The 140,416-nt window shown below is 47.7% G+C and overlaps 6 protein-coding genes and 1 pseudogene across 16 annotated transcripts in view; 3 read left to right on the forward strand and 4 right to left on the reverse strand.

Moving 5' to 3' along the window:
* Window positions 1-2,364: 2,364 nt before the first annotated feature.
* Window positions 2,365-13,531, reverse strand: LOC310670467 (uncharacterized protein). The gene is made up of 6 exons (XM_083425871.1): window positions 13,308-13,531; window positions 10,943-11,448; window positions 10,220-10,301; window positions 9,864-9,946; window positions 4,924-5,050; window positions 2,365-3,702 (listed from the first exon to the last, which is right to left on the reverse strand). The coding sequence occupies exons 2-6, from the start codon at window positions 11,354-11,356 to the stop codon at window positions 2,795-2,797; spliced, it is 1,614 nt and encodes a 537-aa protein (XP_083281997.1). The 5' UTR covers window positions 11,357-11,448; window positions 13,308-13,531; the 3' UTR covers window positions 2,365-2,794.
* A 3,236-nt stretch (window positions 13,532-16,767) lies between these two features.
* Window positions 16,768-26,552, reverse strand: LOC310670191 (uncharacterized protein). The gene is made up of 6 exons (XM_083425037.1): window positions 26,346-26,552; window positions 21,669-22,171; window positions 21,389-21,470; window positions 21,029-21,111; window positions 20,588-20,714; window positions 16,768-19,125 (listed from the first exon to the last, which is right to left on the reverse strand). Exons 2-6 carry the CDS (start codon window positions 22,077-22,079, stop codon window positions 17,126-17,128), a joined length of 2,703 nt encoding a protein of 900 aa, XP_083281163.1. The 5' UTR covers window positions 22,080-22,171; window positions 26,346-26,552; the 3' UTR covers window positions 16,768-17,125.
* Window positions 26,553-29,704: 3,152 nt separating this feature from the next.
* Window positions 29,705-86,327, forward strand: LOC310670204 (uncharacterized protein). Of its 8 annotated transcripts, none has more exons than XM_083425083.1 (7): window positions 29,705-29,909; window positions 32,057-32,230; window positions 50,962-51,135; window positions 60,678-60,851; window positions 70,913-71,137; window positions 74,864-75,883; window positions 75,968-76,462. In XM_083425083.1, the coding sequence occupies exons 2-7, from the start codon at window positions 32,098-32,100 to the stop codon at window positions 76,147-76,149; spliced, it is 1,908 nt and encodes a 635-aa protein (XP_083281209.1). In that variant the 5' UTR covers window positions 29,705-29,909; window positions 32,057-32,097; the 3' UTR covers window positions 76,150-76,462. The 8 variants fall into 8 exon arrangements, with proteins under 8 accessions (XP_083281209.1, XP_083281206.1, XP_083281207.1 ...); XM_083425077.1 differs by lacking the exons at window positions 74,864-75,883; window positions 75,968-76,462 and adding exons at window positions 80,923-81,147; window positions 84,765-86,327 and having other exon boundaries at window positions 29,742-29,909; window positions 70,913-71,086; XM_083425079.1 differs by lacking the exons at window positions 74,864-75,883; window positions 75,968-76,462 and adding exons at window positions 80,923-81,096; window positions 84,765-86,327 and having other exon boundaries at window positions 29,746-29,909; window positions 70,913-71,086.
* An 11,302-nt stretch (window positions 86,328-97,629) lies between these two features.
* Window positions 97,630-119,192, forward strand: RGL2 (ral guanine nucleotide dissociation stimulator like 2). Of its 2 annotated transcripts, XM_083425116.1 has the most exons (19): window positions 97,630-97,865; window positions 98,204-98,354; window positions 99,697-99,795; window positions 100,195-100,430; window positions 100,711-100,770; window positions 103,177-103,462; window positions 104,077-104,292; window positions 105,472-105,575; window positions 106,488-106,572; window positions 108,556-108,633; window positions 108,737-108,811; window positions 109,489-109,521; window positions 109,644-109,765; window positions 110,932-111,024; window positions 111,475-111,601; window positions 112,419-112,664; window positions 114,882-114,996; window positions 115,886-117,683; window positions 118,706-119,192. In XM_083425116.1, the coding sequence occupies exons 2-18, from the start codon at window positions 98,235-98,237 to the stop codon at window positions 116,089-116,091; spliced, it is 2,301 nt and encodes a 766-aa protein (XP_083281242.1). In that variant the 5' UTR covers window positions 97,630-97,865; window positions 98,204-98,234; the 3' UTR covers window positions 116,092-117,683; window positions 118,706-119,192. The 2 variants fall into 2 exon arrangements, with proteins under 2 accessions (XP_083281242.1, XP_083281243.1); XM_083425117.1 differs by lacking the exons at window positions 97,630-97,865; window positions 98,204-98,354 and adding an exon at window positions 99,071-99,453.
* A 1,139-nt stretch (window positions 119,193-120,331) lies between these two features.
* PFDN6 (prefoldin subunit 6) lies at window positions 120,332-125,636 on the reverse strand. 2 transcript variants are annotated; one of them, XM_083426874.1, is made up of 5 exons: window positions 125,492-125,636; window positions 124,844-124,956; window positions 123,251-123,321; window positions 123,042-123,166; window positions 120,332-120,553 (listed from the first exon to the last, which is right to left on the reverse strand). In XM_083426874.1, exons 2-5 carry the CDS (start codon window positions 124,905-124,907, stop codon window positions 120,433-120,435), a joined length of 381 nt encoding a protein of 126 aa, XP_083283000.1. In that variant the 5' UTR covers window positions 124,908-124,956; window positions 125,492-125,636; the 3' UTR covers window positions 120,332-120,432. The 2 variants fall into 2 exon arrangements, with proteins under 2 accessions (XP_083283000.1, XP_083282999.1); XM_083426873.1 differs by having other exon boundaries at window positions 124,844-125,028; window positions 125,492-125,596.
* A 4,144-nt stretch (window positions 125,637-129,780) lies between these two features.
* LOC310670635 (uncharacterized protein) lies at window positions 129,781-133,592 on the reverse strand. Its single transcript, XM_083426259.1, has 2 exons — window positions 133,440-133,592; window positions 129,781-131,642 (listed from the first exon to the last, which is right to left on the reverse strand). Exon 2 carries the CDS (start codon window positions 131,452-131,454, stop codon window positions 130,117-130,119), a length of 1,338 nt encoding a protein of 445 aa, XP_083282385.1. The 5' UTR covers window positions 131,455-131,642; window positions 133,440-133,592; the 3' UTR covers window positions 129,781-130,116.
* A 344-nt stretch (window positions 133,593-133,936) lies between these two features.
* The window catches only part of LOC310670798 (H-2 class II histocompatibility antigen, E-S beta chain-like), an 11,698-nt pseudogene continuing 5,218 nt past the window's right edge, over window positions 133,937-140,416 (forward strand). Inside the window, exon 1 of the transcript XR_014515520.1 lies at window positions 133,937-134,294. The product of XR_014515520.1 is annotated as an H-2 class II histocompatibility antigen, E-S beta chain-like (transcript). The remainder of the gene's footprint in view (window positions 134,295-140,416) is intronic.

Genomic DNA, 140,416 nt, shown 5'->3' on the forward strand with positions numbered 1-140,416 from the left:
TGAAATAGCAGAGCATTGTTTGGCACATCCAACTCGTTGCACAGTTGTGAGAACAGTTGACTGTTTAAAGTGCTCACCTTTACAAAATTGACAGAACTTATGACACTTTTCATTGCTTCTTGTAACTCTTGTGGCAGCGTCTTCGTTGCTAATATTTGCCAATGAATCATACAGTGAGTTCCGATGACTTTTGGTGACTCATTCAGTACCAAACGTTGAAATCCAGATCGACATCCTAGCATAGCTGGAGCACCATCTGTGCAAACACCACAAACCTTTTCCCAAGACATCTTATGCTCTTTCAGAAATGAACCAACAGTGTCAAATATATCACATGCAGTAGTTGTCGTTTCAAGAGGTTTGCAAAAAAGAAACTCATCTTTAAAGTCACCATCATTAATATACCTCAAGTAAACCAGTAACTGTGAACATTTTGCAATGTCTGTAGATTCATCAAGCTGGATACTAAATATTGGAAGTGGAGCAGATTTAATTTTCTGGATTACCTGATTAAGAATATCAGCAGACATGTCATCTATAATTTTGCAGATAGTGTCATTAGATAAGGAAATTGTACTCAATTTCATAACAAATTCATCTCCAGTCATATCTTGAACAATGCCTTTGGCCGCTGGCAACAGTAAATCCTCAGCAATGGTGTGAAGTTTCATAGCTCTGGCGATTCTAAGTGCCACCAAATATGAAGCTTCAACGGCTGCTACATTTTGTTTGTGCTACTTGCCACCAGTGGCAAGTCTGGACTGTGGAACTGAAAAGCTGTAACATTGTGATGTCTAACGTGTTTTTCATTCCAGGTCGAGAAGCCCAGCTGATACAACGTGGCTGTAAGGGTGAACACTGATTCCTCAGAGAGGAAGGAGGCTAGGCTTCGAGTCCCAACAAAGCCATGTATGAAACTTATTGATAGTCAGGAGAGCTATGACACCAAGACTAGTCAGAAGTGCAAGATGGTAAGGCCCAAGGCTTATTCAGTTGCAGGTAGCTCCAAGGGTGGAACGGGGGATACTGGGGTATACTGTGTGTATGACATCTGTATGTTTGTTGCAGTTACACCGATGACTACAACACGGTTCATGAATCAGGGGAGGATGTTGGGGATTCCTGCTCCATGTCTGCAGTCATGGGATTGTTGTCTATCACATGACAGCGTTATGTTTTCATTCCACAGTGTGGGAAGTGGCAGAGACAGGACGTTTTGGTATTACTGTATTCTGTGAAGTGGGACTATTGTCCCTTGTTCTTTGTCTTTGCTGTCTGATGAGAAAGAAGAAGGAGCTAAAGCAGAATGCTTCGAGTGTATTATATGTAAATAAATGTAGATTAGCCAAAATGCTGTGCTACTGAGGTCTGTTATGCAAACTGCGAAGACTCTGTGGATCCCTGAGTGTGCTGATGTCTCCAAGGCATCAGTCGCTGTGATGTTCTGGTTGGAGAAAGCTTTTGAAGCTCCCAAACAATCGACCAGGAGGGAGAGAACATGCCAGTCGGGCATGTGTCTCTGCCAGGGTCCTACATGAGAGTAGGATGCTCCTAACATTCATAAGGGATTTTATTTAGTTTAAGCTTGAATTTTGCTATAAGAAGCTGATGATCTGAGCCAGTCAGTTCCAGGTCTTGTTTTTGCTGACTGTATAGAGCTTCTCCGTCTTTTGGCTGCAGAGAATATAATCAATCTGATTTCAATGCTGCCCATCTGGTGATGTCCATGTGTAGAGCTGTCTGTTGTGTTGTTGGAAAAGTGTGTTTGTGATGACCAGCTTGTTCTCGACAGAACTCTATTAGCCTTTGCCCTGCTACGTTTTGAACTGCCAGACCAAACTTGCCAGTTATTCCTTTAATTTCTTGGCCTCCTACTTTCATAGTTAACGTATTTTCCAAGGTTACATTCAGGTGATTACATAGTTATGAACGTTGTGTTTTTATTACACAATCATATAGTATACATTCTCATAGGACTTCAACAATGTTATACCATTGGAGAAGGGAATTATGGTGCCTTTATTTAACGATGTCACTGAAACATCATCTGTAACCACTTTCATTCCATTTATATCAGACTTCTCTAGTGCCACCCCCTTCCCCCTCTCTCTCCCAGGCATTGCAAATGTGTCTGTCTGTGTGTGAGAGAGAAAAGTGGGGTGGAAGAAGGGCCCAAGGCAGCTCGGTTCGGAGACAGCTCATGGGCCTTAGCTTGCCAACCTCTGGATGAATCCATTTTGCATTACTTTCTATGGGAAAGCACACCTTGGTTTTAGAATGCTTTGGTTTTGGAACAGACTTACGGAACAGATAAAATTTGGGATCTAAGGTACTACTCTTCTAACCAATAACAACAACCACCACAACAATAAACAGTTTACATTTTAATTAAAGTAACCATCAACACCATCTAAAAACATTTAACCAACAGAAACCTGACAAAATCAAAACAGAGGAACCAAAATTAGAACTGTGTAAAACATTTCAGCCAGTTGCCCCAATCAAAGAGCTGTTCCAGCAATGTCTCTCTGGCCTCCCAGGAGTCCTTTAATTGTTTGGGGTGAGTGTGGGCTCAGCCCTCAAAGTCAGGTGGAAATTGGTCTTGCAGCAGGAAGCGGTATTCGTTCCAGCCCTCAGGGCAGCAGCAATGTTCTCCCATGTCTAGTTTCATACAAAAGGGGAACAAACCCAGAATAAAACATAAGATTGTTTTTGATATGAATGACAGAAGCACAATAACACTGCTGCAATACAAATTAAAATCTCCGAAAATAAAATTACTACACAGCAATTGCTATTGTTTGTCCCCACTGTGAGTTCTTTGATGGGAAGTGAGAGATGTGTTGTGACGGAAGCTCCTTCCACATTCCAAGCACTGATAGGGTTTTGCCCCTGTATGAATTCTTTGATGGGAAGTGAGAGATGCGTTGTGACTGAAGCTCCTTCCACATTCCAAGCACTGATAGGGTTTCTCTCCTGTATGAATTCTTTGATGGGAAGTGAGACTACTCTTCTGATTGAAGCTCTTTCCACATTCCAAGCACTGATATGGTTTCTCCCCTGTATGAATTCTTTGATGGGATGTGAGAGAGGCACTGTGACTGAAGCTTCTTCCACATTCCAGGCACTGATAGGGTTTCTCCCCTGTATGAAGTCTTTGATGAGAAGTGAGAGATACATTGTGACTGAAGTTCTTTCCACACTCCAAGCACTGATAGGGTTTCTCACCTTTATGAATTCTTTGATGAGAAGTGAGACTGCTCTTCTGATTGAAGGTCTTTCCGCATTCCAAGCAGTGATAGGGTTTCTCCCCTGTATGAATTCGTTGATGGGAAGTGAGATGGCTACTGTGTCTGAAGTTCTTTCCACATTCCAAGCACTGATAGGGTTTCTCCCCTGTATGAATTCTTTGATGGGAAGTGAGATCTGAGCTCTTTCTGAAAGTCTTCCCACACTGCAAGCACTGAAAAGGTTTCTCCCCTGTATGAATTCTTTGATGGGAAGAAAGACTGGCTTTGTGACTGAAGCTCTTTCCACATTCTAAGCACTGATAGGGTTTATTCCCAATTGGATTTCTTTGATGAGGAGTGATCTGGGAGCTCTCACTAAGGTTCTTTTCACACTCCAAGTATTTATATGCCTTCTCTACGGTGTGGATTCCTTCTTGGTCCCCCTTGTTATTAATTTCCAATTCATCACCAACTGCAATAAAAAAAATGAATTAATTTTTAAATCTTAATATTTTATTGAAATGAGTTTTGATTCATAAAGAAATAATACGATAAGAGAAAGGAATAAAAAGAGAAAAGGGTAATACTAATACAATCATACGTCGGGTTAAAGTAGCTTCAGGTTGAGCGTTTTCAGGTTGCATTCCGCGGCAACCCGGAAGTCACGGAACGGGTTACTTCCGGGTTCTGCCACTCGCGCATGCGGAGACGCTCAAAATGAAGTCACGCGCATGCGCATAAGCAGCGAATCGCGACCTGCGCAGACACGGGTTGCGTTCTGTTCAGGATGCGAACGGGGCTCCAGAATGGATCCCGTTCGCATCCAGAGGTACCACTGTATATACGGTATATATAGAGAGAAACTAATTAGAGCCTCAGGAAGAACAACCCTTCACAACTGTTCATTGTTGAACAGTGCTAATGAACGGTTGTGAAAGAGGAAGAACTGAAGGGAATTAGATGGGAGTTCTTACTATGGAGTTAACTGCCTTTGTTGGCTGGTATTAGCTGACATTATTATGAGAACCTGAGATTCAGTTAATTTTGTTTGGTGCAATCATGGAATCTGCTCTGTATCCATTGTCGGTTATCTCTTTAGTCAACCAAAATCAACAGAAGCAAAAACACAAATCTGGCAGAAGCTACTTCAACCTCCCTACCCACTATGACGGATATTCACAGACAACACCGCCAATCGCCCTCCATTCCAAGTGATTTCTGGGGGCGTTGGATTTCCTTTTTTATATATAATTATATTTTATTAATTTTCCATCAAAAAAATACAATCACACCACATTACAACTTCTACAAATTTTCTCATTTTTAGACTGACTTCAGCCTCTCTGCCAATCATCCGAATTAAATTTTTTTTAATTACAAATTCCAATTTTTGCTATTGCCTTTATGCCTACCCCCCGCTTCTATTTTCCTTTTTTGCAATATTTCTTATGTTATTACAGAGCTTCTTTAAATGCCACTAACGTTATTTCATTATCACTTATACATTCCCAATACTCGACTAGCTTTCCCCAGTCCTCGATGAACTTTTGATCTCGTAGATAGGGGGGGCGGGCGTTAGATTTCCAGGTGGTGTAGGTGGCACTATTGAGCTCCAGCCAAACCTTGGAGATTCACTGCAAGGAGAGAAATATGGAATTTCAAAACAGATATGATGATCCTCAGAGAGCCTTACCCAGAGAATCCAGGAGTCCACGATTCTCCTCCATGACCTCCTCATGCAGAGCTCTCTGGTCAGGATCCAGCAACGCCCACTCCTTGCCCGTGAAATGAACAGCGACATCCTCAAAGCACACCAGACCCTTTAAAAAAAAGGGAAATGTCCTTCTCTTAGACATCATAAAAATGATCTACCACACATTGCTCCGTTGTTTTCTACCAGTTAATTGTTGTGTTGTTTTAATGGAATTGTTTTGCTCCACATGGTATGAATGCTTATTTTAACATCTCACTGGAATTACTTTATTATTTTAATGATGAGTTTTTGTGTAAATGGGTGGAACGCCACATTTTGTTCTTCCAAGAATTCTGGCTCCTTCACCCCTCAACCTCTCTCCCTATCTAATATATGAGAAAGTCAAAGTACATAAAGGCTTCCTAGGGCATATAGTCAGAAAGTCTATATCTAAACTATGGGAGAAAGACCTAGAACCGAAAACTCCTTGGTGGGCATCGCCGGCAGAAATTGTCGCAGTGAAAAAATTAAATATGAAAGAAAATTGGGCTACTTATAAAACTGTATTAAAGGAAGAAAATGGAGAATTGGAATTAAAGGATTATACAGAAATTAAAGCTCATATTAGTGATTGGTTCCAATATATTCAAATTAAGTATAGATTAGCAAAAGGCAAGAAGATAGGATTTGAAAAAGAAATCTCAAAATTCGATAAATACTTAATACAAGAAGAAAAAATCTAAATTATATAATCTGATCTTAGAGTGGGAAACAAAGGATGAACTGGTTAAAGCATCCATGATTAAATGAGCACAAGATATTGGGAAAAATATTATGCTCGAACAATGGGGAAAATTGTGGAAAGAAGATATGAAATTTACTATGTGTTATATATTGAAAGAAAATCACCTTAAAATACAACATAGATGGTATTTAACACCTGAAAGAATAGCAAAAATGAATAAAAATTGTAACGATGTCTGCTGGCGATGCAACACTGAAAAAGGTACTATAATGCATATATGGTGGAATTGTTTAAACATCAAACAATTTTGGGAAACAATATACAATGAAATGAAAAAAAATGTTCAGATATTCATTTAGGAAAACATCAGAAGGTTTTCTATTTGGAATAGTACCAGGAAGTCTAAAGGAAAAAGACAAGACATTATATTTATATGCAACAGTAGCCGCAAGGCTATTGATTGCGAAAAATTTGAAAAGTGGTATTATACCGACAGAGTGGCTTGCCAAATTATTGGAGTATAACAATATATCCAAAACAATGGGAGAAATTGGAAGGATCTCAAAAGAGAAGATAGACAAGGACTGGAAAGTGTTTAAAGGATACTTGCAAAACTATATTGAAAAATCAGAACTATTAGAATAAACAAGTTCCGTTATAAATACTGAAATAGTTAGATGGATAACAAGGTGTAACAGAAAAAGAAGCAGAAAATTGGTTTAAAAGTGTGTGAAAGAAGGTAATAGAAGTGGAAAGAAATTGCAGTTGCGTGGCGAAGGGGCTTGAAGAACTCAGAGAAGCTATGAACTATGCCGAGCAGGGCACCCAAGATGAACAGGTCATAGTGGAGAGTTTTGACCAAACATGATCCACCTGGAGCAGGAATCGGCAAGCCACTCCAGTATCCCTGCCAAGAAAACTCCATGGACAAAGACAACAGTCATATAAAAGTTATGACGCTGGAAGATGAGCCCCTCAGGTCGGAAGGCCTCCAACATGCTACTGGGGAAGAGCGGAGGACAAGTACAAGTAGATCCAGAGCTGATGAAGCGGCTGGGCCAAAGCCGAAAGGATGCTCAGTTGCGGATATGCATGGAAGCGAAAGGAAAGTCCAATGCTGTAAAGAAAAATATTGCATAGGAACCTGGAATGTAAGAACCATGAACCTGGGTAAGTTGGATGTGGTCAAAAATGAGATGGCAAGAATAAACATTGACATCCTGGGCATCAGTGAACTAAAATGGACGGGAATGGGCGAATTCAGTTCGGATGACCATCATATCTACTACTGTGGGCAAGAAACCCGCAAAAGAAATGGAGTGGCCCTCATAGTCAACAAAAGAGTGGCGAAAGCTGTACTGGGATGCAATCTCAAAAATGATAGAATGATCTCGATACGAATCCAAGGCAGACCTTTTAACATAACAATAATCCAAGTTTATGCACCAACTACTGGTGCTGAAGAAACTGAAATTGACCAATTCTATGAAGACTTACAACACCTTATAGAAGTGACACCAAAGAAGGATGTTCTTCTCATTATAGGGGATTGGAATGCTAAAGTAGGGAATCAAGAGATAAAAGGAACAACTGGCAAGTTTGGCCTTGGAGTTCAAAACGAAGCAGGGCAAAGGCTAATAGAGTTCTGCCAAGAGAACAAGCTGGTCATCACAAACACTCTTTTCCAACAACACAAGAGACGACTCTACACATGGACATCACCAGATGGGCAGCATCGAAATCAGATTGATTATATTCTCTGCAGCCAAAGATGGAGAAGCTCTCTACAGTCAGCAAAAACAAGACCTGGAGCTGACTGTGGCTCAGATCATCAGCTTCTTATAGCAAAATTCAAGCTTAAACTGAAGAAAGTAGGAAAAACCACTGGGCCGGTAAGATACAATCTAAACCAAATCCCTTATGAATACACAGTGGAAGTGAGGAACAGGTTTAAGGATTTAGAATTGCTGGACAGAGTGCCTGAAGAACTATGGATGGAGGCTCGAAACATTATACAGGAGGCAGCAACGAAAACCATCCCAATGAAAAGGAAATGCAAGAAAGCAAAGTGGCTGTCCAATGAGGCCTTACAAATAGCGGGGGAGAGAAGGCAAGCAAAATGTGAGGGAGATAGAGAAAGATACAGGAAATTGAATGCAGAATTCCAAAAAATAGCAAGGAGAGACAAGAAGGCCTTCTTAAATGAGCAATGCAAAGAAATAGAGGAAAACAACAGAATGGGAAGAACCAGAGATCTGTTCAAGAAAATTGGAGATATGAAAGGAACATTTCGTTCAAAGATTACCATAATAAAGGACAAAAGTGGTAAGGACCTAACAGAAGCAGAAGACATCAAGAAGAGGTGGCAAGAATACACAGAGGAATTATACCAGAAAGATATGGATGTCTCTTACACCCCAGGTAGTGTGGTTGCTGACCTTGAGCCAGACATCCTGGAGAGTGAAGTCAAATGGGCCTTAGAAAGCATTGCAAATAACAAGGCCAGTGGAAGTGATGGTATTCCAGCTGAACTATTTAAAATTTTAAAAGATGATGCTGTTAAGGTGCTACACTCAATATGCCAGCAAGTTTGGAAAACTCAGCAGTGGCCAGAAGATTGGAGAAGGTCAGTCTACATCCCAATCCCAAAGAAGGGCAGTGCTAAAGAATGCTCCAACTACCACACAATTGCACTCATTTCACACGCTAGCAAGGTTATGCTTCAAATTCTTCAAGGAAGGCTCAAGCAGTGTGTGGACCGAGAACTCCCAGAAGTGCAAGCTGGATTTAGAAGAGGCAGGGGAACCAGAGACCAAATTGCAAACATGCGCTGGATTATGGAGAAAGCTAGAGAGTTCCAGAAAGACATCTACTTCTGCTTCATTGACTATGCAAAAGCCTTTGACTGTGTCGATCACAGCAAACTATGGCAAGTTCTCAAAGAAATGGGAGTGCCTGATCACCTCATCTGTCTCCTGAGAAATCTCTATGTGGGACAAGAAGCTACAGTTAGAACTGGATATGGAACAACTGATTGGTTCAAAATTGGGAAAGGAGTACGACAAGGCTGTATTTTGTCTCCCTGCTTATTTAACTTATATGCAGAATTCATCATGCGAAAGGCTGGGCTGGATGAATCCCAAGCCGGAATTAAGATTGCTGGAAGAAATATCAACAACCTCAGATATGCAGATGACACAACCTTGATGGCAGAAAGTGAGGAGGAATTAAAAAACCTTTTATTGAGGGTGAAAGAGGAGACCGCACAACATCAAAAAAACGAAGATCATGGCCACTGGGCCCATCACCTCCTGGCAAATAGAAGGGGAGGAAATGGAGGCAGTGAGAGATTTTACTTTCTTGGGCTCCATGATCACTGCAGATGCTGACAGCAGCCACGAAATTAAGAGATGCCTGCTTCTTGGGAGGAAAGCAATGACAAACCTAGACAGCATTTAAAAAAGTAGAGACATCAGCTTGCCAACAAAGGTCCGTATAGTAAAAGCTATGGTTTTCCCAGTAGTGATGTATGGAAGTGAGAGCTGGACCATCAAGAAGGCTGATCGCCGAAGAATTGACGCTTTTGAATTATGGTGCTGGAGGAGACTCTTGAGAGTCCCATGGACTGCAAGAAGATCAAACGCATCCATTCTGAAGGAAATCAGCCCTGAGTGCTCACTGGAAGGACAGATCGTGAAGCTGAGGCTCCAATACTTTGGCCACCTCATGAGAAGAGAAGAGTCACTGGAAAAGACCCTGATGTTGGGAAAGATGGAGGGCACCAGGAGAAAGGGACGACAGAGGATGAGATGGTTAGACAGTGTTCTCGAAGCTACAAACATGAATCTGGCCAAACTGCGGGTGGCAGTGGAAGACAGAAGTGCCTGGCGTGCTCTGGTCCATGGGGTCACGAAGAGTCGGACACGACTGAACGACTAAACAACAACAGATTGGAAGGCTTACACAAGAGTGAGGTGAGGCGTAAGGGATGGTGGTGGGAAAAAGAAGTATCTGTGGGATTGAGGGTGGGTATGTATGAATATTTTTAAGGACTGTATGAATATTTTTAAGGCTTATATGAAATGTATGTTTGTATATTCATAACATGTGTGTATTAATGCTGAATTATTTTAACAATAAAAAATTATTTATTTATTTTAAAAACCTCTCTCCCTACAAGTTTCCTGCCCCCTACCTGATCTGCTTCCATAGCCGCTGCTTCCGCTTCGCTACCATGAAAAGTTGGATGAGGAGGTCTTGCTGGCATCATCCTGTGACCTGCCAGAGACAAAGGGAAGTGAGAAGCCATGAATGCCTGCTTTTCTCCGACGTTCAGGACTGCATCTCTAACTACAGGTGGACCTGTGAAGAAGTCTACCCTACTGAGTGCCTTTTGACATTCATACACCTTTCATCTGTTAGTTGCGTAAAAATACATCTCTCCTCTGGACTCTTGGCTCCAACAGCCTCCCCACAAAAGAGGAAAAGAACCCAAGATTAATTTCCGAATCTGCAGGATGTGACCAAGGAGAGAAATAACTCCCTCCTTACCTAGTGGTCTCTCCCTGGTGTCCATCGGAGTCCTCTCTGCCTCAGAGGAATCAGGACCCATTTCTGTCAACAGATCCTGAACCTGAAAGAGCAACAAAGATTCAAACCAAAATGGGAAGGGGGATTAGAAAACAATGGCAGAGGCAAACACTTTAGGGCAGGTATAGGCAAACTCCGGCCCTCCAGATGTTTGGGACTACAATTCCCATCATCCCTAGCTAACAGGACCAATGGTCAGGGATGATGGGAATTGTAGTCCCAAACATCTGGAGGGCCGGAGTTTGCCTATGCCTGGTTAAACCACAGAGCCTAGGACTTGCCGATCAGAAGGTCGGCGGTTCGAATCCCCGCGATGGGGTGAGCTCCCATTGCTCGGTCCCTGCTCCTGCCAACCTAGCAGTTCGAAAGCACTGCGAAAGTAGATAAATAGGTAGAGCCTCTGGCGGGAAGGTAAACGGCGTTTCCATGCGCTGCTCTGGTTCGCCAGAAGCGGCTTAGTCATGCTGGCCACATGACCCGGAAGCCGTACGCCGGCTCCCTCGGCCAATAAAGTGAGATGAGCGCCGCAACCCCAGAGTCGGCCACAACTGGACCTAATGGTCAGGGGTCCCTTTACCTTTACTTATCCTATCCATAAAGCAGTGGGACATTAGTACTGCATTTTGAGATACTCTATCTCTTGTTCAGAGCCCTTGGGAGTTTCCAGAGGAAGGTCACACTCACCTGCTGTTCTGCCTGCTTTCTCTCCTCTGCCTGACTCAGGAGGAAACCTTCAGCAAGAGCCACTGCCTGGGAACTGGTCTCCGCTCCACATTCCCTCACCCAGCTCTCCATCTCCGGGGGAAGGACAGCCAGGAACTGCTCCAAGATCACCAGGTCCAGCATCTTCGCTTTTGTGTTCTTTTCTGGCTTCAGCCACTGACAGGCAAGGTGGTAGAACCGGCTGCAAACCTCTCGGGGTCCTTCAGCCTCCTGGTAGCAGAACTGCCTGAGCTGCTGGCTCTGCACATCTGAGTGGAGGGTGTCCTCCTCACCCAGGATCTTCCCCACAGAGTTTTCCCAGAATCCCCTACTGCTCCCATCTTCAGTGGCATGGCCTCTTCTTGCTTTAGGTCCAGCCAAGTCTTGCTCCTCCATCTTTCCTCTCAGGAAGCTCCCAAGAGATTAGAAGGAGTCCCTTTTTTCTTCTGCAAAGTTCTGCTTGTCCAAATTAGAGGGGCTGGCAAACCCTACAAAGCAAATGCATTGTTCTGTTATAAAATTGGCACTCTGTCAGGATCAGAAAAAATGTCCTTTCAGTAAATGTGGGTGAGTTTTGCTAGGAATCAAGGCTGGATTCCACTAAAGCTGAGTCTGAACTTATAAATGTGGTTGTAATGATGTCATAGGTATAAGAGGAATAATAATAACAACAACAACAATCAGACCAGCTACAAAATCAAGCCTCAAGCGTGCAGAAAGATAAAACCTTGAGGTACACACAGAGCCTTCAGAAAGGGGGTGGAGGAATTTAAAGTCTCTCCACCCCCCCCCCCCGACAGCTTGAGATTTTGGTATAACTGAGCACACACACATTGCAGCATCATAAATAAAAAATAAAGACTGCAGAAAACACACACACCATCAGCATTGTTCTCGAAGCTACTAACATGAGTTTGACCAAACTGCGGGAGGCAGTGGAAGATAGGAGTGCCTGGCGTGCTCTGGTCCAGCGGGTCACAAAGAGGCGGACACGACTAAACAACAACAATTATTCTTACTACTATTACTACTATGCTGCCCATCTGACTGGGTTGCCCCAGCTACTCTGAGCAGCTTCCAACAAAATGAACATCAAAGACAGTAAGGCATCAAACATTAAAATTGTTTCTTCATCAACAGAGCAATTATACTCCTAGCTTTGAATCTCATCCCCCAAGTTCATCAACAGACCAACACGATATCTTGTTTCATTTACTTGAAAGAGAAGTTGTTGAATTACAACTTATTACTAAACTTAAAACTATGGAGAGACCTGGTCTGAATAGAGACACTGGATTCTTATCCCATTACACATGCTAAGCTATTTTTGGACATCTCACCCCTTGCTTTTTCCTGTAAGACCAATTGCAGTCCTTAACAGTCGTCAACAGGTTTACCACACCTATCAGCCAATCACCCATTCCCACCACCCATCTGAGAAATACCCCTCCCCACCCTCTCACTACCGGTATATATAAGTATCTGGCAACTTCTGTTTCAGTCTATCTGAAGAAGTGTGCATGAACACAAAAACTCATACCAATAACAAACTTAGTTGGTCTGTAAGGTGCTACTGGAAGGAATTTTTTAACATTTTGTCTTGAATATGGCACACCAACACGGCTTCCTACCTGTTGCTTCATTGGTAGCAGAAGAGGAAAAATCTAAGCACAACCACAAGAGTTCCTGATTAGGCGTTTGACTATGGGATGTGGACTACTAATCTATTAATTCCTCTCTATCCCATTTCCCCTTTTTCTGTTTAAGCCAATTCATGAACAAACTGAGGCCCGGGGGTCGGATCAGACCCAATCGCCTTCTATATCCAGCCTGTGGTCAGTCCAGGAACCAGCATATTTTTTCATGAGTAGAATGTGTCCTTTTATTTAAACTGTATCTCTGAGTTATTTGTGGGGCATAGGAATTCGTTCATTTTCCCCCTCCAAAATATAGTCTGGCCCCCCTCAGAACATCTGAGGGACAGTGGACCGACCCCCTGCTGAAAAGGTTTGCTGACCCCTGCTCCAAAGAATCATAGGAATCAGTTTGTTGAGTGCAGGGAAAGCTTCCTGATTTGGGGTTTTATGCCCCCCTCATGCACCTTCATCCTACAGCCCTGGGACCCCCCTTCTCTCCAAGGCACCTCAAGAGGGGAGAGGAGACTGCAGATCCCAGAAGGGGCACATAGGCAGCTATGGGCAAAGGAGGCAAAGGAAGAACAGAGAGGAAGGGGGAGGTGGCTCCCTGCCTTGGGGGTCTCCCCCTCCTTGGGCATCCTCCCCCTGCAGCCTTGCGACCCCCCCCTTCTCCCCCAGGCGCCCCAAGGGGGAAGAGAGAGGAGACTCACTGGATCCCAGGAGGGGCCACCGAGGCAGCCTTGGCAGAGGACGAAGGAGGAGGGGCTTCCGCTCTGGAGGACCTGGGACCCCCCAGACCCCACTTCCTGGCCTCTCTAGGATTTCAGCTCGGCTCCAGTTAACCCTTGGCGAGCCGAGGGCACAGAGGAGCTGCGCATGCTCCATGAGGGGGATCCATGGCCTTCCCTCGCGGACTCCTCAGAGAATGAAGCGGGGCGAGGGGGAGGCGGAGGGAGGGCGGGGCAAGGACCCGTGACGAAACAGCCCTGGCCCCGCCCCTCCGCCGGGAAGGCGGTGCCTGCTCTGGGGAAAACGGCTTTTCCCGCCTTTTCGCAACTTCCCGCCTTTTGAAACCTGACCTTCCCCTCAGTTTTAGGCGCCAAGGAGGCCCATTCCTGGCAGACCAGGCGGCAGTTTCCCTGGGCTCCCTCGTTTATCGGGGGTTTTATTTTCATTCTGCGTAATCTCTGTTCATATCTCTTGCATTTGGAGCTTCTATCTGCTTCTTCAGAAAGGCATTTTGCTTTATTAAAAAGAGCCTTTCATCACTGCTTTGCCTGCATGCCATCCAGTATTTAAATCCATTTATTCAAATAGATTCCGAAATAGTCCTTTATAGTGCCATCCCTTTCCCCAACTCCTACGCTGCTACTGAGGAGAAATGAAGAGGCTCATCTGCCTCAGGCGTTGGACTTGTGTCTGTGTGTGTGAGAGAGAAACCGGGTGGAAGCCTTAGAAGGGCCCAAGGATCCTGTAGTGGCCCCAGCAGAAGCCATCCACCATGGACCTGAAGCCCTGCAGGTAGTCCTTGTCCCACTTTTGGATGTGGGGCTCCTCCTCTGCGAACATGGCCACAATCTTCCCTCAGTCATCAGCGAAATAGAAGAACTCCTGCCAGTCAAAGAAGTACCTGTACAGGTAGTGAACCCATTGGGAGAAGTGGCAATCCTACTTCATCTGGTACAGGACGTGTTATGCGAGGGGCAAGGGGCCATCAAGGAAGGTCAGGTGGGGGAAGGGAACTCCGGGGGGGCAGGCAGACCCCCCCTACTCCTTCATGCCAAAGGAGACCCCCCACTATTGTGGCAGGACCCCATCTGCCCCCCACCCCAGCTAAGCATCAACAGTCACATCATGCAGGGTTGCCACCTGCCCTGTTTAATATGCTGGATTAGATTCATTTATTCACAGAAACAACACTATGTGAAGTTTCCAGAAGATGGGTTATTTACAACAGATGCAAGGTCACTCCGAAGAATGTTTTACACATGCGTTGCTTCTGGGCTGACCAGAGAGATGTTTAGTCTAACCTCTACTTTTGTAGCATTAAGATGTAAAGAGAGGGTCTGGCAGCTTTTAGGTGAGAATTATGTGCTCATATTATGTGCTAGGTTCAGCATTATGTGAATATTTGGAAAGAAATTTTAAAAGATTTAGAAATATTGAAAAGAATGAAACTATTATTGATGGGGAGAATCTTGGCGATAAAAATGAATATAATGATAATAAATAATAATTTTTTAATTTATATCCCTCGCATCTAGCTGGGTTTCCACAGCCACTCTCTTTGGCTTAAAACACAGCACAACAACAAACATTTAAAATATAAAAACACAGCACAACAACAATATAAAAACAATATAAAAATATAAAAACACAGCACAACAACAAACATTTTTAAAAAATACTATACAAGCAACAAACTAACTGATAAATCAAGGGAAAACAGTAACAACAACAGCCAGTTTACATTTATACCCTAATTAAAGTAACCATCAACCCCAAATAAAAACATTTATCCAACACCAACCCGACAAAATCAAAACAGGGGAACCAAAATTAGAACCATTTAAAACATTTTAGCAAGTTGCCTCAATCAAAGAGCTGTTCCGGCAATGTCCCCTTGGCCTCCCAGGAGCCTTTTAGGCCACGTGGAAATGGGCCTTACAGCAGGGAGCAGTCTTCCTTCCAGCACTCAGGGCAGCAGCAATGCCCCTCCGGCCTCCCAGGAGCCTTTTAGTTGTTCAGGGTGAGTGTGAGCTCCACAGTTCCAGATTTAGAATCGTCTTCTAAAGGCTAGATACTGCTGGAAAACACATAGTTGTTAAGAGCTAGAGGCACATGGTTGGCACTCATGTATCTGGTATGGTAAAGCTGGAATACATAAAGGCTTCTCTAATCAGCCCTGAGTGCTCACTGGAAGGACAGATCCTGAAGCTAAGGCTCCAATACTTTGGCCACCTCATGAGAAGAGAAGACTCCCTGGAAAAGATCCTGATGCTGGGAAGATGGAGGGCACAAGGAGAAGGGGACGACAGAGATGGTTGGATAGTGTTCTTGAAGCTACCAGCATGAGTTTGACCAAACTGCGGGAGGCAGCGGAAGACAGAAGTGCCTGGCGTGCTCTGGTCCATGGGGTCACGAAGAGTCAGACATGACTAAATGACTAAACAACAAAATCATGTTACCAGGACAAAATAATTAGAGTTTGGGGAAAACATAGAAACTTACTGGAAAACAAAACACCAAGGTGGATATCCTCAATAGAAGCAAAGACAAGGAAAAAATCAATATGGGTTACAAATGGGGTAGCTACATTTGTTAGACTTGAGGGAGAAACAAAAATGAAATTAGGAAAAAAATGTGTCGGACTGGCTAAGCTATAATCAAATTAACTCAAGATTTAAGGCAGACAAAAAACAGATTTACAGAACAATAATCACAATTTGAAAAATATATTAAGATGTACGGTTAAAAACCTCTGTAAAATGTATAAAATATTGTTTGAGTGGGAAACGAAAGAAGAGCTAGTGAAATAATCTATGATAAGTTGGTCAAGGGATGTGGGTCACAATAGTGATTTAAATTTATGGGTGCAATTGTAGAGAACAAATCAAATTCATTGTCAGCTATGCTCTAAAGAAGAAGTATTTAAAAATGATCCACAGGTGGTATTTGACACCAGACTAGCCAAAATGTTTAGATCTAAAAGTATAATTGGAAATGTAATTGGAAATGTAAGGGAACAGTTGGTACATTTGATCGCTTATGGTGTTCATGTTGTAGGGTAACAAAAAATTTGGGGAGATGGTGTACAATGAGCTTAAGAAAAGGTTTTTTTAGAAACAGTACCCAATAATCCACAAGTTTTTCTTCTGGAAATAATGACAGAAATCTAAAAGTAAAATAAAAAGTAACTTATGGATGTACGTGAGGACATTCACTCAAATTCTAATTACACAAAAATGTCCCATCAAAAGAAGAATGGCATCTCAAAATACTAGATATATATCAAAGTAGCCAATATGACAAACAGGTTAAGAAAGAAATATGATAAAAGACTGAAAGGTTACTGGATATCATATACAGATTATACAGAAACATATTACACCAAGAATCATAACAGGTGCAGACAGGAAACCATGGAAAGAGTGGAAGGGAAGTAACTGGATTTGGCTGAAGCAAACAAACTGCTTACTGCTGTTCAGAACATGTAATACACAGAGAACTCTTTCTCCCTCATGGATGCAATTCTTTGCTCCTGGCATGCGCTAAGGACTTTTAAGGATCAAGGAGAAGAGTAGTGAGGGATTTCTAGACCTAACCTTCCCACAAAGAAAAGTCTGAATTCAACACCTTGACTTCCACCTTGCAGATCTGGATACATAGTATGAATAATATGGGACACCAGTTGCACCCCATGGATTTGAGAGGCAAGGCTGACTTCTCTGCTGCGTTGAATAAACACAAGAACACTGTTGCGATACAAATTATAGTCTCCTAAAATACAATCACAACACAGCAATTGCTATGCTTTCTCCCCAGAGTGAGTTCTTTGATGGGAAGAGAGAGTGGAGTTGTGACGGAAGCTCTTTCCACATTCCAAGCAATGATAGGGTTTCTCCCCTGTATGAATTCTTTGATGGGAAATGAGACTATCCTTCCGACTGAACCACTTTCTACATTCCAAGCAATGATATGGTTTCTGCACCATATGAATCTTTTGATGGGATGTGAGACCTGTGCTCTGTGTGAATCTCTTTCCGCACTCTTGACATTTAAATGGTTTCTCCCCTGTATGAATTATTTGATGGGAAGTGAGTTTGTAGCTGTGGCTGAAGCACTTTCCACATTCGAAGCACTGAAAGGGTTTCTCTCCAGTATGAATTCTCTGATGGGAAGTGAGAGAGGAATTGTGACTGAAGCTCCTTCCACATTCCTGACACTGATAGGGTTTCTCCCCTGTATGAATTCTTTGATGGGAAGTAAGATTGCTGCTACTACTGAAGTTATATCCACATTCCAAGCACTGATATGGTTTCTCGCCTTTATGTATTCTTTGATGAGAAGTGAGACTGCTCTTCTGAGTGAAGCTCTTTCCACATTCCAAACATTGATATGGTTTCTCCCCTGTATGAATTCTTTGATGAGAAGTGACATTGTAGCTGTGACGGAAGCTCTTTCCACATTCCAAACATTGATAGGGTTTCTCCCCTGTATGAAATCTTTGATGGGATGTCAGATGGCTACTCTGGCTGAAGCTCTTTCCACATTCCAAGCACTGATAAGGCTTCTCCCCTGTATGAATTCTTTGATGGGAAGTGAGAGAGCCGTTGTGACTGAAGCTCTTTCCACATTCCAAGCACTGATAGGGTGTCTCCCCTGTATGAATTCTTTTATGAAAAATGAGACCACACTTCTGACTGAAGCTTTTTCCACATTCCAAGCACTGATAGGGTTTCTCTCCAGTATGAATTATTTGATGGGAAGTGAGATCTGAGCTCTTTCTGAAAGTTTTTCCACATTCAAAGCACTTATAGGGTTTTTCCCCTGTATGACTTCTTCGATGGGATGTCAGACTGTTTTTGTGACTAAAGCTCTTTCCACATTCAAAGCACTGATAAGGTTTCTCCCCTGTATGACTTCTTTGATGGGAAGTGAGATGGGCATTCTTACTGAAGCTCTTTCCACATTCCAAGCACTGATAGGGTTTCTCGCCTGTATGAATTCTTTGATGGGAAGTGAGACTGTGGCTGTGGCTGAAGCTCTTTCCACATTCGAAGCACTGATAGGGTTTCTCCCCTGTATGAATTCTTTGGTGGGAAGTGAGATTGTTCTTCCAGGTGAAGCTCTTTCCACATTCTAAGCACTGATAGGGTTTCTCTCCAGTATGAGTTCTCTGATGGGAAGTGAGAGAGGCGCTCTGACTGAAGCTCTTACCACATTCTTGGCACTGATAGGGTTTCTCCCCAGTATGAATTCTTTGATGGGAAGTGAGATGTGTGCTCTGATTGAAGCTCTTTCCACATTCCAAGCACTGATATGGATTCTCCCCTGTATGAATTCTCTGATGAGAAATGAAACTGACCCTCCACCTGAAGCTCTTTCCACATTCCTTGCACTGGTAGGGCTTCTCCCCAGTATGAATTCTTTGATGGGAAGTGAGATGGGTGCTCTGACTGAAGCTCTTTCCACATTCCAAGCACTGATATGGATTCACCCCTGTATGAATTCTCTGATGAGAAATGGAACTGATCTTCCATCTGAAGCTTTTTCCACATTCCTTGCACTGGTAGGGTTTCTCCCCAGTATGAATTCTTTGATGAGAAGTGAGATGGGTGCTCTGATTGAAGCTCTTTCCACATTCCAAGCACTGATAGGGTTTCTTTCCAATGGGATTTCTTTGATGAGAAGTGGACTGGGAACTCTGACTAAAGTTCTCTTTACTCTCCAAGTATTTATATGGCTTCTTCACTGTGTGGATTCTGTCCTCGTCCCCCTTGTTACTAATTTCCAATTCATCACCCCCTGGAATGTAAAAAACAATAATTTTTAAACATTAACATTTTATTTAAATGTTTTACATTCATGAAAATATAATATGATAAGAGGAATGAATAAAAAGAGAAAAGTGTGGAAGAATAATTTTTGAAAGAGGAAAAGAATGTTGGAAAAATACAGTATAACAGATCAAATAAAATCAATTTCACTTCTATACGTTATTATATAGATTTTAAGTGGTATTGTAACACTTATATAGATATATATAGAGAGAGAGAAGCTACCGTATTTTTCGCTGTATAGGACACACTTTTTCTCCTTCAAAAATGAAGGGGAAATGTGTGTGCGTCTTATGGAGCGAAGACGCCATAGCCCTGCGACCCTCTCCCGGCTGGAGAGGTGAAATGCGCCTATGGCAGGAGCCTCTTTAACCACGCGCCACCTCTCTAGCTGGGAGAGTGCGCGCGGGGCTAAAGAAGCCCCCCACAACCCTCTCCCGGCTGGAGAGGTGACACGCGGCTATGGCAGGAGCCTCTTTAGCCGTGCGCCACCTCTCCAGCTGGGAGAGCGCGTGCGGGGCTAAAGAAGCCATAGCCCCGCGACCCTCTCCCAGCTGGAGAGGTGATGTGTGACTATGGCAGCAGCCTCTCCGCTGCACGCCTTTCTGCTGCTCCTCGACCTGCTCTTTGGGGCTGGTGGTGGGCTTCCCCCCGCCAGCCCCAAAGAGCAGGTTGAAAGGAACCTGAAGCCTGGAGAGCGAGAGGGGTCGGAGTGCACCGACCCCTCTCTCTCCAGGCTTCCAAGGTAGCCGCCTGAAGGCGACTGAACACACCTTAAACGGCACCTTGTTTTAGAGGGGGAAAACAAGAGGAGGAAAATTCTTCCCCTCTCTGCGCAGCGCCTCCTGCCGCTTCGCTGAAGAGGCGTTGGGCAGAGAGGGGGAGATTTTTTTTTTCTCGTTCTCCCCCCTCTAAAACAAGGTGAGTCCTATTGTCCGGTGCGCCCTATGGTGCGAAAAATACGGTAATTAGAGCCTCAGGAAGAACAACCGTTCACAACTGTTCATTCTTCAACACTGCTAATGAACAACTGTGAAAGAGGAATAACTGAAGGGAATTAGATGGGAATTTTTACTATGGAGTTCACTGCCTTTGTTGGCTGGTATTAGCTGATATATTTATGGGAACCTGAGATTCAATTAATTTTGTTTGGCCCCATCACGGAATCTGCTCTGTATTCATTGTCAGTTATCTCTTTAGTCAACCAAAATCAACAGAAGCAAAAACACAAATCTGGCAGAAGCTACTTCAACCTCCCTACCCACTCTGACGGATATTCACAGACAACACCGCCAATCGCCCTCCATTCCAAGTGATTTCTGGGGGCGTTAGATTTCCAAGTGGTGTAGGTGGCGCTACTGGAGAGATTCATCGCAAGGAGAGAGATATGGAATTTCAAAACAGATATGATGATCCTCAGAGAGCCTTACCCAGAGAATCCAGGAGTCCATGATTCTCCTCCATGACCTCCTCGTGCAGAGCTTTCTGGTCAGGATCCAGCAACGCCAACTCCTTGTCCGTGAAATGAACAGCGACATCCTCAAAGCATACCAAATCCTAAACAAATAAGGGTGATGGGGTTAGTTAGATAAATCCTGGCCCATTTTTATGGTTTCTCAACTGCTTAGAAACCTATTTAGTCTTCAATGTAAATATAGAAACAAAACAGCAACTGCTGATAAATAATATTGGCGACATTGAGAAGGCAATAAGGATGAGGTGGATGTTCCATATTCTCAGCACATAAACCATCTTGAATGCCATTTCCTCATTTTCTTCAGGGCACCGCTGACAGGAGCCAGGAGGTAGAGGGAGTCACCCTGGCAGCCCCACCCCTCAGCCTCTCTCCCTACATGTCTCCTGCCCCCTACCTGATCTGCTTCCATAGCTGCTGCTTCCCCTTCAGGCTCATGAAAAGACAGATGAGGAGGTCTTGTGGGCATCATCCTGTCACCTTCCAGAGACAAAGAGAAGTGGGAAGCCATGAATGCCTGCTTCTCTCCAATGTTCAGGAGTGTATCTCTAATTACAGGTGTACCTTTGAAGAAGTCTACCCTATTGAGTGCCTTTTGACATCTGTACACCTGTCGTCTTTTAGTTATGTAAAAATATATCCCACCTCCTTTGGGCTCTTGGCCCCAACTGCCTCCCCACAAAAGACGGAAAGAACTGACAGATTAATTTCCAAATCCCCAGGATGTGACCAAGGAGAGAAATAACTCGCTCCCTACCTAGTGGTCTCTCTCTGGTGTCCATCAGAGTCCTCTCTGCCTCAGAGGAATCAGGACCCATTTCTGTCAACAGATCCTGAACCTGAAAGAGCAACAAAGATTCAAAACAAAATGGGAAGGGGGATTAGAAAAGCAATGGTAGAGGCAAACACTTTAGGGGTAGCAGATCTCATTCCTTGGATCCGATCCATAAAGGGATGGGACATTAGTACCACATTTTGGGATACTCTTGCTCTGGTTTGGAGCCCCTTGGGAGTATCCAGAGGAAAGTCTCTCTCACCTGCTGCTCTGCCTGCTTCCTCTCCTCTGCCTGACTCAGGAGGAAACCTTCAGTGAGAGGCACTGCCTGGGAACTGGTCTCCGCTCCACATTCCCTCACCCAGCTCTCTATCTCAGGTGGAAGGACAGCCAGGAACTGCTCCAAGATCACCAGGTCCAGCATCTCAGCTTTCGTGTTCCTTTCTGGCTTCAGCCACTGACAGACAAGGTGGTAGAGTCGGCTGCAAACCTCTCGGGGTCCTTTGGCCGCCTGGTAGAACTGCTTGAACTGCTGGCTCTGCACATCTGAGCGGAGGGTGTCCTCCTCACATAGGATCTTCCACATAGCGTTTTCCCAGAATCCCTCAGTGCTCCCATCTTCAGTGGCCTGGCCTCTTCCTGCTTTAGGTCCAACCGAGTCTTGCTCATCCATCTGTGCTCTCAGGAAGCTTCCAAGAGATGAGAAGGAGTCCCTTTTTTCTTCTGCAAAGATCTTCCCGTCCGAATTAGAGGTGCTGGCAAACCCTACAAAGCAAATGCATTGTTCTGTTATAAAATTGGCACTGTGTCAGGATCAGAAAAATGTCCCCAGACAAATGTGGATGGTTTTTGCTAGCAATCAAGGCTGCACTGCACTAAAGCCCAGACTCTGAACATCTTGTGCTTGTAAGTTGTTTTAAGCTGTTTTTAAATTTATTGCATCTCCGTGAGAGAAAAATAAAGACTCCAGAAAAACAACAACACACCATCAGAATTTGTCTTAATCTGGCTGGTCTAAATGGCTACTTCTTGAAAACACAGATATATTGGATTTAGAAGGGTTCAATAATGCATTTGGCTGGCATGCATATCTATGGTATGATAAAGTTAAAGTGCATAGAATGTTCAAAATTCACATTGTCAGAAAAGCACTGTTCAATGTCTGGATTAGATATAAAGATCTTTTGGAAAACAAAACCCCAAGGTGGTTGTCTCCAATGGAAGCTAAGGCAGTAAAGAGACTCAATATGGAGGCAAATTGGCCGAAGTATTGGGAGATCTTAGAACAGGATGGTGACAAACTGAAACTGCAGAGTTTTGATAAACTAAAAAGTAAAGTCCGAGATTGGCTTCATTATTATCAAATAATGGAGGTATTTAAAATGGACAGAAAAATTGGCTTCCAGGTGGAAAAATCAAAATTGGAAACAGAACTATTAGAACCTAAAACAAAAATATTGTCTAGAATGTATAATTTGCTGCTGAAATGGAACACACAGGATGAGGAAGTGAAATCGGCTATGATTAAATGGGCTCAAGACGTTGGCCATAACATAATGTTTGCTGACTGGGAAAGGTTGTGGACCACTGGAATAAAGTTTACGGCATGTAATGCCTTAAGAGAGAACATAATGAAAATGATATATAGGTGGTACATGACACCAGTCAAGCTTGCAAAAATGTATCATATGCCTGATAACAAATGCTGGAAATGTAAAGAAGCAGAAGGTACCTTTTTTCACCTTTGGTGGACGTGCCCAAGGATTAAGGTTTTCTGGGAAATGATTTATAATGAATTGAAAAAAATATTTAAATACACATTTAGAAAGACCCCAGAAGCCTTTCTCCTGGGTATGGTAAACCAACAGGTTCAAGTGAAGGACAGAACTTTTTTTATGTACGCTACAACAGCAGCAAGAATACTCATCGCGCAATATTGGAAGACGCAAGATCTACCCACGCTGGAAGAATGGCAAATGAAGCTCATCGACTATATGGAACTTGCAGAAATGACCGGCAGAATCAGAGACCAGGGAGAAGAGATGGTAAAGGAAGACTGGAGGAAATTTAAAGACTATTTACAGAAGCATTATAAAATTACGAACGTTTGAGGTTATCAGATTGAATGTAAAAGAATGTTATTATAAAAATGACAATGTTAAAGAAAGTATATTTAATAAGACATAGGGAAATGTAAGGATAAATAAGACAATAATATTAATCTGAACCAAAGATACGCCAGAGGGAAAGAGTTTACTACCAGAATATAAGACCTAGAATACAGAGTGGGAAGGCATGGGGAAGTCGCAGACCTAAGTTAATGCTGAAGAATATAATGATACAATATTTGTTTTTAACTCTTTTATTCTTACCGTTTTCATTTTTCTTTGTGTTTTTGTATAATGTATGTATTGTTTTTCTTTTGCTTTTTTCCTTTTGATGTGTTTGTCGATTTGTTCTTTTTTTTTTGTTTATTGAATGTGGAAAATAAAATATTATATAAAAAATAAATAAATTTAAGTATAAGAAGAAGTTATTATCTGCAGAAAACACACACACAAATCATCAGAATTAGACCAGTCTGGCTGGTCTAAATAAAAATCTAAGCATAGTAATAGTAATACATAATTACTACTACTACTACTACTACTACTACTACTACAACAACTACTACTTCTGTGATGCTGCCCATCTGACTGGGTTGCCCCAGCTACTCTGAGCAGCTTCCAATAAGATGAACATCAAACACAGTAAGGCATCAAACATTAAAAATGTTTCTGCACCAGTAGAGCAATTATTCTCCTACCTGGGTCTCAGCAGCTTTTGATACCATCAACCATAACTTCCTTCTGGACCGTGAAGGTCCTGTGTGAGTGTCTGGAGGCAGTTGGAGGAGGGATGGTGGCTAACAGATTGAGGTTGATTTATGACAAGACAGAAGTTCTGTTTTGGAGGGACAGGGGACAAGTGTGTGGGGGGGACTCCCTTGTCCTGAATGGGGTAACTGTGCCCCTGAAGAACCAGGTGTGCAGCCTGGGAGTCATTTTGGACTCACAGCTGTCCATGGAGATGCAGGTCAACTCTGTGTCCAGGGCAGCTGTTTATCAGCTCCATCTGGTATGAAGGCTGAGACCCTACCTGCCCACAGACTGTCTCACCAGAGTGGTGCATGCTCTAGTTTTATCTCCCGCTTGGACTACTGCAATGTGCTCTACATGGGGCTACCTTTGAAGGTGACTCGGAAACTGCAATTAATCCAGAATGCCGCAGCTAGACTGGTGACTGGGAGTGGCAGTACGTTTCCGAGCACATTCAAAGTATTGGTGCTGACCTTGAAAGCCCTAAACGGCCTTGGTCCTGTATACCTGAAGGAGCGTCTCCACCCCCATCGTTCTGCCCGGACACTGAGGCCCAGCGCCGAGGGCCTTCTGGCGGTTCCCTCGCTGTGAGAAGTGAGGTTGCAGGGAACCAGGCAGAGGGCCTTCTTGGTGGTGGCGCCTGCCCTGTGGAACGTCCTTCTGTCAGATGTCAATGAAATAAACAACTACCAGACTTTTAGAAGACATCTGAAGGCAGCCCTGTTTAGGGAAGTTTTTAATGTTTAATGCTGTATTGTGTTTTTAATATTCAGTTGGGAGCTGCCCAGAGTGGCTGGGGAAACCAAGCCAGATTGGGGGGGGGGGGGAATGAATGAACTCAGTATAGTGGTACCTCAGGTTACAGACACTTCAGGCTACAGACTCCGCTAACCCAGAAATAGTACCTCAGGTTAAGAACAGAAATCGTGCTCCGGCGGCGCAGCAGGAGGCCTCATTAGCTAAAGTGGTGCTTCAGGTTAAGAACAGTGTCAGCTTAAGAATGGACCTCCGGAACGAATTAAGTACTTAACCCGAGGTACCACTGTACAGTGACCACTAATAATGAAATATATGTTGCAGATATCCCTGCACATTTATTATGATATTTTGTGATATACAAATGAAGGGAGAGGATTTACAATCGGAAAACTATTGAATGGGAAGGGACTCTGAGGACCATCTAGTCCAGCCCCCTGTGATGTAGAAATATTCACCCAACTTGAGGCACAAACCCATGACTAGGGGTTTAAGAGTCTCATGCTTTACTGGCTGACTCAGGCTATTCATTTGTATCATTTACTGTTCCCATTATCCTTGTTTAATAACCCCATTAAGAGTTATTCCAAAAGAAAATAAAAAGACAAACACAGCCCCCCCCCCAATCTACAAAGCAGGATGAGGCCACTTTAAAGAGTACTGGCTTCCTCCAAAGACTCAGGGGAACTGTAGTTTGATGAGGGTGCAGGGAAAGCTCGTTGATTTGTGGGTCTCTGCCCCCCCATGCACCTTCATCCTACAGCCTGGGGACCCCCCTTCTATGCAAGGCACCCCAAGGGGGAAGAGAGGAGACTGCAGATCCCAGAAGGGGCACATAGGCAGCTATGGGCAAAGGAGAGAGACGAAAGCAACCCCTCCCCTTTCAAGGGGGGTCCTTTTGCTCTGAGGGACCCCGCCCCCTTGTCCTCCCTTCTCTAGGGATCCAGCTTAGTTCCTTTTAAACCTTGGGTGACATAGCGCACCCAGTTCCTCCTTTTATGAAGAGCAGGAGCCCACAGAGAGAGGCTTTCTTGTGGGGAGGGTGGGACCCCCTTGGCAGGCACAAAGAGGAGGAGCAGCTTGTAGGGGGAAAGGCTGTGCCAGAAGCAAAGGACGGCCTGGTGGGGGCTCTTCCTTCGGAAGGGGGCGGGGTTTCAATGGCATGCCACTTTTTCCCTCCCCAAAGAGGCAAAGGAAGAACAGAGAGGAAGGGGAGGATGCTCCCTGCCTTGGGGGTCTCCCCCCCCTTGAGTATCCCCTCCCTGCAGCCCTGGGACCCCCCTTCTCCCCCAGGCGCCCCAAGGGGAAAGAGAGAGGAGACTCACTGGATCCCAGGAGGGGCCACCGAGGCAGCCTTGGCAGAGGATGAAGGAGGAGGGGCTTCCGCTCTGGAGGACCTAGGACCCCCCCCCCACTCCCTGGCCTCTCTAGGATTCCAGCTCGCCTCTTTTTCTTCCATGGCGCCTGCGCCCTAGCCCTCTCGGAGGAGGGCGGTCTTGCAGCCCTGAGGGTCGCCGTCTCTGACGCGCCTCCTCCGCTCCCTCAGTCTAACGGCTCGTGGGTGACGTCATGCCGCAAGGGGATCTCGAAATGCGCCGCGCCCGTGAGCTGAGGGGAACGGAAAAGGCGGGAAAGGGGAGAGGAGAAGGGAAGCGCAGCCTCGGGCCCTGTCCCCTTCGCCTGCCCGCCAGCAGCTTGAGAGGTCCGAGCGATATTGGGAGGGGACTTGAGGGTTGTGGGTTCGAGCCCCACCTCGGGCAAAAGATGGCAAGGGATTGGGCTGGATGACCCTGGTGGTCCCTTCTGACTAGAAAATGCAGAAGAATCAATACATTTCCCAGTTGGGAGTCCTGGGGCGAGACTTACTTCAACAGGGGCAAAATGTCTGGTTCTGCACTTAGGCAGGCAGAACCTGATCCACCAATAGAGGAGGGGGACTCCGGGCTTACTAGCAGCACATACGAAAAGGATCTAGGGGTCTTGGTAGATCACAAGCTGAGCATGAGTCAACAGGGTGAGGCAGAAGCAAAGCGTAAGATGGGATTATGTGTTATATTAACACGGAGCGTGTGTCCTCGGGGAACACAGGATGGTTAGTCAAAATTCATAGACCGTGGTATCTTAAAAACATACCACAGTGGTTTACAGCTATAAAGCATATAGAACAATAATATCAAAAGGTTTAGAACTACAGAGGTACCTCGGGTTAAGAACTTAATAAGTTCCAGAGGCCTGTTCTTAACCTGAAACTGTTCTTAACCTGAGGTGCACTTTTGCTAATGGGGCCTCCCGCTGCTGCCACCACACAATTTCCGTTCTCATCCTGAGGTAAAGTTCTCAACCCGAGGTATTACTTCCAGGTTAGCGGGGTGTTTGTAACCCAAGGTACCACTGTAGTTAAAAGTAAACACATTAAAGAAGAAGAGGAAGAAGAAGAAAGCATCCATAGACCCTTGTTTGTGAGGTCCTCCTCATGGCCTGCCTATTTGAAGGCACCTTGTTACCTGAAAAATCCGAGGGCTCCCTTGGACAAAAAGTAAAGACACCAACCAGAGTAAATTGGAGCAAATCAGCAGCCTGTAGGCTTGGCCTTTATTGTACTGTTGCAGCAGGGTGTTCCCCTCACTCGCAGGAGAGAGGAAAGACCCAGAACAATGGTGTGCAAGACCTTATAAAAACTTTTGAAATTCCCCTCCTCTAGGTCAAGCCCACCCCCAGAAACATCATGCATACATTACAGAAAGGAGGGGTTGAGGGAGGAGTTGTGGTGGTAACCTGAGTGTCCTGTCACCTGGCTGGTTCCTCCTTTCCCCCTCCCCATGAGTACTTTCCAGGTGACAAAGGGGAGCTTGCAGTTTCCTGCCCCCTGAGGGGAAATCCAATCACTGTTCTTTTGTTATAGTCCGTGTTGAATCCACTCCCGTATGCAGTCTGTAGTATAGTTGATGGCCTTCTGTCTAGGACCATCAGGGTTGGCATAGCAACTGGGCAGGGCTCCTGTGGATGTGCTGGGATGCTCAAGGGATTATGATGGCCTGTATATCAAACCTTCCCCATTTTGTAGTCCTTCCTTCATGGAGTAAAATAAAAGTGGAGCAGTGCAAATCTGATGTATGGTTGATTTTCTATGAATTTATAACAGAAGTGTAGCGTATGTAGTGTGTGAGTGTGAGTGTGTGTGAAGTCTGTACAAACTGAATGATGGGGGGGGGGGTTTCCTGCTACAACCTGAGTCTGAATCTGTAGTCACTGGGTCCATGACCCTCAAGACTGGAGATCAACAATGGTAAAAAGAAAACCATAAAAACTTTATTGAGCAACTTGCGGGAAAAGTGTCAGACATTGACAGGAGGGAAGGAGGTGAAAAAAACCTTCCTTGTTACAGGAATTGAGTATTCACTATTTCAAAGGGTGACAGACTACCAGGAAAGGCAATCAGATAAGGCATTATCAGATAACCTGCCAGACAGGAGATAAACAAGGCACACAGATTTCTGTTGTAGACCTAGGGAACCTAGGATGCTATACAGGCTTTTGGATACCCCATAAGGGAAAAAGGGCAGGTTTTGTTTACAACAGGTTATACAGCTTTTTCTGCTGAAGAGCCCCTCTTTTCCATAGGCCTGAGTGTGGACAGCTTCTGCTTGTGTTTACTCTAATGGTGACAAAGCAAGCTGGTCCGGGTGTAAACCGCCCTCCCCCATGTAAAGGTAAAGGGACCCCTGACCGTTAGGTCCAGTCGTGGCCAACTCTGGGGTTGCGGCACTCATCTCGCTTTATTGGCCGTGGGAGCCGGCGTACAGCTTCCGGGTCATGTGGCCAGCATGACTAAGCCGCTTCTGGCGAACCAGAGCAGCGCACGGAAACACCGTTTACCTTCCCGCCGGAGCGGTACCTATTTATCTACTTTCGCAGTGCTTTCGAACTGCTAGGTTGGCAGGAGCAGGGACCGAACAACGGGAGCTCACCCCGTCGCGGGGATTCGAACTGCCGACCTTCTGATCGGCAAGCCCTAGGCTCTGTGGTTTAACCCACAACACCTCCCCCATGAGGGAATCATTAATCATTGAGGAGATCATGGTCATAGCCAGGATTTTTGTTATGAGGTGCAGGGAGGGTTTGAATCCTGATCACCAGGGAGACCACTCTAACCACTAAGCCATCCCAGCTCTTCGGTCCTGTTAACTCTTCCCTCCCCTCAACAAGCAGCCATTCAGAAGCAGCCTTCCTGCTAGGACCTGATCCTGGATGATATGCCTCTCCTCCTGGCAGAAGTCCGATACCTTGAGGCTGCAAGTTCCGCAGGTCAGCCCATGCTGCCCCTCCCCTCTCACCTGTTGTAGCCAGTGGTGTAATGCTGGCCGGCCTGCAGGGGGCGCCCGTGTGCGCTCAGCTGCCGGTCCAGGTCATAGCTGAACCTTCCCTTTTTTTGCGGGAAATTCCCTTATTCCAGCGCCTTTTCCTGCTGTTATCCCGGATTGTTAGATATCCCGTAGACTGTCCCTGGGACAGGTGAGGCTGCTGATCCCTTATTTTCAAATCTGAAAGTTGACAGCTATGGTCCGGGTAGCTACGCCAAGCGGTTGGCATTCAGCCACCGAAGACATGCGCAGAGATGGAGATTTGGGCTCCTTGGGCAGAGGGGGGAGGAGGGGGAGCCCATAAGTGCAGGCGCAGAAACAGGAAAACTGTAGGCAGGGAGAGGGAGGGGTGGTGTCTGTGCCCTCGGCTTGCCAAGGGTTAAAAGGAGCAGAGCTGGATTCCTAGAGAGGACAGGAAGTGAAGCGGAGGTCAAGTTCCTCCATGCCAAAATCCTTCCCTCCCACCTCCCTTCCTGCAAGCAGAGAGGAGGTTGCTTTGTTTTCTCCTCCTTTGCAAAAGCTTCCTCGGTGAGTCCCCTCTCTCTTTCCCCTCAGGGGTCCCAGGGGTGCAGGGAGGGGGTATGGGGGTCCCTGTTCAGATCATGCACGGTGGGGGGAGACCCCAAGTCAGAGAGCAGAGGGTCCTCCCTTGTCCTCTCTGCCAAGCCAGGGAGGGGGCAAGTTCGCAGGAGGACTGCAGCTCTGCTCTTCCTTGGGATCCAGATGCTGCCTTCCTTTTTGGGGAGGGGGCTTTGAGCACAGGGAGAAGAAAAGCCCTTCTGCATCTGCAGCAGCAAAACCGGACCACTTCCTCTGTCCCAGATGCAACAACACACGTCTCTCTCTCCTGTCCTCTCTCCACCCACAGCTGGCGCTGTTCCCTTCCAACAGCTGGATCTCACTCCCAAAGGCACTCTCTTCCATGGTCTCCCAAGACAGATGGAGGCCAGCCAACCATTCCCACCCCCTCACAATGCACAATGGGGCTTTCCCTGACCCCTCCCCCTCCTGATGCCCCTTGAAGTTGGCTTGAGGACATGGGGGGGGGGGGAGTCCACCCCACCAGATGCTGAGAGAGGAGGTCTTTCCATCTGGAAAATGGGAACACTTTGAAGAATTATGTGAAGATGAGTGCCGTATAATCATAGTAATAAAATTATTACAATGTGGAATTCCCCCATTTACACAAAGATTAATACCCATCATTAAAATTGTTCCATTACGATGCTGAAATAAGCATGCAGGAAAAGAATAGAATTGAAATAGCGCAGCTATTAAGAGGCAGAAAAGAACATTGCAATGTGTAGAAGATGGTTTTCATTCTCCCTTTCTCTCTTAGGGTCCAGTGTGTTTTGAAGACGTAGCTTTTCGTTTCACATACAAGGACTTGGCGTTGCTGGATCCTGACCAGAGAGCTCTGCAGAAGGAAGTCAAGGGGGATCCTGGACTCTCTGGTAAGGCTCACTGCTGGATCATCAGATCAGTTTTGAAATTCCATACAGATCTCTGTAGGACAAACCTTGTACAGTGGTGCCCCGCAAGACGAATGCCTCACAAGACGGAAAACCCGCTAGACGAAAGGGTTTTCCGTTTTGGAGGTGCTTCGCAGGACGAATTTGCTATGGGCTTGCTTCGCAAGACGAAAATGTCTTGCGATTCCTGGGGTGTTTTTTTCGCTCCCCACCCCCTTTTTCTAAGGCACTAAGCTGCTAATAGCCTTTTAGCAGCTAATCCGCTAATCCCTTAAACCTTTAATAGCCGCTAATAGCCGCTAATAGCGCTAATCCGCTAATGGGCTTGCTTCACAAGACGAAAAAACTGCTAGAGAAGAGACTCACAGAACGGATTCTTTTCGTCTTGCGAGGCACTACTGTACTTGAGGAATCTGGGAAATGACCTTATTGACAGAACTGAAAAGAATTTATTACACTCCTTCTGTGCCCTGCCACAAGACGCCCAGAATGAAATACTCTTCAGATTTGACCTCTTAAGTTCCTGACTGATAAGTTTGGATAAGGAGCAGAAGGCCTCATGCAAGCAAAGCTTGACCCTTTGTGCTCCAGAACCAGCCCACTAGATATAACACCGTGAGTTAGATTTATGGGCTGAAAAGCCACCCCCCCCCCAACAGCAGGTTACTGAACCTTCTTTCCTACCAATTGGAGATGAAAAACTTCCCCAAAGATTTGGTTCCCATGCAACCCCTGGCAGAGGCAGGATATAAATAATAAGTTGTTGTTGTTGTTGTTGTTGTTAAATGTGGCCACAACATCTGCCTGGCTTGCAATGAGAGGCTTCTAAAGCGTGTCAACGGTGCTCTCCACACAAAGCACCTAGCATGGGGGCACCTACATGTAATGGGTATTCTGCTCTTTTCTGCCCATGCTCTGGGGCTGCAGTTTTCAGGCTTGGGGACAAGACGGTGACTGGTTTTTGTACCAAGTTCTGTCAGTTATCCCCACTGAGTTCAATGGGATCTACTCTCAGGTCACTACTGTGCAGACCATGCCAGCCTTATGAAGTGGGGTGAGGAGTATACAGAGGAAATTGGAATCACTGGAGATGTTTAGAAATGGGGCTTCTCTTGGGAAGGGGCTGCCCCATTTGTGCTTCTCTAGGGCAGGAGAATTCCTGCAGGGCCTCTGAGGCTCCCTTTGCTTCTTCCTCTCTCCCAGGACCCTGCAGCTTCTTTTGGCTCCTTGACTCCTCAGGAAGGATGAAAGAGACGGATCCTGCAAAACTAACGAAGATGGAAGGGGGAAGTTGGACAGTTGACCTGGTCAGGTTGTCTCCTGCATCCCTCCCCACAACCTCTGAGCGTTCCCTCCCAGGGACCTCCGAGAGATCTGGTGAGTTCTTTTTTTTATATAAGATTTTTTATTAGGAATTACAACATAACATTTTATCAATAAAACATATCATCCTCATTCCCCCCTCCATTTTCCCCTCCCCCCTCCCCAAAATAGAACCTCCCCTCCCACCACTCCCAGACTTCCCTCAGCTCCTCTCTCTGGTTTTTCCATACTTATAATTCTCTGCATTTTATAAAATTGTAAAAATCCTTAACCTATCTGACTATATGTTCTTAATAATAAAAATGTGAATGTTGATTCAAAACCTGCCAAGGAGTCCAGTTCATTTTGTTGGCTCTTTAAATACTTTGTAAAGGGTTCCAATTCTTCTTTATAGTCACAGTTGTCCTTATCACGTAGTTTGTATGTGAATTTCGCCAATTCTGCTTAGTCCATCAGTTTCTCTTGCCATAGTTCTTTAGTTGGGGTTTCTTCATTCTTCCATCCTTGTGCTATTAAGACTCTTGCTGCCATTGTTGCATACATAAAGATATTCTTAAATTTCCTTGGCAGGTCTTTCCCTAAAATCCCTAACAAAAATATTTCAGGTTTTTTAACAAATGTTAATTGGAAAATTTTCTTCAACTCATTATATATTGTTTCCCAAAATTTTCTAATCTTACTGCAATCCCACCACATATGGAAAAAAGTCCCTTCTTTTTCCTTACATTTCCAACACATATTTGAACTGGATTTATGCATTCTTCCTATCTGTACTGGTGTTATATACCATCTGTACATCATTTTCATATAATTTTCTTTCAACAGAGAGCAATCTGTAAATTTTAAATCAGTTTTCCACAATCTTTCCCAGTCTTCAAACATTATATTGTGACCTATATCCTGTGTCCATTTAATCATTACTGTTTTCAGCTCTTCATCTTTTGTTTCCCATTCTAACAGAATACTATATGCAGCTTTCAGCAGCTTCACCTTCCCTTCTACAACTTCCTTTTGGAATCTGGATGTCGTATAGCTAAATCCTTTCTTATTATCTTGTTTGTATATTTCATGTAGTTGTCAATAATGTAACCAACTCTGAAAATGGTCTTTTATTTCCTCATAGTCTCTTAATTTCCATTTTCCTTCTTGGTCTTTTAACAGATCAGCATACGTAAGCCACTTTCCTTTCTTTCCGAGTGGTTTGAGCAGTAAAGCTTCGTGTGGTGAAAGCCACCAAGGAGTCTTTTGTTCTAACAGATCTTTATCTCTCTCCCATACTCTCATTAATGATTTCCTAATTATGTGATTGTAGAAACTTTTATGTACCTTCCCTTTCCCATACCATAAGTATGCGTGCCAGCCAAATCTGTTGTCATGCCCTTCCAATTCTAATGCTTCTTGCTTTTCCAACTTCATCCAGTCCCTAATCCAAACCAGGCAGGCAGTTTCATAGCATAATTTAAGGTCTGGGAGAGCATAACCGCCTCTATCTTTTATGTCTGTAAGTATCTTATATTTTATCCTTGGCCTTTTGCCCCCCCCAGATAAACTTAGAAATTTCTTTCTGCCAGTTTTTAAAACATTTGTCTTTCACAATTATTGGGACTGATTGGAAGAGGAATAGCATTTTTGGCAGCACATTCATTTTGGCTGCTGCTATTTTCCCTAACAGTGAAAGATTCATTCTGCTCTATATTTATAAATGTCTTTTTACCTCAAGCCATTTTTCCCCATAATTATCTTTGTATAAATTTATATTTCTTGATGTTAGCCATGTCCCTAAATACTTAACCTTTTTATGGACTTCTATCTCAGTGTTTTGCTCCAATTCCTTTTTTTTCATCCTTCAAATTTTTAAGTAGTAATTTTGTTTTATTCCTGTTTAATTTAAATCCTGCCACTTCCCCAAAATTCTGGATCTTTTCTATGACTTTAGGGAGTGAAGTTTTTGGGTCTTCCACAGTTATCACTAAATCATCAGAATATGCTTTTAATTTAAATTCGCTTTTCCCAGTTTTTACATCTATAATCTCTTTATCTCCTCTAATATTTCTGGCAAGTACTTCCAGTACCAGAATGAACAACAGTGGTGATAACGGACATCCTTGTCTGGTTCCTTTTTGTATCTTACATTCATCCACTATCAACTGATTTATAATTAATTTTGCTTTTTGCTCTGAGTAAATTTCTGATATTCCTTTTAAAAATTTAGGGCTGCATTTAATTTCTTTTCGTTTTTAACCTCCAGGTATTCTATTATATTCAGAATATTCCTTATATTCTCCTTCATTTGTCTACGTCCTTCGGAGGACAACCAAATTTAAGCACAAATTCGACCCACAGCTGTGAGGCATTCACGAGCTTTTTTGTGGAAAAAGTCCTGTTGCTCCGCTGTGACCTCCCTGCCAATTTAGATACAGTGACTGAACTGGAGGCCCCTCGACTGACTTAAGGTCCAGTGTTGGACCACTTCGATCGGATACTCCCTGCTGATGTGGATAGATTCCTCCAAGTTAGTAGGCCCACCACCTGCCTCCTTGATCCGTGCCCATCATGGCTGATAAGGGTGTGTCCAGATGTTGCGCGGACCCCCCTGGTTGAAATTGTCAATTTGTCCCTTGGCACGGGGACATTCCCAGGGGAACTTAGGAAGCAGTGGTGTGTCCGCTCTTAAAGAAAACTTCACTAGATCCCTTGTTGTTGTTTAGTCGTTTAGTCGTGTCCGACTCTTCGTGACCCCATGGACCAGAGAACGCCAGGCACCTCTGTCCTCCACTGCCTCTTGCAGTTTGGTCAAACTCATGCTGGTAACCTCGAAAACACTATCCAACCATCTTGTCCTCTGTTGCCCCCTTCTCCTTGTGCCCTCCATCTTTCTCCAACTTTTCTGCCATACCACAACACCAGATTACTTCAAGGTCAGATCACAGCTGAATAAGTCCAACAATAAAGCACAATTCAACAGGAAAAAAACAACAGTGGAAAATTCCTCTGGGTCAGTTCAGTATTAACAGTTGCTAGCCTCCACTAGGGGGACACAGTATCAGTTCTTTTGTTGCCTCAGTTAATGTCTTACTCCTTCCTCTGTGCCCCCCTTTTCTTCGATAAAATTAACAGTATCAATATTCCCTTTAGTCCCAGGCAGTATCTGTCCAAATCAGAAACACAGTATCCCTTCTTACGATGTTAGCTGTCAAATAAACTGTCAAAGCACTCTCCACTCACGGCAAAAAAAAGAGGTCTCCAGCAGTCCGTTCCCAGGCTTTAGATCGGTGGTTTTAAGTCCATTTAGCCTCCTTCACTGCAGGAAAATCAGTCCTTTGATTCTTCCCCCTCCTCTCCTGCAATCGGGGGGGGGGGGGAGGGAGAGCCAGGGCTTTTTTAGCAGTGGCTCCGATCTGGTGGAATGCTCTGTCACAAGAGACTAGGGCCCTGCGGGACTTGACATCTTTCCTCAGGGCCTGCAAGACAGAGCTGTTCCACCAGGCCTTTGGCCAGGGCACAGTCTGACCCCCTCTCTCCTTCTGTAATCTTCATAGAACTCTAACCTGGTGGTTGCTATTAATATGATTCTGAATTAATTCTAAAATGTATTTTAATTAATTGACTGTATGATTTTATGAATTTTTTACCTGTAGTTAGCCGCTCTGACCGTGGCTTTGGTCGGGAAGGGCGGGATACAAATAAAAATTTATCATCATCATCATCATCATCATCATCATCTGGGATTCCAACATCCTCACCGTGAATCCTGAATGGAGGGATATCAACTGTTTTCTCTGTGAATATTCTTCATTTCGTCAAGCTTTTTTAAGCAACGACCAGGCTTTTTTGAACTACCCAGGCCTTTTTAAATGTCATCCTCAGATTTTTTAGGGTAGTTGAAGTTAGTTCTATCAGGTTTGTTGTTTTTGTTTTTGCTTTTGTCTGCATTTTATTGACCAAACAGATGACTGACCTTGGAGATGAAGATAATTCCATGACTGAGCCAAACATTATCTATCCCAGATAAAAGCCAAGTAATATATCAGTAAATATCAGCCAACAAAGGTAGTAAAAATTATAGTAAGGCCTCATAACTAATTATTTTCAGTTCTTCCTCTATCACAAGCATTCATTAACATTCTTAATTACTGGCCTCAACAACATCAAAAATACCATCTCAGGCCTATTTAATTGCTCATCTTCTAACATCATGTATGTCATCAAATGCCAACAGTGCCCTTCAGCTCTCTATATTGGACAAACAGGCCAAACCCTACGCCAAAGGATAAATGGACATAAATCTGATATCAGGAATCACAAGACAGAGAAACCAGTAGGAGAACACTTCAGTCTCCCGGGACATTCTATACAAGATCTCAAAGTAGCTGTCTTATTACAAAAGAATTTCAGAAATAGACTGGAAAAAGAAGTTGCTGAATTACAACTTATTACCAAACTTAAAGCCATGGAGAGACCTGGTCTGAATACAGACATTGGATTGTTATCTCATTATACATGGTATATGTAGCTATTTTTACCCATCTCACCCCTTGCTTTTTCCTGTAAGCTTCCTGCTTTTTCCTGTAACCCCACCCTCTCACTATATATAAGGGTCTGGTGACTTCGGTGTCAGTGTATCTGAAGAAGTGTGCATGCACACGAAAGCACATACCAATAACAAACTTAGTTGATCTCTAAGGTGCTACTGGAAGGGATTTTTTAATTCATTAACATTGTTCAATAATCTGGGGAATAATCTTCCTGAGGCTCTAATTAGCTTCTCTCTTCATTGCAGATGGTGATGAATTGGAAGGGAAGAACAAAGGGGACCACAACAGAATCCACATAGCGGAGGAGTCAAATAAATATTCAGGGTGTGGAGAGAACATCCGTCAGAGCTCCCAGTCCACCTCCCATCAAGGAAACAGCTTTATTCAGAGGGATAGCCTTACTTCACACGAAAGAACTCACAGTGCAGAGAAATTGTATCAGTGCTTAGAATGTGGAAAGCGCTTCAGTCGGAAGGATTCTCTCATTTCCCATCAAAGAATTCATACAGGAGAGAAACCCTATCAGTGTTTGCAGTGTGGAAAGTGCTTCAGTCAGAGGAGCAATCTGACAACCCATCAAAGGTTTCATACAGGGGAGACACCCTATAAGTGCTTGGAATGTGGAAAGAGATTCAGACGGAGCTCAGAGCTCATTTCCCATCACAGAATTCATACAGGGGAGAAAGCCTATCAGTGCCTGGAATGTGGAAAGAGCTTCAGACAGAGGAACGGTCTCACTTACCATCAAAGAATTCATACAGGGGAGAAACCTTATCAGTGCTTGGAATGTGGAAAGAGCTTCAGTAACCGCCAAATTCTCACTTCCCATCAAAGAATTCATACAGGGGAGAAAGCCTATCGGTGCCTGGAATGTGGAAAGAGCTTCAGACAGAGGAACGGTCTCACTTACCATCAAAGAATTCATACAGGGGAGAAACCCTATCAGTGCTTGGAATGTGGAAAGAGCTTCAGTAACCGCCAAATTCTCACTTCCCATCAAAGAATTCATACAGGGGAGAAACCCTATCAGTGCTTGGAATGCGGAAAGAGCTTCAATTGTAGGACTAGTCTTACTTCCCATCAAAGAATTCATACAGGGGAGAAACCTTTTCAGTGCCATGAATGTGGAAAGAGCTTCATTCAGAAGAATAATCTCACTTCCCATCAAAGAATTCATACAGGTCAGAAACCATATAAATGCTTCCAATGTGGAAAGAGCTTCAGTCACAGCCACGAACTCACCATCCATCAAAGGATGCATACAGGTGAGAAACCCTATCAGTGCCAGGAATGTGGAAAGAGCTTTCGTGAGGGGGGAAAACTCGCTGCTCATCGAAGAATTCATACAGGGGAGAAACCCTATCAATGCTTGGAATGTGGAAAGAGCTTCACCCAAAGGGCCCATCTCCTGAGCCATCAAAAAACTCATACAGGTCAGAAACCCTATCAATGCTTGGAATGTGGAAAGAGCTATCGTGATAGGGGTAAACTCACTTCCCATCAAAGAATTCATACTGGGGAGAAACCCTATCAATGCTTGGAATGTGGAAAGAGCTTCAATCGGAGGGATAGTCTTACTTCCCATCAAAGAATTCATAAAGAGGAGAAACCATATCAGTGCTTGGAATGTGGAAAGAGCTTCAGATGGAAGATTAGTTTCACCTCCCATCAAAAAATGCATATAGGGGAGAATCCCTATCAATGCTTGGAATGTGGAAAGAGCTTCAGTCGGAAGGATTATATCACTTCCCATCAAAGAATTCATGAAGAGGAGAAACCCTAATAGTACTTAGAATGTTTAAAGAACTAATAATAATAATAACAACAGACACAGATAGGTAGCCGTGTTGGTCTGCCATAATCAAAACAAAATTTAAAAAATTCTTAACGCTGGGCAGCTCCCAACAGACTATTGAAAACATGATAAAAAATCAAGTATTGTTGTTGTTTAGTCGTTTAGTCGTGTCTGACTCTTCGTGACCCCAAACTCATGTTGGTAACTTCAAGAACACTGTCCAACCATCTCGTCCTCTGTTGTCCCCTTCTCCTTGTGCCCTCCATCTTTCCCAACATCAGGGTCTTTTCCAGGGAGTCTTCTCTTCTCATGAGGTGGCCAAAGTCTTGGAGCCTCAGCTTCAGGATGTGTCCTTCCAGTGAGCACTCAGGGCTGATTTCCTTCAGAATGGTGAGGTTTGATCTTCTTGCAGTCCATGGGACTCTCAAGAGTCTCCTCCGGCACCAGAATTCAAAAGCATCCATTCTTTGGCCATTAGCCTTCTTTATGGTCCAGCTCTCACTTCCATACTTCACTACTGGGAAAAGCACAGCTTTAACTATACGGACCTTTGTTGGCAAGGTGATGTCTCTGCTTTTTAAGATGCTGTCTAGGTTTGTCATTGCTTTTCTCCCAAGAAGCAGGTGTCTTTTCAATTCGTGGCTGCTGTCACCATCTGCAGTGATCATGGAACCCAAGGAAGTAAAATCTCTCACTGCCTCCATTTCTTCCCCTTGCCAGGAGGTGATGGGACCAGTGGCCATGATATTCGTTTTTTTGATGTTGAGCTTCAGAGCATATTTTGCGCTCTCCTCTTTCACCCTCAATAAAAGGTTTTTTAATTCCTCCTCACTTTCTGCCATCCAGGTTGTGTCATCTGCATATCTGAGGTTGTTGATATTTCTTCCGGCAATCTTAATTCCGGCTAGGGATTCATCCAGCCCAGCCTTTCGCATGATGAATTCTGCATATAAGTTAAATAAGCAGGGAGACAATATACAGCCTTGTCGTATTCCTTTCCCAAATTTGAACCAATCAGTTGTTTCATATCCAGTTCTAACTGTAGCTTCTTGTCCCACATAGAGATTTCTCAGGAGACAGATGAGGTGATCAGGCACTCCCATTTCTTTAAAAACTTGCTATAGTTTGCTGTGGTCGACACAGTCAAAGGCTTTTGCATAGTCAATGAAGCAGAAGTCGATGTCTTTCTGGAACTCTTTGGTTTTTCCATAATCTAGCACATTTTTGCAATTTGGTCTCTGCTTCCTCTGCCTCTTCTAAATCCAGCTTGCACTTCTGGGAGTTCTTGGTCCACATACTGCTTGAGCCTTCCTTGTAGAATTTGAAGCATAACCTTGCTACCGTGTGAAATGAGCGCAATTGTGCGGTAGTTGGAGCATTCTTTGGCACTGCCCTTCTTTGGGATTGGGATGTAGACTGATCTCCAATCCTCTGGCCACTGCTGAGTTTTCCAAACTTGCTGGCATATTGAGTGTAGCACCTTAACAGCATCATCTTTTAAAATTTTTAATAGTTCAGCTGGAATACCATCATTTCCACTAGCCTTGTTATTTGCAATGCTTTCTAAGGCCCATTTGACTTCACTCTCCAGGATGTCTGGCTCAAGGTCAGCAACCACACTACCTGGGGTATACGAGACATCCATATCTTCCTGGTATAATTCCTCTGTGTATTCTTTTCACCTCTTCTTGATGTCTTCTGCTTCTGTTAGGTACTTACCTCTTTTGTCCTTTATCTCCCCCATTTCCCTAACTCAGGGGATGGGACTTCTTCCTCCCAGTTCCCTCCACGTAAACTTAGGGAATGGGATCAGTCTCTGTCCCAGAGATTAAACGGAGCCAAGAACACTCAAAAGCAGTCATAAATCAAAGCTTCTCTGTTCAAGCTACTTGGCAGCTGCAAAAACATTCCAGGCAGCCTACTTTCACTTTCGGCAGCCGCTGTACACACAGTCTATCTGCTTTTTCTCTTCCGTCTCTGAAGAGGCTTGCTTCACGGTGCCAGTTCCAGGAAACTCCAACCGGGAGAAAAACAGCCCCCAGTCTTTTCCAGCTGGGATTCTTTTATGGGATTCTTGCCCACATTAGTAGATACGATGGTCATCCGAACTGAATTTTCCCGTTCCCGTCCATTTTAGTTCAGTGATGCCCAGGATGTCAATATTTATTATTCCTATCTCATTTTTGACCACATCCAGTTTACCAAGGTTGATGGTTCTTACATTCCAGTTTCCTAGCTCATAGTTTCTCTGAGTTATTTAAGCCCCTTCGCCACGACAAGGCACTGATCCGTGAAGAAGCATCAAGCACTACTAAGAAGGCCCTCTGCCTGGTTCCATGTGACCGCACATCTCGCAGTGAGGGAAATGTACTAGGAGCCAATGTAGGTCTTTCAGGACCGGTGTTATATGGCAGCAACTCCCAGTCACCAGTCCACCTGCCACATTCTGGATTAGTTGTATTTTCCAGGTTACACGCAGAGCGCATTGCAGTAGTCCAAGACGGAGATAACCAGAGCATGCACCAATCGGGCGAGACAGTCTGCGGGCAGGGAGGGTCTCAGCCTGCATACCAGGTGGAGCTGGTAAACAGCTGCTCTGGGCACAGAATTGACCTGCGTCCCCATGGACAGCTGTGAGTCCAAAATGAATCCCAGGCTGTACACCTGGTCCTTGAGGGGCAATTACCCCATTTAGGACCAGGGAGTCCCCCACACCTGCCTGCTCCCTGTCCCCCCAAAACAGTACTTCTGTCTTGTCAGGATTTAGCCTCAATCTGTTAAGTGCCATCCATCCTCCAACCGCCTCCAGACACTGCCGCTGCTTGTTCACCAGGTTTCTCTTACGCACAGCAACCCAGGCCTTGTGGGTGGGGAGGGGGGGTTGCAGTGATTTTTAGGAAGTCACTAGTTTGCACCAGGCATCCTATTGGGAAGACCCACTTCTCTGAGTGCATGTTCTGGAAGTTGGGCAATAGGGGCAGTATAGGATTCCTTTTGGTGTATTGACCTCCACGCTGCACCAAGGATTCTCTGCCTGAGCTACTTCAGGTCATGGCGAATGTTCTCCTGGAGACACCTAGTTTGGTTGTCCTAGGGGATTTTAACATGCGTGCCAACACGACCTTACAAGGGGCTGCTCAGGACTTCGTGGAAAGCATGGCCTCCTTGGGGCTGTCCCTGAATACATCTGGCCCAACCCATAGCCGCGGACATGCGTTGGACCTGGTGTTTACCTCTATGGATGTTGGTGATCTGACACTAAGTAAAAGCGAAATGAAAGAAGTACCATGGTCAGATCACTTCCTGGTGCAACTGGACTTCTCCACGACCCTTCCCCTCTGCAGGGAAGGGTCGGGGAGTACTTTTGTCTGGTCAGGATTCAACCTCAATCTGTTAGCCGCCATCCATCCTCCACCTGCCTCCAGACACTCACACAGACCATTCACTGCCTTCATTGGTTCTGATGTAAAAGAGAGGTAGAGCTGGGTATTATCTGCATACTGATGAACACCCTGCCCTAATCCCCTGATGACCTCTCCCAGTGACTTCATATAGATGTTGAAAAGCATGGGGGAGAGGATGGAACCCTGAGGCACCCCACAAGTCAGAGCCAAGGATCCCAACAACACTTTCTGGACACGGCCCAGGAGGACGGAGCGGAACTACTGTATAACATTGCTCCCAGCTCCTCTAGGTGGATGAGAAGCATGTGATGGTCGATGGTATCAAAGGCCGCTGATAGATCCAGCAGAACTAGGAAACAGCTTTCACCTTTGTCCCTAGTATGTCGGACATCATTGACCAACACGACCAAGGTAGTTTCAGTTCCATGATGAGGCCTGAATCCCTGGTTGGAAGGGATCCAAATGGTTCACATCCTCTATGCGTGCCTGGAGTTGTCCAGCAAACACCTGCTCTATCACTTTGCCCAAGAATAGAAGATCTGAGACTGGGCGATAGTTGGCCACACTGGCCAGGTCTAAAGATGTTTTTTTAAGAAGCGATTTAATAACTGCCCCTTTCAGTGGATCTGGGAAGGCTCCCTCGCAGAGGGAAGCATTCACCACCCCACAGAGCTCATCGCCCAGCCCTTCCTGGCTAGCTTTCATGAGCTAGGATGGTCAAGGATGAAGGAGACATGTGGTTGCTTTCACTCGTCCAAGCAGCCTGTCTGCATCCTCAGAGGTAACAGGTTGGAATCGATCCCATGCAACTTGAATAGACAGGACTCTAGCACTCTCTCACCCTGTCCCTGGTCCCACGGTGGAGTCTACCTCCTTCTGAATCTGAGTGACTTTACCTGCAAAAAAACTGCAAAATAATAGCAGGAGATCCTGGGGGCCTTTTCAGGTCCCAATGGCGCAGGTGGTTCTGTTAAATTACGAACCACCTGAAAGAGTCTCCTGCTGCTGTTTTCTGCAGATGCAATAGAGGTGGTCCCTTTTACCATCGCTATTGCCACTTGGTAGGCTTGGCATTGAGCTGTAAACTGTGTCTATTCTGATTCAGAATGAGTTTTCCGCCACTTGTGCTCTAGAGGTCTCAGCCATTCTTTCATTGCCCTCAGCTCTGAGGAAAACTACAGGGCTGTCCGGGCTCCATGGAGTCAGATAGGGTGCTTCAGAGCCAGACAGTCGATAGCCCTGGTTAACTCCACATTCAAGCAGGCCACCAGGGAATCAGCTGAAAGGGTTGCTGTGCATAAGAGAAACCCGATGAACAAGCAGCGGCAAGAACAGGTCCATCTGCTTCAACCAACCAAGTCTCTGTCACGGATGCCAAGTCCTCCATCCACGATCAAGTCCTGGATGACCGCTGTCTTGTGAATCGTTGACCTGGCATTGCACAGCAGCACCTTCAGGTCATGAGGATCTCCCTTGTTGATTCCAGTATCCTTCCAGTCAAGACCAGACCCGGAGGCAGGGATAGTCTTCAAACAACGACTAAACCTGCCTCCTTGGTAAGGACATGGTCTGGTCTTAGTGTAATTCCTCCTCCTACGCATGATCACAGAGATCGGGTGTCCCAGTGCATCCTGCCCCTGCTCCCCCCCCCCCCGTGGAACCTGCCCCAGCCATTCTGTTGGCTAGACTCCACTCCCAGGCTGCCCCGATCTTCTCCCCTTCAGTGCAGAAAACAAACTATACAGTAAACCAATAAGACAGTAGGAAAAAAAAATTTTTTTTAATCAACTTTATAATCAAATTAAACTAATCCCCAGCCACAATTAAACTTTCATCCCACCCCCAACAGAGCAAAAACAGAACAAAAAAGCACCAAAATTTAAAATACCACAGATTGAAAACTATTTTAAAACATTTAAAAACATTTTAGACATTTGCCCCAACCCCAGAGTTTGTTCCAGTGAGTTTGAGCTCTTCAGGACTCACAGCAGGGCAGTTTCCCTCCGGCCTCCCAGGAGTCTCTTATGCGGAACATCAAATGGTCCATCAAATAATTCATGCCAGGGGAGGAAGCATATCAGTGTTTGGAAAGTGGAAGAAGCTTCAGCTAGAGAAACAGTCTCACTGCCCTATCATAGAATTGTAGAGTTGCAAGTAAAAGGTAAAGGACCCCTGGTCGTTTAAGTCAAAGGCGACTGTTGCGGCGCTCAGCTCGCTTTCAGGCCGAGGGAGCTGTCATTTGTCCACAGACAGCTTTCCGAGTCATGTGGCTAGCATGACTAAACCACTACTGGCACACGGAGGACCGTGACGAGTGCCAGAGCACACAGAAAGCACTGTTTACATTCCCACTGCTGTGGTACCTATTTACAGTGGTGCCCCGCAAGACGAATGCCTCGCAAGACGAAAAACTCGCTAGACGAAAGAGTTTCCCGTTTTTTGAGTCGTTCCGCAAGACGAATTTTCCTATGGGCTTGCTTCGCAAGACGAAATGTCTTGCAAGTTCTTTCCTTTTTCTTAAAGCCGCTAAACCGCTAAGCCGTTAATAGCTGCTTAGCCGCTAAGCCGCTAATAGCAGTGCTTCGCAAGATGAAAAAACCACAAGACGAAGAGACTCGCGGAACTGATTGATTTCGTCTTGCGACGCACCACTGTATCTACTTGCACTGGTGTGCTTTTGAATGGCTAGGTTGGCAGGAGCTGGGACAGAGCAATGGGAGCTCACCCCATCGTGGGGATTTGAACCGCCGACCTTCCGATCAGCAAGCCCAAGAGACTCAGGGGTTTAGACCACAGTGCCACCCGTGTCCCTACAAGAGTTGCAAGTACCCTGGGGTCATCCAGTCCAACCCTCTGCAACACAGGAATCTCATTTCAAGCATCCCTGAGAGATGGCCATCCAACCTCTTCTCAAAAACCGCCAGTGAAGGAGAGACCACAAACTCCAGAGGCAGAACAGTCCACTGTCAAACAACACTAATTACCAGGAAGATGAGCCCTTTGATAAACTTGGTTATGGCAACTGCAAAACAACATACAAGATCCTGGTTTTTCCCTGAGATATGACACTTGAAAATCAGTCGTATTATATTCAGAAATGATTTTGGCCACGTAGAAGAAGAGTTTGTATTTGATATCCCGCTTTATCACTACCCGAAGGAGTCTCAAAGTGACTAACATTCTCCCTTCCCTTCCTCCCCCACAACAAACACTCTGTGAGGTGAGTGAGGCTGAGAGACTTCAAAGAAGTGTGACTAGGCCAAGGTCACCCAGCAGCTGCAGGTGGAAGAGCGGAGACGCGAACCCGGCTCCCCGGATTACGAGTCTATCGCTCTTAACCAGTACACCACAGTGGCTCTTGTAGTAAACAACAGTATTTTTCTTTCCAAATTTAATGAGTAGGAAATCTCCAACATTTATATTCAGGATTGGGAACATCAAAAATTGTACACCAGCAGGGCACTTCTATACGTATCAATGTGCCCCATGTCTTAGTGTATCAAAGTGCCCCAAAGGACATTTTCAAGAACCTAACATTTATTAATAAAACCACTGAATTTATTTAAAAATCATGTGTAATCTTGATTACTGAGTGGAATAATTTACTTGGTCTTTTTAAATCTTAAGGATTTAAAACAGCATTGGAACACTTTTACATTTCTCACAATTGTTCATTTGGCTGCACTATAAACACACCTACTCTTCTCAAACGCCAACGGCTAACTGGTGGGCGGCGTGGTCACAGCTGTTGTACTCACAGATGTATAGACACGTGTCAGAGCTGGCTCCAGGTCCCAGCTCACAGAGGACCAACGCTAGCCGGTAGTAATGTACAAAAGTCTTTATTGAAGTACAGTTTCCATTCTCAAGCCGGAGCGCCCCAGCTCTACGTCTAGGGTTTAGACCGGCGAAGTTCCATCTGAATCTCCGCCCCCTGTACACCAGTTTAAGATTCTAGCCTTACTCCACCTCTTCCGTCTCTCCTTTCTCCTCTGGGTCCTGCTACCCCCCGGGGTCCCTTCCTTCCTGGATTCTTCCGACGCAGACGTTGACCCCCCTGACTCCTCCCTCTCTCTTCGGCGGGCTTTGGGACCTGGCTCCCTATCCGGGCTGCCAACTGCGCCGCCCTCCTGTACATTTGAATTTGGCGCGCGCGCCCAGCCTTCAACCTTCCTCTCGACCGTTTCCTCGCTCCCCGATGTAGGCGTGGCCAGTCCTGCCTCCTGTCCTTCTGCTGGCAGCGCGCCGCCTGATCCCGATGCCTGGGACTCCTCCCCCCTACTGCACTCTGGTGTGGACGCTGGTCCTGATTTCCAGCTGCTGCTCTCTGAGTCCCCTCTGGCCCCTTCTTCCTGGGGTGTCCCCCTAGGCCCCCCCCTTGCCCTGACCATGGGAGCCTCTTTCTGTGAATCTTCCGATTCGCTGGAAAGACTCAGAGACCTCGGACCGCTGTCATCGCTGACATTTCCTTCGGACTCCTCCCCCTCGCTCTCCATTTCCTGTGCCTCTGCTCCTGAACCCCTGACAACACGTTTCTCGAAATTGAAATATGGTTGGTGTATCAATGTGCCCCTTGCATCAATGTGCCCCCTCCCCCCTACATGCCAGAGAGGCTGCTTCCCTGGGCAAGGCAGGAGCAGGAATCCCTAAAGAGGAGGATCTGTATGTGATCCCATCTCTAGAGCTCACATAAACACCAGAGGGAAGGTGGCCGGGGCGTAAAAGGCAAAAGCAGGCCTCAGGGACGCTTCTCCCCATGGAGACCTGGGACCCCTTCTCCAGAAGGGACCTCCGAGGAGGAGGAAGCCAGGGCGGATCAGTCCCTGGACCTTGGAGGCAATGCCTGGACTCCTCTGGAAAGATGCAATATAATGTTCCTTTCCCCATTGGCCAGGAATCTAAGCTCCTTTTGGGGTTTCTTATTCCACACCCCAAGGTTCCTCCAAGGCCTTGGGGAAGGAAACTGAGGCAGGCTTAGCCATGACAAGAGGAAGAGCTCTGGCTGCCCCCCAGGGTCCTGCAGAGGATTCAGGGTGGGGGACCTGCCCCTTCCTCTGGCCATGGCAGCCCCCTTGAAGCCTTGAAGAAAGGCAGGAGACCCGCAGCAGGGAGCAGCCAAGTCTGGTTCTTCTCCGCAATGGCTTCCTCTTCTGAGAGATCCCTCTCTTGTCTGGGCTGGACTGGGAGGACCCCAGTTGATCCAGTTCCCCTCAGTCTCCCCACTGGGCTCCAGTGGCCCCCTGAGACCTGCAGGGATCCGGAGTGGAAGCGACATCTCCTGTTGAACTACTGCCTGATGGGGAAGAACAAGCGAGGGCTGTCCAGAAAGGGCTCCTGGGACCCTGAGGAGCAAGAAGGCGTCTGGCAAGGCTGCTCTGCGGAGGCAAAGCCATCATGGCAGGAAGGCGGCTGAGGACGCCCCTTGAGTGCTAGCCCCCGAAGCTGCCGCCCTCCTTCAGCTGAGAGCGTGGGACCCCCAAGGTTCACAGGGGAGCCATGACGTCTCTGGGAGCGGCTAGGGCCTCCAGATGAAACAAAATGGTGTTCCCGCCTTTTTCGGAAAAGAGCGGGAAATGCCATCTCCTGGCCCTGCTGCCTCCGTGGGTTCCTGCTTGGCCTGCCCCCAAACTCTTCCCTTCCCCAGACATTGAGGGGGGGGGAGGAACATGAAGAGAAGGAAGGAGAGGCTTCTGATTGGTCCTGCTCTGGGGTGAGAAATGGGGTCAAATGGTTCTGAGAGCCCAGTATAAACTGGTTTTGTAGCAGGAACCCCCCCCCCAATCATTCCGTTTGTACAAACTTCACACACACTCATACTCACACACTACATACACTACACTTCTGTTATAAATTCATAGAAAATCAGCCATACATCGGATTTGCACTGTTCCACTTTTATTTTACTCCATGAAGGAAGGACTACAAAAGGTTTGATATACAGGCCACCATAATTCCTTGAGCATAGCAGCATATTCACAGGAGCCCTGCCCAGTTGCTATGCCAACCCTGATGGTCTCAGACAGAAAAACACTACAGACTGCATACAGGAGTGTATTCAACACACTATAACAAAAGAACAGTGATTGGATTTCCCCTCAGGGGGCAGGAAACTGCAAGCTCCCCTTTGTCACCTGGAAAGTACTTATGGGGAGGGGAGAAAGGAGGAACCAGCCAGGTGACAGGACACTCAGGTTACCACCACAACTCCTCCCTCAACCCCTCCTTTCTGTAATGTATGCATGATGTTTCTGGGGGTGGGCTTGACCTAGAGGAGGGGAATTTCAAAAGTTTTTATAAGGTCTTGCACACCATTGTTCTGGGTCTTTCCTCTCTCCTGCGAGTGAGGGGAACACCCTGCTGCAACAGTACAATAAAGGCCAAGCCTACAGGCTGCTGATTTGCTCCAATTTACTCTGGTTGGTGTCTCTACTTTTTGTCCAAGGGAGCCCTCGGATTTTTCCGGTAAGTTTTCTGGCAGAAAACACAGGGAAGGGAGGAGGGGGGAAAGAGTCCCAGAGTGGGGAGGGGGGAGTTGCCCCCTGAGCAGCATGTGCCCCTCTCCCTCCCTCCCTCTCCTGGGCTTCGCCTTTCCTGCCTGTGGTGCTTTTACGGGGGGGGGCTTCCACACCTCCCCCCCCATCCCGTGTGCGTTTCATTCTTCGCCTGGGACACTTCCTCATCTGTCTCTCTTCCTGAGCTGCAGAGGCAGGAAAGTCCGCTTGGCGGGGGGGGGGGGGAGATTATTTTCGGAGGGGGAGGAATCCCCCCCCCTCATTTCCAACCTCCGTCCTTGGCACGGGGGAGGGGCAGCCCCGTGAGCGCCTGAGCAGGAAAACAGCAGGTAGGGAGAGGGAGGGGGTCCCTCGGCTTTGCAAGGGTTAAAAGGAGCAAAGCTGGATTCCTAGAGAGGACAGGAAGTGAAGCGGAGGTCAAGTTCCTCCATGGCTAAATTCCCTCCCTCCCACCTCTCTTTCTGCAAGCAGAGAGGAGGTTGCTTTCTTCTCCTCCTTTGCAAAAGCTTCCTCGGTGAGTCCCCTCTCTCTTTCCCCTCAGGGGTCCCAGGGGTGCAGGGAGGGGGCATGGGGGTCCCTGTTCAGATCATGCACGGTGGGGGGAGACCCCCAAGTCAGAGAGCAGAGGGTCCTCCCTTGTCCTCTCTGCCAAGCCAGGGAGGGGACGAGTTCGCAGGAGGTCTGCAGCTCTGCTCTTCCTTGGGATTCAGAAGCTGCCTTCCTTTTTGGGGAGGGGGCTTTGAGCACAGGGAGAAGAAAAGCCCTTCTGCATCTGCAGCACCAGACCACTTCCTCTGTCCCAGATGCAACAACACATGTCTCTCTCTCCTGTCCTCTCTCCACCCACAGCTGGCGCTGTTCCCTTCCAACAGCTGGATCTCACTCCCAAAGGCACTCTCTTCCATGGTCTCCCAAGACAGATGGAGGCCAGCCAACCATTCCCACCCCCTCACAATGCACAATGGGGCTTTCCCTCCCCTCCCCCTCCTGATGCCCTGAGGACGTGGGGGGGGGGAGCCCACCCCACCAGATGCTGAGAGAGGAGGTCCTTCCATCTGGAAAATGGGAACACTTTGAAGAATTATGTGAAGATGAGTGCCGTATAATCATAATCATAAAATTATTACAAGGTGGAATTCCCCCATTTACACAAAGGTTAATACCCATCATTAAAATTGTTCCATTACGATGTTGCAATAAGCATGCAGAAAAAGAATAGAATTAAAACAGCGCAGCTATTCAGAGGCAGAAAAGAACGGAGCAATGTGTAGAAGATGGTCTTCATTCTCCCTTTCTCTCTTAGGGGCCAGTGTGTTTTGAAGACGTAGCTTTTTGTTTCACACACAAGGACTGGTCGTTGCTGGATCCTGACCAGAGAGCTCTGCAGGAGGAAGTCAAGGGGGTGAAGTGTGGGATCCTGGACTCTCTGGTAAGGCTCCCTACTGGATCATCAGATCAGTTTTGAAATTCCATACAGATCTCTGTAGGACAAACCTCCGCAATTTTGAGGGAGCCCAATAGCGCCAGCTACAGCGTCTGAGATTTTAACACACCCACAACTTTCCTTGAATGGAAAACTATCGATGTGTGTGTGGGGGGGGGGGTATCCCGTTTTATCTGGGAATATTCTTCCACCAAAACTTTGTAAAAGCATTGCAGGAGATCCTGGGGTCCCTGACAGGCCCCGATAACTCAGACACCCCCAGGGTCCTTGTACTAGAGGAATCTGGGAAATGACCTTATTGACAGAACTGAAAAGAATTTATTACACTCCTTCTGTGCTCTGCCACAAGACGCCCAGAATGAAATACTCTCCAGATTTGACCTCTTAGGTTCCTGACTGATAAGTCTGAAGGAGCAAAGGCCTCATGCAAGCAAAGCTTGACCCTTTGTGCTCCAGATCCAGCCCACTGGATATAACACCGTGAGTTAAATTCTCGCTTTCGGGGAAAAACCAAAGCTTAGAACCTGGGAACTCAAAGGCCATAAACTAGAACAAGTCTTAAACTAAAAGTACTTAGGAATGGTGGTCCAGGCTTCAGGATCCAATAAGCTACACATAAATTCCATCAGGAGCTCTGGGGGGAAAACAGCAAATTGTATCCTCAAATCTTCCTCAAAGATTTGGTCCCCATGAAATCCCTGACAGAGGCGGGATATAAATAATACATTATTATTATTATTATTAAATATGGCCACAACATCTGTCTGGCTTGCACTTAGAGGCTTCTAAAGCGTGTCAACGGTGCTCTCCACACAAAGCACCTAGCATGGGGGCACCTACATGTAATGGGTATTCTGCTATTTTCTGCCCATGCTCTGGGGTGGCAGTTTTCAGGCTTGGGGACAGGACAGTGTGGTTTTTCACCAAGTTCTGTCAGTTATCCCCATTGAGTTCAAAGGGATCTACTGTCAGGTCACTAGTGTGCAGACCATGCCATCCTAGGGATGGGAAGGGGCTGCCCCATTTGTGCTTCTCTAGGGCAGGAGAATCCCTGCAGGGCCTCTGAGGCTCCCTTTGCTTCTTCCTCTCTCCCAGGACCCTGCAGCTTCTTTTGGCTCCTTGACTCCTCAGGAAGGATGAAAGAGACGGATCCTACAAAGCTAGCGAGGATGGAAGGGGGAAGGTGGATGGTTGACCTGGTCAGGTTGTCTCCTGCATCCCTCCCCACAACCTCTGAGCATTCCCTCCCAGGGACCTCCGAGAGATATGGTGAGTCCCAAGGGAGTGGAGATGGGGACCTGGATGGATGGAGCCGGAGAGGTACCAGGGCTTGCTCAGTTTGGGGTGGGGTGGGAGGAGGCAGGCAGGCGGAGGGAGATGGAGAAGGGGAGCACTTTTTTGGGCTCCTCCACCTGCTTCCTGCCTGCGCCTTTGTCTCCTGCAGGCATTTTGAGCTAGGAATACAGTCGTATAGTCGGAATCCGTTCTTGAAGTCTCTTCGACTTCCGAGGCGCGACTTTTGATTGGCTCTTGCAATGGGAAGAGCGGATCGGAAGCTGACGCAACGTCACTTTCTCTCCCTGGCACCGCTTCCCTTTCCCTCAGCTGAAATCTGACTGTCGGAAGATTTGTAAGATTAAAATGTCACTTGTTTATGCCGAACAATGTTATGAGATAGGTATTGATGTAACTGAAAAAAGAAACAAAACAGAATGCAATTAATTGGTAAGCTATTAGACGTGATAGAAGGAAGTCACAAAGCTTCGAAAAAGAAAAAAGATATGATGAGATGTATTGTGTCTATATGTTAAAAAAAATCTTTGGGAAAACAGGTTGCAAACAAACCTTATTATAACAGATGTAAACAAGGAGTTTTGGTTCTTCTTCCACAGAAATGGAACAAACAGTGCTGTTGTTTTTTTCTATTAACATGAATACGGTTTCAAGTTATAGGCTGTATGTTATTTAGGTTGAAGGTTACTTCCTTGTACACATTTTCCATGGATCAGGCTTATCCACACACATTTCTGGAACTGAATCCTGATCCTGCGTCCTCCGTGTGTTGCCTTTTTCTTTTCTTTTTGGAATAACTTTTATTCGCTTTTAAAAACAAGGATCATAGGACCACTAAATGATGAAATATGTAGACCGGGGGTCAGCAATCTACAGTGCACGGGCCGCAAGTGGCTCACGGGGGTCATTTAAGCTGCCCCTGAGTAGTCCGCTTGGCGAGTCCTGTGTGTACACACGTGATCCTGCCAACAGAGTGATCTCCGTGAGAGTGAACCAGCCCAGGCGAGGTGAAGCTTGCCGACCCCTGACGTAGACTGAGTCTTCTCATGTCATTTGTATATCTCAAAACTAGCAGAATCTGTTTGCAGAAATATCTGTAACATACGATTCATCGTTAGCAGTCAGTGTGTGAGTTCTGGGTTCATGAAATGTTTTAAACTGGAACAAAAAATGGGGAAACAGGAGAGAATAGAGAGCATCCAACATTGCATAGCTGAATGCCTAGTCAGGAGCTCATTGTGTTTAGATTTAGTGTGATTAATAGTCATTTTTCCTCTTCTGTTACCAATGAAACAATACAGAGTTGGTCTCCTCATGAACACGGGAGGGGGGTTCAAACTGAAGAAAGTGATTTATGTATAAATTTAAATTTAGACCAATCAGACTGAAGCAACTGCTAATGGGGTGTAGGTTTCACAGACAAGGCATGGATCCTGACCAAAGAGTTCTGCATAAGGAAGTAAAGGAGGAGAATCGTGGGATCATGGACAGTCCGACCCCCTCTCTCCTTCTGTAATCTTCATAGAACTCTAACCCAATGGCTGCCATTAATTTCATTCTGAATTGATTCTAGAATGTATTTTAATTACCTTATTTTTTGCTTCATAAGACACACTTTTTTCTTCCTAAAATGCAAGGGGAAATGTCTGTGTGTCTTATGGGGCGAATGCGTGGTCCTTGGAGCCGAATTGCCCAGGGGCAAAAAGCAGATCATGCTTTTTTTGTTTTTGTTTTTTGAAAGAGGGAAGTGGGTGTTGAAACAAAGCCGCTGATCGGCAAGCGACCGGGAGCGAGATAAGGGACGCTAGCAATAAAGAAGGCTGCCTGGGAGGGGGAAGGTAAAGACAGCAAACTTGCAAGGAGAGGAGACAGGAAGACTAAAGTAATGAGGAGAGAAATTACAATAAAAGGAGTAGCAAAGAACTGCTCCAGCTAAGGGAAAGACACTAAGGCAAACAAGAGGGAAGGGAGTGTCGAAAGGAAGCAGCTGATCGGTAAGGGATCGGGAGGGAGATAAGGGACGCTAGCGATAAAGGAGGCTGCCTGGGAGGGGGGAGGTAAAAGTCTATGGATCCTAAGGATTTTTACATTGGGTCACCCCAAATTCACCATCAGATCACATAGCATGTCCATGGCTACAGCCTGCACCAGAAAAAGCACGCACCCAGTGTTGCCTGGGGCCACAATGGTGCAAAAACGTGGTTACAAAGCACAGAGCCACATGGATCCTGAGGATTTTTGCATTGGGCTTCCGCCACAGAATCCAAACGGATGTAACCAGAAAACACCATCGCTTACAACAAAATCTAAACCATGCTGAAAGGAGAGCCATAGATAATCTCAGGAACAACCCAGACATTATAACTAAAGAGGCGTACAAGGGTGGAGCTGTCGTCATCATGAACAAAACTGATTACATCCAGGAGGCTCACAGGCAACTTTCTAATACCACCTTTTACATAAAATTGGACTCAGACCCCACACAAGAATATAACAAAGAACTGAACAAGATTGTTGAGGAGCTACCTCCACACATCCAAGAACAGATCCTCACAAACACACCAGCAGAACCTCTAGCAGGAACTTTCTATCTTCTACCTAAAATACACAAACCAGGAAATCCAGGACGCCCCATCATCTCAGGTATTGGCACTATTACTCTTCCTATATGGTTATATGGACTCTGTTCTGAAACCATATGCCATCCGCGCTCCCAGCTACGTACGTGACACCACAGATTTGAATAATCTTCCTAACAATACTATAGTAGCCACTATGGATGTGGAATCTCTGTATACCAATATCCCACACAACGATGGCTTTCAAGCTATAAAGAACACCATTTGAGATAAAATCACAGCGGACTTTGCTATGAAACTCTGCCATTTGGTCCTTACCCACAACAACTTCAAATTTGGTGATGACCTGTTCCTCCCGATCAGCGGCACAGCAATGGGCCCCCGCATGGCCCCACAGTATGCCAACATCTTCATGGCAGATTTCCAACAACATTTCCTAAACTCCTATCCACTTAAACCTCTCTTGTACCTGTGATACATACCATCTCAAGACTATTTAATTGCTCATCTTCTAACATTATGTATGTCATCAAATGCCAACAGTGCCCTTCAGCTCTCTATATTGGACAAACAGGCCAAACCCTACGCCAAAGGATAAATGGACATAAATCTGATATCAGGAATCACAAGACAGAGAAACCAGTAGGAGAACACTTCAGTCTCCCGGGACATTCTATACAAGATCTCAAAGTAGCTGTCTTATTACAAAAGAATTTCAGAAATAGACTGGAAAAAGAAGTTGCTGAATTACAACTTATTACCAGACTTAAAGCCATGGAGAGACCTGGTCTGAATACAGACATTGGATTGTTATCTCATTATACATGGTATATGTAGCTATTTTTACCCATCTCACCCCTTGCTTTTTCCTGTAGGACCAATTGCAGTCTTTAGCAGTCTTCAACAGATTTACCACACCTACCAGACAATCACCCATTCCCACCACCCTTCTGAGTAATACCCCTCCCCACCCTCTCACTATATATAAGGGTCTGGTGACTTCGGTGTCAGTGTATCTGAAGAAGTGTGCATGCACACGAAAGCGCATACCAATAACAAACTTAATTCGTCTCTAAGATGCTACTGGAAGGAATTTTTTAATTCATTAACGTTGTTCATTAATCTGGTGCTTCATTTCTTCCTGAGGCTCTAATTAGCTTCTCTCTTTATTGCAGATGGTGATGAATCGGAGGGGAAGAACAAAGGGGACCACAACAGAATCCACATAGCGGAGGAGCCAAATCAATATTCAGGGTGTGGAGAGAACATCCGTCAGAGCTCCCAGTCCACCTCCCATCAAAAAAAGATCTTCACTCAGAGGGATAGTCTTACTTCACACGAAAGAACTCACAATGCAGAGAAATTGTATCAGTGCTTGGAATGTGCAAAGCGCTTCAGTCGGAAGGATTCTCTCATTTCCCATCAAAGAATTCATACAGGAGAGAAACCCTATCAGTGTTTGCAGTGTGGAAAGTGCTTCACTCACAGGAGCAGTCTGAATTCCCATCAAAGGATTCATACAGGGGAGACACCCTATAAGTGCTTGGAATGTGGAAAGAGATTCAGACGGAGCTCAGAGCTCATTTCCCATCACAGAATTCATACAGGGGAGAAACCCTATCAGTGCTTGGAATGTGGAAAGAGATTCAGACTGAGCTCAGCGCTCACTTCCCATCAAAGAATTCATAGAGGGGAAAAGCCTTATCAGTGCTTGGAATGTGGAAAGAGCTTCACCCAAGGGGCCCATCTCCTGATGCATCAAAAAACTCATACAGATCAGAAACCCTATCAGTGCTTGGAATGTAGAAAGACCTTCAGCCATAGTAGGATTCTGACAACCCATCAAAGATTTCATACAGGGGGAAAACCCTACCAGTGCTTGGAATGTGGAAAGAGCTTTAGTGAGAGTGGGAAACTCACTTCCCATCGAAGAATTCATACAGGGGAGAAACCCTATCAGTGTTTGCAATGCGGAAAGTGCTTCAGTCAGAGGAGAAATCTCACTTCCCATCGAAGAATTCATACAGGGGAAAAACCTTTTCAGTGCTATGAGTGTGGAAAGAGCTTCACTCAGAGGGCCAATCTCACTTCCCATCAAAGAATTCATACAGGTCAGAAACCATATAAATGCTTCGAATGTGGAAAGAGCTTTAGTCGGAGCAGCTCTCTCACTTCCCATCAAAGAATTCATACAGGTGAGAAACCCTACCTGTGCCAGGAATGTGGAAAGAGCTTTTGTCAGGGGGGAAAACTTGCTTCTCATCGAAGAATTCATACAGGTGAGAAACCCTATCAATGCTTGGAATGTGGAAAGAGCTTCACCCAAAGGGCCCATCTCCTGAGCCATCAAAAAACTCATACAGGTCAGAAACCCTATCAATGCTTGGAATGTGGAAAGAGCTTTCGTGAGGGGGGAAAACTCGCTTCTCATCGAATAATTCATACAGGAGAGAAACCCTATCAATGCTTGGAATGTAGAAAGAGCTTCAGTCGGAGGGATAGCCTTACTTCCCATCAAAGAATTCATGAAGAGGAGAAACGCTAATAGTGCTTAGAATGTTTAAAGAAGAAACAATAATAACAACAGATATAGGTATGTAGCCATGTTGATCTGCCATAATCGAAACAAAATAAAAAGTTTGCTATTGGTATGAGCTTTCGTGTGCATGTACACTACTTCAGATACCATGCATGAATAAACTTAGTTGGTCTTTAAGGTGCTACTTGAAGAATTTTTTTTTAAAAAATAATAATTTATTACTTGTACCCTCCCCATCTGGCTGGTTTTCCACAGATACGCTGGGCAGCTCCCAACAGAATATTGAAAACATGATAAAACATCAAGCGTTGTTGTTGTTTAGTCGTTTAGTCGTGTCTGACTCTTCGTGACCCCCTGGACCAGAGCACGCCGGGCACTCCCGTCTTCCACTGTCTCCCGCACTTTGGTCGGACTCATGCTCGCAGCTTTGAGAACACTGTCCAACCATCTCGTCCTCCGTCGTCCCCTTCTCCTTGTGCCCTCCATCTTTCCCGACATCAGGGTCTTTTCCAGGGAGTCTTCTCTTCTCATGAGGTGGCCCAAGTACTGGAGCCTCAGCTTCACGATCTGACCTTCCAATGAGCACTCAGGGCTGATTTTCTTCAGAATGCCCCATGTCTTAGTGTATCAAAGTGCCCGAAACAGACATTTTCAAAAAATTAACATTTATTAATAAAACCACTGAATTTATTTAAAAATCACATGTAATCCTGATTACTGAGTGGAATAACTTACCTTTGGTCTTTTTAAATCTTAAGGATTTAAAATAGCGTTGGAGCACTTTTACATTTCTCATAATTTTTCATTTGGCTGCACTATAAACACACCTACTCTTGTCAAACGCCAACAGCTAACTGGTGGGCGGCGTGGTCACAACTGTTGTACTCACACATCTATAGACACGTTTCTCAAAACTGAAATATGGTTGGTGTATCAATGTGCCCCTTGCATCAATGTGCCCCCTCCCCCCTACATGTCAGTGAGGCTGCTTCCCTGGGCAAGGAAGGAGCAGGAATCCCTAAAGGGGAGGATCTGTATGTGATCCCATCTCTAGAGCTCACATAAACACCAGAGGGAAGGTGGCCAGGGCGTAAAAGGCAAAAGCAGGCCTCAGGGAGGCTTCTCCCCATGGAGACCTGGGACCCCTTCTCCAGGAGGGACCTCCGAGGAGGAGGAGGAAGCCAGGGCGGATCAGTCCCTGGACCTTGGAGGCAATGCCTGGACTCCTTTGGAAAGATGCAATATAATGTTCCTTTCCCCATTGGCCAGGAACCTAAGCTCCTTTTGGGGTTTCTTATTCCACACCCCAAGGTTCCTCCAAGGCCTTGGGGAAGGAAACTGAGGCAGGCTTAGCCATGGCAAGAGGAAGAGCTCTGGCTGCCCCCCAGGGTCCTGCAGAGGTTTCAGGGTGGGGGGCCTGCCTCTTTCTCTGGCCATGGCAGCCCCCTTGAAGCCTTGGAAGAAAGGCAGGGGACCCGCAGCAGGGAGCAGCCAAGTCCGGTTCTTCTCCATAATGCCTTCCTCTTCTGAGAGCTCCTCTCTTTCTTGTCTGGACTGGACTGGGAGGACTCCAGTTCAACCAGTTCCCCTCAGTCTCCCCACTGTGCCCAAGTGGCCCCCTGAGACCTGCAGGGATCTGGAGTGGAAGCGACTTCTCCTGTTGAACTACCGCCTGAGGGGGGAAGAACAAGCGAGGGCCGTTCAAAAAGGGCTCCTGGGAGTCCTGGCGAGGAGCAAGGCTGCTCTGTGGAGGCAAAGCCATCATGGCAGGAAGGCGGCTGAGGACGCCCCATGAGCGCTGGCCCCCGAAGTTGCCGCCCTCCTTCAGCTGAGAGGAGAGACCCCCGAGAGCGTGGGACCCCCGAGGTCCACAGGGAGCCATGACGTCTCTGGGAGCGGCTGGGGCCTCCAGATGAAACAAAATGGCGTTCCCGCCTTTTTCGGAAAAGAGCGGGAAACGCCATCTCCTGGCCCTGTCGCCTCCGTGGGTTCCTGCTTGGCCATGGGGGGGGGGATGCAGCTGCCCCCAAACTCTTGCCTTCCCCAGACATTGAGGGGGGAGAAATGAAGGAGAAGCTGGGAGGGGGAGCAGCCAAGAGGGAAACTCAGGGGGGAAACTCCCTCAGGAAACCTGGCAAAGGAGAGGACGAGGCCCAGGGGAAACTGAAAGGGGATTGGCCAGCTCTCAAATGGAGAGGCTTCTGATTGGCCCTGCTCTGGAGTGGGAAATGGGGTCAAATGGTTCTGACAGCCCAGTATAAACTGGTTTTGTGACAGGAAACGCAGGGAAAGGATGGAGGTGGGAGGGGGGGAAAGAGACCCAGAGTGGGGGGCTGCTCCCTGAGCAGCATGTGCCCCTCTCCCTCGCTCCCTCTCCTGGGCTTCGCCTTTCCCGCCTGTGGTGTTTTTACGGGGGGGGGGGCTTCCACACCTCCCCCCCCCCCATCCCGTATGCGTTTCATTCTTCGCATGGGACACTTCCTCATCTGTCTCTCCTCCTGAGCTGAAGAGGCAGGAAAGTCCGCTTAGGGGGGGGATCCCTTCCTCTCCTATAATAATATCTCATTTCCAACCTCCGTCCTTGGCACGGGGGAGGGGCAGCCCCGTGAGCGCCTGAGCAGGAAAACAGCAGGTAGGGAGAGGGAGGGGGTCCCTCGGCTTTGCAAGGGTTAAAAGGAGCAAAGCTGCATTCCTAGAGAGGACAGGAAGTGAAGCGGAGGTCAAGTTCCTCCATGGCTAAATTCCCTCCCTCCCACATCCCTTCCTGCAAGCAGAGAGGAGGTTGCTTTCTTCTCCTCCTTTGCAAAATCTTCCTCGGTGAGTCCCCTCTCTCTTTCCCCTCAGGGGTCCCAGGGGTGCAGGGAGGGGGCATGGGGGTCCCTGTTCAGATCATGCACGGTGGGGGGAGACCCCCAAGTCAGAGAGCAGAGGGTCCTCCCTTGTCCTCTCTGCCAAGCCAGGGAGGGGGCCAGTTCGCAGGAGGACTGCAGCTCTGCTCTTCCTTGGGATCCAGATGCTGCCTTCCTTTTTGGGGAGGGGGCTTTGAGCACAGGGAGAAGAAAAGCCCTTCTGCATCTGCAGCACCAGACCAATGTTGAAATAAGCATGCAGGAAAAGAATAGAATTAAAACATCACAGCTATTAAGAGGCAGAAAAGAAGGGAGCAATGTGTAGAAGATGGTCTTCATTCTCCCTTTCTCTCTTAGGGGCCAGTGTGTTTTGAAGACGTAGCTTTTTGTTTCACACACAAGGACTGGTCGTTGCTGGATCCTGACCAGAGAGCTCTGCAGAAGAAAGTCAAGGGGGTGAAGTGTGGGATCCTGGACTCTCTGGTAAGGCTCCCTGCTGGATCATCAGATCAGTTTTGAAATTCCATACAGATCTCTGTAGGACAAACCTCTGCAATTTTGAGGGAGCCCAATAGCGCCAGCTACAGCGTCTGAGATTTTAACACACCCACAACACTTCTTGAATGGATAACTATCAATGTGTGTGTGTGTGGGGGGGTATCTCCTGTTTTATCTGGGAATATTCTTCCACCAAAACTTTGTAAAAGCATTGCAGGAGATCCTGGGGTCCCTGCCAGGCCCCGTTAACTCTGACACCCCAGGGTCCTTGTACTTGAGGAATCTGGGAAATGACCTTATTAACAGAACTGAAAAGAATTTATTACACTCCTTCTGTGCTCTGCCACAAGACGCCCAGAATGAAATACTCTCCAGATTTGACCTCTTAAGTTCCTGACTGATAAGTTTGGATAAGGAGCAGAAGGCCTCATGCAAGCAAAGCTTGACCCTTTGTGCTCCAAATCCAGCCCACTAGATATAACACTGTGAGTTAGATTCTCGCTTTCGGGGAAAAACCAAAGTTTAGAAGCTGGGAACTCCAAGGCCATAAACTAGAACAAGTCTTAAACTAAAAGTACTTAGGAATGGTGGTCCAGGCTTCAGGATCCAATAAACTACACATAAATTCCATCAGGAGCCCTGGGGGGAAAACAGCAAATTGTATCCTCAAATCTTCCCCAAAGATTTGGTCCCCATGAAACCCCTGACAGAGGCGGGATATAAATAATAAATTATTATTATTATTATTAAATATGGCCACAACATCTGCCTGGCTTGCAATGAGAGGCTTCTAAAGCGTGTCAACGGTGCTCTCCACACAAAGCACCTAGCATGGGGGCACCTACATGTAATGGCTATTCTGCTCTTTTCTGCCCATGCTCTGGGGTTGCAGTTTTCAGGCTTGGGGACAGGACAGTGTGGTTTTTCACCAAGTGCTGTCAGTTATCCCCATTGAGTTAAAAGGGGATAGGGGCTGCCCCATTTGTGCTTCTCTAGGGCAGGAGAATCCCTGCAGGACCTCTGAGGCTCCCTTTGCTTCTTCCTCTCTCCCAGGACCCTCCAGCTTCTTTTGGCTCCTTGACTCCTCAGGAAGGATGAAAGACACGGAACCTACAAAGCTAGTGAGGATGGAAGGGGGACGATGGACAGTTGACCTGGTCAGGTTGTCTCCTGCATCGCTCCCCACAACCTCTGAGCGTTCCCACCCAGGGACCTCTGAGAGATCTGGTGAGTCCCAGGGGAGGGGAGATGGGGACCTGGATGGATGGAGCCAGAGAGGTACCAGGGCTTGCTCAGCTTGGGGGTGGGAGGAGGCAGGCAGGCGGATGGAGATGGAGAAGGGGAGCACTTTTTTGGGCTCCTCCACCTGCTTCCTGCCTGCGCCTTTGTCTCCTGCAGGCATTTTGAGCTAGGAATACAGTCGTATAGTCGGAATCCGTTCTTGAAGTCTCTTCGACTTCCGAGGCGCGACTTTTGATTGGCTCTTGCAATGGGAAGAGCGGATCGGAAGCTGACGCAACATCACTTTCTCTCCCTGGCACCGCTTCCCTTTCCCTCAGCTGAAATCTGACTGTCGGAAGATTTGTAAGATTAAAATGTCACTTGTTTATGCCGAACAATGTTATGAGATAGGTATTGATGTAACTGAAAAAAGAAACAAAACAGAATGCAATTAATTGGTAAGCTATTAGACGTGATAGAAGGAAGTCACAAAGCTTCGAAAAAGAAAAAAGATATGATGAGATGTATTGTGTCTATATGTTAAAAAAAATCTTTGGGAAAACAGGTTGCAAACAAACCTTATTATAACAGATGTAAACAAGGAGTTTTGGTTCTTCTTCCACAGAAATGGAACAAACAGTGCTGTTGTTTTTTTCTATTAACATGAATACGGTTTCAAGTTATAGGCTGTATGTTATTTAGGTTTAAGGTTACTTCCTTGTACACATTTTCCATGGATCAGGCTTATCCACACACATTTCTGGAACTGAATCCTGATCCTGCGTCCTCCGTGTGTTGCCTTTTTCTTTTCTTTTTGGAATAACTTTTATTCGCTTTTAAAAACAAGGATCATAGGACCACTAAATGATGAAATATGTAGACCGGGGGTCAGCAATCTACAGTGCACGGGCCGCAAGTGGCTCACGGGGGTCATTTAAGCTGCCCCTGAGTAGTCCGCTTGGCGAGTCCTGTGTGTACACACGTGATCCTGCCAACAGAGTGATCTCCGTGAGAGTGAACCAGCCCAGGCGAGGTGAAGCTTGCCGACCCCTGACGTAGACTGAGTCTTCTCATGTCATTTGTATATCTCAAAACTAGCAGAATCTGTTTGCAGAAATATCTGTAACATACGATTCATCGTTAGCAGTCAGTGTGTGAGTTCTGGGTTCATGAAATGTTTTAAACTGGAACAAAAAATGGGGAAACAGGAGAGAATAGAGAGCATCCAACATTGCATAGCTGAATGCCTAGTCAGGAGCTCATTGTGTTTAGATTTAGTGTGATTAATAGTCATTTTTCCTCTTCTGTTACCAATGAAACAATACAGAGTTGGTCTCCTCATGAACACGGGAGGGGGGTTCAAACTGAAGAAAGTGATTTTTGTATAAATTTAAATTTAGACCAATCAGACTGAAGCAACTGCTAATGGGGTGTAGGTTTCACAGACAAGGCATGGATCCTGACCAAAGAGTTCTGCATAAGGAAGTAAAGGAGGAGAATCGTGGGATCATGGACAGTCCGACCCCCTCTCTCCTTCTGTAATCTTCATAGAACTCTAACCCAATGGCTGCCATTAATTTCATTCTGAATTGATTCTAGAATGTATTTTAATTACCTTATTTTTTGCTTCATAAGACACACTTTTTTCTTCCTAAAATGCAAGGGGAAATGTCTGTGTGTCTTATGGGGCGAATGCGTGGTCCTTGGAGCCGAATTGCCCAGGGGCAAAAAGCAGATCATGCTTTTTTTGTTTTTGTTTTTTGAAAGAGGGAAGTGGGTGTTGAAACAAAGCCGCTGATCGGCAAGCGACCGGGAGCGAGATAAGGGACGCTAGCAATAAAGAAGGCTGCCTGGGAGGGGGAAGGTAAAGACAGCAAACTTGCAAGGAGAGGAGACAGGAAGACTAAAGTAATGAGGAGAGAAATTACAATAAAAGGAGTAGCAAAGAACTGCTCCAGCTAAGGGAAAGACACTAAGGCAAACAAGAGGGAAGGGAGTGTCGAAAGGAAGCAGCTGATCGGTAAGGGATCGGGAGGGAGATAAGGGACGCTAGCGATAAAGGAGGCTGCCTGGGAGGGGGGAGGTAAAAGTCTATGGATCCTAAGGATTTTTACATTGGGTCACCCCAAATTCACCATCAGATCACATAGCATGTCCATGGCTACAGCCTGCACCAGAAAAAGCACGCACCCAGTGTTGCTTGGGGCCACAATGGTGCAAAAACGTGGTTACAAAGCACAGGGCCACATGGATCCTGAGGATTTTTGCATTGGGTTTCCGCCACAGAATCCAAACGGATGTAACCAGAAAACACCATCGCTTACAACAAAATCTAAACCATGCTGAAAGGAGAGCCATAGATAATCTCAGGAACAACCCAGACATTATAACTAAAGAGGCGTACAAGGGTGGAGCTGTCGTCATCATGAACAAAACTGATTACATCCAGGAGGCTCACAGGCAACTTTCTAATACCACCTTTTACATAAAATTGGACTCAGACCCCACACAAGAATATACCAAAGAACTGAACAAGATTGTTGAGGAGCTACCTCCACACATCCAAGAACAGATCCTCACAAACACACCAGCAGAACCTCTAGCAGGAACTTTCTATCTTCTACCTAAAATACACAAACCAGGAAATCCAGGACGCCCCATCATCTCAGGTATTGGCACTATTACTCTTCCTATATGGTTATATGGACTCTGTTCTGAAACCATATGCCATCCGCGCTCCCAGCTACGTATGTGACACCACAGATTTGAATAATCTTCCTAACAATACTATAGTAGCCACTATGGATGTGGAATGTCTGTATACCAATATCCCACACAACGATGGCTTTCAAGCTATAAAGAACACCATTTCAGATAAAATCAGAGCGGACTTTGCTATGAAACTCTGCCATTTGGTCCTTACCCACAACAACTTCAAATTTGGTGATGACCTGTTCCTCCCGATCAGCGGCACAGCAATGGGCCCCCGCATGGCCCCACAGTATGCCAACATCTTCATGGCAGATTTCCAACAACATTTCCTAAACTCCTATCCACTTAAACCTCTCTTGTACCTGTGATACATACCATCTCAAGACTATTTAATTGCTCATCTTCTAACATTATGTATGTCATCAAATGCCAACAGTGCCCTTCAGCTCTCTATATTGGACAGACAGGCCAAACCCTACGCCAAAGGATAAATGGACATAAATCTGATATCAGGAATCACAAGACAGAGAAACCAGTAGGAGAACACTTCAGTCTCCCGGGACATTCTAAACAAGATCTCAAAGAAGCTGTCTTATTACAAAAGAATTTCAGAAATAGACTGGAAAAAGAAGTTGCTGAATTGCAACTTATTACCAAACTTAAAACCCTGGAGAGACCTGGTCTGAATAGAGATGTTGGATTCTTATCTCATTATACATGATAAAGCTGTTTTAGCCATCTCACCATTCCCACCACCCTTCTGAGAAATACCTCTCCCCACCCTCTCACTATATATAAGGCTCTGGTGACTTCTGTTTCAGTGTGTCTGAAGAAGTGTGCATGCACACGAAAGCGCATACCAATAACAAACTTAATTGGCATCTAAGGTGCTACTGGAAGGAATTTTTTAATTCATTAACATTGTTCATTAATCTGCTGCTTCATTTCTTCCTGAGGCTCTAATTAGCTTCTCTCTTCATTGCAGATGGTGATGAGTTGGAGGGGAAGAACAAAGGGGACCACAACAGAATCCACATAGCGGAGAAGTCAAATCAATATTCAGGGTGTGGAGAGAACATCCGTCAGAGCTCCCAGTCCACCTCCCATCAAAGAAAGAGCTTCATTCAGAGGGAAAGCCTTACTTCACACGAAAGAACTCACAGTGCAGAGAAATTGCATCAGTGCTTGGAATGTGGAAAGAGCTTTAGTCGGAAGGATTCTCTCACTTCCCATCGAAGAATTCATACAGGGGAGAAACCCTATCAATGCTTGGAATGTAGAAAGAGCTTCACCCAAAGGGCGCATCTCCTGATGCATCAAAAAACTCATACAGATCAGAAACCCTATCAATGCTTGGAATGTGGAAAGAGCTTCAGTCGGAAGGATACTCTCACTTCCCATCACAGAATTCATACAGGGGAGAAACCCTATCAGTGCTTGGAATGCGGAAAGAAATTCAGACTGAGCTCACAGCTCACTTCCCATCACAGAATTCATACAGGGGAGAAACCCTATCAGTGCTTGGAATGCGGAAAGAAATTCAGACTGAGCTCACAGCTCACTTCCCATCACAGAATTCATACAGGGGAGAAACCCTATCAGTGCTTGGAATGCGGAAAGAAATTCAGTCACAGAGTCTCTCTCACGTTCCATCAAAGAATTCATACAGGGGAGAAACCATACCAGTGCTTGGAATGTAGAAAGACCTTCAGCCATAGTAGGTCTCTGACAACCCATCAAAGATTTCATACAGGGGAAAAACCCTATCAGTGCTTGGAATGTGGAAAGAGCTTTAGTGAGAATGGGAAACTCACTTCCCATCGAAGAATTCATACAGGGGAGAAACCCTATCAGTGTTTGCAATGCGGAAAGTGCTTCAGTCAGAGGAGAAATCTCACTTCCCATCAAAGAATTCATACAGGGAAAAAACCTTTTCAGTGCTATGAGTGTGGAAAGAGCTTCACTCAGAGGGCCAATCTCACTTCCCATCGAAGAATTCATACAGGTCAGAAGCCCTATAAATGCTTTGAATGTGGAAAGAGCTTTAGTCGGAGCAACTCTCTCACTTCCCATCAAAGAATTCATACAGGTGAGAAACCCTACCTGTGCCAGGAATGTGGAAAGAGCTTTCGTGAGGGGGGAAAACTCGCTTCTCATCGAAGAATTCATACAGGGGAGAAACCCTATCAATGCTTGGAATGTGGAAAGAGCTTTCGTGAGGGGGGAAAACTCGCTTCTCATCGAAGAATTCATACAGGGGAGAAACCCTATCAATGCTTGGAATGTGGAAAGAGCTTTCGTGAGGGGGGAAAACTCGCTTCTCATCGAAGAATTCATACAGGAGAGAAACCCTATCAATGCTTGGAATGTAGAAAGAGCTTCAGTCGGAGGGATAGTCTTACTTCCCATCAAAGAATTCATGAAGAGGAGAAACGCTAATAGTGCTTAGAATGTTTAAAGAAGAAACAATAATAACAACAGATATAGGTAGGTAGCCATGTTGATCTGCCATAATCGAAACAAAATAAAAAAGTTTGCTATTGGTATGAGCTTTCGTGTGCATGTACACTACTTCAGATACTATGCATGAATAAACTTAGTTGGTCTTTAAGGTGCTACTGGAAGAATTTTTTTTTTAAAAAAAATAATTTATTGCTTGTACCCTCCCCATCTGGCTGGTGTTCCACAGACACATTGGGCAGCTCCCAACAGAATATTGAAAACATGATAAAACATCAAGCGTTGTTGTTGTTTAGTCGTGTCCGACTCTTCGTGACCCCCTGGACCAGAGCACGCCAGGCACTCCTGTCTTCCACTGTCTCCCGCACTTTGGTCAGACTCATGCTGGCAGCTTTGAGAACACTGTCCCACCATCTCATCCTCTGTCGTCCCCGTCTCCTTGTGCCCTCCATCTTTCCCAACATCAGGGTCTTTTCCAGGGAGTCTTCTCTTCTCATGAGGTGGCCCAAGTACTGGAGCCTCAGCTTCACGATCTGACCTTCCAATGAGCACTCAGGGCTGATTTCCTTCAGAATGGAGAGGTTTGATCTTCTTTCAGTAGAACTGTAGAGTTGCAAGTAAAAGTAAAAGGTAAAGGACCTCTGGATGTTTAAGTCAAAGGAGACTGTGTTACAGCGCTCATCTCGCTTTCAGGGCGAGGGAGCTGTCGTTTGTCCACAGACAGCTTTCCGAGTCATGTGGACAGCATGACTAAACCGCTACTGGCACACGGAGGACCGTGACGAGTGCCAGAGCGCACAGAAACACCGTTTACCTTCCCACTGCTGTGGTACCTATTTATCTACTTGCACTGGTGTGCTTTTGAACTGCTAGGTTGGCAGGAGCTTGGACAGAGCAATGGGAGCTCACCCCATCATGGGGATTTGAACCGCCAACCTTCCAATCAGCAAGCCCAAGAGGCTCAGTGGTTTAGACCACAGTGCCACCCGCGTCCCTACAAGAGTTGTAAGTACCCTGGGGTCATCCAGTCCAACCCTCTGCAATACAGGAATCTCATTTCAAGCATCCCTGAGAGATTGTCATCCAACCTCTTCTCAAAAACCGCCAGTGAAGGAGAGACCACAAACTCCAGAGGGAGACCAGTCCACTGTCAAACAACTCTAATTACCAGGAAGATGAGCCCTTTGATGCTGCACTATAAACACACCTACTCTTGTCAAACGCCAACAGCTAACTGGTGGGCGGCGTGGTCACAACTGTTGTACTCACAGATGTATAGACACGTTTCTCAAAACTGAAATATTGTTGGTGTATCAATGTGCCCCTTGCATCAATGTGCCCCCCTACATGCCAGAGAGGCTGCTTCCCTGGGCAAGGAAGGAGCAGGAATCCCTAAAGGGGAGGATCTGTATGTGATCCCATCTCTAGAGCTCACATAAACACCAGAGGGAAGGTGGCCGGGGTGTAAAAGGCAAAAGCAGGCCTCAGGGACGCTTCTCCCCATGGAGACCTGGGACCCCTTCTCCAGAAGGGACCTCCGAGGAGGAGGAGGAAGCCAGGGCGGATCAGTCCCTGGACCTTGAAGGCAATGCCTGGACTCCTATGGAAATATGCAATATAATGTTCCATTCCCCATTGGCCAGGAATCTAAGCTCCTTTTGGGGTTGTCATTCCGCATCCCAAGGTTCCTCCAAGGCTTTGGGGAAGGAAACTGAGGCAGGCTTAGCCATGACAAGAGGAAGAGCTCTGGCTGCCCACCAGGGTCCTGCAGAGGATTCGGGGGGGGGGCTGTGTCTTCTTCTGGCCATGGCAGCACCCTTGAAGAAAGTCAGGGGACCCGCAGCAGGGAGCAGCCAAGTCCGGTTCTTCTCCGCAATGGCTTCCTCTTCTGAGAGCTCCCTCTCTTTCTTGTCTGGACTGGACTGGGAGGACCCCAGTTCAGCCAGTTCCCCTCAGTCTCCCCACTGGGCTCCAGTGGCCCCCTGAGACCTGCAGGGATCTGGAGTGCAAGCGACTTCTCCTGTTGAACTACCGCCTGAGGGGGAAGAACAAGCGAGGGCCGTTCAGAAAGGGCTCCTGGGACTCCTGGCGTCTGGCGAGGAGCAAGGCTGCTCTGTGGAGGCAAAGCCATCATGGCAGGAAGGCGGCTGAGGACGCCCCATGAGCGCTGGCACTCGAAGCTGCCGCCCTCCTTCAGCTGGGAGGAAAGACCCCTGAGGTCCACAGGGGAGCCATGACGTCTGTGGGAGCAGCTGGGGCCTCCAGATGAAACAAAATGGCGTTCCCGCTTTTTTCGGAAAAGGGCGGGAAACGGCCATCTCCTGGCCCTGTCGCCTCCGTGGGTTCCTGCTTGGCCTGCCTGGCCATGGGGGGGGGGGATGCAGCTGCCCCCAAACTCTTCCCTTCCCCAGACATTGAGGGGGGGCATTAAGAGAAGGAGAAATGAGGGAGAAGCTGGGAGGGGGAGCAGCCAAGAGGGAAACTCAGGGGGGAAACTCCCTCAGGAAACCTGGCAAAGGAGAGGACGAGGCCCAGGGGAAACTGAAAGGGGATTGGCCAGCTCTCAAATGGAGAGGCTTCTGATTGGCCCTGCTCTGGGGTGGGAAATGGGGTCAAATGGTTCTGACAGCCCAGTATAAACTGGTTTTCTGACAGGAAACGCAGGGAAAGGATGGAGTGTGGAGGGGGGGGAAGAGACCCAGAGTGTGTGGGGGGAGCTGCCCCCTGAGCGGCATGTGCCCCTCTCCCTCCCTCCCTCTCCTGGGCTTCGCCTTTCCTGCCTGTGGTGCTTTTACGGGGGGGGGGGCTTCCACACCTCCCCCCCGCCCCATCCCGTGTGCGTTTCATTCCTCGCCTGGGACACTTCCTCATCTGTCTCTCTTCCTGAGCTGCAGAGGCAGGAAAGTCCGCTGGGGGGGGGGGAGATTATTATAGGAGAGGAAGGGATCTCCCCCCCCCCTCATTTCCAACCTCCGTCCTTGGCACGGGGGAGGGGCAGCCCCGTGAGCGCCTGAGCAGGAAAACAGCAGGTAGGGAGAGGGAGGGGGTCCCTCGGCTTTGCAAGGGTTAAAAGGAGCAGAGCTGGATTCCTAGAGAGGACAGGAAATGAAGGGGGGGTCAAGGTCCTCCATGGCTAAATTCCCTCCCTCCCACATCCCTTCCTGCAAACAGAGAGGAGGTTGCTTTCTTCTCCTCCTTTGCAAAAGCTTCCTCGGTGAGTCCCCTCTCTCTTTCCCCTCAGGGGTCCCAGGGGTGCAGGGAGGGGCCATGGGTGTCCCTGTTCAGATCATGCACGGTGGGGGGAGACCCCCAAGTCAGAGAGCAGAGGGTCCTCCCTTGTCCTCTCTGCCAATCCTGGGGGGGGGGGGGGGAGATCGCAGGAGGTCTGCAGCTCTGCTCTTCCTTGGGATCCAGATGCTGCCTTCATTTTTGGGGAGGGGGCTTTGAGCAGAGGGAGAAGAAAAGCCCTTCTGCATCTGCAGCACCAGACCAATGTTGAAATAAGCATGCAGGAAAAGAATAGAATTAAAACATCACAGCTATTAAGAGGCAGAAAAGAAGGGAGCAATGTGTAGAAGATGGTCTTCATTCTCCCTTTCTCTCTTAGGGGCCAGTGTGTTTTGAAGACGTAGCTTTTTGTTTCACACACAAGGACTGGTCGTTGCTGGATCCTGACCAGAGAGCTCTGCAGGAGGAAGTCAAGGGGGTGAAGTGTGGGATCCTGGACTTTCTGGTAAGGCTCCCTGCTGGATCATCAGATCAGTTTTGAAATTCCATACAGATCTCTGTAGGACAAACCTCCGCAATTTTGAGGGAGCCCAATAGCGCCAGCTACAGCGTCTGAGATTTTAACACACCCACAACTTTCCTTGAATGGAAAACTATCGATGTGTGTGTGGGGGGGGTATCCCCTGTTTTATCTGGGAATATTCTTCCACCAAAACTTTGTAAAAGCATTGCAGGAGATCCTGGGGTCCCTGACAGGCCCCGATAACTCAGACACCCCCAGGGTCCTTGTACTAGAGGAATCTGGGAAATGACCTTATTGACAGAACTGAAAAGAATTTATTACACTCCTTCTGTGCTCTGCCACAAGACGTCCAGAATGAAATACTCTCCAGATTTGACCTCTTAAGTTCCTGACTGATAAGTTTGGATAAGGAGCAAAGGCCTCATGCAAGCAAAACTTGACCCTTTGTGCTCCAGGTCCAGCCCACTAGATATAACACCGTGAGTTAGGTTCTCGCTTTCGGGGAAAAACCAAAGCTTAGAAGCTGGGAACTCCAAGGCCATAAACTAGAACAAGTCTTAAACTAAAAGTACTTAGGAATGGTGGTCCAGGCTTCAGGATCCAATAAACTACACATAAATTCCATCAGGAGCTCTGGGGGGAAAACAGCAAATTGTATCCTCAAATCTTCCCCAAAGATTTGGTCCCCATGAAATCCCTGACAGAGGCGGGATATAAATAATAAATTATTATTATTATTATTATTATTATTATTATTATTATTATTATTAAATATGGCCACAACATCTGTCTGGCTTGCACTTAGAGGCTTTCTAAAGCGTGTCAACGGTGCTCTCCACACAAAGCACCTAGCATGGGGGCACCTACATGTAATATCTACTCTGCTCTTTTCTGCCCATGCTCTGGGGTTGCAGTTTTCAGGCTTGGGGACAGGACAGTGTGGTTTTTCGCCAAGTTCTGTCAGTTATCCCCATTGAGTTCAAAGGGATCTACTGTCAGGTCACTAGTGTGCAGACCATGCCATCCTAGGGATGGTTAGAAATGGGGCTTCTCTTGGGAAGGGGCTGCCCCGTTTGTGCTTCTCTAGGGCAGGAGAATTCCTGCAGGACCTCTGAGGCTCCCTTTGCTTCTTTCTCTCTCCCAGGACCCTGCAGCTTCTTTTGGCTCCTCGACTCCTCAGGAAGGATGAAAGAGACTGAATCTGTAAACCTAGCGAGGATGGAAGGGGGAAGATGGACGGTTGACCTGGTCAGGTTGTCTCCTGCATCCCTCCTCTCAACCTCTGAGCGTTCCCTCCCAGGGACCTCCGAGAGATATGGTGAGTCCCAAGGGAGTGGAGATGGGGACCTGGATGGATGGAGCCGGAGAGGTACCAGGGCTTGCTCAGCTTGGGGGGGGGGGAGGCAGGCAGGCGGAGGGAGATGGAGAAGGGGAGCACTTTTTCGGGCTCCTCCACCTGCTTCCTGCCTGCGCCTTTGTCTCCTGCAGGCATTTTGAGCTAGGAATACAGTCGTATAGTCGGAATCCGTTCTTGAAGTCTCTTTGACTTCCAAGGCGCGACTTTTGATTGGCTCTTGCAATGGGAAGAGCGGATCGGAAGCTGACGCAACGTCACTTTCTCTCCCTGGCACCGCTTCCCTTTCCCTCAGCTGAAATCTGACTGTCGGAAGATTTGTAAGATTAAAATGTCACTTGTTTATGCCGAACAATGTTATGAGATAGGTATTGATGTAACTGAAAAAAGAAACAAAACAGAATGCAATTAATTGGCAAATTAGACGTGATAGAAGGAAGTCACAAAGCTCCTTCGAGCAGAAGATGTTAAGAAAAAAGATATGATGAGATGTATTGTGTCTATATGTTAAAGAAAATCTGTGGGAAAACAGGTTGCAAACAAACCTTATTATAACAGATGTAAACAAGGAGTTTTGCTTCTTCTTCCACAGAAATGGAACAAACAGTGCTGTTGTTTTTTTCTGTTAACCTGAATACGGATTCAAGTTATAGGCTGTATGCTGTTTAGGCTTAAGGTTACTTCCTTTTACACATTTTCCATGGATCAGGCTTATCCACACACATTTCTGGAACTGAATCCTGATCCTGCGTCCTCCGTGTGTTGCCTTTTTCTTTTCTTTTTGGAATAACTTTTATTTGCTTTTAAAAACAAGGATCATAGGACCACTAAATGATGAAATATGTAGACCGGGGGTCAGCATTCTACAGTCCACGGGCCGCAAGCGGCTCACGGGGTCATTTAAGCTGCCCCTGAGCCGTCCGCTTGGCGAGTCCTGTGTGTACACACGTGATCCTGCCAACAGAGTGATCTCCGTGAGAGTGAACCAGCCCAGGCGAGGTGAAGCTTGCCGACCCCTGACGTAGACTGAGTCTTCTCATGTCATTTGTATATCTCAAAACTAGCAGAATCTGTTTGCAGAAATATCTGTAACATACGATTCATCGTTAGCAGTCAGTGTGTGAGTTCTGGGTTCATGAAATGTTTTAAACTGGAACAAAAAATGGGGAAACAGGAGAGAATAGAGAGCATCCAACATTGCATAGCTGAATGCCTAGTCAGGAGCTCATTGTGTTTAGATTTAGTGTGATTAATAGTCATTTTTCCTCTTCTGTTACCAATGAAACAATACAGAGTTGGTCTCCTCATGAACACGGGAGGGGGGTTCAAACTGAAGAAAGTGATTTTTGTATAAATTTAAATTTAGACCAATCAGACTGAAGCAACTGCTAATGGGGTGTAGGTTTCACAGACAAGGCATGGATCCTGACCAAAGAGTTCTGCATAAGGAAGTAAAGGAGGAGAATCGTGGGATCATGGACAGTCCGACCCCCTCTCTCCTTCTGTAATCTTCATAGAACTCTAACCCAATGGCTGCCATTAATTTCATTCTGAATTGATTCTAGAATGTATTTTAATTACCTTATTTTTTGCTTCATAAGACACACTTTTTTCTTCCTAAAATGCAAGGGGAAATGTCTGTGTGTCTTATGGGGCGAATGCGTGGTCCTTGGAGCCGAATTGCCCAGGGGCAAAAAGCAGATCATGCTTTTTTTGTTTTTGTTTTTTGAAAGAGGGAAGTGGGTGTTGAAACAAAGCCGCTGATCGGCAAGCGACCGGGAGCGAGATAAGGGACGCTAGCAATAAAGAAGGCTGCCTGGGAGGGGGAAGGTAAAGAGAGCAAACTTGCAAGGAGAGGAGACAGGAAGACTAAAGTAATGAGGAGAGAAATTACAATAAAAGGAGTAGCAAAGAACTGCTCCAGCTAAGGGAAAGACACTAAGGCAAACAAGAGGGAAGGGAGTGTCGAAAGGAAGCAGCTGATCGGTAAGGGATCGGGAGGGAGATAAGGGACGCTAGCGATAAAGGAGGCTGCCTGGGAGGGGGGAGGTAAAAGTCTATGGATCCTAAGGATTTTTACATTGGGTCACCCCAAATTCACCATCAGATCACATAGCATGTCCATGGCTACAGCCTGCACCAGAAAAAGCACGCACCCAGTGTTGCCTGGGGCCACAATGGTGCAAAAACGTGGTTACAAAGCACAGAGCCACATGGATCCTGAGGATTTTTGCATTGGGCTTCCGCCACAGAATCCAAACGGATGTAACCAGAAAACACCATCGCTTACAACAAAATCTAAACCATGCTGAAAGGAGAGCCATAGATAATCTCAGGAACAACCCAGACATTATAACTAAAGAGGCGTACAAGGGTGGAGCTGTCGTCATCATGAACAAAACTGATTACATCCAGGAGGCTCACAGGCAACTTTCTAATACCACCTTTTACATAAAATTGGACTCAGACCCCACACAAGAATATAACAAAGAACTGAACAAGATTGTTGAGGAGCTACCTCCACACATCCAAGAACAGATCCTCACAAACACACCAGCAGAACCTCTAGCAGGAACTTTCTATCTTCTACCTAAAATACACAAACCAGGAAATCCAGGACGCCCCATCATCTCAGGTATTGGCACTATTACTCTTCCTATATGGTTATATGGACTCTGTTCTGAAACCATATGCCATCCGCGCTCCCAGCTACGTACGTGACACCACAGATTTGAATAATCTTCCTAACAATACTATAGTAGCCACTATGGATGTGGAATCTCTGTATACCAATATCCCACACAACGATGGCTTTCAAGCTATAAAGAACACCATTTGAGATAAAATCACAGCGGACTTTGCTATGAAACTCTGCCATTTGGTCCTTACCCACAACAACTTCAAATTTGGTGATGACCTGTTCCTCCAGATCAGCGGCACAGCAATGGGCCCCCGCATGGCCCCACAGTATGCCAACATCTTCATGGCAGATTTTGAACAACATTTTCTAAACTCCTATCCACTTAAACCTCTCTTGTACCTGTGATACATACCATCTGAGAACTATTTAATTGCTCTTCTTCTAACATTGTGTATGCCATCAAATGCCAACAGTGCCCTTCAGCTCTCTATATTGGACAAACAGGCCAAACCCTACGCCAAAGGATAAATGGACATAAATCTGATATCAGGAATCACAAGACAGAGAAACCAGTAGGAGAACACTTCAGTCTCCCAGGACATTCTAAACAAGATCTCAAAGTAGCTGTCTTATTACAAAAGAATTTCAGAAATAGACTGGAAAAAGAAGTTGCTGAATTACAACTTATTACCAAACCTAAAGCCATGGAGAGACCTGGTCTGAATACAGACATTGGATTCTTATCTCATTATACACGATAAAGCTGTTTTAGCCATCTCACCCCTTGCTTTTTCCTGTAAGACCAATTGCAGTCTTTAACAGTCTTCAACAGATTTACCACACCTACCAGCCAATCACCCATTCCCACCACCCTTCTGAGAAATACCTCTCCCCACCCTCTCACTATATATAAGGGTCTGGTGACTTCGGTGTCAGTGTATCTGAAGAAGTGTGCATGCACACGAAAGCACATACCAAGAACAAACTTAATTCGTCTCTAAGGTGCTACTGGAAGGAATTTTTGAATTCATTAACATTGTTCATTAATCTGCTGCTTCATTTCTTCCTGAGGCTCTAATTAGCTTTTCTCTTTATTGCAGATGGTGATGAATCGGAGGGGAAGAACAAAGGGGACCACAACAGAATCCACATAGCGGAGAAGTCAAATCAATATTCAGGGTGTGGAGAGAACATCCGTCAGAGCTCCCAGTCCACCTCCCATCAAAGAAAGATCTTCATTCAGAGGGATAGTCTTACTTCACACGAAAGAACTCACAGTGCAGAGAAATTGTATCAGTGCTTGGAATGTGGAAAGAGCTTCACTCGGAAGGATTCTCTCATTTCCCATCAAAGAATTCATACAGGAGAGAAACCCTATCAGTGTTTGCAGTGTGGAAAGTGCTTCACTCACAGGAGCAGTCTGACTTCCCATCAAAGGATTCATACAGGGGAGACACCCTATCAGTGCTTGGAATGTGGAAAGAGATTCAGACTGAGCTCAGCGCTCACTTCCCATCAAAGAATTCATAGAGGGGAAAAGCCTTATCAGTGCTTGGAATGTGGAAAGAGCTTCACCCAAGGGGCCCATCTCCTGATGCATCAAAAAACTCATACAGATCAGAAACCCTATCAGTGCTTGGAATGTAGAAAGACCTTCAGCCATAGTAGGATTCTGACAACCCATCAAAGATTTCATACAGGGGGAAAACCCTACCAGTGCTTGGAATGTGGAAAGAGCTTTAGTGAGAGTGGGAAACTCACTTCCCATCGAAGAATTCATACAGGGGAAAAACCCTATCAGTGTTTGCAATGCGGAAAGTGCTTCAGTCAGAGGAGAAATCTCACTTCCCATCAAAGAATTCATACAGGGGAAAAACCTTTTCAGTGCTATGAGTGTGGAAAGAGCTTCACTCAGAGGGCCAATCTCACTTCCCATCAAAGAATTCATACAGGTCAGAAACCATATAAATGCTTCGAATGTGGAAAGAGCTTTAGTCGGAGCAGCTCTCTCACTTCCCATCAAAGAATTCATACAGGTGAGAAACCCTACCTGTGCCAGGAATGTGGAAAGAGCTTTCGTCAGGGGGGAAAACTTGCTTCTCATCGAAGAATTCATACAGGTGAGAAACCCTACCTGTGCCAGGAATGTGGAAAGAGCTTCACCCAAAGGGCCCATCTCCTGAGCCATCAAAAAACTCATACAGGTCAGAAACCCTATCAATGCTTGGAATGTGGAAAGAGCTTTCGTGAGGGGGGGAAACTCGCTTCTCATCGAATAATTCATACAGGAGAGAAACCCTATCAATGCTTGGAATGTAGAAAGAGCTTCAGTCGGAGGGATAGTCTTACTTCCCATCAAAGAATTCATGAAGAGGAGAAACGCTAATAGTGCTTAGAATGTTTAAAGAAGAAACAATAATAACAACAGATATAGGTATGTAGCCATGTTGATCTGCCATAATCGAAACAAAATAAAAAGTTTGCTATTGGTATGAGCTTTCGTGTGCATGTACACTACTTCAGATACCATGCATGAATAAACTTAGTTGGTCTTTAAGGTGCTACTGGAAGAATTTTTTAAAAAAAATAATAATTTATTACTTGTACCCTCCCCATCTGGCTGGTTTTCCACAGATACGCTGGGCAGCTCCCAACAGAATATTGAAAACATGATAAAACATCATGCGTTGATGTTGTTTAGTCGTTTAGTTGTGTCTGACTCTTCGTGACCTCCTGGACCAGAGCACGCCGGGCACTCCTGTCTTCCACTGTCTCCCGCACTTTGGTCGGACTCATGCTCGCAGCTTTGAGAACACTGTCCAACCATCTCGTCGTCCGTCGTCCCCTTCTCCTTGTGCCCTCCATCTTTCCCAACATCAGGGTCTTTTCCAGGGAGTCTTCTCTTCTCATGAGGTGGCCCAAGTACTGGAGCCTCAGCTTCAGGATCTGTCCTTCCAATGAGCACTCAGGGCTGATTTTCTTCAGAATGCCCCATGTCTTAGTGTATCAAAGTGCCCGAAACAGACATTTTCAAAAAATTAACATTTATTAATAAAACCACTGAATTTATTTAAAAATCACGTGTAATCCTGATTACTGAGTGGAATAACTTACCTTTGGTCTTTTTAAATCTTAAGGATTTAAAATAGCGTTGGAGCACTTTTACATTTCTCACAATTGTTCATTTGGCTGCACTAAAAACACACCTACTCTTGTCAAACACCAACAGCTAACTGGTGGGCGGCGTGGTCACAACTGTTGTACTCACAGATCTATAGACACGTTTCTCAAAACTGAAATATGGTTGGTGTATCAATGTGCCCCTTGCATCAATGTGCCCCCCTCCCCCCTACATGCCAGAGAGGCTGCTTCCCTGGGCAAGGAAGGAGCAGGAATCCCTAAAGGGGAGGATCTGTATGTGATCCGATCTCTAGAGCTCACATAAACACCAGAGGGAAGGTGGCCGGGGTGTAAAAGGCAAAAGCAGGCCTCAGGGACGCTTCTTCCCATGGAGACCTGGGACCCCTTCTCCAGGAGGGACCTCCGAGAAGGAGGAAGCCAGGGCGGATCAGTCCCTGGACCTTGGAGGCAATGCCTGGACTCCTCTGGAAAGATGCAATATAATGTTCCTTTCCCCATTGGCCAGGAACCTAAACTCCTTTTGGGGTTTCTTATTCCACACCCCAAGGTTCCTCCAAGGCCTTGGGGAAGGAAACTGAGGCAGGCTTAGCCATGACAAGAGGAAGAGCTCTGGCTGCCCCCCAGGGTCCTGCAGAGGTTTCAGGGTGGGGGGCCTGCCTCTTCCTCTGGCCATGGCAGCCCCCTTGAAGCCTTGGAAGAAAGGCAGGGGACCCGCAGCAGGGAGCAGCCAAGTCAGGTTCTTCTCCGCAATGGCTTCCTCTTCTGAGAGCTCCCTCTATTTCTTGTCTGGACTGGACTGGGAGGACCCCAGTTGAGCCAGTTCCCCTCAGTCTCCCCACTGGGCTCCAGTGGCCCCCTGAGACCTGCAGGGATCTGGAGTGGAAGCAACTTCTCCTGTTGAACTACCGCCTGAGGGGGAAGAACAAGCGAGGGCCGTTCAGAAAGGGCTCCTGGGACTCCTGGCGTCTGGCGAGGAGCAAGGCTGCTCTGTGGAGGCAAAGCCATCATGGCAGGAAGGCGGCTGAGGACGCCCCATGAGCGCTGGCACTCGAAGCTGCCGCCCTCCTTCAGCTGGGAGGAAAGACCCCCGAGGTCCACAGGGGAGCCATGACGTCTGTGGGAGCAGCTGGGGCCTCCAGATGAAACAAAATGGCGTTCCCGCCTTTTTCGGAAAAGGGCGGGAAACGCCATCTCCTGGCCCTGCCGCCTCCGTGGGTTCCTGATTGGCCTGCTTGGCTATGGGGGGGATGCAGCTGCCCCCAAACTCTTCCCTTCCCCAGACATTGAGGGGGGGGGGCATTAAGAGAAGGAGAAATGAAGGAGAAGCTGGGAGGGGGAGCAGCCAAGAGGGAAACTCAGGGGGGAAACTCCCTCAGGAAACCTGGCAAAGGAGAGGACGAGGCCCAGGGGAAACTGAAAGGGGACTGGCCAGCTCTCAAATGGAGAGGCTTCTGATTGGCCCTGCTCTGGGGTGGGAAATGGGGTCAAATGGTTCTGAGAGCCCAGTATAAACTGGTTTTCTGACAGGAAACGCAGGGAAAGGATGGATTTGGGAGGGGGGAAAGAGTCCCAGAGGGGGGGGGCTGCCCCCTGAGCAGCATGTGCCCCTCTCTCTCCCTCCCTCTCCTGGGCTTCGCCTTTCCTGCCTGTGGTGCTTTTACGGGGGGGGGGGCTTCCACACCCCCCCCCCAGGATGGCGTCTGCGTTTCATTCTTCGCCTGGGACACTTCCTCATCTGTCTCTTTTCCTGGGCTGCAGAAGCAAGAAATTCCGCTTGGCGGGGGGGGGGGGAGATTATTTTCGGAGGGGGGGGATCTCATGGCTGGGAAGCCCCCCCCCCACCCCATTCTTCCCCCCACTCGCTGATAGGGAGGGTGGGTTTTCTTTTAGGGGTGTCTTGATGGAGCCATTTCTTAGCCTCTTCTCCATCCCAGCCTTTCCTTGGGATTCAGGAGCCTCTATGTTGGAGGAGGGGGAGAGCCAAGGTAACCTCCCCCCCCCCATGGCCACCCCCGTCTCCCTTTCGGTTAGTCTGGATCAGATGTGGGCTCCTTGGGGCAGAGTCCTTGGCACAGACGGGGGCAGCCCCTTGAGCGCAGGCGCAGAAGCAGGAAAACTGCAGAGAGGGAGGGGTACTCTCGGCTTTGCAAGAGTTAAAAGGAGTAAAGCTGGAATCCTAGAGAGGACAGGAAGTGAAGGGGGGGTGAATGTCCTCCATGGCTAAATTCCCTCCCTCCCACATCCCTTCCTGCAAGCGGAGAGGAGGTTGCTTTTTTCCCTCTCCTTTGCAAAAGCTTCCTTGGGGCCCCTCCTGGAATCCGGTGAGTCCCCCATTTCCTCCCCCTGAGGGTCAATGGGGAAAAGGGGGTCCTAGAGGTGCAGGGAGGGGGCATGGGGGTCCCTGTTCAGATCATGCACGGTGGGGGGAGAAGAGAGAAGAAGAGGGGGAGTTTGGATTTGATATCCCGCTTTATCACTACCCAAAGGAGTCTCAAAGCGGCTAACATTCTCCTTCCCCTTCCTGCCCCACAACAAACACTCTGTGAGGTGAGTGGGGCTGAGAGACTTCAGAGCAGTGTGACTAGCCCAAGGTCACCCAGCAGCTGCATGTGGAGGAGCAGAGATGCGAACCCGGTTCCCCAGATTACGAGTCCACCGCTCTGAACCACTGCACCACACTGGTCCTCCCTTGTCCTCTCTGCCAAGCCAGGGAGGGGGCCAGTTTGCAGGAGGACTGCAGCTCTGCTCTTCCTTGGGATCCAGATGCTGCCTTCCTTTTTGGGGAGGGGGCTTTGGGTCAAGGAAAACTGGGCATGCAAAGAAACCCCCTTCAGACTGAGGAGTAAGTCACATTTGTGAACAGAGGCTGCAGCCACCGGTGAACATTTGCACATGGGGGGAGCGCAGGGAGAAGAAATGTCCTCTTGTATTTGCAGCAACACAACTGGACCACTTCCTCTGTCCCAGATGCAACAAAAATTGTCTCTCCCCTATGCAGGCTAAACAAGTAGACGAACTAATGTGAAAGCAAATTTCAGATGTATTTTCAGGAAATGCTAAAGGAAGGATAAAAGACTCCTTCTCCCAATATCCTGGGACAAATGAGGAGTGATTATCAATAACTGGGTGGCTTGTACTACTAACAGAGGACATGGATTGCATAAAATCCTTTTTTCCCCTGACTGATAAAATCCATCCTATCCTGATAGGTACGTGTAAACCCTTCTGGTGGAAAATCTAGCAGAGGGTCTGTGGGTTTTGATAAACAAGAAATGGAAATTGGTGTTATCTCAAAATAAACTAGTTCTCTCAAGCTACCCTAAGCCTTTGGGTATCTTGTCACAAGAGGAGTGTAAAGCTCACCTCTGGAGTTTTTTTTAAGGGTATACATGCCTGGTGTCTTAAGAACAGAAGAGATTTAGGACATGTGGAAGATCAATATTTTGATGGCTTCCATGCCAGGGTGGGGGCCACATTTCGAGACTGGAGACTTGTGAAGATGGTGTATAAACACAGATAATGTGGCATCGCCATCTCCTCTGCTTCCACGTACAGATTTGGTCCCCATGCAACCCCAGACAGAGGCAAATATGGCCACAACATCTGGCTGGTGATGAAGAAGCTCAAAGATTGTGAACAGGGCTCTCCATACAAAGCACCTAGCATGGGAGCACCTACATGTAATATCTACTCTGCTATTTTCTGCCCATGCTTTGGGGTTGCAGTTTTCAGGCTTGGGGACAGGATGGTGACTGGTTTTTGCACCAAGTTTGTCAATAAACCCCACTGAGTTCAATGGGGTCCACTCTCAGGTCACTAGTGTGCAGACCATGCCAGCCTTATGAAGTGGGGTGACGAGTATACAGAGGAAATTGGAATCATTGGAGATGTTTAGAAATGGGTCTTCTCTTGGGAAGGGGCTGCCCCATTTGTGCTTCTTTAGGGGCAGGAGAATATCTAGGGCAGGAGAATTCCTGCAGGACCTCTGAGGCTCCCTTTGCTTCTTCCTCTCTCCCAGGACCCTGCAGCTTCTTTTGGCTCCTTGACTCCTCAGGAAGGATGAAAGAGACAGATCCTGCAAACCTAAGGAAGATGGAAGGGGGAAGATGGACGGTAGACCTGGTCAGGTTGTCTCCTGCATCCCTCCCCACAACCTCTGAGTGTTCCCTCCCAGGGACCTCCGAGAGATCTGGTGAGTCCCAAGGGAGTGGAGATGGGGACCTGGATGGATGGAGCCAGAGAGGTACCAGGGCTTGCTCAGCTTGGGGGTGGGAGGAGGCAGGCAGGCGGATGGAGATGGAGAAGGGGAGCACTTTTTTGGGCTCCTCCACCTGCTTCCTGCCTGCGCCTTTGTCTCCTGCAGGCATTTTGAGCTAGGAATACAGTTGAACCTCAGAAGTCAAACAGAATCCGTTCTGGAATTCGGTTCAACTTCCGAGGCGCAACTTTTGATTGGCTCTTGCGATTGAAAGAGCCCATCAGAAGCTGCAATGACGCAACCTCACTTTCTCTCCCTAGCACCGCTGAACCAGCCCTCTGCTTCCCTTTCCCTCAGGTGAAATCCCCAATGGAGTATGAATCACGAGCGACCGTGGGTTTTCTTTGGGAAAACAGGTTGCAAACAAACTTTATTATAACAGATGTCAACAAGGAATTTTGGTTCTTATTCTTCCACAGAAATGGAACAAATAGTGCTGTTGTTTTTTCTTCTATTAACTTGAATACGGTTTCAAGTTATAGGCTGTATGTTATTTAGGCTTAAGGTTACTTCCTTGTACACATTTTCCATGGATCAGACTTCTGTACACAAATTTCTGGAACTGAATCCTAATCCTGCGTCCTCCGTGTGTTGCCTTTTTCTTTTCTTTTTGGAATAACTTTTATTTGCTTTTAAAAACAAGGATCATAGGACCACTAAATGATGAAATATGTAGACTGGGGGTCAGCATTCTACAGTCCACGGGCCGCAAGCGGCTCACGGGGGTCATATAAGCTGCCCCTGAGCCGTCCGCTTGGCGAGTCCTGTGTGTACACACGTGATCCTGCCCATGGAGTGATCTCCGTGAGAGTGAACCAGCGCAGGCGAGGTGAAGCTTGCCGACCCCTGATGTAGACTGAGTCTTCTCATGTCACTTGTAGATCTCAAAACTAGCATAATCTATTTGCAGGAATATCTGTAACATACGATTCATCATTAGCAGTCAGTGTGTGAGTTCTGGGTTCATGTTTAAAACAACTGGAACAAAAAATGAGGAAACAGGAGAGAACAGAGAGCATTCAACATTGCATAGCCGAATGCCTAGTCAGGAGCTCTTGTGGCCATTGTGTTTAGATTTCGTGTGAGTTATAGTCACTTTTCCTCTTCTGTTACCAATGAAACAATACAGAGTTGGTCTCCTCATGGCCACAAGCCACCCCCGAACCAAGCCGCCCGCTCAGCGAGTCCCTGCGTGCTGCACTAAACCAGTCCAGGGTGGGGACTCGCTTCCGTGGTGCCGGAAATCAGACGCATGAGCGATTCGGCCCATGGCCGGATCTCCACAGAACTGAACCGGCCCAGACAAGGTAAACCTTCCTGACCCCTGCTCTATGTGATGAACCTTCACTATTTTGATGGAGATGAAAAGCTAAGCTGTTGGCTCCTTACTTCTGTCGCCCTGACCTAGCCACTGTGATCCACGCGACAGTCACCTCCAGGCTTGATTATTGTAACTCACTCTACATGGGGATGCCCTTGAGACTGACCCAGAAACTCCAGCAGATACAGAATGCTAAGTCAGGACTCTGTGGTGGGTCTGGAAGCCTTTTGCAAGAAATACCTCTGCTCACTCAGAGATATATTTGCAGTCTTTATTTACATACATATTTACAAGGTACAGGACATAGCTTTCATGGCCCAAGCGCCTCCTTTATTCCCTACATTTTAACCCCCTTCTGTCCTGTGCTGAAGGAATGGGCATTGACTCTCTCTCTGTCCTCCCTCTGAACTGGTCGAGTGGTGTTGATGGTCTCCAGCATCCGGGAGCATCCTCGCCGCTTGAGTTCCTTCCGCATACTTGTCCTCCTCTCCCTCTCCTGTCTTTTCTAACGGCTCTTGTTCTTCCCTCTCCCTCAGCTCCGGGGCATTCCCTGGCAGCCCCGTGACAGACTCCTTACGGGGTCCTCACAGCAGGATCACATTCACCCAGTTCTGTACCAGCTGCACTAGCTCCCGCTGGTGTACAGGGTCAGGTTTAAGCTGCAGGTTTTAACCTTTAAAGCCCTATACAGCCTAGGACCCTCGTACCTATGAGACCGCCTCTTCTGGTATGTCCCACGGAGGACCTTACGGTCTTCAAACAAAAACATATTGGAGGTCCCGGGCCACAGGGAGGTTAGGCTGGCCTCAACCAGAGCCAGGGCTTTTTTAGCAGTGGCTCCAATCTGGTGGAATGCTCTGTCACAAGAGACTAGGGCCCTGCGGGACTTGACATCTTTCCTCAGGGCCTGCAAGACAGAGCTGTTCCACCAGGCCTTTGGCCAGGGCACAGTCTGACCCCCTCTCTCCTTCTGTAATCTTCATAGAACTCTAACCTGGTGGTTGCTATTAATATGATTCTGAATTAATTCTAAAATGTATTTTAATTAATTGACTGTATGATTTTATGATTTTTTTACCTGTTGTTAGCCGCTCTGACCGTGGCTTTGGTCGGGAAGGGCGGGATACAAATAAAAATTTATCATCATCATCATCATCATCATCATCATCATCTGGGATTCCAACATCCTCACCGTGAATCCTGAATGGAGGGATATCAACTGTTTTCTCTGTGAATATTCTTCATTTCGTCAAGCTTTTTTAAGCAATGACCAGGCTTTTTTGAACTACCCAGGCCTTTTTAAATGTCATCTTCAGATTTTTTAGGGTAGTTGAAGTAAGTTCTATCAGGTTTGTTGTTTTTGTTTTGGTCTGCATTTTATTGACCAAAGAGATGACTGACCTTGGAGATGAAGATAATTCCATGACTGAGCCAAACATTATCTATCCCAGATAAAAGCCAAGTAATATATCAGTAAATATCAGCCAACAAAGGTAGTAAAATTTATAGTAAGGCCTCATAACTAATTATTTTCAGTTCTTCCTCTATCACAAGCATTCATTAACATTCTTAATTACTGGCCTCAACAACATCAAAAATACCATCTCAGGACTATTTAATTGCTCATCTTCTAACATTATGTATGCCATCAAATGCCAACAGTGCCCTTCAGCTCTCTATATTGGACAAACAGGCCAAACCCTACGCCAAAGGAAAAATGGACATAAATCTGATATCAGGAATCACAAGACAGAGAAACCAGTAGGAGAACACTTCAGTCTCCCGGGACATTCTATCCAAGATCTCAAAGTAGCTGTCTTATTACAAAAGAATTTCAGAAATAGACTGGAAAAAGAAGTTGCTGAATTACAACTTAAAGCCATGGAGAGACCTGGTCTGAATACAGACATTGGATTCTTATCTCATTATACATGGTATATGTAGCTAATTTTTAGCCATCTCACCCCTTGCTTTTTCCTGTAAGACCAATTGCAGTCTTTAGCAGTCTTCAACAGATTTACCACACCTACCAGACAATCACCCATTCCCACCACCCTTCTGAGTAATACCCCTCCCCACCCTCTCACTATATATAAGGGTCTGGTGACTTCGGTGTCAGTGTATCTGAAGAAGTGTGCATGCACACGAAAGCACATACCAAGAACAAACTTAGTTGATCTCTAAGGTGCTACTGGAAGGAATTTTTTAATTCATTAACATCGTTCAATAATCTGGGGAATAATCTTCCTGAGGCTCTAATTAGCTTCTCTCTTCATTGCAGATGGTGATGAATTGGAAGGGAAGAACAAAGGGGACCACAACAGAATCCACATAGCGGAGGAGCCAAATCAATATTCAGGGTGTGGAGAGAACATCCGTCAGAGCTCCCAGTCCACCTCCCATCAAAGAAAGAGCTTCATTCAGAGGGATAAGCTTACTTCACACGAAATAACTCACAGTGCAGAGAAATTGTATCAGTGCTTAGAATGTGGAAAGCGCTTCAGTCGGAAGCATACTCTCATTTCCCATCAAAGAATTCATACAGGAGAGAAACCCTATCAGTGTTTGCAGTGTGGAAAGTGCTTCAGTCAGAGGAGCAATCTGACAACCCATCAAAGGTTTCATACAGGGGAGACACCCTATAAGTGCTTGGAATGTGGAAAGAGATTCAGACAGAGCTCAGAGCTCATTTCCCATCACAGAATTCATACAGGGGAGAAACCCTATCAGTGCTTGGAATGTGGAAAGAGATTCAGACTGAGCTCAGCGCTCACTTCCCATCAAAGAATTCATACAGGGGAGAAGCCTTATCAGTGCTTGGAATGTGGAAAGAGCTTCAGTCAGAGCAACAGTCTCACTTCCCATCAAATAAATCATACAGGGGAGAAAGCCTATCAGTGCCTGGAGTGTGGAAAGAGCTTCAGACAGAGGAACGGTCTCACTTACCATCAAAGAATTCATACAGGGGAGAAACCCTATCAGTGCTTGGAATGTGGAAAGAGCTTCAGTAACCGCCAAATTCTCACTTCCCATCAAAGAATTCATACAGGGGAGAAACCCTATCAGTGCTTGGAATGCGGAAAGAGCTTCAATTGGAGGACTAGTCTTACTTCCCATCAAAAAATTCATACAGGGGAGAAACCTTTTCAGTGCCATGAATGTGGAAAGAGCTTCATTCATAAGAATACTCTCACTTCCCATCAAAGAATTCATACAGGTCAGAAACCATATAAATGCTTCCAATGTGGAAAGAGCTTCAGTCACAGCCACGAACTCACCATCCATCAAAGGATGCATACAGGTGAGAAACCCTATCAGTGCCAGGAATGTGGAAAGAGCTTTCGTGAGAGGGGAAAACTCACTGCTCATCGAAGAATTCATACAGGGGAGAAACCCTATCAATGCTTGGAATGTGGAAAGAGCTTCACCCAAAGGGCCCATCTCCTGACCCATCAAAAAACTCATACAGGGGAGAAACCCTATCAATGCTTGGAATGTGGAAAAAGCTTTCGTGATAGGGGTAAACTCACTTCCCATCAAAGAATTCATACTGGGGAGAAACCCTATCAATGCTTGAAATGTGGAAAGAGCTTCAGTCGGACGGATAGTCTTACTTCCCATCAAAGAATTCATAAAGGGGGAAAACCCTATCAGTGCATGGAATGTGGAAAGAGATTCAGATGGAAGGTTAGTTTCACCTCCCATCAAAGATTTCATACAGCAGAGAAACCATAACTGTTAGAGGGATTTTTTCCTCTGGTGGCAGATGACAGAAGACTGACACCACGAGACCGGTGTAAAACCAAATCAAATAAAGATTTATGACAAAGCAACAAACAGCAAAGCTTGTGGGTGTTTTTCCTGCAGGCAAATTCAAACTGCAACTTTTCCTCCTTTTATAGTCATGACCAGCTGTAACTAATCTGCCCAAAGCTCACAGAAACAGTTCTTAAAGGTACAAACATCCTTACTGTTTCTTTGAAGAATGACTCGCAACACTAACAGTGCTTGGAATGTTTAAAGAACTAATAATAATAACAGCCACGCTGGGCAGCTCCCAACAGAACATTGAAAACATGATAAAACATCAAGCGGAGTTGTTGTTTAGTCGTTTAGTCGTGTCGGACTCTTCGTGACCCCATGGACCAGAGCACGCCAGGCACTCCTGTCTTCCACTGTCTCCCGCACTTTGCTCAGACTCATGCTGGCAGCTTTGAGAACACTGTCCAACCATCTCGTCCTCTGTCGTCCCCTTCTTCTTGTGCCCTCAATCTTTCCCAACATCAGGGTCTTTTCTAGGGAGTCTTCTCTTCTCATGAGGTTGCCAAAGTATTGGAGCCTCAGCTTCACGATCTGTCCTTCCAGTCGGCACTCAGGGCTGATTTTGTTCAGAATGGATAAGTTTGATCTTTTTGCAGTCCATGGGACTCTCTAGAATCTCTTCCAGCACCAGAATTCAAAAGCGTCCATTCTTCGGCGATCAGCCTTCTTGATGGCCCAGCTCTCACTTCCATACATCACTATTGGGAAAACCATAGCTTTAACTATATGGACCTTTGTCAGCAAGGTGACGTCTCTGCTTTTTAAGATGCTGTCTAGGTGTCACGGTCCAGTCTACGGGCAATTGAAGTCCTGGCTGAGGACGTCGAGATGGGGGCAAGATGGCAGAGTGGGAGCAGGAACGAGAGTCTAGAAGCCAGAGGTCCAAGGGTCAGGAAGCAGGGAGTCATGAAGTCAAGGGTCCAAGAGTCGGGAAGCAAGAAGCCAAATGCAGCAAGGCAGGAAACATGTTGCTGTGGCAAAGAGCCGAAGGGAAATGCTGACCTTATATCCCTTCCTGACTCTTGCCACCAGGTGTTGTGAGTTACCAGTCGGCCTCACCTGTGCAGTTGCACCTTGCCTCTTCAGAACAAACTTAGGAAGGCCCCAGTCCTGCAAAGTCATACAGGTCACAGGGCCTGGCTCCGGCACGTACTCCTGACACTAGGTTTGTCATTGCTTTTCTCCCAAGAAGCAGGCGTCATTTAATTTTGTGACTGCTGTCATCATCTGCCATTATCATGGTACCCAAGGAAGTAAAATCTCTCACTGCCTCCATTTCTTCCCCTTCTATTTGCCAGGAGGTGATGGCCATGATTTTAGTTTTGTTGTTGTTGAGCTTCAGACCATATTTTGCACTCTCCTCTTTCACCCTCATTAAAAAGTTCTTTCATTCCTCCTCATTTTCTGCCATAAAAGTTATGTCGTCTGCATATCTGAGGTTGTTGATATTTCTTCCGGCAATCTTCATTCCGGCTTGGGATTCATCCAGTCCAGCCTTTTGCATGATGAATTCTGCATATAAATGAAATAAGCAGGGAGACAATATACAGCCTTGTCATACTCCTTTCGCAATTTTGAACCAATCAGTTGTTTTATATCCAGTTCTAACTGTAGCTTCTTGTCCCACATAGAGATTTTTCAGGAGACAGATGAGGTGATCAGGCACTCGCATTTCTTTAAGAACTTGCCATAGTTTGCTGTGGTCCCCAGAAAAAAGGCGGAGAGTCTTTCATTTATTGAAAAAAGAACATTTGGACTTGATTTGTTTACAAGAAACACATGTGATAAGGCTACACAGGAAGATATTGAGTAATAAAAGATTGGGCCAAGAATTTATCTCATCAGACAAAGTTAAAAAAAGAGGAGTGGTCCTTTATGCAAAGGAGAGCCCATCACTGAAATTCATATTCAAAGATGACCAAGGAAGATTTATTGCAATTGAAATTCAATCACAAGGAGAGAAATTTTTGATTGTAGGTATTTATGCACCAAATGAAGGAAAATCAGAGTTTTTAAAGAAGTTACACGAGACTCTGATGGACTACATGGACTATAATATGATTTTGATTGGAGATATGAATGGAGTGGTGTCCACAAATATGGATAAGGCACAGAGACAGGTAGTCACCAAAGATGGTAGACTACCAAAAACTTTTTTTGACATGACTGAAAATATGGATTTAGTTGACATTTGGAGAATGAAGAATCCTCTGGGAAGGGAGGGAACTTTCTTCTCGGAGGCTAAAATGACATGGACAAGAATTGACCAAATTTGGGTAACTAGGGGATTGGCTCCGAAGAGCAGCAAAGTGGAGATTTGCCCCAAAACTTGCTCTGACCATAATGCCGTGAAGATGGAAATGAAATTGACGCCAATTGGTTCCTTCAGATGGAGGATGAACGACACTTTGTTTAGGAACGAAGAGGTGACCAAGAAGGCCCAAAAAACTTTAAGAGACTATTTTGAGATAAACATGAATACTACAGTGGAAAAAGGAGTAATTTGGGATGCAAGCAAGGCGGTTATGAGAGGATTCCTAATACAACAGAATGCAATTAAGAAGAGAACTCAGAATGAAAAAAAGAATAAAATATTGGAGAAAATAAAGGAAGGAGAGAAGAAACTGAGAGTAAAACCAAAGTCACAGGAGATCCTGAAAGAAATAAAGTTATATCAAGTACAATACACGAAGCTGATGAACCAGGAAATAGAATGGAAGATTAAACAGATGAGGCAAAAGACATTTGAATTGGCAAATAAGTGTGGGAAATTGTTTGGCCTGGCAAATGAAAAAAAAGACAAAAACTCAATACTATTATGAATTTGGAAGTGGAAGGAAAGAATATACAGAACCCAGTGGAGATCAGGAAGTGTTTTCAGAGATACTTTAAACAACTTTATACACAGGAGAAGCAGAAAGAAATGGACATTAATCGATTTTTAAAAATAAATGGACTACATAAAATCTCTCTGGAAAAACAGTTAATGTTGAACTACAAAATAACGGATCAGGAGGTGGAAGGGGCCATTCAGAGCATGCAATTAGGTAAATCTCCAGGACCAGATGGTTTGACCTCAAAATATTACAGAGTTTTGAAAGAATGGTTAATACAACCATTGAAGGAAGTTTGTAATGAAATTTTGGAAGAAGAAAGGCACCAGAGTCGTGGAAGGAAGCTTACATTACACTTATACCGAAAACAGAGACTGAAAAGACACAGCTCAAGAACTACCGCCCCATATCGTTACTTAATGTCGATTACAAAAATTTTGCAGATATTTTGGCTAAAAGATTAAAAAAGGTGTTAATAGAAGAAATTCATAAAGACCAAGCGGGTTTTCTCCTGTATTGTCTGACAATACGAGGAATATAATTAATATTCTAGAAAAGCTACAAGTGAATATCAATACTAAGGCAGTTTTGATATTTGTCGATGCAGAGAAAGCCTTTGACAACATTTCTTGGAGTTTTATGAAGAAGAATTTACAGGGGATGGGGGTAGGTCAAGGTTTTGAAAATGGTATGGGTGCAATTTATTCAGAACAAAAGGCAAAATTAATTGTGAACAATGTAGTGACAGAAGAGTTTAAGATTGAGAAAGGGACACGACAAGGCTGCCCAATTTCTCCATTGCTTTTTATATCGGTCCTTGAGGTGTTGTTAAATATGATTAGAAAGGACAAAGAGGTTAAGGGCAAACAAGTGGGAGCTAAACAGTACAAACTGAAAGCATTTGCTGACGACTTAGTATTGACTTTAAAGGAGCCAGAATCTAGTACTAAAAGGGTACTGGAACTGATCCAAGAATTTGGACAGGTAGCAGGTTTCAAGCTGAACAAGATGAAAACTAAGGTTTTAGAGAAAAATTTAACTGTGAATGAGAGAGAGAAGTTTCAGGAGGAGACAGGACTAACATTGGTTAAGAAAGTGAAATATTTAGGGGTTAATATGACTGCCAAAAATGTGAATTTATTTAAGGATAATTATGAAAAATGTTGGACTGAAGTGAAAAAGGATTTAGAAATATGGACAAATTTGAAGTTATCACTGTTAGGCCGAATTGCTGTGATAAAAATGAATGTATTGCCAAGAATGTTGTTTCTATTTCAAACATTGCAAATTTTGGATGAGATGGATTGTTTCAAGAAGTGGCAGAAAGATATTTCCAGATTTGTTTGGCAGGGCAAGAAGCCCAGAATAAAATTTAAGATATTAACTGATGCTAAAGAAAGAGGTGGATTCGTCCTGCCAGACTTTAAACTTTATTATGAATCAGCTGCTTTTTGCTGGCTGAGAGAATGGCTGCTTCTTGAAAACACTGATGTGTTGGATTTAGAAGGCTTCAATAACGTATTTGGCTGGCATGCATATTTGTGGTATGATAAGGTAAAAGCACATAAAGCGTTTAAAAATCATATTGTTAGAAAAGCATTGTTTAGTGTATGGATAAGATATAAGGATTCGTTAGAAAATAAAACCCCAAGATGGTTGTCACCAATGGAAGCGAAGGCACAGAAAAAACTCAATATGGAGGCCAAATGGCCGAAATATTGGGAAATCCTGGAACAAGATGGAGACAGAATAAAACTGCAGAGCTATGAAAAATTGAAAAATAAAGTGCGAGATTGGCTCCATTATTATCAAATGGAGGCATTTAATTTGGACAAAAAAGTTGGCTTCCGGGTGGAAAAATCAAAATTGGAAACAGAATTGTTAGAGCCAAAAATTAAGAATTTGTCAAGAATGTATAACTTGCTGTTGAAATGGAATACTCAGGATGAAACGGTGAAATCAGCTATGATTAAATGGGCACAAGATGTTGGATATAACATAATGATGGCTGACTGGGAACAGTTATGGACCACAGGTATGAAATTCACAGCATGTAATGCTCTAAGAGAAAATTTAATGAAAATGATTTACAGGTGGTACATGACACCAGTCAAGCTTGCAAAAATTTACCATTTGCCCGACAATAAATGTTGGAAATGTAAAGAGACTGAACGTACATTCTTTCACCTTTGGTGGACATGCCCAAGGATCAAGACATTCTGGGAGATGATATATAATGAAATGAAAAAGCTACTCAAATATACCTTCCTGAAGAAACCAGAGGCCTTTCTCCTGGGCATGGTTGGCCAATTGGTGCCAAAGAAGGATAGAACTTTTTTTATGTATGCAACAACAGCAGCAAGAATACTCATCGCGAAGTATTGGAAGACACAAGATTTACCCACCCGGGAAGAATGGCAGATGAAGTTAATGGACTATATGGAACTGGCGGAAATGACTGGCAGAATTCAAGACCAAGGAGAAGAATTGGTGGAAGAAGACTGGAAAAAGTTTAAAGACTATTTACAGAAATACTGTAAAATTAATGAATGTTAGAACAAAGTTGGAATGAAGTTATATGGCTTTAGCAGAAATGTTATAAGGAATTAAGTATAAACAGACTAATAGAGTGTTAAAGGAAAAATAAGGTTAGAAGGTTTTAAGATAATTATAGGATAGAAAACAGAGGAAGATGGAAAGGAATTGCTGAAACAATTAATAGAAGTGGAATACAAAAAGGGAGGTGTGAGGAGGTCGTGGAAATAAGTGAATGGAAGTTAAGATATTGAAATATTGAAATATTTTAAATAGTTTGCTGTGGTCAACACAGTCAAATCCTTTTGCTTAGTCAATGAAGCAGAAGTCGATGTCTTTCTGGAACTCTAGCTTTCTCCATAATCCAGTGCATGTTTGCAAGTTGGTCTCTGGTTCCTCTGCCCCTTCGAAATCCAGCTTGCACCTCTGGGAGTTGCAAAACAACATACAAGATCCTGGTTTTCCCCTGAGATATGACACTTGAAAATCGGTTGTATTATATTTAGAAATAATTTTGGCAACGCAGTAAACAACAGTATTTTTCTTTCAAATATAATGAGTAGGAAATCTCCAACAATTTTATTTTCAGGATTGGGAACATCAAAAATTGTACACCAGCAGGGCACTTCTATACGTATCAATGTGCCCCATGTCTTAGTGTATCAAAGTGCCCCAACGGACATTTTCAAGAACCTTAACACTTATTAATAAAAACACTGAATTTATTTAAAAATCACGTGTAATCCTGATAACTAGGTGGAATAACTTACCTTTGGTCTTTTTAAATCTTAAGGATTTAAAACAGCGTTGGAGCACTTTTACATTTCTCACAATTGTTCGTTTGGCTGCACTAAAAACACACCTACTCTTGTCAAACGCCAACAGCTAACTGGTGGGCGGCGTGGTCACAACTGTTGTACTCACAGATGTATAGACACATTTCTCGAAATTGGAATATTGTTGGTGTATCAATGTGCCCCTTGCACCAATGTGCCCCCCTACATGCCAGAGAGGCTGCTTCCCTGGGCAAGGAAGGAGCAGGAATCCCTAAAGGGGAGGGTCTGTATGTGATCCCATCTCTAGAGCTCACATAAACACCAGGGGGAAGGTGGCCGGGGCGTAAAAGGCAAAAGCAGGCCTCAGGGACGCTTCTCCCCATGGAGACCTGGGACCCCTTCTCCAGGAGGGACCTCCGAGGAGGAGGAGGAAGCCAGGGCGGATCAGTCCCTGGACCTTGGAGGCAATGCCTGGACTCCTCTGGAAATATGCAATATAATGTTCCTTTCCCCATTGGCCAGGAATCTAAGCTCCTTTTGGGGTTCCTTATTCCACACCCCAAGGTTCCTCCAAGGCCTTGGGGAAGGAAACTGAGGCAGGCTTAGCCATGGCAAGAGGAAGAGCTCTGGCTGCCCCCCAGGGTCCTGCAGAGGATTCAGGGTGGGGGGCCTGCCTCTTCCTCTGGCCATGGCAGCCCCCTTGAAGCCTTGAAGAAAGGCAGGGGACCCTCAGCAGAGAACAGCCAAGTCCGGTTCTTCTCCACAATGGCTTCCTCTTCTGAGAGCTCCCTCTCTTGTCTGGACTGGACTGGGAGGACTCCAGTTCAACCAGTTTCCCAGAGTCCCCCGCACTGGGCTCCACTGGCTCCCTGCAACCCGCAGTGATCCAGAGTGGCAGCAACTTCTCCTGTTGAACTACTGCCTGAGGGAGAGGAACAGACGTCTTAGCCCGTTTTGGGGGCAAGTGAGGGCCATCCAGAAAGGGCTCCTGGGACCCCGAGGGGCCAGAAGGGGATTCTCCAGCCTTGTCTGGGAAGAGCCCCCCTTTCCCGTAGGCCGGCAGGTGGAGCCCTTCTCCTAGCGCTGACTCTTGGGGTGACGAAGGAAGCTGGTCTGGGGGTCAAACTCCCCTGAGGGAACCCTCCACCTCTGAGGAGATAAAGCCCTTCTCCTTATTCTTCTTCTTGGGCCTCCGAGACAGAGAGGGGCTTTCCCTCCTGGCCCCCTTCGCAGAAGGTGGCGGATCCCCCAAGGCCGCTTGCCTGGCGTCTCCCAACGGAGAGGCCTCCTCCCTGGGGCCAACATGGCGAGGAGAGAGGCTGCCCTGCGGAGGCCAAGCCATCATGGCAGCAAGGCGGCTGAGGAGCAAAGGTGCCGCCCTCCTTCAGCCGGGAGGAGAGACCCCGAGAGCGTGGGACCCCCGAGGCCCACAGGGGAGCCATGGCGTCTCTGGGAGCCGCTGGAAGAAACAAAATGGCGTTCCCGCCTTTTTCAGAAAAGGGCGGGAAATGGCGTCTCCTGGCCAGCCGCCTCCTGGGCTCCTCTTGGGCCTGCCTGGCCGAGGGGGGGGGGGGGAATCCAGCTGTCCCAAATAATGAGGGGGGAGAGAGAAACATGGAGAGAAGGCAGGAGAAATGAAGGAGAAGCTGGGAGGGGGAGCAGCCATGAGGGAAACTCAGAGGGAAAACTCCCTCAGGAAACCGGGCGAAGGAGAGGACCAGGGAAAATCCTCACTGATACGGAGGGGGGGGGGCATGTCTTCTTCACCTCCTTCTTCGCTACAATATATCCATTTATTTCCAACTGTCAATGACAGAAGGGACTAAAATCTATAAATCATAGAAAATCAACGTGCCAATTTGCTCAATCTCTCTAGGACTCCATGACACCTTCCCTGTCCTCCATAATCCCTCAAGCAAGGTGTCAAGACCCTAATCCTGTCAAATCACTCTGCCAAGCCTTTCCTCCGGGCAATGCCAGGTGGCAGACTATGCATACATGGACCATTGTCTTCTCATCAACGGGACTCAGGATGTGCTTATCTGCACATATCTCCAGCTCTGCATATTCCCCCCTCCCTCCTCCATATGTTAATCCTGTGTATCCCAACCTCTCTTTAATGTATTCGTGATGTCATTATGATGTATTTTGCACTGTATTCTGGGACATGGAGGGAAGTTTCAAAAGTTCATGTCACCCCTTTCTCGCTGTTCAATCTCGCCTTGAACCTGTTGCGCAATAAACATGGATCTTCTGCAGTTTGCTCCTCTCTGGCTGAACTTGTTTTCCTCCGCAGGGACCCGCGGACTTAGTCCGATGAGCTGGGTGGCAGAGCAGCCTCGCACCCAGATTTTGCCGTAACACTCACAAAACTGGCCCTCCAACAAGCATTTCTTCTCTCTCTCTCTCTCTCTCTCTCTCTCTCTCTCTCTCTCTCTCTCTCTCTCTCTCTCTCACACACACACACACACACACACAGCAGACCCAGCCATCCCTGGCAGCAGGCAGGGTCAGTCTGCCTTCCTTCCCTCTGGAAATGACTTTGCAAGTGGAAGGCCCTCCCTCCTCTGGGAGGGGAGTCAGCAATGGCTTCCCCCTTCATCTGGCAAACCTTTCCATCCTCCCAGAAATTCTTTCATTCTCATGGCATCTCAGCCTATTCTTCCGCCATCTTCATAAGCCTTTCCCCCCTTTCGTTAGGGCAAGGGCTCCTTTCCATTTTTGCACGCGGACCCTCCTGGAGGAAGGCTGCCCCGGCCCCTCTCTCTGGCCAGGAGCCCATGGGCTTTCAGGTGCCCCCACAGGGCCTGCGTCTCTGGAGGACAGAAACCCATTGCAGGCAGCCTTTCCTTCTCCCTTGCCAAGATGGCTCTCTGCCCTTCTCCCCCTTTTCCTTCCCCCAAACTCCTTGCCCTCCCCTGGAGCAGTTACCTTGCAACCTCCCAAATCCCCCCCGACCCCCGTCTCTGGTCACCCCTGGGGCAAGAAGTCTTGCTGAGGACCTTCAAAGGCTCTCCATGGGTCTCTGCTGTCCGCTTAACAGGCCTAGTTTGGCCAGGCTGCCCACGAATCCCTTTGCATTTTATATTTCTCTCCCTCCAAACCACAAATAATCCCAATCCTAGCATTTCTTAATTCCACGTTTCTCCCAAATCTTATATCCCTCTTGCCGCCGCTGCCCTAGGATACACGGTTGCACTGAACATGCTGTTTTTAAATAAAGGATGGCAAAGATGGCCTGGGAGGCATTACTGGAACCTGGTGGGATGAGACTCAGGACAGAAAGGAGTTTTGGTGACTTTAAAGTCGGCCGTGCAGGTGGAAGTTCAAGAGGGGAAGCTTCAGCCTGGTCCAGAGTCCTGTTCTCACAAGCAGGGCCCGGGTGCAAGAGGACTTCCCCCTGGGGGTTTCCAGCAACTGGGGTCCAGAACCTCCAACCTTGGACTCCCATCTCCTCCTCCATGGATTTGTCCGATCCTCTTCCAAAGCCATCCCTGCCTCCTGCTCCAGCGAATTCCGCAAGTTAGCTGCGTGAAGAAGCAGAATGATGCCAGCAGGAACTATACCAGTGGGACTCCTGCCTGTCACGCAGCTCTCAGCCAGCAGGGCATGCTGTTCATCCCTATTAATATGGGCCATTGCTTTTCAAACGTTTCCTGTTGGCGACACACTTTTTGTACGTGCATCATTTTGCAACACAGTAATTCAGTTTTTCAATAATAATAATAATAATAATAATAATAATAATAATATTTGTACCCAGCCACTCTGGGCGGCTTCCAACAAGGATTAAAAATGAGCCTTCACAGGACACACCTACGCACTGCAGCCAACACACAGTTTGGAAAGCTCTGGTCTAGGGAAAGGTGTACTTTGATACTGGGATCGAAGGTGTTAAATCCGCAAGGGAGGGGAGGGAGAGGCTGAAGGAAGCCCCTCCCTGCTTGGGTGACGCAACCCCTTCCTGGAGACAGGAAACTGGGTTTCCAGACCCCCATTGTGCTCCTTCCTGCTCTGGGGGAGAAGGAGGGAGTCCTGGGGGAGAGGGAGAGGCCCAATCCTGCTGTGGGGCAAAGGGAAAACACAGATGCAGAACACAACACAATCTCTCTCCCCAGGACTGGATTCCCAGGGGAATATATTTTCGAAGCTGCAGCCAAAGGCTGGGGAATGGAGACTGGATTTCTCCTGTGTCCTCGCAACCAGAATCCTTGGCCTCAGTTCCCTTTGTAGATTTGCAAAGGGGTCTCCCAAGGCTCATCTAGTCCAACCCCGTCTCGGCAGGCCATTTCTCCATTGTTAAGAGAAAGGGGCCAGGCTGGTGCTCCCCAGAAGTGGTGGACTAATGTATTTATTTATTAGATGTGTGTACTGCAACTCCCATCAGCCCTGGCCAGCCAGTGGGCATACAGTTCCACAACTGCTGGTGGGCACCAGGTTGGCAAACGCTGGATCTGCACATAACTGGGGTCTGCATGGACCCCAATGCACCCGCTTTGCAACTTTGATCGGTGGAATTGGCAGTGCTGCTGGTGCCATGTAATTCCGTTTCTGCGTCTGCAAGAAAACGGAGCTTTGGAACTCCCTGCCTATTGATGCCCAGGCAGGCTCCTTCAAAGCTTTTGGCACCTGCTGGAAACATTATTGCTTGGCCGAGATGCGTAGAATGTTGGCATACTCTTCCCTTGTTTAAAATAGCTCTCAACAGCGTCCATCCTTGTATTTCTGAATTCCACCTCTTCAGTTCAAGGGATGTGTCCACACACACAGGCGGCAGTCTCAGCCCGTTCCAGCATTTGCACACCTCTCCAGCTTTCCTGCGCAAGCCGGTTCCACGTTTTCCACCTGGCCTCTCCTGTCAAGCCAGAGGACCAATCCCTCTCTCAATACTGGGGCTCCACACGCAGAATCCAGTTCTGCGTTTGGCATAATTCACACCAGCCAGATCCTCCTTGCGCTCCACCCCAGGCTTTCACTGAAGCTGACCTCGTTTGCATCGACTTCCCCTCTGGGCTCTGCACCTGCCGCCCTCAGTCCGTGAAGCCCGGCTCCAGGTTTTCCTTCTGCTTCCTGACTCGGATTCCAGCTCTCCCCTAGCCATTCCTGGGCAAACTCCAGTTCCGTGCTTTGGGGCTGCTCAGGGCTTCCTCTACTCTGCCCGCCTCTCCCGCTCCCTTCCCGAGGCGGAATCCAGTCCCGGGCTTTCCCCGGTCTCCTGGCTCCGCTCCCAGGGAGTCCGGCTCCGGTTTCCCCTCCCTTCACTTTGTCCCTGGCTCCGCTCCCAGCTCGCTCCGCTTCCGGACTTTCCATCCTGCCCCCTCCCTTGGCAGGCGCCTGGGAAAGCAACGGGGCACTCCTGGGTCCCTGCCCTGCAGCCCAGCAGCGCCCCATGGGGTCCTGCCCTCCAGCACCCAGGTGAGACCCAGCAGGGAGAGGGGGGGGGGCGAGGCATCATCAGCAGCAGGAGCTGGAGTGGAGTTGGAGGGAGGGGATCCCAGGGGTCATCCATTCCAACCCCGTGCAAGTTAACGGAGGGAAGGAGGCAAGAGTTTCTTGCAAGCGGTTTGGGGGCTGAGGGTGTTTAAAAAACAAAGTTTTGGGGTGGGATTCTTGCCTGTGGGACCCTCGTCGCAAGCGCCCTTAAGAGGAGGCGGGTTTGGGGTGAAAACGGGCAATAGGGTGGGAGGCACCCCCCCCCAAAAAAAACAACCATGGGGAATACCACCCCCTCCCCTGCTTCTCTCCACCCCCAGCTGCCCTCGGGCGTGAGGGGAGGGGGTCCGGATGTTCCCCCGCTCTCTTCGCCACCTGCTGGACGGGGGAGGCGACGCCGGTGTGACCCTCAGCGCTTTCCGGAGCAGGATCCCCGAGTCGGAGCGCGGAGGACCCCCAACTCCTGAGCAGGTCAGTGGCAGCAGGGAGGTCTTTGTTGGGGGGGGGGGAAGGACACATGCAGGGGTTACTCTCTGCGGGTATGCTTGGCAAGTGCTGGGTTCAAGAGTTCCCTCGCCCGTGCCCACGAGCCATAGAAGGGGTACCCCCGGGGTCATCCAGCTCAGCCCCAGCCATTGCAGGAACCACGGTCCCTTACAAAGCCCTGCTTAAAAACCTCTGGCGAATCCCAGCATTGCCCAGGGTCATCTAGTCCAACCCCCACCGACTGCTTCCAGAGGTGACCCCCCCCCTTTGCAGACAGATGTCCCGCCCGCCCGCCTCATTGTGTGGGGCTGGTCCGCTTGGGGGTCGTGATCGCGCTGCGCCCCCTCCTCCTCCGCCGGCCTGCACTGCAGGATTGGCGCAGTGCATCTGTTTGCATTCCCGGTGTGCAGGCTGGGACAGGTGCGTGCGCGTGTTTGTGTGTGTGTGTGTGTGTGTGTGTTTGCGTGTCTGGCTGCTGCTCTCTATTGACCCACTGTGTGGCTCCGTTGCCCGGGTGACAAAGCTCCGTCTCTGGAGGCGAGCACCTTTGATCCGGTGTTGTGGGCACGCCTTCCCAGCTGGCAGCTGCACCTGTTGGACTCCGGCCTGCCTGCCTGCCTGCTGCCTAGGTGTGCATGTGTATCGCGGGGCTTCCAGGCAAAGGCCCTGTTGTTGTTGTTCGGGGGGTTGGCTGAGAGAGAGAAGTGGAATCTGGTCTGGCCTGTTTTTGGGGAAGTCCTCTGCAGGGCGGGGAAGGGGCCGGGCCCAATCCTGCGAAGCGGAAGGAGAGGAACCGACACCGAAAGGGAGGCAGGAGAGAAACACACGCGAGGAGGCCTGGGTGGGGGGCCGGGAGTTCAGCCTGGGCCCCCCCATCCTAACCCTCTTTCTGCCCATCTCCTGAAGCAAAGAGGACCCCCCCCCACTTTCTTCAGCTGGGGGCAGGAGGGGTGCAAAGGGGGTGGGGTGATCTGCCACCCCCATGAAGGTCTTCCTCCGCCTGGGGGGCTGCCTGGAGCCGGGAGGGGGCTCCGCAGAGGGGGGGATCCTCACCCGCACCCGTTGGTACTGCCTGCCTGTGAAGGTAAGGCTTGGAGGGTTTTATGGGGGGGGGGTGTCAGAAGCCAAGGTGGTGCCGTGGCTTGAGGACTTGGGTTCAAATCCTGGCAGGCTGCCTTCTCCCAGCCTGGCCTCGCTCTCAGGGACAGAAATGCCGCAGGCCCACAAATAAATAGACATAAATGAAGAGCACTCTGGTGGCAACTTGGGGGGGGGGGGAGGAATTGCACACGGGCTAAAATGTCTCTTTTTTCTCCCCCCCCTGCAGCCCCCAGTGACCTTGTGGGAGGAGAAGGAGGAAGGCGCCATCTACACTGTCAGCTCTCGGCTGCCAGGGGGCGCCAACCAAGCCAGCCTGTTCTCTGGGGTAAGTCCTGCCCCATGCCTGGGGGGTGGGTGGGGGTGTATATTGCCAAAGGAAGAGAAGCGTCATTAAAAGGCGTATCACTCACATTGCTGCCTTTTCGTGGCATTTGGCAAAACGTCACCTGTTGAATTTCTGCCTGCTGTGCAACAGTTAGAGGCCCTGATGGTGCGCAAGTCAGGCAAGGGAATGGCGTGCCCTGCCCTCCACAGGCCAGATTAGGATGAGGAGGCGGCGGCTGCCTCTGTTTACATAAAATTGAAAAATTGGTTGGGACCCCCCAGAGGTCATCCAGCTCAACCCGCCAGCCGTGCTAAGAAATCCACAACTTACAGCTCACAAACCGAGCCTCCTTCCTTGTCACTGAAGCCCACCCCTTTCTTTTTCTGCCCCCTGCCACAGGGCGAGGACCCGCCAGGCGCCTCGGGTCCCCCGGGGGCTGCTGATGCCTCGGCGCTGGGGGTGTCGGGGTCCCCGGCCGGCCGCTCTCGGGTGCTGAAGGCCGGATCGCTGCCCCGCCTGGTCAGGCACCTTCTGGAAGCCCCTTCGCTCGGGGACACCTGCTACGTGCCGGCCTTCCTGGCCACCTACCGGACGTTCGCCACCACCGGCCTGGTCCTGGGGCTCCTGCTTGAGAGGTTTGCAATGGAGGGGAGATGGTCTGGGGGAGGGGAACGTTGGCAGTGCTGTTTGTTTGGTCCGCAGGCGGAAGCCCAGCAGGTGTAGCTTCTGCCGCATAGTTAACATTGCTGAGTTTTCATGGTAAGAACAGAACATCACCGGTTGGGTTTCTGCCTGCTGTGCAGCTGCCTGAGGCTGTGGAGAGGTGGCGGGTCGCTGGCAGGGTAAGAGTAGAAGGATTACTTAATTTATTGAGTCCCTTGGTTTTTCTCACCGCCCCCCCCCCCCCCCCCGCAGGCTGCAGGCGGTTGTGGGTTCAAGTTCAGACGCTACCCCGGAAACAGCAGACCTTCAGCGGTGAGTGGGTGCCTGCTTCTTTTTCCCTGCTCCCCTGAGCACTTAATAACAGCCCCCTCCCCAAAAGAAATGTCCCCCTCCGCAGCCTAAATCCCATTTTCTGAGCTAATTCCTAAGCTGCTTCTGGACTCTCTCCTCTCTCTACCAGAAGGATGGCTGCCTGTGTTGGTGTTATGATTATGAACTGGGTACGGTCCTTGAATCGTAGCACTGGAAGGCACCCTGGCGGTCATCTAGCCCAACCCCTTGCCGTGCAGGAACCTCAGAGGTCCCTGAACTCGGCACATGCTCAGAGGCTCAGAGGTCGCCGCGAGCCTTTGGGTTCGTCTCCAGCCTTGCTTTTTAATGGCCTTACGTTAGTGCAATCCCATACGTAGAAACACAGAAGTGTAGAGTCGAAGGGGTCCCCCTGTGGTCATCTAGTCCAGCCCCCGCCAGGCAGGGATCTCAGCGAACGCATCTAGGACAGGTGGCCCTGCAACCTCCTGAAGTGGTTCTTGCGTGTCTACTCAGGAGTAAATCCCGCTTGTTTACGCCTTGTTGAAAATATTTGTCCAGCTTTGTGTCATATAAAAAAGATAATCAAAGCCATTTATAGCAATAAAATCATAAAGCCTTCTTTGCACAAGACCATGTTAAAAAGTTACCTTGTTATCTTGTAAACCTCTTTTTTTTTTAATGATAGGTCGGTATACGTATACATATTTTTAATAAATAAATAAATAACCAGCCATCAGTTCACCACTGACGAAGGATTTACATCTATTCCATTATTAGGATTAGGATTTCTATATCACCCATCAAAAGCTTTCAGGGCAATTCACTAGATAAAAATACAAGATTAAAACACAAATAAGTGGTTTAAGCAAAATAACCCAAACGAACACAAAAATAGTCAGTCATTCCTTCCTCTCCTCCCGGCTTGCAGAATAGAGATATTTTCTGCTGTCCTGGGAGACTGTCCTCCTGGGCTGTCCCCTTTTGGAGACAGGACATTAGGTCAGGAGAGGGTCAAGCAGGGCTGCTCCTTTGAGCCTTGAGTGGGAAGCGGGTGCGGGAGACGACACCCTCCCTGAAACGCCCTCCGGAGAGACGAGGCGCTGGCCGGCTGCGTCTGGTCTTGCCGTGGGGCTCCCGGGAGGGATTGGCGGTGAGGCACGTGGACTGGGGCGGGGGGCGGAGCGAGGCCAGGGCACGTGGGCTTGGCTCCCTCGCATGAGTGAGTCACCAGAGACTCCCTGATCTGGGAGGCTGCACCTGCTGTCTGGGGTAAGGTGTCTCTGAGACGGGCGCAGAAGAGGGCAACTGGAAAGGTCATAGAGCCACAGAATGGGAGAGTTTGGAGGGACACCAGAGGGATCCAGTCAAATAATAATAATAATATTATAATAAGAATAAATTTATTATTTATACCCCGCCCATCCAGTTGTGTTTCTCCAGCCACTCTGGGCGGCTTTCAACAGAGCATTAAAAACAGAATAAAACATCAAATATTAAAAACTTCCCTAAACAGGGCTGCCTTCAGATGTCTTCTGAAAGTCAGATAGTTGTTTATTTCCTTGATATCTGCTGGGAGGGCGTTCCACAGGGCGGGTGCCACCACCGAGAAGGCCCTCTGCCTGGTTCCCTGCAATCTCACTTCTTGCAGGGAGGGAACCGCCAGAAGGCCCTCGGGAGATGGACCCAGGTGTCCGGGTGGAGACGCTCCTTCAGGTCTACTGGGCCGTTTAGGGCTTTAAAGGTCAGCACCAACACTTTGAATTGTGCCTGGAAACGTACTGGGAGCCAATGTAGGTCTTTCAAGACCGGTGTTATGTGGTCTCGGTGGCCGCTCCCAGTCACCAGTCTAGCTGCCGCATTCTGGATTAGTTGTCGTTTCCGGGTCACCTTCAAAGGTAGCCCCACGGAGAGCACATTGCAGTAATACAAGCGGGAGATAACCAAAGCATGCACCACTCTGGCAAGACAGACAGCGGGCAGGGAGGGTCTCATCCTGCGTACCAGATGGAGCTGGTAGGCAGCTGCCCTGGACACAGAATTAACCTGCACCTCTCTGCAATGTAGTCAAATGCAATGCAGGAATCTTTTCTCCATCATGGGAACTCACATCCCTGAGAGCTACTGACTGAGCCATCCATTTGGGGTTTTTCATTCGGAGGGAAGGCGAAGAAGAGACCGATACAACTGGAGGAAAATGGGGTTGGACTAGATGACCAGTAGGCCCCTTCCAACGATTCTATGATTTTATGCTGGAAACCACAGAAAGGGAGAGGGCTCTTGGGTTTGAATCCCGCTTGCCCGTTTCCCATAACGGGCCCCTCTGCTTGGCTGCTGTGCGGGGGGAGGGGGTGGCTTCCTGGGGTCCCATCAGTCACAAACTCCCTCCCCCCTTTCCCCTCCCCCCAGGGCCCTGGGGTCTCTGCTGTGCTCCTGGCTGGACGGGTACCCGGAGGACTTTGTGGGGCTGGACGCTGGCCTGAAGGAGCAGCTGGGAGCCTGGCTACGCTGGGCGCTGGGTTGCGGATCGGACCCCGAGAAGACCCTCCTGGCGGCCGGCCAAGAGGGAGCCCCCAGGGGCCAGGAGGACCCCCGCGAGGACGAGGGCATCACGGACGAAGGGCCCCCTGACCCCCACTACATCCTGGGGCTCCAGGCGGAAGACGTGGCCGCTCATCTCACCGCGCAGGATGCTGTGAGTGTAACGGGGGGGGGCAGGGGAGAGGGCCTGGGGGGATCCTGCAGGGGGTCTGGATGAGCTCCACAACCCTCGTTCTGCCCTCTGTCACGGCCCACCCTCCACCTCTTCAGGCATGAGGACTGGAGACTTGGGAGGTTTTGCTTTCCGTCAACGAAAGCTGTTCTTGGTCAGTGAGAAAGAGGAGGATTGGACTGAGAAGAGACTGAATTATTGGGACAATTAAAATGTTAAATGTTAAATAAACCTTGTGGAGGGAGGTGTGTTAAGGTATATAGTAGTGTACATATGGTTGATTTGAATATGTATATTATTGAAAACGTATATTATTGAATATTGTATACCCAATGTATCAGCCGCCTGGGGGTTTTCACTGTTTGTGTTTGGGCGGTTGGTAAAAAATTAATAATAATAATAATAATAATAATAATAATAGTAAAATAACAGAAGCTGTTCTTCCTGGTCAGAGAATCCCTTGCCTTTCGCCCAGCCTGCGTTTGAGGGGCACAGATTTCGGGTTCCTTTTAAGCCAGCCTGCCAGGGATTGGGGCCTTTTGGGCGGGTGGGCTCTCCTGTCTTCCTCCCCCCTTCAGTTTCTTCTCTCCCCGCAGGATCTCTTCCTGCGCCTGGTGCCCCACGAGTGCCAGGGCCAGCTGTGGTCGCAGCGGGACAAGAGAGGCCACGAGGGGGCCTGTCCCTCCGTCCGCGCCACCGTGGCCCAGTTCAACCGCGTGGCCAACGCCGTCGTCTCCTCCTGCCTGGGCGACACGGAGCTGCGGGCGGCGCAGAGGGCAAGGCTGCTGGAGAAGTGGATCCGCGTGGCAGAGGTGGGTCCTCCTCGCAAGGAGGGCGTCGCGGTTCCTTCTGTCCCTTTCCGGCTTCGTGCTGGATTAAGCTGAAATCGTAACAGAATGATGGAATTCATAGAGCCATCGAATGGTTAGGGTTGGAAGGGGCCACCCGAGGGTCATCCAGCCCAGCCCTCTGCTGTAGCGTTCCCAAAGCAAGGAAGGATTGGACTCTGATTAATAAAATACACACGAGGCTTGACCAGCAAGACTCTGGGCGGAGGTGCCAATAATAATAATTCTCCTCTGTCCACCCCTTGGCCCAGGTCGTTTTATTCACAAAAGAACTTTTTACACAGTGTTTGTAAGAATCAATCAGATTTCCTCTGAGCATTTCAAAACCCCCACGTGGGACAAAGTCAGATCAGAAGAAATTCTTTTAACTACAAAGACTACTTTGAGCATGCAGGCATATCTGAGAGTAAATAAAACAGGACTAGAGGAATGCATTCAGCAAAACCCTGGAGGTGATAAACAGGAATAAACAGGAGAGACAGGATGGCAGTATTTGCCATCTCCTTGTGAACTCTCTTCCTGGCCCTTAAGATCTGTCTAAAGATTAAACTACATCAAAGTGACCTACTAACTTTATGTACTGCGGATGCCTGATGAAGAAACTGTCCTCTGTTTCAGAATGCTTATATGTGCCTGTCAGGCGTAGAGAAAGCAAATGGCAGAGGTGGAGAGGCCTGTCGGATTCGATCAGAAACTGTTGTCAATGAATCAAACCCAGTCAACGCATTGCTGACACAATGGCTTGCTTCATTTTTCATAATTCCTCATAGCAATCCCACCTGACCCCCCCACTCAGGATATTTGCACCCCTACACTCTGCAATGCAGGAATCTTTTGCCCAACGCGGCACTCGAACCCATGACCCTCAGATTGAGAGTCTTGTGCTGTACAGACTGAGCAATCCAGAATGCAATCGTGGAGTTGGAATGGGAAGGCAGGAATAATAATAACAATAAACAAACAACAGCAACGTTTCTGAGTCCATGGAGCGGGGTTTGCCAACTGCTGTTTTCTCTATTTATTTGGAATGTTTATAAGCTGCATTTGTATTGTTGTTTAGATTTAAACACGTGGCCTTTGCATAAAAACCTCCCAGGAAGGCGGTTGACAGACGCTTTCCTTATTTTCTCTTTCCCATCCCAGGAGTGTTTTCTCCTCCGCAACTTCTCCTCTCTCTATGCCGTCGTCTCTGCACTGAAGTCCACCCCTTTGCATCGCCTCAAGAGGACCTGGGAGGAGACATCCAGGTGGGCCCCGATCCTCTGCTTCAGAGCTCCTTTCCCTTGCAGAAACACACCCACCCACCCACGCACCCCTTCTCTGAGACCCTGAGCTTCTTCCAGGCAGTAACAAAAACCAGGCTGTCCTCTGCCCTGGCCATTCCCCTCTTCTTGCCCAGGTCCTTCGGTCCTCCTCCCAAAGCTCTTCTCTTCCCTGCCAGGCACCCTCTGGAATTGTAGGGTTGGGTGAGACACCTCTGGGTCATCTAGTCCAACCCCAGAATCACAGCTAACCAATGCAGCAGAGGTCTCTAGGGAGGTCCCTACAAAGACATGAGCCTGATCCCTCTTAGGCAGGGCGCAGCCCATTAAACTTCTTTTTATATAATTTTTTATTAATTTTCAGCATATTTAAACATATTTTGACACCTTATACAATTTTTTAAAACATATTTTGACATCTTATACAATTTTTCATCAATCTCGTCTGAAAATCTTCCAATCTAATCTCTAAATGTACATTTCCCACTTCTTCCATTACATTTAATTCATAACGAATATCACTGTACCTTCTCTAATTTGCAACGCTTCATAGATTTCTCCTTACACAGCTGCTTGTAGTCCTGCTAGTGTAATTTGTTGGTAATACGGTTGCTCTTCAAATAATTTGTATATTTCTTCCAATCTTCTGTAAATCTCTGGTCCCGCAGGTTTCGAATCCTTCCTGTCATTTCGTCTAATTCTGCACAGTTCATTAATTTGTTTGCCATTCTTCTTCCGTCGGAATCTCCTCGTTTCCATTTCTGGGTGCAGCCCACTAAACTTCTAAAGGTGGCCTGGCTGACCTTTTGTCCCTATCGGATTTCAGTCCTGGGGTGCGGTTGAGGGAGGGGGTTCCCTTTTGAGACTGCCCTACTCAGTTTCTCTCCCCCCTTCCAGGGACTCCCTCCGCTGCTATGAGGAGCTGAGCGCCGTCTGCTCGGAGGAGGACAACTACAGCCAGAGCAGGAGGCTCCTCTTCCAGGTGTTTATTCCACGTTCTCCGCAGAATCGGGATCCAAAGGACCGTAACAGATTGGAGTACTGGGTCCAGGCTAACAGAATGCATTTCAACAGGGACAAACGTCAGGCTCTGCACTTAGGAAGGGAGAAGGAGATGCACAAATAGAGGATGGGGGGGGGGGCACCTGGCTGACTAGCAGTACATGTCAGGAGGATCCGGGGGTCTTGGTGGACCACAAGCTGAACATGAGTCCACAGGGTGATGCAGCAGCGAAAAAAGCTAATGCGATTCTAGGCTGCATCAAGTCTAGTGTCCAGATCAAGGGAAGTGATAGTCCCACTCTATTCTGCCTTACTCAGACCACACTTGGCGTACAGTGTCCAATTCTGGGCACCACAATTTAAGGATCAAGGGTCTGGGAACTAAGCCTTATGAGGAGTGGTTGAAGGAGCTGGGTATGTTTAGCCTGGAAAAGAGGAGACTTGAGGGGAAACTTCAAATATCTTAAGGGCTGTCCCACGGAGGAGGGAGCAGGCTTGTTATCTCCTGCTCCAGAGGGTAGGACTCGAACCCATGGCTTCAGGTTACAAGAAAGGAGATTCCAATATACGACAGTAAGAGCTGATTGACAGTGGAACAGACTGCTATGAGAGGTGGTGGACTCTCCTTCCTTGGAGATTTTAAAGCAGAGGTTGGGTGGCCTTCTGTCATGGATGCTTTAGCTGAGATTCCTGCATTGCAGGGGGTTGGACTAGATGACCCTCAGGTCCCTTCCAGCTCTAAGATTCTATGATTCTCTCCCAGGTCGCATTCTGCCACTCTAACCACTGCACTACCCTGGCTCTCCATGTCTAGAAAGTGGTTGACTTTTAAACACACACACACCGGCTTCCCAAGGCACAAAAATGTTCAGGGCTTTGACTTTTTGCGATTTCCAGTTCCTAATCTATTGCATATCCTACCCTGCGGTAATCCCTTGCATCTCTGAGCCAAGGTTCTCACTCGGCTTGTTTGTTTTTGCACCATCGGTGCTTACAGTCCTCACTTTCCGGGCAACAAACTCTTCCGAGGCAGCTCACGAGCGGAAACAGAACACAGGAAAGAAAAAACAAACATTGAAGTTCAGGTGCCGAAGCAAAACCAGATGGGGTGTGTCAAGTGTTCCTCTGCATGTCTCCGACATCCGGGACAAGGCCTGAGACTCAGGGCTTTGTAGGAATTGCAGCGAAAGAATCCTTGGCAGACGGCCATCCAACCTCTATAATAATAATAATAATTTTTATTTATACCCCATCCTCCCCAGTCAAGACCGGGCTCAGGGCGGCTAACACCAGGTATAAAAACAATTGATTAAAATACAACTTAAAAACAAGATTAAAATACAACATTAAAACATTAAAATGCAGCCTCATTTCAGTGGAAACTTTTTTTGGGATGAAAACATCAAGTCTTCACCAAGGCCAACTATCCAGACTGGTCTTACGTGGGCCAGAAAAAAGCCAGGGAAGTCCCCAAATAGGAGTTCCATCACAGGAGGAGAAAGGAAAAAGGAAAGAGGGGAAGGGGATCAAGTTGATTCCAAGCCAAAGGCCAGGCGGAACAACTCTGTCTTACAGGCCCTGCGGAAAGAAATCAGATCCCACAGGGCCCTGGTCTCATGAGGCAGAGCATTCCACCAGGCCGGAGCCAGTATTGAAAAGGCCCTGCCCCTGGTTGAGGCTAGTCTGACTTCCTTAGGGTCCGGGACCTCTAGGGTGTTGCTATTTGTGGACCTTAAGGTCCTCCACAGGGCATATCGGGAGAGGCGGTCCCGTAGGTACGAGGGTCCTAGGCCTCTGCTTGAAAACCTCCAATGGGGGAGAGACGCTCACCTTTTGAGGGAGTCTCCTGATACCCCCCCACTGAACACATTTTTGAATGCAATTTGGACCGATTTGCACATTTCGCCATGCAATTTATCCTAAAATAATGCAGTTCTGAATTCTCTTCTCCTGCTCCCCACAGGATGGCTACCCTCGAGGGGCTGGGGCGGACCCGATCCAGCGCAGGCAGCAGCGGAGATCTTTGGAGCATCGCCCCATGGTACCCAGACTTCAAGAGGAGGGGAGGCGGGCTAGGGCCGAGGGGCCAGGAATGCAGGGGTCCCCGTCTCTGACTCCTTCCTCTCTCGATCTCTTCCCCGCAGGGCGTGGTCCCCTACCTGGGCACTTTCCTCAAGGACTTGGTGATGCTGGACGCAGCGACACGGAACAGGCTGCAGGTGAGGACCGGGCGGCAGGCGGGAGACGCCAACCCTGGGCAGGCCGTTCGGCAGGGGAGCAGACTTATAGAACTACAGAAATTTGGGTTTTGAAGGGACCCTCAAGGGTCATCCAGTCCAACCCCCTGCAATGCAGGAATCTCAACTCTCTCGGAAGGCAGTGGGCTCTCCTTCCTTGGAGGTTTCTCAGCAGACGTTGGATGGCCATCTGTCAGGGAGGCTTTGGTGGAGATTGCTGCCTTGTAGGGTGGGCTGGATGACCTTGGAAGGTCCCTTCTGTGATTCTGCGGCGAAGTGACCCAGCTGCCTCCAAATGCAAAGGTTGGATTGGCAGGAGGATGACGGAATGGCAACTTGCACAGAGAGACAACTAGGGAGTCCCTTCCCTGGGAGAGAACTTTGGGGTGGGAATCCCAGCAGTCATGAATGAACGAATGAGCAAGCCAATTTTATGGGGGCAAATTAGGAGATCTTATGGTGCACTCAAGAAACAAGTGCAATTTGGGAATTACTTCTGTGAAAAGCAGGAGGCAAGCGACTTTTGCTGGCCCTGGTGGGGCTGGAGCTGTCTCGTGGGATTCATTTGCGCTCATTTCTGGAATAATTACGTCTCTCTTCCCCCCGAGTTGCTCGGGGTCCGACTAAATCTACAATTCTGTGACTCTTTCTCTTTGCAGAACGGGTACATCAACTTCGAGAAGCACCGCAAGGTACGTGCCGCGTTGGAAGAGGGGAGGAGCATGCAACGGGCACCCCTTTAAAAACGGGGGGGGGGGGCGCCTTCTATTATTAATGCCCATTTTTCTTTGTGTCTCCCCCTCCCAAAAAATAGGAATTTGAGATCCTCACCCAGCTGCGACTCCTGCAGGCCAACTGCCGCAACTACGCCCTGAGCCCTGACCGGCACCTCCAGCGATGGCTGCAGCGCCTGCCCAGACTCAGCGAGGGCCAGAGGTGGGTCTCAAGGTCCCACCTGAAACCCAGTCCGCTCTTTGGCCCTAGAATCCTAAATCGGTTGGAAGGGGGTTCCCGGAGGTCACACGGTCCACCCCCTGACATGCCCTGAGCCCCTCCGTTTCTGCAAATGTTTAGCTGGAATTTGTGGAGGGACCCCCAGATATCATGCAGGCTGACCCCTCAAAAGCTAATAATAATAATAATTTATTATTTATACCCCGCCCATCTGGCTGGGTTTTCCCAGCCACTCTGGGCTGCTTCCAACAAAGTATTAAAATACAGTGGTCTGTTAAACATTAAAAGCTTCTCTAAACAAGGCTGCCTTTAGATGTCTTCTAAAAATCTGGTGGTTGTTCTTCTCTTTGACATCTGATGGGAGGGTGTTCCACAGGGCAGGCACCACTACCAAGAAGGCCCTCTGCCTGGTTCCCTGTAACCTCATTTCTCTCAGGAAGGGAACTGTCAGAAGGCCTTCGGAGCTGGACCTCAGTGTCTGGGCAGAACGATGGGGGTGGAGACGCTCCTTCAGGTCTACTGGGCCAAGTTTAGGGTTTGAAAGGTCAGCACCATCACTTTGAATTGTGCTCAGAAACGTACTGGGAGCCAATTTAGGTCTTTCAAGACCAGTGTTATGTGGTCTCGGTGGCCGCTCCCAGTCACCAGTCTAGCTGCCACATTCTGGATTAAGTTGCAGTTTCCGGGTCACCTTCAGTAGTCCAGACGGGAGATAACTGCAGACAGTGGAGCGGTCTCCCCTGACAGGCGGTGGGCTCTCCTTCCTTGCCTCTGTCATGGAGGAAGAGCCGAGATTCCTGCAAGGCAGGGGTTGGACTGGATGACCCCTGGGTCCCTTCCGATTTTATGACCATCCAGCCCTTCAATGCAGGAAACTCAGCTATAGAATCCTTGACAGACAGCTTGTCAGAAACCTCCAAGGAAGGTTTTCCCGGCCCCTCCCCTTCCCAGTCTGGTCTGGAGATTTGGGGGAGCCCCTGGAACAGATTTAGGGGGTTTATGGGGGGCAGGATGCATCCCTGTCCTGTCGTTTTTGCTGCAACAGACTGAAACACGGCTGCTGTTTTCTCTTCTGGGAATTAATTATTATTATTATTTTTAAAAGTAAAATATTTAAAGCAGACATTCTCCCTCTTTCTCTCTGCCAGCTACCAGCTCTCCTGCACGATCGAGCCGCCTGCGGAAGCAGCGACCCCTGGCCGCCCCGTGAAGCCCACCCTGGTGATCACCCACTGCGCAGAGTGAGAGGCGGAAGGGCCCGGGAGAGATGGGAGGGACCCCTGAGGGACATCTAGCCCAACCCCTTGCCAAAAAAGAATGCATGACGGCTGGCCACCCGTCCTCTACTTTAGAAACCTGCAGCGAAAGAGGAAGTCTAGCCCCACCTCTTCTCTCCCTCCGCCCTCTAATTTCGAAGCTTTCTTTTCAACGAACAGATAATAGGATTGTAGAGCTGGAAGGGGGACCCCTGAGGGACATCTAGCCCAACCCGCTGCAATGCGGGAATCTCAGCTCAGGCACCGCTGGTGCTCAAATGGCCACCCAACCTCTGCTCCCAAGAAGGAGAGTCCAGATTGCAGGTGTCCAGCTGGAATCTCAAAACCCTAGTGCTGTAGAGCTGGGTCCCACCTGCCGAAACTTATTCTCCTGGTCCCTTCCCAACCACCAACCGCTTCTCCTTTCTTCTCCAGCCTGGCCACCTCGATTGGGATGAGCACCCTTGTCTCCTGGGACAAGCCCAGCTCCCCACAAGCCCCGCCAGACCTCCTGCTGCCTCCAACATCCCCCACCCCCCACGGGCAACCGCACCAGACCCAGGTGAGTTGGGGGGCCGGGACGATGTCCTTTCCCAGCTGCGATTTGTGAGCTCTGCGGGAATTTTCACTTTGTAAGCAGAACAAGGTTCCTGCTTAGCATCAGTTTTTAAGGAAAGGGCTGGTGCTATGCTGCTTTTACTGTGATTTTCTGTACCTTTAATCTCTCACCTGGTTTCTATCTTAGGGCTCCCATACCTCCAGGGTTTCCCAGACACTTCCAGGATTTGGGCCTGGAAAATGGCGTCTGGGGGTGGGGGGATTTTCCTGAAGCCAGCAAAATGTCGGGGGAAACCTGGAAGTATTGCAAAAGGGGTGAAAACTGTGATAAAATCTGCAGGAAAAAAGCTCCAGAAAAAAAGAAAAAAGCTCCAGAAAATCAGCAGCTTTGTCCGGATTTTCACTTTTGGAAATATGGCAACCCTAATGTATCTTATCTACCTACCTATTTTTGTTTAATTGCTTTTTCACAATTTTCTTTCCTATGATGCTTTTATCTGTTTCCATTTTATCCGTAATCCGCCTTCAAAAGCACCTGGGTTTGGAATGAGGCCACCTTACCCTCCTAGCGACTGCCTGTTGGTGCTTTTATGTTGCATTTTTTTCATGTTTTTAACTGCCCTGGGATCTGTGGAAATTTAACAATCAATTTAGTACCTACTAAGGACTCATACAAAGCAACTGTGCCAAAAGGGGCATCGTTGTGAATATTAGAACTGTGGGGGGAGATTTCTTAAAGTCCCCCGCTGCTGCCGGCCCGTGTAGACAGCACTGAGCCGGACGCATCCCTCGCTAACCCTTGCCTCCCGCTGCCTCCCCAGTGTATGAAGTGGCCCTCCGTCTCCGCACTGGACACGGCCCCGGAGAATGCCTCCCCCTCCTCTCCGGAGGGCTTGGCCCCACCCCCTGTCATGGGGGGCACCTTCGTCCGGGGCCACCGGCGCTCGGCATCCTGTGGGTCGGCCTACCCCACGGCCCCCGCCCCAGACAGCGGACTCCCCTCCGACTGCCGCATCATCCGCGTCAGCATGGCTCTGCACAACGGCACCCTCTACAAGAGCATCTTGGTGAGCGAAGCGGGCAGGACTCCTGGGGAAGAGGGGGCCTGGCCAGGGAGGGGGGCGCAGGAACAGCCCTTAGCTGTCCCCCGTGCGCGGCAGGAGGTTGGTCTAGACCAGGCACCCCCAAACCCGGCCCTCCAGATGTTTCGGGACTACAATGGAATGAATGTTGTTATTACGGTCACAGATCAGTTCCGGCTTACTTACGGTATCAGGAAAATGGTAAAACACTACAGGGATACATTGAATTGCAAATGGGTACAACAGAGACAATAATACATTATTTATTACTATTACTATTACAGTGGTACCTCGGGTTAAGTACTTAATTCGTTCCGGCGCTCCATTCTTAACCTGAAACTGTTCTTAACCTGAAGCACCACTTTAGCTAATGGGGCCTCCTGCTGCTGCCGTGCCGCCGGAGCACGATCCCTGTTCTCATCCTGAAGCAAAGTTCTTAACCCGAGGTACTATTTCTGGGTTAATGGAGTCTGTAACCTGAAGCATATGTAACCTGAAGTGTATGTAACCTGAGGTACCACTGTATAGCGGCAGTGTGTGTGTGTGTGTGTGTGTGTGTGTGTGTGTGTGTGTGTAATCTTGATCACTAAAATATAACCTAAAATTATCATTTTAAACCTCAATCATTTTGGCAGTACAGCTTGTTTCCTAAGTTTTATGGCAGTCGCACAGAATTTGGCCTCCCTGAGTGTGATCTCCAGGTCCTTCCCCTCTACCAGGAGTTTTAGACATTGACATTCGGACCCATTTGGAGATTTTTGTATAACAGGAGTGATAAATACTGAGGGACTACAGTTCCCATCACCCCTGACCACTGGTCCTGTTAGCTAGGGATGATGGGAGTTGTAGTCCTAACACATCTGGAGGGCCAAGTTTGGGGGTGCCTGGTCTAGATGGCCCTAGGGCAGCCTTTCTCCACCTGTGGGTCCCCAGACGTTGTTGAACTACAATTCCCATTACCCCTAGCTAGCAAAGCCAGAGCTCAGGGATGATGGGAGTTGTAGTCCAACAACATCTGGGGACCCACAGGTCGAGAACCTCTGCCCTTCCCGGGCTGTAGCTCTATACTTCCCCAGCCAGGTGCCTGCCAGCTGTTTCGCTCTACAACGTGGGACCAGGTTATCTGTGTCGCGGCCTGACCCCACACACAGCCGCTCAGCTGCTTGGACTGCAAGGGCTGGGCTGGATGACCCCTGGGGGCCCCTTCCCACTAACTCGATATAATTTTGTGATTGGCTGAACTGGCCCATTTGCAGGGGCGACGTAACACCCGTTCTGCATCTGTAGTAAAATGGATTTTCCGACGTGGCAGCTCCTGACTGTGGAACTCCCTGCTGAGTGACACCAAGCAGATACCATAGGATCATAGAATCAGAAGGGACCCCAAAAATCATCTAGTCCAGCCCCCTGCAATGCAGGAATCTCAAGCGCCCCCGACAGATGGGCACCCAACCTTTGCGGTGATCTTATCAGTACCTCCTAAAAAAGGTTTTTTATTTTAGACAGGCCTACCCAGACGCGGGGACGCGGGTGGCGCTGTGGGTTAAAGCCTCAGCGCCTAGGGCTTGCCGATCGAAAGGTCGGCGGTTCGAATCCCTGCGGCGGGGTGCACTCCCGCTGTTCGGTCCCAGCGCCTGCCAACCTAGCAGTTCGAAAGCACTCCCGGGTGCAAGTAGATAAACAGGGACCGCTTACTAGCAGGAAGGTAAACAGCGTTTCCGTGTGCGGCTCTGGCTCGCCAGAGCAGCGTTGTCACGCTGGCCACGTGACCCGGAAGTGTCTCCGGACAGCGCTGGCCCCCGGCCTCTTGAGTGAGATGGGCGCACAACCCTAGAGTCTGTCAAGACTGGCCCGTACGGGCAGGGGTACCTTTACCTTTACCTTACCCAGATAACGTAGAACGTTGGTGTGTTTTAGTGTGTTTTCTGTTTGCCGCAAAGGTTTTTGTTTCATTTTAAGGTTTTACATAGTTATTTACACACTGTTTCTACCCATAGTTTCATTGTTTTTCAAAACCGCTTTGAGACTTGTTTGTTTTGTTACAATCCAGCGGCCTATAAATTTTATGAAATAAACTCCCAATCGGCCCCAGTCCAAAAAATCCCGAGGGGCACCCAGTTGGCAAAGGCTGAAAATCCTGTTTCTCCTCTCTCTCTCTCTCTCTCTCTCCCTCCCTGTGCTATTGCTGCCTGCCCCCCGCAGGTCACGAGCCAAGACAAGGCGCCGGTTGTGATCGGGAAGGCGCTGGAGAAGCACAATCAGGATCGGGTCCTGGCCCCCAACTACGAACTGGTGCAGCTCCTGCCCGAAGGCCGAGGTGAGGCCCGCCTCTGCGCTTTGGAGTGGGGATCTGAGGGGATGTGAATCCTGCATTGCAAAGGGGGCTGGACTAGATGAGCTCTGGGGGGGTCCCTTCCAACTCTACAATTCTGTTGCAAGCATTTACGCCACTGGCTTTAACTGCTGCCTGCGGGATTTTGCAGTGCGTCAAATTGCTTTTAGGTTACAATTAGCTTTCCGGTGCTTCCCCGGCAGCTTATACAGTGGTACCTCGGGTTAAGAACTTAATTCGTTCCAGAGGTCCGTTCTTAACCTGAAACTGTTCTTAACCTGAAGACCACTTTAGCTAATGGGGCCTCCTGCTGCCGCTGCTCCGCCGGAGCCCGATTTCTGTTCTCATCCTGAAGCAAAGTTCTTAAAACGAGGTAATATTTCTGGGTTAGCGGAGTCTGTAACCTGAAGCGTCTGTAACCCGAGGTACCACTGTAAATGTTTCCCTAAAAAACATTTTTCCAACACAGCAGCACAGAGGACGGTGTCTTTTAAACATTTCCCCTGCTTCAAGGCTGCCCAATGGACTTCAAAGTCTTTATTATCCTCCCCTTGTTTGTCAGCAGATTCTAATCAAGCCGTCTTCTGCTGTTGACAAAGTGGCAAAAATCTTGCGGCTTTGTATTTGGGTTTTTAAGAAAACGACAGCTCAGGTTCTGCAAAGCTGCAGAGCAACAGAGGTCTGGGAAAGCAGTGCTAATAGAGGAGGGTTGTGTTTTTTTTAAGATTGGAGATGAGCTGCGCCCCCAGGAGTCCTTGTTTCTGGCTTTGGGCGTGCCATTCCTTTTCCACAAGGGAACTTCAAAAATGAGCAGTTCCTCTCGTTCTTCCACCTTGACCCCTCCTCGCTCTCTCTCTTCCTCCCACCCCCGCAGAGCTGGCCTTCCCGACCACGGCGAACGTCTTCTACGCGATGAGCAGCACCTGCCTGGACTTCATGCTGCGACCCAAGCGCTCGCGGGAGAAGCCGCCCCCTCCGCCTCCCCCGCCCAAGCCCAAGCCGCCCAAGGGGGTGGAGATCAGCGCCACCTTCCCGAAGATCAAGGCCACCGGGCGGAAGATAGCCAGGGCCCTCTTTTGAGTTGGGCGGCAGGAGGACAGAGCGGTGCCTCGGTTTCCACTCGCTCGGGGCTGGTGGCCCACGCTGCCCTTGAGACTGGGGACAGCACAGGGTTTCAACGCGGTGTCAGAAGTGGCAAAATGTTGGCAGAGCTGCGTTGGCAGGCCTGGCTGGCGGAGAACCCTGGTTTTCCAGAGTCTTTGAGGAACTCGATGTCCTTAACTGCTTGGACCCGGGGAAAGGGACACCAGAGGGCAGGACCCGATCCGACGGATGCAAACGACGAGAAAGGAGATTCCGGCTAAACGTTAGGAAGAACTTCCCGTTTGATGGTGGAACTGGAGGTGGCAGAGTCTCCTCCATTTTTTAAGCGCAGCTTCGATGGCCACCTGGGATCCTTTAGCTATGATTCTGCCATCTCAGGGGGCTGGACTAGATGATTCTTGCGGGCCCCTCCTGATCCTCCGTTTCTGAGTCCGTTGTCCGATTTCCAGTGTCAGCACCTTTCCTTTCCTTCATCATGCCATTCACAGCTCATTTGGGTAGAGCATGGGGCCGATAAGGTTTGCAGTCCCACCTTGGACGGTTGGACTGGGTGATCCTCAGGTGCCTTCGAACTCTGCGATTCCCCTCTAGCTCAGGGGGAAAGGCTGCATTGTCGAAAACACAGATGTCGTGTCGCTCTTGTCGTGTCTTGGAAGAGTTTCCATCTGCGTTGTGCACTTCCTGTTGCCGTCGCCACCGGCTTCCTGTTTCTTTGCCGTGGGCGCCTTCTCCTCTCGCTGTGGGCTCCTCCCACCCCCCGCCTGCCCCAAGTGCCTTAGCTGTCAATGGGAGGGTTGCCAAGTAGCCCTGAGGCACTTCGCTTCCTGCTGCGGGGAGGGAGGGCTTGGCGGATTGCCCTGACGACGGCTCCCTCTTTTTGGACTGGTGGGAAAGTGGAGCAATTCTGTGCCTGTCGGAGGCTGTTTCTCACAGATCCCAGATGCAAACTGCCCCCTCTGCTAAGCTCAGCTGCCCCATATCTCAGGGAGGGTGTGTGTGACTCTGAGATGCACTTGACACTGCGTTGAGTGCAAATTAACACTAATTTTTTTAAAAAAGACGGCGCTATGTTGTGAGGCTGTGGGGAAGGGTTCGGCCTGACCCACGGCCAAATCTGTCCTTCCTAAAGCGAGGGGGAAACGTCATGTGTGAATCCTGATGCTGGTGGGAAGATGGTGACTTTTCGCGGCTGTTTTACACAGACAGTCACTTTGCAAATTCCGCTCCAGCCACCCTCAGGTTGGGATCTCCTCCAGGGGTTTTGCACTGACTTTCCCACAACCCCCTACCGATAGCTTCAAGTTACGAGAAAGGGGGTTCTGCGTAAATGTCTTTCTGAACCGCCTTCTCCTTCCTCAGAGGTTTTGAAGCTGAGGTTGGGTGGCCGTCTGTCGTGGGGTTAGGCTAGATGGCCCTTGGGGGTCCCTTCCAACACTTGAATTCTATGATTCACTGGAGGTTGGGCGGGCTTCTGTCAGGTATCATTGAGCTCTGGTTCCTGAAGTGCAGGGGGTTGGACTAGATGACCCCGGGTGCCCCCTCCCAATATCACAGTTCCGAGATGAAGAGTGACTAGTGGGGTGCCACAGGGTTCTGTCTTGGGCCCGGTCTTATTCAACATCTTTATCAACGACTTGGATGATGGACTCAAGGGCATCCTGATCAAATTTGCAGATGACACCAAACTGGGAGGGGTGGCTAACACCCCAGAGGACAGGATCACACTTCAAAACGACCTTGACAGATTAGAGAACTGGACCTTGACAGATTAGAGAACTGGGCCAAAACAAACAAGATGAATTTTAACAGGGAGAAATGTAAAGTATTGCACTTGGGCAAAAAAAATGAGAGGCACAAATACAAGATGGGTGACACCTGGCTTGAGAGCAGTACATGTGAAAAGGATCTAGGAGTCTTGGTTGACCACAAACTTGACATGAGCCAACAGTGTGACGCGGCAGCTAAAAAAGCCAATGCAATTCTGGGCTGCATCAATAGGAGTATAGCGTCTAGATCAAGGGAAGTTATAGTGCCACTGTATTCTGCTCTGGTCAGACCTCACCTGGAGTACTGTGTCCAGTTCTGGGCACCACAGTTCAAGAAGGACATTGACAAACTGGAACGTGTCCAGAGGAGGGCAACCAAAATGGTCAAAGGCCTGGAAACGATGCCTTATGAGGAACGGCTAAGGGAGCTGGGCATGTTTAGCCTGGAGAAGAGGAGGTTAAGGGGTGATATGATAGCCATGTTCAAATATATAAAAGGATGTCACATAGAGGAGGGAGAAAGGTTGTTTTCTGCTGCTCCAGAGAAGCGGACAAGGAGCAATGGATCCAAACTACAAGAAAGAAGATTCCACCTAAACATTAGGAAGAACTTCCTGACAGTAAGAGCTGTTCGACAGTGGAATTTGCTGCCAAGGAGTGTGGTGGAGTCTCCTTCTTTGGAGGTCTTTAAGCAGAGGCTTGACAACCATATGTCAGGAGTGCTCTGATGGTGTTTCCTGCTTGGCAGGGGGTTGGACTCGATGACCCTTGTGGTCTCTTCCAACTCTATGATTCTATGATTCTATGATTCTATGAGATTCCAGGACTTTTGGACTACAGTTCCCTCCAGCACCTGATGGGGAGTTGTAGTTTAAAACCCCAGAGGCGATCTCAAGTTGAGGAAGGTTGGGAGTTTCCCCACTTTTTCCGCTCCTGCAGGCTGCTCCTTCTCACCGCGCAGCTAACATTTTATATACGATCCTTGCAAATTGGCTCTCGTCTTTCGTGTACTGTCTGAAACTCTGCAGAGTCCCCGATATATTTTTATACTATTTAAGTTTCAGCACAAGAAACGCCTTCTTCACGGGAGCCTTTTAACACCTCTGTGGGCCGAGCTGCACCGGTTGGGCTGCTGCCTGCCCCTTGCCGCCGTCTCACAGCTGCCCACGGGCAACCAGCACTTTCTACCTGCTGCCTATAACTTTTTTTCCTCTTTCTCTGGAGGAAAAACGATGTGTTGAATGTTAAAAACATTTGTAGTCGGCTGCATCAGGGACACTGAAACTTTCTATAAAATATTATTATGAAAAGAAGCTTTGTGGTATGAAAAGCTTTGTGCGTGGGGAGAAGGGGACACAGACTGAGATGGGAGTACTTCTGAGGACGTGAAGAGTGCACTAAAACAAAATGGGAATATTTGAGCCATCTTCAAAAAATTACTCAGAGGTTCTGTTTACAAGCAAGAGTCCTTAGCTGCCTCTACATTTTGGACATATTCCAAAGATCTCCTCTGCCAGCTTCTAGGTGGCTCTCGCCTCTTCTTGCCTACAGCAGCAAAGTTGGAAACATTCCCAGGCACCTGTCCCCGGCGAGGAGGTGAACCTGACGTGGGGGGCACCACAGGGCTCTTTGCCAGCCCTAGAGAAGCCGGCAGGCGGCTGCAGCCTGGCCCTAGAGACCCGAGGAGGGGCAGAACCTCTCCAAGCCTGGAGATGCGAGACATGATAGCCGTCTTCAGATACCTCGAGGGCTGGAAGAGGGAGCCAGCTTGTTTTCTCCTGCTCTGGAGCAGGGGGGACTCGAACACAGGGCTTCAGGTTACGATAAAAGAGGATTTCTGGCAGGAAGAGCAGTGGGCTCTCCTTCCTTGGAGGTTTTTAAGCAGAGGTTGGGTGGTCATCCACAAGGAATACTTTAGCTGAGATTCCTGCCTTAGCAGGGGGTTGGAATGGATGACCCCCCGAGGTCCCACCAAACTCTACATTTCCATCCTTTCCCTAGAGAGCGAACCGGACGTCCCTGCTCCCTAGAAAGCTCTGCCAGTGCAGCGGGAGTTGCCAGAAATCCCATCCTTCTCAGCTTTTCAGCAGCTCTTGCGGAAGTGGGTGGCTGTCAGCTGAACGAGGGTCTCATCCGAAGAACGTGCTCTGCTCCCACCTTGGCAAGGGGCTGGACTAGATTGCCCTAGGGGTCCCCCCCTTCCAACTCTACCGTTCCGGGATCCCAGCCCAGCCACCCTTCGAAGCTGCCGCAGCCTGACCGTAGAAAGAGCTCCCCGGGAGGCAGCGATATGGACGCCCTACAGGTGCCAGGCCACAGGGACAGATTTTGTGTGTCGGCTTCGTGTTGGGGAGGTGGTCTCCTTTCCAGGGGCCTCCCCCTCCCCTTTGTGCATGGCGAGGTCCAAGTGCGAAAGAGGAAGGCATCAGCTGAGAGAGAGAGAGTTGGGAGACTTGGTCCTAGCTTTTATTTCTGCCCAGCGGAGCAGGCCTCGCAACGGTGTCCCCATCCCTCCCCCCACAGTCCAGGAAGACCCCCCCCCCAACTCCCCTCAGGCCTTGACGGCCCCCTTGGCCTGGGCCTTCTGGAACTCCTGCTGCAGCCGCGCCAGCGTCTCCCGCTGCTGGTCCGACTTCTTCTCGTAATCCTGCATCTGGCCCTCGTAGCGCTTGCTGAAACGACAGGACACAGCGGAGGCCGGCTCAGCACTTGTGGCTTCACAAGCCCCGGGAGGCCGAGAACACCGCCAGCCCCGCACTGCAAGGGGGTTGGGCTAGATGACACCCAGGGAGCCCTCCCAACACTACAGTTTGGGGATCCCCAGCAACACGTGTTCAGAGAAGTGACCCCTCTGACAGCTCGTCTCCTCCCCCTCCCCAAGGTGGCTAGCCAGCTGTCCTTTTATCTTATTTTTAGTTTTTAATTGGTTATAATAATAATTATTTATTATTTGTACCCCAGCCACTCTGGGCGGCTTCCAACAAAGATTAAAAATACATTAAAATGTCACACATTAAAAACTTCCCTGAACAGGGCTGCCTTCAAATGTCTTCTAAATGTCAGGTAGTTCTTTATTTCCTTGACATCTGAAGGGAGGGCATTCCACAGGGCGGGTGCCACCACCAAGAAGGCCCTCTGCTTGGTTCCCTGTAGCTTTGCTTCTCACAGGGAGGGAACCGCCAAAAGGCCCTCGGAGCTGGCCCTCAGGGTCTGGGCAGAACGATGGGGGTGGAGACGCTCCTTCAGGTATACTGGGTTGAGGCCGTTTAGGGCTTTAAATGTCAGCACCAACGCTTTGAATTGTGCTCGGAAACTTACTGGGAGCCAATTTAGGTCTTTCAAGACCGGTGTTATGTGGTCTTGGCGGCCGCTCCCAGTCACCAGTCTAGCTGCCGCATTCTGGATTAGTTGTAGTTTCTGGGTCACCTTCAAAGGTAGCCCCACGGAGAGCGCATTGCAGTAATCCAAGCGAGAGAAAACCAGAGCATGGACCACTCTGGCAAGACAGTCTGCGGGCAGGAAGGGTCTCATCCTGCATACCAGATGGAGCTGGTAAATAGCTGCCCTGGACACAGAATTGACTTGCGCCTCCATGGACAGCTGTGAGTCCAAAATGACTCCCAGGCTGCGCACCTGGTCCTTCAGGGGCACAGTTACCCTATTCAGGACCAGGGAGTCCTCCACACCAGCCCGCCCCCTGTCCCCCCAAAACAGCACTTCTGTCTTGTCAGGATTCAACCTTGATGGACTGATGCCAGCTTTGAGGAGCTCAAGGTGCACAGCTCTCTTCCTCCTCTCAATCTTCACAACAACCCTGTGAGGTGGGTGAGGCCAAGCGATGGGGACTGACTCCAAGGTGACCCCAGCGAGCTACACGACAAGAGTGGGGATTCGAACCCTGCCCTCCCAGGTCCAGTCCAAGGCTCTAACTATTGTGCCACACTCTGGGTTTGTCCAGTCTTGGGTCTGTACACACCACCCCAATTAGTGGCCACAACTGCTCCCTGTGGGACCCTGGCACGCCCCCCCCCTTGCGAAGGTAACTCCACGGCAGCCTGTCTCTGAACCTGAAGGTCCCACAGATGTTATAGAATTGCAAAGGGGTCTCCCAGGGTCATCTAGTCCCGCCCCCCTCAATGCAGGGATCACAGCTGCTTAAGTCCTCGTCACAAACAGCAAGTGAGCCATAGCAACCCACGGATTCACATACACTTTATATAGTTTTGTAGCCTTGATTATATTTCATGGCCATTTTTATTATTATTGCTGTTTTCTTCTGCTTTTAAAATTTTTTTTTACACAGTCATACCTCGGGTTACAGACACTTCAGGCTGTGTTTTTTCAGGTTATGGACGCTCCGAAACCCGGGTTACTTCTGGGTTCCGCGCATGCGCAGAAGCGCTAAATCACGCTTTGTGCATGCGCAAAGTGCCGAATTGCAACCCGCGCATGTGCAGATGCGGTGCTGTGGGTTGCGAACATGCATCCCACACAGATCACATTCGCAACCCAACTGTCCACTGTGTGTGTGTGTGTGTGTGTATATATTCTGTTTAATGATTTAGAATATTCATTTAAGCAACCTTAAAATATCAGTGACTTCCCTTCTTCTCTTCCCATGGTTCATTTTGCATAGCACAAATTCCTGCACATTTTACATAAACTGAACAATTCAGTTTTCCATTATCACATCCACCAAAACTTATTTACACTGTTGAATTTATCTTAAAGCTGCCCACATTTTCAAGCGCACACAATTTCCCCTATTCTCTTTCCCCCTTTTTTCTCCTTTCCTTTACTAGAATAATCCCAATAAAATTACAGTGGTAGCTCTGGATACGAATGGGATCCATTCCGGAGCCCGGTTCGCATCCTGAGGCGAATGCAACCCGCGTTCGCACGGCGATTCGCCACTTCCACGCATGCGCGTGACGTCATTTTGACCGTCTGCGCATGCGCGAGTGGCAAAACCTGGAAGTATACATTCTGTTACATTCTGGTACACGGAGTGCAACCCAAAAGCACTCAACCTGAAGCAAATTTAATCCGAGGTATGACTCTGTGTGTGCATATATATATATATATATATATATATATATATATATATATATGAAAAACTGCAGTAGCAGAGCCTCCCCGCGGGATGGAGGCGGCACTCACATCTCCCCTGCGATGTATTCCAGGCGTTTCGCGACCGTGGCTTTGGCCTCGTCTGTGTCCTGCTTCACCAAGACGGGCCCAATCAGCTTGTAGACGGTGTTGGACGAATCCAACAGGTCCAGCTCCTGCAGAGGAAGGAAAGGTCAGCAGGGAGGGAGGCGGCTCAAGGGCCGGCTTCTGCAAAGGCTGGGGGGGGGGCGGGGGCTCACCTCCTTCACCACGTTGTTCTCGGTCAGCTGAGCCTCCAGCTTCTGCCGGGCCGTCATGCACTTGCTGATATCTGGAAGCGGGGAAGAAGAACGGGCACAGAAATTGATGGACGAGGCAGAAAGGGCGAAGCTCACCGGAATAGTAAGAAGAATCAAGAAGATCAAGATTGCAAGAAAGAATGGAAATCATTTATGGAGCATTTGCAAAATTACTCTAAACAAATAAAGACGTTAGCAGGTTTAAGATAAATAAGGTGCAGTATGAATTTTACACACACACAAACACATACATTTGTGTAAGTAGAAGAGATTGTAAATAATATAAAATATAAGGAACCAAAGAAGGAGGGGGTAGGGAGTCATAATAAGAGAAATGTGGAATATCATTTGTGTTTTAAATTTTTGGATATTTTTTCCTTTTTTCTGTACTTTGTACAAGCTTATATAATAATAATAATAATAATAATAATAATAATAATAATAATAATAATAAAAAATAAAGGGAAGAGGAAGAGTTCCCCCCAGTAAAACAAACAAAAAAAGGAAATCCATAGAGTTAAAAGTGTAAAACACACATGGAAAGATATTAAAACCAACATAGACTGGCAGTCCACAGGAATGAATGAAATCCAACCCAGAAGCATAGTGTTGGAAGGGACCCCGAGGGTCATCTAGTCCAACCCCCTGCAATGCAGGAATCTTAACTAAAGCATCCATGAGAGATGGCCGCCCAGCTTGTGCTTCAAAACCTCCAAGAACTTAACTTTTAAGTGGGCCCAGCTACTTCTTGGTGGGAGGTCAAGACGTGACAGGTGTCTAGACAGCACATATAAGAAATGGGGGGAAAGACTCCCACATTTTAAACACAAGTCCAGAACTGAGAGGTGCTGCTATAACGTTCTGGAGCAGGGAAATGGGATTCTGAGGTGCTCTTCTGACTCACTTCCTGAGCCAAGTTCAGGGGCCTTCTGGTGGTTCCCTCATTGCGAGAAGTGAGGGCCTTCTCGGCAGTGGCGCCCGCCCTGTGGAACGCCCTCCCTTCAGACGTGAAGGAAATAGGCAGCTATCCTATCTTTAAAAGACATCTGAAGGCAGCCCTGTTCAGGGAAGTTTTTAATATTTAATGCTGTATTGTTTTTAACACTCAATTGGGAGCCGCCCAGAGTGGCTGGGGAAACTCAGCCAGATGGGCGGGGTATAAATAATAATAAATTATAATGATGATGATTATGTCCTTGCATTAATTTACAAAGCCCTGGGCAACTTGGGTCCAGGGTGCTTCAGGGACCGCCTGAACCCCAATTTCCCACTCAGGTCACCTGCAGGAGCATCGCTGTTCGTTCCCCAAGTTGGTGAGGCCCATTTGGCAACAAGGAGAATTCGAGCCTTTTGAGTTATCAGCCCTGTCCTGCGGAACTTCCTGCCACTGGAGATCAGCCAACACCTGGTGAGAGCTTTTCTGCTGTCTGATTTCTACTTTTCGAACTGTTTCATGTACAACTATTCTAAGGCACTCTGATACTTTCTTGTGAATAGCTCTCTCTCTCGCTCTCTCTCTCTGTGTGTATAATGAGAGGTGGTGGTGGAATTTACCTTTCTGTAGCTGCTGGTATTTCTCCAGCTCTCCCTGGAGCTTCTTCTGCAGGGCTTCAGCCATCGCCTCCTTCTCTCAGGCGGCTCAGGAGCAGGGGTGGGGGTGGCACTCGCTGCAGAAAAAGCAAGTAACTGCCAGCGCAGCTTTGCTTGCGGAAAAGCCAAGAGCCCCCAGGAAGCTGCAGCTAGGAGAAAACACAGGGCAGATCCAGCTGTCAAAGGGCTTTGCTTACGTCCCCCTCAGGGCTCCAGTTTGGAGCAGCCCCTCGCCACTAGCTCCTGGGCGGGGGGGGGTCTCTATCCTCAGAACAGAAGCCCGTGTGGGAGGACTGAACCCGGGGGGGAGGGTTCTGCCTATGGGTCACCCCAGGGGCATCTTCTGGCCCCCTCCCCATCTCCCCCCTGGGTGTGTGGAGACGGGGGAAGGGGGCAGCCACCCCCCAGGGTCCCTCCCTCCCAGCTCCCCTCCCCCCTCCTCCAATGGATCCCCCCCAGGCACCCCTGGAGCCCCCTCCCCACCCAAGCCCCTCCCCCATTGAGCCCCCCCCCCAGCACCCATGGCGCCCCCTCCTCGCCCCTTGGTGCCCCCACCCACCTGCCCCTCTCTCTCTGCCCCCACCCCCAACACCTGCCCCCTCCCCGACTCACGTCCCGCTAAAGCTCCTCCTCCCGACCTCTAACCCGAGGAACTTCCGCCCGCAGCACCTCCGCGTCACCCAGGATCCCTCGCGGTCTCGCTCTTTCCCGCACAGGCGCAGACGGGCCGCCAGCGCCTTTGGATGCGTCACTTCCGCCCCCCGCCAAGATGGCGGCTTAACACAGGACGGGAGCGTAGTCCTAGAGCGGTCGCCTCGAAGTCCCGGGGGCTACGAACACTTCCCCGCCGCAAAGGATACCGGGAAATGTAGTTTGTCCCCCCCCAGCGGAGCTCCAGTTCCCGGAGCCCTTGACAAACTACAATTCCCAGAAGGGGTTTTTTTTTGTGGTCGGGGGGAAGGGTTGGGTGGAGAAAAGTAAAGTGCTTCTGAATGCATCGTGTGAATGCGATTCACGTGGCTGGCTGGGCCACGTGTAAACGTGTTTGCGCGCTTTTGTCATTGGTTTTTCCCATTTTTCTTATTTTTCTCTTTCTATTTTGTATTTTCATGCTGTGAGCTTCCCTGGGATCTTTGAGGACGTGGTAGCGTGTGTGTAGTGTGTGTTTGTGTAAACTTTGGGGACCCACACTGCCTCCTGTCTGTCGATAAATAAATAAGCATATAATAAATTCTCAATGGACTGATTACTGTTTTTCTAACATGTCAAATAATTTTTAAACTTCCCTTTCTGGTTATGACTTTCCACCAAAAAACACGATACTGAGTTGGCCCTTGGACAGTCAGAAGGAGGGGAGGCACAAGGGCGCATGGACGGAAGTGGGCAGGGCAGAGATTCAAGAGATTCACAGGGTAACCTGCCACATTGACTCAGAAGTCAAGGTTTCCTCTGAATTAAGTGGCCAGGATTAAGATCCTGCTGCAGGAAAGAACACCCTCAGGAGGGACATCAGCCGGAACCGAAATCAAGCTTTGATTTGAGGCTGCAATAGCTCTGTTGGTTAGAGTGTGGTGCTCATCATGCCAAGGTTGCGGGTTCAATCCCCGTAAAGGACAGCTGAATATTCCTGCAATGCTGGGGGTTGGACTAGATGACCCTCAGGGAACTTTGGGAGGTGTTACAGAATGAATGATGGCAGAGGAATATTTTTGTAGAGCAGGCATAGGCAACCTTCAGCCCTCCAGATGTTTTGGACTACAATTCCCATCATCCTTAGCTAATAGGATCAGTGGTCAGGGATGATGGGAATTGTAGTCCAAAACATCTGGAGGGCCGAAGGTTGCCTATGCCTGTTGTAGAGGTTTCAGCTTTGCTTAACACAGGCAAAAAGGCACTGTTAGTAGTGATTACATAACTGATTACAAACTTTTTAAAATAAATGATCTATTCAAGGACTGAGAAAATATAGGCCAGTGACCCGCTTTCCAGAGGGAAGGCAATGTTAAAAAGCATGGGGAGAGGACGGAGCCTTAAGGCACCCAAGTGAGCGCCCAGTTCTTAATTGCCTTAAGTCTCATCAGGGAATTAGATGGGATAATAATAATAATAATAATAGTGTAGTCTGCTGGCAGGAGGACTCCCTAGCAGTATGACTGTAGAATAACATTTGGAATTATAGAAAAGCCCAATCTTCTCCAAACCCCAAAAGCAGGAGCCATGGGGTTGCCACATGGGGACGAGGAGGGCAAATGGGGCCACCAAGAGCCTGCCCTGGAGCTCCTCCTTACCCGTGTTGGAAGTAGACTTTGATAAAAGTATCCCATTATTCAGCTGCATTATGAGGGAGGCTGAAAAAGAAAATTTAAGGTTTATATATATCAATAATAAAGGAGCATGATCAATTAAGTGGTTCCTCACAGGAAAGGGAACTGCTCTCTATGTACACGCCCACTGTTCCTAATTACTTTTTAAAAAATCTCTGCATAATAATCCTACACCCCTTGAGCCACATTCCCCCCCCCCTGACCTTGGGAAATTTATGAATCAACTGCACAGTCTTTTGGCTGAAGGAGGTCCATATTGACCATTTTTGGAGACCCACGTCTGAGTTGTTTCTGGGGTCGGGGGTTTGTCAGAGAACTAGTGACAAGAGTGCAGACTGATGATGTGGACTCTGTACCAGGAAAGCTCACACCACCATTCACCTGTGGTTCTCTTCATAGATTTTGCAGTTATTTTGGAATTTGTGCTGCAATTTCAGCTTATGAAAAGTTGTTGTTGTTGTTGTTTAGTTGTTTAGTCGTGTCCGCCTCTTTGTGACCCCCTGGACCAGAACACGCCAGGCATGTCCTCCACTGCCTCCCACAGTTTGAGCAAACTCATACAGACAAGAAAATATAACAGGGTTGCTGTAACCTATAATCCATCCACTAACTCAGGGGACAGCAAGCTTATCAGCTGATGGGCCGGTCCACACTCCGCCAGTCAGAGGATGGACTGGAGCGTGTGTGCATGCACACTCTTCTGGGTTGGTGTGCACGGAAATAACGACCCAGATGTGCACGGCAATAGCAAGTGCACATGGGTGCATCTCCATCCCGCATGTGTGTGCACACATTATTTCAGGCACACGTCCAGGTCGGAGGAGCGCCTGTGCACAAGCGCAAAGGCGCCATCAACCCAGAAGTCGGTCCCCACGCTGTACCGTGTCGGTAAGAGTTGGTGGCGGCGGGTGGCAGGGGTCATTACGGGCCGGTCGGGTTGCCAACCTCTGCACTAACTCTTACTTGTGTACAGCCTGTAAATTTGGAAAACTCGCCCACCTTGCCTATAATACTGGCAATCTTTGGCCTGAATATGCACACCTGTGTGTAGAGCCTCCAGCCACAGGTATTGTCTATCATGAAAATGGGTCCTTTGCCCAGGAAGCACCCAAGCTGGAAATATTCATGCATTTACCATCTTTGGATGCAGATGGATTGGGTCTCAGCACATGGACATAGCCATGGGGGGCAGGGAGGGGCAGCTGCCAGGGTGGCATTGGAGGGGCTGATCCAGGCAAGCTAGCCGCAAAGTGGGGTTTCCCACCCCCACCCTGGTGTGCACTGCAGGACCCTATGTGAAGCCCAGAGATGGATCCAGCTTATTGAATCTAATTTCTGCTTTCTTAATGCATGTGTTATCTTATGGCTTTTGGCTTTTGTATTTAGTCCATTCACATTCCATGTTAAACATTTACGGTATAAGCCATCATTACACTCATCTGTACGGTTTCTCCCCTGTCTGTTATTCAGGGAATAGATAGATATTTGAGCTCACAGTGAAGCATTTTGCACAAACCTGTGTCAACACCCTCCGCCCTGGCATTCCTTTGAGATGTTCAGGCACTGCCTCCCCTCCCTCACGCAAGTTGTGCAGAGATAACATTTTATCTGGACACTTCACGTAGCGGATTATGAGGAGGTGTTGCAACACAATTAATTTATAAAATATAAAGAATATATGCGGTTTGCAATATTACCTTGGGGATGTAAGAAGATTCACACTCTCTCCCTCCCTATGTAACATTACAGTACATTAAATCTTACATTATGCTTACTCTTTTTCTGGAAATCTATTTATTAAATTTTCCAAATTATTATTTAAATGCACATGCCAATTTGGCACAGTCCATCAACTTAATCTGCCATTCTTCTCTGGTAGGGACTTTGTCTTCTTTCCATCTCTGGGCTAATACCATCTGCGCAGCCGTCGTTGTGTACATAAATAACCTTTCCTGCTCCCTTGAAATTTCTCCACCTTTGAGTCCTAAAAGAGACGCTTCGGTTTTTTTATAAAAGTTATTTTAAACATTTATATATATATATATATCATTTTTTTATATATCATTTTCCAAATTTTATATATCATTTTCCAAATTTTTTTATATATCATTTTCCAAAATGCTTTTACTATCATGCATGTCCACCACATATGACAAATTGAACGTGTTCATCTTTGTAAAGCCTTCCAGAAATAATTTATACATTTTAGAAAGTAAAGGTAAAGGTACCCCTGCCCGTACGGGCCAGTCTTGACAGACTCTATGGTTGTGCGCCCATCTCACTCAAGAGGCCAGGGGCCAGCGCTGTCCGGAGACACTTCCGGGTCACGTGGCCAGCGTGACATCGCTGCTCTGGCGAGCCAGAGCCGCACACGGAAACGCTGTTTACCTTCCCGCTAGTAAGCGGTCCCTATTTATCTACTTGCACCCGGGAGTGCTTTCGAACTGCTAGGTTGGCAGGCGCTGGGACCGAACAACGGGAGCGCACCCCGCCGCGGGGATTCGAACCGCGACCTTTCGATCGGCAAGCCCTAGGCTCTGAGGCTTTTACCCACAGCGCCACCCGCGTCCTATTTTAGAAAGTAATTTCATATTATTCTGTCAAACATAATGCATTCCGGAAGTCTGTTTGACTTCCAAAAAGTTCGGATACAAAGCACAACATCTGATTAACTGCAGGAAGCTCCTGCAACCTATTGGAAGCTGCAGAAGCCGCGTCGGATGTTCAGTTCCAAAGAACACTCACAAATCGGAATATTATTTTTAGGTTTGTGGTGTTCGAGAGCCACAACGTTCAACTTGCAAGGCGTTCAGGATCCAAGATACGACTGTATATGGTTTCTCCCTTGTGTGAATCCGTTGATGAATTCTAAATTTACCATTGTCACTGAAGATCTTTCCACACTCCATACATTTACATGGTTTCTTCCATGTGAATCCGTTGGTGTGTTTTAAGTGTTCTATTATCAGTGAAGCTCTTTCCACACTCCTTACATTTATATGGTTTCTCCCCTGTGTGAATTCGTTGATGAATTCTAAGTGTTCCACTGTCACTGAAGCTCTTTCCACACTCCATACATTTAAATGGTTTTTCCCCTGTGTGAGTTCGATGATGGATTCTAAGTGTTTCACTCCGATTAAACCTCTTTCCGCACTCCATGCATTCAAATGGTTTCTCCCCCGTGTGTGTTCGATGATGTACACGAAGGTGTGAAATGTCCCTGAAGTTCTTTCCACAATCCATGCATTTAAATGGTTTCTCATCTATGTGAGTTCGTTCATGTGAACGAAGCTGTGAAATGTCCCTGAAGTTTTCCCCACACTCCATGCATTTAAACGGTTTCTCCCCTGTGTGAGTTCGTTCATGTGACCGAAGGTGTGAACTATTAGTGAAGTTCATTCCACACTGCATGCATTTAAATGGTTTTTCCCCTGTGTGGGTCCTTTGATGGTTTCTATAGCTTGAACTCTGACTGAAGCTCTTTCCACACTCCATACATTCAAATGGTTTCTCCCCTGTGTGAATCCGTTGATGTTTTCTAAGTGTTCTATTATCAGCGAAGCTCTTTCCACACTCCATACATTTATATGGTTTCTCCCCTGTGTGAATCCGTTGATGAACTCTAAGAGTTCCACCATCGCTGAAGCTCTTTCCACACTCCATACATTTATATGGTTTCTCCCCTGTGTGAATTCGTTGGTGAGCATGAAGGTGCGACCTCTCTCTGAAGCTCTTTCCACATTCCATACATTCAAATGGTTTCTCCCCTGTATGAATCCGTTGATGTTTTTTAAGTGTTCTATAATCACTGAAGCTCTTTCCACACTCCATACATTTATATGGTTTCTCTCCTGTGTGAATCCGTTGATGAACTCTAAGCGTTCCACTGTCACTGAAGCTCTTTCCACACTCCATGCATTGAAAGGTTTTCTCACCTGTGTGAGTTCGCTGATGCACCTGAAGGTGTGGCCTCTGTCTGAAGCTCTTTTCACACTCCATACACTCAAATGCTTTCTCCCCTGTGTGAGTTTGTTGATGTGCATGAAGGTGTGACCTCTGTGTGAAGTTCTTACCACACTCCATACATTTAAACGGTTTCTCTCCTGTGTGAGTTTGTTGATGTCTTCTAAGTGTTCCGCTACCGGTGAAGCTTTTCCCACACTCCACACATTTAAATGGTTTCTTCCCTGTGTTAGTCTGTTGATGTTTTCTAGGTGTTCCACTATCATTTAAGCTTTCTCCACGCTCCATAGCCTGAAATGGTTTCTCCACTCTTTGAGTTCACTGATGTGAAGTTTGTGTGTTCATTGGCTGAATCACATGCCACTTTCAATGCATTTAAATAGTTTCTTTGTTAATCCTAAGGAAATTTCAGATGTCCCCCAGAATTCTGACTGTCTTCTCCACTGCTTTCTTTGGAGTGCATGGAACATAAACTCCTGTTCGTATTTCAAAGAAGAAAACAAAAGAATATGAAGCACATAAAGTTCAATTAGCACCTTCTCCTATTTTAACATCTCGTACATCCTTCCATGTCCCCCCCATGTCATAGAATCATAGAACTGGAGAGTTGGAAGAGACCCTGGGGGCCATCTAATTCAACCCCCAGCAGTACAGAATTGTCCATGAACACTAAGCCTCCAGCTCCGGGCCATATTTTTCCTCAATCAACCTCTATATGTTTCTTTTTCTTTTTAAATTGAATGTTATTAAGCAAAACAAATCTTAAAATGCACACAGAACATACAGTACTAACATACATCCCATACAATTTGTACAATATAAAGATTGTGAAAAGTATAAATAAATAAAAGAAAATACAAACAACAGACAAAAAAGTAGAAGTAGTAAAAGTATAAGCAGAAAAGGAACTCACTCACAGAAGCAATACCTTTTTTTAAAAATTGCAATATGGAAGGACAATGGGCAACTTACAGAGATATTCTGGAATTTTTGGAAGGAGAAATAAAATTGAATAAACAGGATGAGATGGGACGTGTGGTGGCAGATTGGTTTCAATACCATCAAATCATCTTGTTTAGACAAGATAAAAGGAGAGGTTTTTTTACTCCAAGTTTGAAAGAGCTGTTATTGCGAGTAAAGAGAAAGTGATTTCCAAAATGTACAAGATGCTATCAGAATGGGAAACAAAGAATAAACTGGTAAAATCAGCAATTATACACTGCGTCAGAAAGATAGGTCATGATTAGAGCTGGGCGATATATTGATATATTGCCCAAGACTGGCTTGAAGTTTACATCGTGATAACTGTTTCCTAATACTGAGCTGGCAATATATTACGAATCACAATGTCTGCAAGGGCTAAGCGATACCTGCTTTTCAACATTGCAATAACTTACCAGCTAAACGCTGTAATGTTAGTAGCAGCTAAACCTCACAATATCACCTGCTAAATATTGCAGGGCTATTAGCAGATAAAGATCATAATGTTATCATTACCAAAACTCACAATATCACTTGTGGTTTATCACCAGCTAAACCTCACAATATCACCTGCTAAACGTTGCCATGTTATCAGCAGCTAAACATTTAAATCAGCCACAAGGTCTGAAATAGGGGTGGAACTGTACAGAGGAGAGCAGCACAATGTCCTTGCAATTGCTACTACTTAGGGGTCTAAAACGGATAAATGACAATATTATCAATCATCATCTCAGCGGGACTTTTGGGTTTGGGCTTGGCTACCAAATGGTGGTATTCAGGTATCCAAAGTACGGAGATGAGTCCTAGTGAATACAGATAACCTGGTAGTGTCATCAGGGAAGGGGGGGGGGAGAAAGGGGTCAGGGGTGCTGGAGGGGGAGGGGTCTCTCCGAGGCTCCTCTCCCTTCCATTAACCCTTCCATGGACTCCCTCTCCGTTTCCCCAGCCAAAAGGGACCCAGCCAGGCGCCCCACGACCCCAGGGATTCCTGCCAGGGGCAAACCGGGAGAATGGGGGGCCTCAGCCCTACCCCCAGCCCTGCTTGGGGTCCTCCTTTCCCTTCCCGCCAAGGCGTCCGGGGGAGGGCAGGGCAGCTGAGCATCTCTCGGCCCCCCAGGAAAGAGAAAGGGGAGTCTGGCGGTCCTGCTGCCCAGGAGATCTTGCAAGGCCAACCCTGGGTCGCTGGATCGGGGCCCCTGTCGACGGGCCCCAGGGAGGGCGCTTTCTTGGGGGGGGGTCTCTTTGTCCTCCCCTCTTATCCCCCCCTCTATTTTCCCACTCTCCCTCTTTACCTCTTGGTCCTCCGCCTCCCTGGCTCGATATTATTCCGCTATCCTTGTCTGCAATAGAAAGGGGTTTTTTTGGCGGGGGGGTTCTTCACTGACGCCCCTCCTCCCTATTCCGAATCTACACTTTTGGCGGCACATTTAGCAGAGACACTTCCGGTTCCTTTTGGGATGCGTTTGCCGCTAGAGCTACTTAGCTGAGAGCAGCCTCTCCCTGTGTCCGGATGGGAAGCGGACGGGACGGCGCTGCCTTTGGCCTCCTGCTCTTGGGGCTCCATCTCTCCCCCCCCCCAAGTTGCCTCTCCTCCCCACAGCAAGGGGTCGAGATGGCTGCGAGAGGGGCATCATATCTGGGGGAGGGGGGGTGATCTGCGTTTGCGGGGAGAGAAGGACGTGGTTTTCAATTTCCCTTTTTTGCTGCCAGAGTAAACTTTTGGATGGAACTGACAGATTCTTGTTAAGCGTTATATCCCCTCAAAGGTTTTCTGGGGAAGATCTTGATTCACACGCGACGCAGCAACGATGGAGACCTCAGAAGCAGCTGCGAAGGCAAAGAGGAACTTGCAGGTCGAGCGAGAGCAGAGAGAGCCCTTGAGAATGCTCTTTCCAGGAGTTCCCTGCCTGGCGACCGATGACGCTGCCTCGGCTCGGAGGCGGATTGGACGCTCGCGGGGCCGGGAGGCGGAGTGGGCGGGGCCTGCAGGAGTTTCCCCCGGGGCTGAGCGGAGAAAGTCCCATTTGGGGGCGAAGAAGAGAGAAGGATGGGGGGCTCCGGCGCTGCGCCTTTGGCCTTTGGGGGGCTCCTGCTGGGGATGCTGGTGGTCTCCGCTTCGGAGGGGCTGGGCGTGGAGGGGCCTCCAGGTGAGGAAAGATTCTGCAATGGGGGGAGAAGGAAGAGGAAACTCCGCTTAACGGGACCCCCATCGGTGGGGCTCCTTTGAAGATGATCTTCCACGATCTTAACAGGGACTCCGTAAGTGAAAGTGGAGGCCAATTCTGGATCCACACGTCCTTCCACAGTGGAGACATTAGTTTCCGGGCAGAGTTGATCAAGGTGAGGGTTTGCCAGGCTGGCCTTCCTCTTAGCACATTTCTCCCTTGTGTCCTCAGTGTATTCAAAGTCCATGACACCTATGGTGAAGGCTGTTCTCCAATTGGAGTATTCGCAGGCAAGTGTTTTCCAATGTTGCTGTTGTTTAGTTGTGTCCGACAATTATACTACATTTTGTTAGATTTGCCTCAAAGGTAAAGTTAAAGGGACCCCTGACCATTAGTTCCAGTCGTGGCTGACTCTGGGGTTGTGGCGCTCATCTCACTTTATTGGCTGAGGGAGCCGGCGTACAGCTTCCGGGTCATGTGGCCAGCATGACTAAGCCGTTTCTAGTGAACCAGAGCAGCGCACAGAAGCGCCGTTTACCTTCCCGCCAGAGTTTACCTATTTATCTACTTGCACTTTGACGTGCTTTCGAACTGCTAGGTTGGCAGGAGCAGGGACCGAGCAACGGGAGCGCAACCCATCGCGGGGATTCAAACCGCCGACCTTCTGATCGGCAAGTCCTAGGCTCTGTGGTTTAACCCACAGCGCCACCCGTATCCCTTTCAGATGTGCCTTAGGAGAGTATTTAAACCTCTTTTGTTGACCACCAGCATTACGCTTTCCATTTTTAAGTTCGGAATAGAGTAGTTCCTTTGGAAGACGATGAGGCATCTGATCAAGGTCTGTATTTTAAAACGAGCTTAAAGATATATTTGCAAATGTTTGTATGTTTCATGCCAGGCAGAAACCAGCTGGCTAAGTAGTCTGGCAGTTGTTTTTCTTAGAATCATAGAGTTGTAAGAGACCACAAGGGCCATTGAGTCCAACCCCCTGCCAAGCAGGAAACACCATCAGAGCACTCCTGACATATGGTTGTCAAGCCTCTGCTTAAAGACCGCCAAAGAAGGAGACTCCACCACACTCCTTGGCAGCAAATTCCACTGTCGAACAGCTCTTACTGTCAGGAAGTTCTTCCTAATGTTTAGGTGGAATCTTCTTTCTTGTAGTTTGCATCCATTGCTCCGTGTCCGCTTCTCTGGAGCAGCAGAAAACAACCTTTCTCCCTCCTCCATGTGACATCCCTTCATATATTTGAACATGGCTATCATATCACCCCTTAACCTCCTCTTCTCCAGGCTAAACATGCCCAGCTCCCTTAGCCGTTCCTCATAAGGCATCGTTTCCAGGCCTTTGACCATTTTGGTTGCCCTCCTCTGGACACGTTCCAGTTTGTCAGTGTCCTTCTTGAACTGTGGTGCCCAGAACTGGACACAGTACTCCAGGTGAGGTCTGACCAGAGCAGAATACAGTGGCACTGTTACTTCCCTTGATCTAGATGCTATACTCCTATTGATGCAGCCCAGAATTGCATTGGCTTTTTTAGCTGCCGCGTCACACTGTTGGCTCATGTCAAGTTTGTGGTCAACCAAGACTCCTAGATCCTTTTCACATGTACTGCTCTCAAGCCAGGTGTCACCCATCTTGTATTTGTGCCTCTCATTTTTTTTGCCCAAGTGCAATACTTTACATTTCTCCCTGTTACAATTCGTCTTGTTTGTTTTGGCCCAGTTCTCTAATCTGTCAAGGTCGTTTTGGAGTGTGATCCTGTCCTCTGGGGTGTTAGCCACCCCTCCCAGTTTGGTGTCATCTGCAAATTTGATCAGGATGCCCTTGAGTCCATCATCCAAGTCGTTGATAAAGATGTTGAATAAGACCGGGCCCAAGACAGAACCCTGTGGCACCCCACTAGTCACTCTTCTCCAGGATGAAGAGGAACCATTGATGAGACCCTTTGGGTTCGGTCAGTCAGCCAGTTACAAATCCACTGAGTGGTAGCATGGTCAAGACCGCATTTTACCAGCTTCTTTACAAGAATATCATGGGGCACCTTGTCAAATGCCTTGCTGAAATCAAGGTAGGCTACATCCACTGCATTCCCTTCATCTACCAGGCTTGTAATTCTGTCAAAAAACGAGATCAGGTTAGTCTGACATGACATATTTTTCAGAAATCCATGCTGACTATTGGTGATCACAGCATTCCTTTCTAGGTGCTCACAGACTGTTTCCTTAATGATCTGCTCCAGAATCTTCCCTGGTATTGATGTCAGACTGACTGGGCGGTAATTATTTGGGTCCTCTCTTTTCCCCTTTTTGAAAATAGGGACAACATTTGCCCTCCTCCAGTCTGCCGGGACTTCGCCTGTTCTCCAGGAATTCTCAAAGATGACTGCCAGTGGTTCTGAGATCACATCTGCCAGTTCTTTTAATACTCTTGGATGCAGTTCATCTGGCCCTGGAGACTTGAATACATCTAAACTAGCCAAGTATTCTTGTACTATCTCCTTAGTTATTCTGGGCTGTGTTTTCTCTACTGAATCATTTCCTCCAAATTCTTCAGGTCGGGCATTGTTTTCTTTATCGGAGAAGACTGAGGCAAAGAAGGCATTGAGGAGTTCAGCCCTTTCTGTGTCCCCTGTTTGCATTTCACCATCTTCTCCTCTGAGTGACCCCACTGTTTCTTTGTTCTTCCTTTTGCTACGAACATACCCATAAAAGCCTTTTTTGTTGCTTTTAACCTCTCTAGCAAGCCTGAGTTCATTTTGTGCTTTAGCTTTTCTGACTTTGTGTCTACACGTGCTGGCTATTTGTTTGAATTCCTCTTTGGTGGTTTCCCCCCTTTTCCATTTTTTGTACACATCCTTTTTAAATCTGAACTCAGTTAAAAGTTCTTTAGATAGCCACCCTGGCTTCTTTAGGCACCTTCCACGTTTCCGTCTCATTGGTATTGCCTGAAGTTGTGCTTTTACTATCTCCCTCTTAACAAACTCCCAGCCATCATGAACTCCCTTTCCTTTTAGTATTACTGTCCATGGGATCTCACCCAGCACTTCCCTAAGTTTTATGAAGTCGGCTTTCTTAAAGTCAAGAAATTGAGTCCTAGTATGCTTGGCTGCTCCTTTCTGCTGTATAGTAAACTTCAGAAGAGCATGATCACTCGTGCCTAATGATCCTTCCACTTCTACCCCACTAACCAGGTCCTCTTGTTGCTTCTCCCATTTTCTGGACAATGAAGTTGTCTGCAAGGCCAGTGAAGAATCTGTTTGACCTTATGCTCTTGGCTGAGTTTGACATCCAACAAATATCCGGGTAATTGAAGTCCCCCATTACTACTATCTCCCTTCCTTTTGCATGCTTGGCCATCTGTTCCAGGAAGGCATCATCTATGTCCTCCGTTTGGCTTGGGGATCTATAGTAAACTCCCACAATGAGGTCTCTGTTATTCTTTTCTCCCTTAATTTTGACCCAAATGCTCTCACTTTGGCTTTGAGGTTCTAAATCTTGGATCTCTTCACAGGTATACACATCCCTGACATATAACGCCACTCCTCCTCCTTTCTTGTCTGGTCTGTTTCTCTGTAATAGATTGTATCCCTCCATTATTATATTCCAATCGTGGGACTTATCCCACCAGGTTTCAGTGATGCCTATTATGTCATATTTAGTTTGCTGTACCAAGAGCTCAAGCTCATCTTATTTATTTCCCATGCTTTGCGCATTAGTGTACAGACATTGAAGTCCATTAATCATTCCCCCGTGTCTCTTATTTAAGGATTTTTTCCTCCCACCACTAGGTCTGCGTGCTGTTTGCTCCATTTGGTCTATGACATTTGGATGATCATCTTCATCAATTGATAGACTCCTACCTTCAGGAGCACTGTCTCCCTCCCCCACATTAGTCAGTTTAAAGCCCTCCTGATGAGGTTTCTGAGATTTTTGGCAAAAACATTCCTCCCAACCATTGTGAGGTGCAGCCCATCGCTTGCCAGAAGTCCATCTTCAAGAAACTGCAGTCCGTGATCTAAGAATCCAAACCATTCCTGTTTACACCATTTGCGAAGCCAGCTGTTTACTTCCACTATTTTCCCCTCTCTCCCCCTGGGCCACGTCGTTCAACTGGGAGGACAGATGAGATGACAATTTGTGCATTTAATTGCTTCAATTTCCTGCCCAGAGCCTCGTAGTCTCTTTTGATCTTCTGGAGGCTATTGTTTGCAGTGTCATTGGTTCCCACATGAACCAAGAGGAAGGGGTATTTGTCAGTGGGTTTTATGATTCCTTGCAGTCGTTCAGTTACAACTTGGATCTTAGCCCCGGGGAGACAGCACACTTCCCGAGACATCTTGTCAGGCCCACAGATCACTGCTTCTGTTCCCCTCAGTAGGGAATCCCCTATCACCACTACACGCTTCCTCTTAGGTTTGGTCGGGGTTCTTCCGTGAGCTGTCCGTTCCAAGGTCGCCTGCACATTCCCTGAGGACTGACTTTGCTGCTCGTCTTCATATACCTGATTGACTGTAATGAGGGAGAGATCCTCAAATGGAGTCTGCTCTTTGTCTTCCATGCTAGGGGAGAGGACCTCAAAGAGATTGTGTATTTCTAAACAATCAGAGTGAACCCTGGGCCTCCTACTTCTTTGAGTCACGTTTCTCCATATATCTGGCTCCTGTGTTGATGAACTAGCCTCTTTCTCAGGGGAATCCCCTGTCTCCTCCTTGGTGGAGACGGTGTGCTCTGTTGCTTCCAAGAAGAGCTCCAGCTCTCTAATTCTTTGGAGCGTAGCTACACGTTCCTCCAGTTGCTGGACTTTGTCTTTTAAGAGGGCAATCAACATGCAATTGCTGCAGGTAAAGCTGCCTGCAACCTTTGGCAAGATGGCAAACATTGCGCAGGAACCGCAGGCGACTGCAGCTGTTCCCTCCCCCTCCATCTTGAGAACATGTCGTTGGGGGTGGCTACAGCAGTCCTCCATCATAAAAAGCGTGAAGACAGGACAAATGACTCCCCCCCCAAAAAAAAAACCTAGGTCTCCCCCAACAAACGTTTGAGACTAGCTCCCCTAAATCTAAAAGATGGATCAAACTGCGCGTGCCTTCTTCCTCCCACAGCTAATCACCTGCCTCAACAGAAACCCTGCCCCCTCTGACCTTTGCACAGGGAGAGCAGCTAATCAGCCACAAAGAATCACACACACAAGAAAACCCTTTTGGCTCCTTCTTCAGCCGCTGGCCTGCAAGGTCTGATAAGCTCCTCCCACAGCTAATCACCTGCCTCAACAGAAACCCTGCCCCCTCTGACCTTTGCACAGGGAGAGCAGCTAATCAGCCACAAAGAATCACACACACAAGAAAACACTTTTTGCTCCTTCTTCAGCTGCTGCCCTGCAAGCTCAAATATAAGTGCTGGCCATCAGGGCTGGAGTGGGCAGAGCTTTGGTAACCATATACCACTGTGTCTATCATTTATTTGTCAGACAAATAAATTATTATTTTAATTTCTCTATTGCTGTGTTGAATATTTCATTCCAGCTAAGCGTTAACCACAAGCAGGGTGCTACACAGACATCAGAACAACATTTTATAGTTCAGCGAAGTTGGTGTTGAAGAATCATTGTTTCCCCATGGTTGATCTTTGCTTCTTCCAGGACACGGGGGGGGGGGGGGGGCAAAGGGTCAGGAGGGAAGGGGAAACACTCCCCCCACTGAAAAAGAACAGCTCAGGCTTCTTGGACTGGGAAGGAGAGAGCATTTATTTATTGCTATTAATTATATTCTACCTTTCAGGATTAATATTAAACACAGCAGCTTACTAATAACATTCAATTGATTTTTTTAATAAAACCACAATATTCACACATTAAATTATCTTCCTGCAGGACAGCTGATGGCAGGCAGCCTTAGGGAAGTGGCGGGGACGGGGGCGGGGAACACAGCTGAATCTGGCCCTGAGCGCTTCTTCACCTGCCTGTCAAAAACTTCCTCATGATTATTAGTCCATTTATCTCCCATCATTTCCAAGAGATTTCATAACCAATTATTAACTCTATAAAGGCAGGGAAAGCGAAAGTGTGAAACCAGGCCTGCAGCAGGAGGGTCTCGTGGGGAGGG

Source organism: Podarcis tiliguerta (genome assembly GCF_965153285.1).
Source record: "Podarcis tiliguerta genome assembly, chromosome: 2".
Lineage (NCBI taxonomy): Eukaryota > Metazoa > Chordata > Lepidosauria > Squamata > Lacertidae > Podarcis > Podarcis tiliguerta.

What these genes read in the sequence shown, in the direction of transcription:
- RGL2 (XM_083425116.1), top strand. Translation starts at nt 98,235, where the DNA reads ATGTTCCCCCGCTCTCTTCGCCACCTGCTGGACGGGGGAGGCGACGCC. An exon ending in GAAACAGCAGACCTTCAGCG is followed by an intron (nt 100,771 to 103,176) that starts GTGAGTGGGTGC and finishes CCCTCCCCCCAG; the next exon opens with GGCCCTGGGGTCTCTGCTGT. An exon ending in CCCTCTACAAGAGCATCTTG is followed by an intron (nt 112,665 to 114,881) that starts GTGAGCGAAGCG and finishes TGCCCCCCGCAG; the next exon opens with GTCACGAGCCAAGACAAGGC.
- LOC310670467 (XM_083425871.1), bottom strand. Translation starts at nt 11,356, where the DNA reads ATGGAGGAGCAAGACTTGGCTGGACCTAAAGCAAGAAGAGGCCATGCC. An exon ending in CGGCTATGGAAGCAGATCAG is followed by an intron (nt 5,051 to 9,863) that starts GTAGGGGGCAGG and finishes TTTTTTTTAAAG; the next exon opens with GGTCTGGTGTGCTTTGAGGA. An exon ending in TGGACTCCTGGATTCTCTGG is followed by an intron (nt 3,703 to 4,923) that starts GTAAGGCTCTCT and finishes TTTTTATTGCAG; the next exon opens with TTGGTGATGAATTGGAAATT.
- PFDN6 (XM_083426874.1), bottom strand. Translation starts at nt 124,907, where the DNA reads ATGGCTGAAGCCCTGCAGAAGAAGCTCCAGGGAGAGCTGGAGAAATAC. An exon ending in AGAACAACGTGGTGAAGGAG is followed by an intron (nt 123,167 to 123,250) that starts GTGAGCCCCCGC and finishes CTTCCTCTGCAG; the next exon opens with GAGCTGGACCTGTTGGATTC. An exon ending in GAATACATCGCAGGGGAGAT is followed by an intron (nt 120,554 to 123,041) that starts GTGAGTGCCGCC and finishes CTGTCGTTTCAG; the next exon opens with CAAGCGCTACGAGGGCCAGA.
- LOC310670191 (XM_083425037.1), bottom strand. Translation starts at nt 22,079, where the DNA reads ATGGATGAGCAAGACTCGGTTGGACCTAAAGCAGGAAGAGGCCAGGCC. An exon ending in GGAAGCAGGCAGAGCAGCAG is followed by an intron (nt 21,471 to 21,668) that starts GTGAGAGAGACT and finishes TTGCTCTTTCAG; the next exon opens with GTTCAGGATCTGTTGACAGA. An exon ending in TGGACTCCTGGATTCTCTGG is followed by an intron (nt 19,126 to 20,587) that starts GTAAGGCTCTCT and finishes TTTACATTCCAG; the next exon opens with GGGGTGATGAATTGGAAATT.
- LOC310670204 (XM_083425077.1), top strand. Translation starts at nt 32,098, where the DNA reads ATGAAAGAGACGGATCCTGCAAAACTAACGAAGATGGAAGGGGGAAGT. An exon ending in AGGGACCTCCGAGAGATCTG is followed by an intron (nt 32,231 to 50,961) that starts GTGAGTTCTTTT and finishes CCTCTCTCCCAG; the next exon opens with GACCCTGCAGCTTCTTTTGG. An exon ending in GGATGGATGGAGCCAGAGAG is followed by an intron (nt 81,148 to 84,764) that starts GTACCAGGGCTT and finishes TCTTCATTGCAG; the next exon opens with ATGGTGATGAATTGGAAGGG.
- LOC310670635 (XM_083426259.1), bottom strand. Translation starts at nt 131,454, where the DNA reads ATGGAGCGTGGAGAAAGCTTAAATGATAGTGGAACACCTAGAAAACAT.